General features: G+C 42.6%; 1 protein-coding gene across 24 annotated transcripts; it reads right to left on the bottom strand.

Moving 5' to 3' along the window:
* Window positions 1-36,584: 36,584 nt before the first annotated feature.
* On the bottom strand, window positions 36,585-138,269 carry LOC110500628 (nuclear factor 1 B-type). 24 transcript variants are annotated; one of them, XM_090214720.1, is made up of 12 exons: window positions 137,949-138,269; window positions 125,170-125,701; window positions 78,827-78,880; window positions 75,769-75,837; window positions 73,351-73,471; window positions 72,862-72,980; window positions 64,894-65,025; window positions 64,215-64,399; window positions 61,904-62,045; window positions 56,576-56,658; window positions 50,533-50,621; window positions 36,585-43,262 (listed from the first exon to the last, which is right to left on the bottom strand). In XM_090214720.1, the coding sequence occupies exons 1-12, from the start codon at window positions 138,045-138,047 to the stop codon at window positions 43,127-43,129; spliced, it is 1,761 nt and encodes a 586-aa protein (XP_090070846.1). In that variant the 5' UTR covers window positions 138,048-138,269; the 3' UTR covers window positions 36,585-43,126. The 24 variants fall into 24 exon arrangements, with proteins under 24 accessions (XP_090070846.1, XP_090070847.1, XP_036813983.1 ...); XM_090214721.1 differs by having other exon boundaries at window positions 61,916-62,045; XM_036958088.2 differs by lacking the exon at window positions 137,949-138,269 and adding an exon at window positions 131,658-133,382.
* Window positions 138,270-144,179: the final 5,910 nt, after the last annotated feature.

The following is a 144,179-nucleotide window of genomic DNA, read 5'->3' as shown; positions in this document are numbered from 1 at the left end:
GCCCGTCACCAAGTAACATCTCCAGAAAGCCGCGTCCCCCTGCCAGTCCTCCCACCCCAGAGTCAGAGGAAGATGAAAGGTACGGCCATGGGGAGACCGGTTGTGCCAAACAGCGCCAGATCTGATCTGATGAACAACTGTACAGGGAAGGAATCAAAGTGGCTGGAGGCGCTTGGTGTTTTAGTTGAACAGAAGCTGTTGGAAGATCGACTGCAGTAGGCTGTAAGAGGAGAGAGGCTGGGGAATTGCAGTGGATATTACTACTGTAGCTAAATAGACAAAAAATAAGAAGTTATCAATTCCATCACTATAGTGTGTTGATTAGCTGGGTCTTATATAGTCATATAATAGGTCATATACTGTATTTCATTCTTATTAATACTAGGCCTATTTTGTTAATCGTTTTTAATGACCTTTTGTTGAATGTATATCACTAATATGTACATAAAGTGTGTTCATGAACTATATACTGTGTGCATATATGTGCATTATACTGTATGTCTGTGAGTAAAGGTAAGATGGAGGCACTTAGGATATTGAGATCCACTTGTGTTAGAGGAACATGCCAGCTCCTTCTTACTTGGATTTTACATTTGGTACGACTTCCTCCTGGAGAAGCTGTGGGACTCTGATACTCTAATCGCAGCACGCCAGCGTTTGCTCAATGTCACCTACCAGTGAGCTGCAACCAGGCGCCCATTGCGCCCATCCGGCCGCTTGCACCACAACGGCACTCTGTGTGTTGGTTGGGGCCTGCCGTTGCTAGGCTACAGTCGGAGGAATCAAATTCAGGTGGCTTCCACAGCTGTGCTGTAACGTTGCGCACCACGGGCCATCTGTGGCCGTGCTCCCAGCATGCACCTGGACACGATAGGTCAGGAAGAGATGGCCCACCAAGCCAACGTTCCTTGTGGTATCGTCAGAGACAGTAACAATTACTTTAAAGCTACCATCTGGGATTTCTTTTTCAGCAAAATGCCCCCACCGATTGTTTTGTTATGCATCTGAGCTGAGGGATCTTTATATGTTTTATAAAATTGTTAAGTGTTGATATTTCAAGATTTGAACTCACAAGTTTTTTGTTGAAATTCAGCATTGAGTTGTAAAGAACAATATTTTTTAAATATATGAATTGCAATCATTTAAAACAAATTATCTATGAAATGGCTGTGCAGAAACATGTTCTGGGCGGTGGGAATTGAGATCTCTGAAGTGCTGCAATCTTAAAACACGTACACACACCCAAACACCCCTCTGTGTGAACGCTCATCTCAACGAGGAAATTATTGAGATAATTCTGACTGTTCCTTGAGATCGTGCCTAAAGGCACGTTAGCCCTCAATATGCAGGAGCGCTTCTCACAGTCATAAGTTTTCTCTCATTTGTTGTGAATAGATCAGCCACCAACAAAGGCATCGTTAGAAGGGGGTTAGGCCCCACTAGGCTTCTGCTAATTATGAATGGGGTCCCGGTAATAATTCAAGGGCCCTTGGTGCAGCTGGACGTGGAAGAGAAGCTCACAAATCCAGAGCTTCCATGCTCTGCCCATCTGCCTCGGTTTCCAACCACCTGCCTAACATTCTGACCCACGTTAACTACAAGGATGTAGCTCCGTTCTATGCAAGGAGAAAACATATTGTTAACATACTTAGTTTGGCAATGAACGATTCACAATAGTGGTCGAAAACATTTATAAATTACCTTGGCAAGCCATAGCTCATTTGAGTCATTCTGAGTCATTTGTAACTGAGTAACAATTGATATTTTGCATTTCACAAGCAAGGCAGAGGGAATCAGAAGCAGGTTGACATTTACTGTCATGAATCTTGCCCTGGAGGCAGAACTGAGCAATTTCCGCTAGATGGGCCAGCTGAAAAGTCCAAATTGGCTATGTCGTAAACATTTATGAAAACGTGTTTAAGGCTAGGCATAAGGTTAGAAGTGTGGTTAGGTTTAGGTTTAAATTCAAATGTTATGACTTTGCAGCTGTGCCAGCTAGTGACCACTGCAGTACTGCCTCCGGTATATGACAAGTCCTAATAATTGCCCATCTGCGAATCAGTTTGAGTAAGTGAATGAGTGATTTGATAATCCTGCCAGATTCATCTACCCTTGAAAATTGTCCCTATGTTGCATTGCCTGCATTTGGCTCTCTTGTTTTAATGAATAGTGTAGTATTTACACTAAGCAATTTAGTAAATGGACAATTTATTTGTAACTGGGTATTCAATTCAGACAATTTAATTGAAATTATATTTCAAGATGTCAGAAGTGCTATTTATTTGCCTGATTTTTTTAAAGGCTTGAATTTGAAATCCCTGCAATCGACCTCCATCCATGGAGATATTGCAATGTATCGTTGAGCTTTTCACCACGAGAGGGCAGTGCTCATCTCTAAATCGACACATATTTAGCCTGCCTCTGGCTAAAGAGGGAATTTAAAAGTAAACCAGTGTAGTCCAATGGGAAGATCAGTTTTATATCATAACACCTTTCCTCAGGGAACTGGTTCATAAATTCCCCAGAGGTTTCAGACCTTCCTAAGTTCTATGATGTATGTGGAGAGGATGTTACAGAGACATAACAGCACACAGATGAGACTTTTTTTGCAAAGCAGCGATAGGCTAAAGTAATCTTAACATCCAAGCAAAGTACTTGTGGGAGTCTTCCTTGGTACGAAACATCAGTAAGTTAAGTGAAATGGGCGAGTGGTCCAGGGCCTTCCCCATGCTAACCTTTCAATATATAGCTTCCCCTTAAAAGTGACAAAATGCTTGGAACATGGAAACATCGATTTTGACGTGGATACACTCCATCATTATATCATTGACTGTAATAGAAATCTGATCAGATACAAAAAGGTTGCCACATTTCCCCTTCATCATCTACTATCCTCCATCTCTCCCACCATTTTGAAGGAGAAGCTATAGGCACTTTTGGTGGTTTGGTGGATTGGCAGGTCAAGAGTTCCTTCCCTTGCATATCCGTTTATGAATCTCCCTGCTTGAGGTCATGTGGGTTGATTGGGATCTCCCATAACACACTAACCAATGATTACACCTTGAGGGGAGGAAGAAGGCTGGGCTGGGAGGAGAAAGGGGGTAGAGCGCCCCCAGATTGAAGGCAGGTGCCTCGGCAAATCAAGCCTCATTAGTTTCACCTTCTGCTACTGTGTAGGATTGATGGCAGATGGAGGCTCGCCCTCACATTACCTCACATCAGATGACTAGGGGATGGGGGGTGCTACTGTCACCCTCTGTCTGATGCACTATTCCTTGGTGTTCTGTTCTGTGGTAGGGGCATTGGTAGTGGTGGGGATGATAAGGGTGTTGGTGGTAGATGAAGTGTAGTGGTCTTGGTAGTGGTGATGGTGGGGGGGTAACAGTGGTAGTGATGAGGTGATGGTGAGGGTGGGGGGGTAACAGTGGTAGTGGTGGTGGTAGTGATGAAGGGATGGTTGTGATGGTAATGGTGGTGGTGGTAGTGATTGTGGTGGTAGTGATGGTAATGGTGGTGGTAGTGTTTGTAGTGGTGGTGGTAGTGATTGTGGTGGTGGTAATGGTGGGGGCGGTGGTAGTGATTGTGGTGGTGGTGATGATAATGATGGTGGTGTTGGTTGTAGAAGTGCAGGCCAGAGAAAGGAACCTGGGGGAGACTCTTGGCTCTGTGTGGTTAATCCAGGTAGGAATGTCTGTCTGCACAGTCTGGACTCTCAAGGGCAGGCTTTTCCAACTCTGTTCCTGGAGAGCTACCCTCCTGTAGGTTTTCAATCCTACCCCAGTTGTAACTAACCTGATTCAGTTTATCAACCAGCTAATTATTAGAATCCGCTGCGCTAGATTAGGGTTGAAGCGAAAACCTACAGGACAATAGCTCTCCAGAAACAACAGAATTGGAGAGCTCTCTTCTAGGGTCGACAGGTACAATATGAGCGACATAGTCTATAATGCCTTCTTATCCCCTTATCTTCTTATCTGGATCACAGACACTATGAGGTTTAGTGGAGAGGATCCAATTGGTTGAGGTTGGGCACACGGTCAACAACCCCTGCTGTGGCATTGGGTCACACCTGACATCCTGACCCACACTTGACATCCTGGTGTAAGCCACTATTCTACCTCTAATTTGGTGCCTAGTGAATTATGTATCCCACTGGGCACAGACCTCAATTCAACATCTATTCCACATTGGTTCAACGTAATTTAATTGAAATGACGTGGAAACAACTTTGATTCAACCAGTGTGTGCCCAGTGGGATTTGTTACAAAATAAAGTTATGGTAAACAATTAGGGGCTAAACCCCCTAATTTTGTTTTGTTGATGATCAAGATCATTTTAAAATCAATTCTAAATACCACAGGCTAATGTAAGGAGGCACATGTTGTTATTGTTTTGTTCATGAAATGGTGCAGAGGAACATTCAGTATCCTAATACAACATCTGCTGTTCTATCGCACGTTCAATGACATCTGAGGGAAATAAAACCTGTGTTTGTTGTTTGAAGTAACTTCTTTGTTGTTGTAATCAGAGGTTGCAGTTTCATGTTACTGATTCCAGCTTTAACTTGTGTGTGCTTCATATAGTTGTAATGTTCCATTAGATGAGGGCGAATGGTGAAATTCCACTAGGAGTGTTGGTGGTTGCTGTACGAATGAGGGCAGAGGGACAATGGGGACTTTGTCTAGACAGGCTAGTGGAGGGAGGGAGGATGAATGGTGGTGGGGTTGTGGTATGGTATCAATGGACTGAACTTTGCCTGTCGTAAGCCGAGAAGCACACAACATCCCCTGGTCTCTTTTCGTGTTGTTTACACCATAGAAACCACAAGCATGGAGGTGGAAACATCATTCTTTGGGGAGGCTTTTCTGTAAAGAGGACAGGACGACTGCACCGTATTGAGGAGAGGATGGATGGGGCCATGTATCGCGAGATCTTGGCCAACAACCTCCTTCCCTCAGTAAGAGCATTGAAGATGGGTCATGGCTGGGTCTTCCAGCATGACAATGACCCGAAACACACAGCCAGGGCAACTAAGGAGTGGCTCCGTAAGAAGCATCTCAAGGTCCTGGAGTGGCCTAGCCAGTCCCCAGACCTGAATCCAATAGAAAATCTTTGGAGGGAGCTGAAAGTCCGTATTGCCCAGCGACAGCCCCGAAACCTGAAGGATCTGGAGAAGGTCTGTATGGAGGAGTGGGCCAAAATCCCTGCTGCAATGTGTGCAAACCTGGTCAAGAACTACAGGAAACGTATGATCTCTGTAATTGCAAAGAAAGGTTTCTGTACCAAATATTAAGTTCTGCTTTTCTGATGTATCAAATACTTATGTCATGCAATAAAATGCAAATGAATTACTTAAAAATCATACAATGTGATTTTCTGGATTTTTGTTTTAGATTCCGTCTCTCGCAGTTGAAGTGTACCTATGATAAAAATTACAGACCTCTACATGCTTAGTAAGTAGGAAAACCTGCTAAATCGGCAGTGTATCAAATACTTGTTCTCCCCACTGTATATCCTACCAACAGGACATTAAAAACTGTAATATCTTATGTTTCACCAAGTCGTGGCTGAACGACGACATGAATAACATGCTGCTGGCGGATTATACACTGTATCAGCAGGATAGAACAGCAGCCTCTGGTTAGACAAGGGGTGGCATTCTATGTATATTTGTAAACAACTGCTCGTGCACGATATCTAAGGAAGTCTCTAGGTTTTGGTCGCCTGAGATACAGTAGAGTATTTCATGATAAGATGTAGACGACACTGTCTACCTAGAGAGTTTTCATCTTTACTCCACACACAGAGACGCATACAAAGCTCTCCCTCACCATTCATTTGGAAAAATCTGACCATAATTATATTCTCCTGATTCCTGCTTACAAATTAAAATGAAAGCAGGAAGCACCAGTGACGCGGTCAATAAAAAAGTGATCAGATGAAGCAGATGCTAAGCTATAGGACTGTTTTGCTAGCACAGACTGGAATATGTTCTGGGATTCTTCTGATGGCATTGGGGAGTATACCACATCAGTCACTGGCTTCATTAATAAGTGCATCGATGACGTCGTCTCCACAGTGACTGTACGTACATACCCCAACCAGAAGCCACGGATTCCAGGCAACATCCACACTGAGCTAAAGGGTAGACCTGCCGCATTCAAGGAGCGGCACTCTAACCCGGAAGCTTATAAGAAATCTCGCTATTCATTGACTACAGCTCAGCGTTCAACACCACAGTGCCCTCAAAGCTCATCACTAAGCTAAGGACCCTGGGACTAAACACCTCCCTCTGCAACTGGATCCTGGACTTCCTGACGGGCCGTCCCCCAGGTGGTAAGGGTAGGTAACAACACATCCGCCATGCTGATCCTCAACACTGGGGCCCCTCAGGGGTGCATACTCTGTCCCCTCCTGTACTCCCTGTTCACTCATGACTGCACTGCCAGGCACGACTCCAACACCATAATTAAGTTTGCCGATGACTCAACAGTGGTAGGTAGGGCTGATCACCGACAATGACGAGACAGCCTATAGGGAGGAGGTCAGAGACCTGGCCGTGTGGTGCCAAGACAACAACCTCTCCCTCAACGTGATCAAGACTAAGGATATGATTGTGGACTACAGGGAAAGGTAGACCGAGCACGCCCCCAATCTCATAGACGGGGCTGTAGTGGAGCAGGTTGGGAGCTTCAAGTTCCTTGGTGTCCACATCACCAACAAACTAACATGGTCCAAGCACACCAAGAAAGTCATGAAGAGGGCACAACAAAACCTATTCCCCCTCAGGAGACTGAAAAAGTTTGGTATGGGTCCTCAGATCCTCAAAAGGTTCTACATCTGCACCATCGAGAGCATCACTGCCTGGTATGGCAACTGCGCGGTCTCCGACCGCAAGGCACTACAGAGGGTAGTATGCACGGCCCAGTACATCACTGGGGCCAATTTTCCTGCCATCCAGGACCTTTATACCCGGCGGTGTCAGAGGAAGGCCCTAAAAATTGTCAAAGACTCCAGCCACCCCAGTCATAGACTGTTCTCTCTACTACCGCATGGCAAGCGGTAATCGGAGCACCAAGTCTATGTCCAAGAGGCTTCTAAACAGTTTCTTCCCCCAAGCCATAAGACTACTGAACATCTAATCAAATGGCTACCCAGACTATTTGCATTGACCCGTCCCCCTTCCCTATTTTACGCTTCTGTTACTCTGTTATTATCTATGCATAAGTCACTTTAATAACTCTACTTTCATGTATATATTACCTCAATTACTAACCTGTGCCCCCACACATTGACTCTGTACCGGTACCCGACTGTATATAGCCTCGCTATTGTAATTTTACTGCTGCTCTTTAATTATTTGTTACTTTTATTTCTTATTTTTCTTTAGGTATTTTTCTTAAAACGGCATTGTTGGTTAAGGGCTTGTAAGTAAGAATTTCACTATAAAGTCTACACCTGTGTTATTCGACAGATGTGACAAATAAAATTTGTTTTGAATTGATGTAAACATGAGTCCTCTATCTATCTCTATGGGGGGAACACAACTGTCTGGCCCACACAATTCCTCAATAGCAAATGGGAACTAGGAAGTGACTACCATTCTGGTGTATCTTTGGAGCTCCCAATAATCTGTCTGTCTGTCACCCACCGACAGTAGCAGGGGACAGTGATATGTTATAGAGTGGGTTATTAGATTGGGTATATTCTGTGATTGGGTATTGTCACGTCTGCTCCTGTTCCTCCCCTCCGGCATACAACGTCGCCAGAGTACTAACCACCGGTCCTGGGATTCATCATTACGCACACCTGGCATTCATTATTACGCGCACCTGTTAATCATTATGATTCACACCTGTACTCCATTACCTTCATCATTTCCTCCCCTTTATATGTCACTCTCGCATGTTCACTCACCAGTTGGTGTTGTTGTTGCGTATCGGCGGTCTGCTTTATGTTAGTGTCGCGGTCTTGGTTTTGTTTTATTAAAACGTTTCGCCTGCTTCTGACTCACCGCCCCATCATTACAGTTATAATGCTCTGCCACATTCTATAAGACAATAGTCTTAACCAAAAACACAATTTGAAGAGCTGTGGCTCTGCATCACCAGAGGGAATCTTCCACCATCTTGAGACTTAGAGGTCCGTGTATCCACAACTGACATCACTTCATACATCTGGACAGAGAACAATTCAAGAGCTTGGGATTATAAGGTTCTATCTGTACTTTTTGTCAAAGTTTAGACATAGCCTTGTTCTGTTAAATGTTCTCTACCTTTAATAGTACCCGAAATACCCCAATTCATGTTAAGTTCAAAAGAATATAAGATAAAAATCTCTGACACTATTCAAACCAATGGGGGTTCAGAACTTCAAAGCCAATTATCCCAAATCATATTTTTGCAAATACGTTTAGTTCCAAGCTCTTGAAATGACAGGACTACTCTAAGGAGCAAGAAGCACTTGCCTGCATGGATTACAGTTGGCTTAAACCTGAAGAAAAAGCAACCATGGCACACTTCAGAAATGAATCAGCGGTATATGGCTTGCTGGCGGTCCTGGGTATTGTAGGTCTGTCTGTACTACCTTGGTCTGCTGTAGAAAGTCTTCTCACAGGACTCATGTTTGGAACAGGCAGAGATTCATATGAAAGATAAGGAGTTCTATTCCGTCTATATTGATGAAGCGTTACAGATTGCGCAATAGAAATGTAAAGGTCATTTTTGATTGAGCTGACATACTGTATGCAGTGAATGCAGTCTTCGCTAATGTGGGAACATTATCTTTAAATTTAAATCACATCAATGCTGAACTTCTGCGATATGGATTGAATAGAGCCCAAACAAGAGAGAACAGCTAAAACGTATGTGTTTCAAGGTGCAAGAAGTGATCCAGAGACAATCTGACGTAACATAAAGATGAGATGGAACAAAAGGTGGTGATTTAGCTTTTTATCTGATAAACTCTTTAACTGAGTGGAGCAACAACAACTTCAACAATTAAATCATCCTGGTTAATCAAGATTTTCTGAAATTAAACAATATTTACACCTACCACATAGTACAGTATTTATACGCCTCTTGAGTCCCTACGGAGAATGATGCTGCAGATCTGTAGCATGTCCTGTAACCTAGAATGCATTGAACTACCATATTTAATGTGTATTTTCATTCTCTTTGTATTTTTTCTGTTGCTGTTTGTGTTTAAAGGTGAGTTTACAATGTTACAGATGTAGGATCTTAATTGCATCACCCAGGAAATGAAAAACATGTAGTGTATTTGAGGTTTAAAAAGGCTTCTGAAGTTTAATTTCCACTTTCCAATTTCAGACCTGATTTTCCCTTTAAAAAAATTGCCATTCATTATAATCCACATAATGAAAATACATATTTCTTGTTGCTGCATGATTATTTTCCTCCTGTAAGAAACTGACTAACTTTATATTTAGGCAATGATATTTTGTTATTTTACCATGTTATAATGTGCTGTATGAAAAGCCTGTATGCTAATATTCAAATTAAAATCAATTTAAACAAATTATATCTTAATATTATATTATTAAGGAAAAAGTCAAAAAATGGTATAGAATGGAATATAATAGAATATCTTTATTTTTTCCAGAGGGACCTTTCATTGTGCATTCAGAAAAATGTACCTACATTCAGATCTGAGGTAATTTCAGATAAAAAATCATGTATTCATGAACAGGCCCACTGTTTGCCCATGGAACACTATAGTCATTGGATGTCTGATATAACATGTATGTCCTGACATGGACACCGTACAGAGGTTCTCATTCAACCCAGAACTATTCCTGGCCAAAGACCTAACTTGACACTTGAGGAAGCCAAGGAGAATTCTAAACTGTGTAAAGGGCAACACAACACATTTGAAATGGGCAACTACACTCAGTGGCCAGTTTATACACCCATTTATTCATTCATTTAGTACCTAGTCAGACCCCCCTCCCCCCCCTTGTCTCTGGAACAGCCTGAATTCTTAGGGGCTTGAATTCTACAAGGTGTGTCATTCAAACGTTGCTCAATTAGTGTCAAGGGACCTAATGTGTGCCAGTAAAACATTCCCCATACCATTAAACCACTGCCACCTGTACTGTACTGTTGACACCAGGCAGGATGGGTCCATGGACTCATGCTGCTTACACCAATTCCTGACTCTGCCATCAGCATAACGCAACAGGAACCGGGATTCGTCGGTCCAGACAATGTTTTTCCACTCCTAAATTGTCCATTGTCCAGTGTTGTCTTGTTTTTAGCTGATAGGCATGAACCCGGTGTGGTCGTCAGCTTCAGTAGCCCATTCGTGACAATGACTGACGAGTTGTACGTTCCGAGGTGCCGTTCTGCACACCATGTTGTACTGTACTGCCTGTTTGTGGCCTGCCTGTTAGCTTGACAATTCTTGCCATTCTCCTTCGACCTCTCAACGAGCTGTTTTCACCCACAGGACTGCGGCTGACTGGATGTATTTTGTTTGTCGCACCATTCTTGGTAAACCCTAGACACTGTCTTGACGTGATTATCATTAACGTGATGACTGCTATTTATCGAATAATTGCCTACTACATTTAATTATTACTTGATTGAATTAATAATGTAACAATCAACTCATAAGGAATTTGGGGCACCACAGGAAAAGTTGTTTACCAAGTTACTATCCTCCGACTTAATCTTCTGAGTTTGTCTAAATAACAGTCAATTAATTATTATTTCCTCATATCAGTCTAATTCTGAACGTCGTTGACTTCGGAAATCTGCACAAACCCTAAAGTAAGTGATGAATCAGCGATACACAAATTGGCTTAACTTCTTTGGGACTTGGGGGCAGTATTGAGTAGCTTGGATAATAAGGTGCCCAGAGTAAACTGCCTGCTACTCAGGCCCAAATGCTAGAATATGCATATAATTAGTAGATTTGGATAGACAACACTCTGAAGTTTCTAAAACTGTTTGAATGATGTCTGTGAGTATAACATAACTCATATGGCAGGCCAAAACCTGAAAAATATTCCACCAGGAAGTGGGAAATCTGAGGTTTGTAGTTTTTCAAGTCATTGCCTATTGAATATACAGTATCCATGGGGTCATATTGCACTTCCTACGGCTTCCACTAAATGCCAACAGTCTTTAGAACCTTGTTTGAGGCTTCTACTCTGAAGGGGGAGAGAATGAGAGCTGTTTCAACCAGGTGTCTGGCAGAGTGCCATGAGCTCAGTCTCGCGCGTGCCCGTGAGAGTTAGCTGCGTTCCATTGCATTTCCATTGTCCGGTTGAAACATTATTGAAGATTTATGATAAAAACATCCTAAAGATTGATTCTATACATCGTTTGACATGTTTCTACGAACTGTAATATAACTTTTTGGACTTTTCGTCTGAACTTTCGCCTGGACTTGCCCGCGCCTCGTGAGTTTGGATTTGTGAACTAAACGAGCGGGAAAAAAGGAGGTATTTGGACATACATGATGGACTTTATCGAACAAAACAAAAATGTATTGTGGAACTGGGATTCCTGGGAGTGCATTCTGATGAAGATCATCAAAGGTACGTGAATATTTATAATGCTATTTCTGACTTTTGTGACACCTCTCCTTCTTTGGAAAAAAGCTGTATGTTTTTCTGTGGCTAGGTGCTGACCTAACATAATCGCAAGGTGTGCTTTCGCCGTAAAGACTTTTTGAAATCTGACACAGCGGTTGCATTAAGGAGAAGTTTATCTATATTTCCATGCATAACACTTTTATCAATGTTTATTATGAGAATTTCTGTAATTTGATGTGGCTCTCTGCACTTTCACTGGATGTTTGTTTGAGACAATGCATTTCTGACCATAACACACCAATTTCAAATGAGGTTTTTGGACATAAAGATTAACTTTATCGAACAAAACACACATTTATGGCATGAAGTCCTGTGAGTGCCATCTGATGAAGATCATCAAAGGTTAGTGATTAATTTAACCTTTTTGGGAAAGGGGGCAGCATTTTCACTTTTGGATGAATAACATGCCCAGACTGAACTGACTCCTACTCTGTCCCAGATGCTAATATATGCATATTATTATATATATTATATAATATATATATTATATATTATATATTATATTATATAGTATTGGATAGAAAACACTCTGAAGTTTCTAAAACTGTTTGAATGATGTCTGTGAGTATAACAGAACTCATATGGCAGGCAAAAACCTGAGAAAAATCCAACCAGGAATTGAGAAATCTGAGGTTTGTAGTTTTTCAAAGCTTGGGCTACCGAATACACAGTGTCTATGGAGTCAAGTTGCACTTCCTACGGCTTCCGCTAGATGTCAACCGTCTTTAGAAACGTGAATGAGGATTCCACTATAAAGGAGGGGCTCATGAGACCTGTTTGAGTCAGTGGTCTGGCAGAGTGTCTCAGACTCGTGACGCACGCTCCCGACAGAGTTAGCTCTTGTTCCAGTGCTTTTCTTCAGACATAGGAATTCTCCGGTTGGAACATTATTGATGTTTTATGTTAAAAACATCCTAAAGATTGATTCCATACATCATTTGACTTGTTTTTACGACCTGTAACGGAACCTTTCGAGTTTTTGTCTGGACGAAGTGCTCGCGCCTCATGAAGATGGATTACTGGGCTGAACACGCTAACAACAAGTGGCTATTTGGACATAAATGATGGACTTTATGGAACTTTATGGAACAAATCAGTCATTTATTGTCGAACTGGGATTCCTGGGAGTGCCTTCTGATGAAGATCATCAAAGGTAAGTGAATATTTATAGTGTTATTTCTAACTTCTGTTGACTCCAACATGGCGGGTATTTCTTTGGCTGGGTTAGGCTCTGAGCGCCGTTCTCAGATTATGTTTTTTCCGTAATTTTTTTAAAAATCTGACACAAGCGGTTGCATTAAGGAGAAGTCTATATTTTCTATCTGTGAATAACACTTGTATCTTTTATCAATGTTTATGAGTATTTCTGCAAAATCTCCGGATGTTTTGGAATCAAAACATTACTGCACGTAACGTGCCAATGTAAACTGAGATTTTTGGATATAAATATGCACATTATCGAACAAAACATACATGTATTGTGTAACATGATGTCCTATGAGTGTCATCTGATGAAGAGCATCAAAGGTTAGTGATTCATTTTATCTATATTTCTGCTTTTTGTGTATCCTTTCTTTGGCTGGAAAAATGGCTGTGTGTTTTTTTGACTTGGCGGTGATCTAATATATGTTGTGCTTTCGCTGTAAAGCATTTTTGAAATCGGACACCATGGGTAGGTTAACAAGAAGTTTATCTTTCATTTGCTGTATTGGACTTGTTAATGTGTGAAAGTTACATATTTCAAAAAAATATTTTTGAATTTCGCACGCTGCCTTTTCAGCAGAATGTTGTTTGAGGGGTTCCGCTAGCGGAACACCTGTGCTAGAAAGCTTAATCGCTATTTCTGACTTTTGTGAGGGCTCTCCTTGGCTGAAAAATGGCTTTATGGTTTTCTGTGACTAGGTGCTGACCTAACATAATTGTTTGGTGTACTTTCGCCGTGAAGCCTATTTGAAATCAGACACTGTGGCTGGATTTACAAGAGGTTTATCTTGAAAATTGTGTAAAATACTTGTATGTTTGAGGAATTTTCATTGTGGCATTTCTGTTGTTTTGAATTTGCGCCTTGCAATTTCACTGGCTAGCGTCCCACATATCCCAGAGAGGTTAATTATTTATTCACTAACTAAATAATCACAGAAATATATAACACACACACACACACACACACGGTATAGGTTATTGATTACTAACATAAGGCAATGAAAACAGTCCCTAGTGGACTAATAAAAACATGACCATTTGGTTACACAATGGAAAGGGGGTGGGGAAAGATAAAGACAGAGAGAGTCAACTTATCGTACATACATTTAGAAACTACGCTCACCATATCCAGAATATGTAGCACCCTAACAACCCCTCATTTGGATTAGAAATGCAACATATATTTACGCGTCGATGTCTTTCTCTGTCGTCTCTCTGTTGAAACCACTTGGTCCGTCTATGGGGAGTAGTTCGATGTAAGACTGGTTGTCTACCGGAGGTCACAATGTCCTTCTTAGTTGTAGGCTTCTTTGTCTTGGAGTGTTCTTAGAATGGATAGCTCCAAGTGTGAGAGGGATCTGTCCTTCCCTCCCGTCTTTGGTCAATTGTCCTAGACTACTTCACATACCCAGCTGTAGACTGTGAATGTTTGGTCTAGTCTTCACCTTCTTCACTCGTCGAGAGTTTCAGAGGGTCTTACCATTTTTTGGTCTTGTAGTTTAAACCATTTCAACGTGTGGACCACGTCCTCACGTTCTCTGGTCTGAATTTAAATTCTCTGCAAGTCCTTTTAAGCACTCTGGCCTTGGAGAACCGTCGGTCCTGTTGACACAATGTCTGTGCTCACATCACATGGTGTGATTACTGACTGGGCCCAGGTTTATATGAAAAGCCATTATCTCATTTAGAAGGCGAAACTCACATTTCTATCTTTTCAAAAGTATACTTTTACTTAATAATTTGTTTCATACAACATTTAGATGCAAACCTGATAACTAGGACGTCTACACTTTCAGAGTTACAGTTATCTTGTTATACAGTCTTTCTGATAATTTTAATGACATCACAAAATAGACATACATTTTCCATATTCCATCCCTCATCATCCCCAACGTTTTGGTGTTGAAATATATTGTCCCAGTGTCCGTTGTTTGATGTTGAAGTTTTGGCAAGAGTCTCTCTCTTCACACAGCACATTCCTTTGTTCAATACTGCAGGGCAAGAGAGAGAAAGTTTACGATCAGCGTTAAGGCATAAAACCGGCCCAACTCCCCCCTTCCTCTCTGGTGGGAGAGGGGGGGGGGGGGTTTGGCTAACTGTCATCCCTGTGCCGAGCTGATCTGGCGCCTTTGAGCCTCACCAAGGAGAGAGAGTCATGACAACACTGTCATGCGTGAAAAGGCCAGGAGGCTGTTTCTGAGATACTGGAACTGGACAATCATACCACGCTCAAAGCCGCTTAGGTCCCTCGTTTTGCCCATTCTAACATTCAATCGAACAGTATATGAAAGCCTCAATGCCTGTCTGCCTGCTTTATATAGCAAGCCACGGCCACTTGACTCGCTGTCTGTAGGAGCTAACCATTTTCATAAACCAGATGGCGTATCGAATACACTGGCCCCTGAGTGTATGTCGCAATAGTAAGAAAACACAGAAGGACAGTCATTTTATGTTTTTCATATCCCCTTAGCCTCCTTTGAGAAAACCCCTAGAGATCTTATCAGAGGATATTGTTGTGTACAACGTTCAAGGCCCATAAGCATTCACTTGAAAGTCCCTTTAATTAAAGCACATCCCTCGGTGTGAGAGTCTAACTTTTTCCTACGTTCTACAGCTTGTGATGTGAGCTTCTCATGCAAATGAGGGCTGCATTTCTGGACATCTAAAACCACATTGATTTAAATTGATCTGCTGGAGAGGGCCTCTGTTTGCTTTGGAACTAACGAAGTGAAAAAACACATATGGGACCTCTTTTATTTTCTCCCTCCGACCCTCTCTCCCTATGCGCAGATCCCCACGCCTGCCATATGGGAGTGGATGAGAGGAGGCAAAGGATGGAAGCAGCACCTACTGCACGTTCAGTCTCATTCCCAAACACAGCTGAAGGAATCAAAAGTCTCTCTCTTGTCTCTACTGTAGCTTGCTCTCTTGGGCTCGTGTAAGTGAAGGTCACCCTTAACGTCTGCTTGAAGAGTCTTGTTAGTCCATTTACTATATTTTGTCTTGACTGGACATGCCAAGGTACTGAAAGAGGGTGAGGGAATAAGTCTGGGAACATTGAATGTATCAGTTCAGTTTATGCAATTACACACGTTCACCATAAAATATACCTTTTTGTATGTGAACAGGTTATGCAGTCCTTGGCTGCACACACCCCAGTGGGCAAAATTTGGCATGGGACGTCATAATAATGTCATTTTCTGGTTGAAATCTGTTTTTTTGGGGTTGAAGAGATTCCAGTTTACAACCAAATATATATGCATTTTTCTCACCAATAAAACTGTAAGATTTAGACAGTATACAACCTGACCATGACTTCACAAAACAAGCTGATGTCTTTTCAACTAATTTTGCACACAACAAGGATGGCATTGTTCTTATTTTATACAGCCACTGTAACCTTCCCCTGAATCTAATTTCATAGAGATGGCTTGGAGATAAAGTTGGAAAGTGTCAAGTGGAGAATTCTGATGTCCTCCAGCCAGGCTGGAGCTCTGGAAGCCGTTAGAGCTAGGCCTAGTGGAGCTTTAGCAGAAGGGACAGTAAAAGTTAAACAGGTCAGGAACTCTAAAGCTGGAAGGCATGATGTGAGTTGTATAATATTGCTGAGTAGGATCTGAGGAGAAGATGTTTTTGCTCTTAGACCTTAATCGTTGTGGATAAGGATTATTTTCAAAGTTTAGGCTACATTCTTATCAAATCTGGAGACAGCAATAGAAAATGCACAGCAAAGATGTGGTCCTATGGCCACAGGGAAGTTCTGGCAAATGCCAGATGGGCTGGTCCATTTTTAGTCGGTCTAAGGGCTCCATTCAATCGTATCACGGAAGTTCAGCTTTACAGCGTGATTGAAATTTAAAGTTCCCGCTGTCATAACTCTCCTGTTACGATCTGAAGGTTCAGGTTACAGGGGGTCCACTCTACAGCGTGCTCTCTCTCATAGAGGGGGAGAGCGGGAAGTCGACTGTTTTATGGTCGGTCATAAAATACGCTGCCCCTGTGCGCTGTAGTGTTCGAGATTGGAATGTAAACTGTGGAACACCGAGAGACCCTTGGACATCAAGTGTTTTAAATAATTAAACAATGTTTCTATTTTTGAGAATGTGGGAATGGTCCGTGGACACTTAAAGGACAGCCATGTCGAGTGTGTTTCATTTGGTGATCTCATGAAGAACAGGAAACACACATAACTATATCTCTTAAAGTGTACATTTACCAGCTGTCAGGTTTACTTCTGAATGTTGTATTAGATGGATGAATAAGTATACAAATACTTTTGAAAAGATTACAATGTGATTTAGTCTTCTAAATGTGAATTGGTTGTTTTACGGTAACTTATGCACAGTCAGTAGCCACACCCAAGTGGGCACAAACATGATGAGATGGCCCTTTTCTACCCAAGTATAAGAGCCCCGTGACACAATTCACACCAGACCACGCAAACCATGGTGTAAGCTAAGGTTGCAAATGGTTGAATTTCTAAGAAGAAAACATGCCGGATAACTCTGGTGTGTAAAGTGGTTTAAACTGCAACTCTACCAAAGGACAAGACCAGAGAACGTGGAGATCAGTCCCATGTTGAAATGGCAAAGAAATCTACAAACTAAAGATCAGTTATGCAGACTGCAGCTGTTTAAATACTTTAGTCTGGTAACGCAGACGATTCTAAGAAGATTCCCGAATGGTACTCTGAAGTAACGATTATAACAACTAAGCCTGTCATATCCATTACGAACACAACCAGAGACTTTCTGTCGATTGACTCTCCAGCAGACGGACCGGCGACCCCAGAGAGAGACGGCAAGACATACACTCGTAAATATGTAAATTGCAATTTATTTTTCGAATGAGCGGTCGTTCATGTAAAATATTAACAATTTCTATGAATGTAGTTATGAGCTATGAGTTTCCTGCTGTTGAGCAGTCCACACCCCCTTTCCTTTGTCTATCAAGCCGTCATATCGGTTTTGTCCGCTAGGGACCTTTTCTTTGTATCATGTAGTAACCCAAATATCTACTGCTTGTTTGTTATGTAATTCTGTGTGATTATTTAGTTAGTTAGTAAATAAATAATTAAGCCAATTTGTATATCGCTGAGTCATGATTTAGGCTAGGGTTCGTGCAGATATACAAGGGTTTGCGACGTCCAGTAATGAGAACTGATGAGGTAATAATAATACATTAATGAGAATAATCGATAAGATATGAAAATATCTGAAGAGTTATATTTGGGAAATTGACACTCTATAAACAACATTTTTCCGTGGTGCCCCGACTTCCTAGTCAATTAAAGTTCACATGATTAGTTTAATCACTTAATAATAAATACACATAGAGAATTTATTTGGTAAAATAACAGTCTTCACATTTAATGATAGCCCAGACATGACACCACTGCATTCACAGTGAACGCTGCATGTGTTGGCTCACTCTATCACGCAATCTATGATGCCTAAGTGATACAGATTCAACGAGCCCTAAATTGGGGTTTTAATCCAGAATGATCATTATTTGACTAATAAAGGGGGGCCTCAAAGACAAAAAATGGGCCTATGTGTTAGAAATGCCAGATTCTGTGGTAGTACTTTTCTGTTTCATTCAGCTTCCAAACGCTTTCTCCCCACTGAACACAACCCAGGGGTAAAGCTCCACCACCTTAGGATGGGAAGTAAAATAAAGTACAAAGGAGCTGAACAGATGTGGGCAAAAACATCTTCCTTTCTAAACCTAAATAATGCATAGAATAAATCTAAATATTTTGAAAACAGACCCCACCCAGTTAAGCTGCTTGGTGTGCATTAGGCTACATTAACACAACAGCTCCTAACGTAATCAATAATGACACCCCACCAAGTGGCAAAGCAATATGATTGCGTCAGAAGCTATACATTGTTGCTGTTCATCACACAATTACATTTTGATTAAGTCAATTTCCTTCTCATCAACTGTCACTTTAACTCATGACTGTCCAGCAAGTAAAAGCATGGTTTGGACACCATTCCCCCTCTTTTAGTTATTTTCTCTCGCCCCATCGTTCCTTTGCATATCTGCCAATTCGCCAATAAATAAATTATGATAATTTCTGCTAATAACCAGAGACAGTGCCAGAGAAGGAAAGAAAACAACAGAATTTTCAGTGAAAAGTGTTTCTCCATAGAGCACTTTAAGCCCATTTCCTGTGACAGAATTAGGCCGTTTTTGTGTTGTGGGAAACTAAAACTATGGTGCGAAGTAGGTATAGAGTCTATTGCCAGCTCGCTTGCGCCAGCCAGAATGGCATCACGTAGCGGCTACTGCCGACGCCAACTAACAAACAGCAGGTGACCTCCCCCACTCTCCATTTGCCAAGCTTCACACCTGCTTATTAGCTAATCTTCTGTGTTTAATATAATGCAAGTGCCAGCTTGCCGCAGAACCAAACGCAGCACATACACATCTGTCTATAAACATACATGTAAAATGCACACATACTTACTGTATGTCTCAATGGAACAGTTCCACAGAAGTGCGAGTCCGATCCTTCAAACACAACAACATAATGGTTCCACTAGATTAAACACAAATCTCCTTTTTTGACCGAGTAAGGTTTATCAGCTCTTTTTTCATTTCCATTTCTGCTATGTATCAAACACTTCTCGTTCAATGTCAGGCACATGATGTAGACCTGACCTGTTTTTGAAACATGACTAAATAAAATGACTAATACAATTGCTTAGAGAAAGTAGTATTTTTTTTCACAAAGGGGTAGGGGTCAAAATTATTGACACTCCTGTTTTCAATACCTTTCAATACCTCACGTTGCGAGGATATTGTACACCATTCCTCCATACAGAATCCTTTCAGATCTTTGATATCCTTTGCCTGTGCTTATGGACTGCCCTCTTTAAGTCAATCTACAGTTTTTAATGGGTTTCAAGTCCGGAGACTGAGATGGCCATTACAAAATGCTGATTTTGTGGCCAATTAACAATTTATTTGTGGATTTTGTTGTGTGCTTGGAGTTACTGTCTTGCTTGAAGATCCACTAACGGCCAAGTTTCAGCCTCCTAGCAGAGGCAACCAGGTTTTGGGCTAAAATATCCTGTTCTTGGTATAGTTCATGATGCCGATAACCTTAAGAAAAGTGCCAGGACCAGTGGAATTAAAATAACCTGATACCATAAAAGATCCACCACCATATTGTGCAGTAGGTATGGGCTTTTTTTCTATGGAAGTCTATGCGTGACTTAATTCAATCTTAAATTGTAATAGGCAAATGATACATCAATATTATGTTTGATATTCCTAGTAGTATGAAGATAGGCTAAAACGAGGTTGGAGTAATAACATGTTCAACTACTAACATGTTATTACTCCAACCTCGTTTTAGCCTATCTTCATACTATACTGTTTTTTGAAATACTCTTAATTTATTAAACTAGTATTTCTGGATAAGAGAGGAATAGGCTAAGCTCTTTGTTATGCTGGCCAGGACTGACGGTGAGCATGGAGTGACACACGGAGACAGATCAGGCATGGTGCTTGTTGCAAGCTACTAGCAATATGATGGCTAGTATATGTAGCTAGCTAGGTTAGATATGTTAGCTAGCTAGCTGGCTATGGTGAAAGGCAAGTCAACATATTTTAAGAGATTAGTAGATGGACATAACCTACTAAAATCATTCTGGTCTAACAAATAAAATATATACAGTACCAGTCAAAAGTGTGGACACCTACTCATTCAAGGGTTTTTCTTTATTTTACCATTTTCAACATTGTAGTATAATAGAGAAGACATCAAAATGATGAAATAACACATATAGAATCAAAAAAGTGTTAAACAAATCTAAATATATTTTATATTTGAGATTCTTCAAAGTAGCCACCCTTTGCCTTGATGACAGCTTTGCACACTCTTGGCATTCTCTCAACCAGCTTCATGAGCTAGTCACCTGGAATGCATTTCAATTAACAGGTGTGCATTGTTAAAAGTTAATTTGTTACATTTCTATCCTACTTAATGTGCTTGAGCCAATCAGTTGTGTTGTGACAAGGTAGGGCTGGTATGCAGAAGATAGCCCTATTTGGTAAAATACTATGTCCAAATTATGGCAATAACTGCTCAAATAAGCAAAGAGAAACAACAGTCCATCATTACTTTAAGACATGAAGGTCAGTCAATCTAGAACATTTCAAGAACTTTGAAATTTTCTTCAAGTGCAGTTGCAAAAACCATAAAGCGCTATGTTGAAACTAGCTCTCATGAGGACCGCCACAGGAAAGGAAGACCCAGAGTTAGCTCTGCTGCAGAGGATAAGTTCATTTAACTTACCAGCCTCGGAAATCGGCAATTAACTGCACCTCAGATTGCAGCCCAAATAAATTCTTCACGGATTTCAAGTAACAGTAACACATCTCAACAACTGTTCAGAGGAGACTGTGTGAATCAGGCCTTCGTGGTTGAATTGCTGCAAAGAAACCACTACTAAAGGACACCAATAATAAGAAGAGACTCGCTTGGGCCAAGAAACATGAGCAGGGAACATTTGACCGGTGGAAATCTGTCCTTTGGTCCAACCGCTGTGTTTTTGTGAGGCACAGAGTAGGTGAATGGATGATCTCTGCAAGTATGGTTTCCACCGTGAAGCATGGAGGAGGAGGTGTGATGGTGTGAGGGTGTGCCTAGAAGGCCAGCATCCTGGAGTCGCCTCTTCACTGTTGACATTGAGACTGGTGTTTTGCTGGCTCGATCCTAGGCCCCACGCTCTTCTCAATTTACATCAACAACATATCTCAGGCAGTAGGAAGCTCTCTCATCCATTTAAACTCAGCAAAAAAGGACCCTGTCTTTCAAAGATAATTCGTAAAAATACAAGTAACTTCACAGATCTTCATTGTAAAGTGTTTAAAAACTGTTTCCCATGCTTCAATGTTCAATAACGCATAAACAATTAATGAACATGCACCTGTGGAACGGTCATTAAGACACTAACAGCTTACAGACGGTAGGCAATTAAGGTCACAGTTATGAAAACTTAGGACACTAAAGAGGCCTTTCTACTGACTCTGAAAAACACCAAAAGAAAGATGCCCAGGGTCACTGCTCATCTGCGTGAACGTGCCTTACGCATGCTGCAAGGAGGCATGAGGACTGCAAATGTGGCCAGGGCAATAAATTGCAATGTCCGTACTGTGAGACGCCTAAGACAGCGCTACAGGGAGACAGGATGGACAGCTGATCGTCCTCACAGTGGCAGACCACGTGTACCACCTGCACAGGATCGGTACATCCGAACATCACACCTGCGGGACATGTACAGGATGGCAACAACAACTGCCCGAGTTACACCAGGAATGAACAATCCCTCTATCAGTGCTCAGACTGTCTGCAAAAGTCTGAGAGAGGCTGGACTGATGGCTTGTAGGCCTGTTGTAAGGCAGGTCCTCACCAGACATCACCGGCAACAATGTTGACTTTGGGCACAAACCCACCATCGCTTGACCAGACAGGACTGGCAAAAAGTGCTCTTCACTGACGAGTCGCGGTTTTGTCTCACCAGGAGTGATGGTCGGATTTATCGTCAAAAGAATGAGCGTTACACCGAGGCCTTTACTCTGGAGCGGGATCGATTTGGAGGTGGAGGGTCGTTCATGGTCTGGGGCGGTGTGTCACAGCATCATCGGACTGAGATTGTTGTCATTGCAGGCAATCTCAACGCTGTGTGTTACAGGGAAGACATCCTCCTCCCTCATGTGGTACCCTTCCTGCAGGCTCATCCTGACATGACCCTACAGCATGACAATGCCACCAGCCATACTGCTCGTTCTGTGAATATCAGTGTTCTGCCATTGCCAGCGAAGAGCCCGGATCTCAATCCCATTGAGCATGTCTGGGACCTGTTGGATCGGAGGGTGAGGGCTAGTGCCAGTACCCCCAGAAATGTCCGGGAACTTGCAGGTGCCTTGGTGGAAGAGTGGGGTAACATCTCACAACAAGAACTGGCAAATCTGGTGCATTCCATGAGGAGGAGATGCACTGCAGTACTTAATGCAGCTGGAGGCCACATCAGATACGGACTGTTGCTTTTGATTTTGACCCCCCCCCCCCCGCCTTTTTTTCAGGGACACATTATTCCATTTCTGTTGGTCACATGTCTGTGGAACTTGTTCAGTTTATGTCTGTTGTTGAATCTTGTTATGTTCATACAAATATTTACACATGTTAAGTTTGCTGAAAATATATGCAGACAGTGAGAGGATGTTTCTTTTTTTTCTGAGTTTATATGCAAATGATACAGTCTTATACTCAGCTGGCCCCTCCCCGGATTTTGTGTTAAATACTCCACAACAAAGCTTTCTTAGTGTCCAACAAGCTTTCTCTACACTTAACCGTATTACTACCTCTGAGGGTTTAGAGCTTGAGGTAGTCATAAAAGTACTTGGGAGTATGGCTAGACGGTACACTGTCTATCTCTCAGAACATATCAAAGCTGCAGGCTAAAGTCAAATCTAGACTTGGTTTATTTTATGGTAATCACTCCTCTTTCACCCCAGCTGCCAAACTAACCCTGATTCAGATGACCACCCTACCCATGCTAGATTATGGAGACATAACTTATTGATCGGCAGGTAAGGGTGCTCTCGAGCGGCTAGATGTTCTTCACCATTCGGCCATCAGATTTGCCACCAATGCTGCTTATAGGACACATCACTGCACTCTATACTCCTCTGTAAACTGGTCATCTCTGTATACCCATCGCAAGACCCACTGGTTGATGCTTATTTATAAAACCCTCTTAGGCTTCACTCCCCCCTATCTGAGATATCTACTGCAGCCCTCATCCTCCACTTACAACACCCGTTCTGCCAGTCACATTCTGTTAACGGTCGCCAAAGCACACACAGCCCTGGGTCGCTGCTCTTTTCAGTTCGCTACAGCTAGCGACTGGAACGAGCTGCAACAAACACTCAAACTGGACAGTTTTATCTCAATCTCTTTAAAGACTCAATCATGGACACTCTTACTGACAGTTGTTACTGCTTTGTGTGATGTATTGTTGTCTCTATCTTCTTGCCCTTTGTGCTGTTGTCTGTGCCCAATAATGTTTGTACCATGTTTTGTGCTGCTACCATGTTGTGTTGTTACCATGTTGTTGTTATTTTGTGTTGCTACCATGCTGTGTTGCCGTATGTTGCTGTCTTCCTATGTTGTTGTCTTAGTTGTCTTTATGTAGTGTTGTGTTGTCGCTCCTGTTGTGACGTGTGCTTTGTCCTATATTTATATTGTGTTTATTTTTTATTTTTTAATCCCAGGCCCCCGTCCCAGCAGGAGGCCTTTTGCCTTAAGTTAGGCCGTCATTGTAAATACAATCTTGTTCTTAACTGACTTTCCTAGTTAAATAAACGTTAAATAAAAAATGAATAACTAAAAATGTCAAACAACAACATAACGATGTAGCACTCTGGTGCACTGCAAACCATGATCTATTCTGTGTCTTACACACTGTCAAATGTAATGGTGTGTGTTGATTGGTTGTTGTTCATACAAGGACATGTACATAGCTAGACATGACCGCATCAATGACCAGATAGCCATTGAGGTGAGACAGGTAGCCTCACCAACAGCAAACACACCTCCATAAACTTATTGTCTAAGAGGAAGTTGGTTTGATGATGATGATATAGTTTCCTCTGTACCAAATATTGTTATTGTGGGAGGAGGGGCTGCTCATTTCACTGTTAAATGGATCTGGCCTTTGTTGACAAGCATCTGAACTACCATAACCTCGTATCACGCTCAGACAGCCTTGGATGTACAGTGGGCCAAAAAAGTATTTAGTCAGCCACCAATTGTGCAAGTTCTCCCACTTAAACAGATGAGAGAGGCCTGTAATTTTCATCATAGGTACACTAGGTACTTATTTTCCACCATCATTTGCAAATGAATTCATAAAAAATCCTACAATGTGATTTTCTGGATTTTTTTTTCTCATTTTGTCTGTTATAGTCGAAGTGTGGGAGAACTTGCACAATTGGTGGCTGACTAAATACTTTTTTGCCCCACTGTAAGGGCAATTTGATGGCACTGATATTTTGCCGTCTCGGCCACGTACATAGGCTTACGGTATGTGGCCTTCAGATTGCAGGCCTGTCTAAGAGCAGAGCAACTAGTGAAGTATTGCTCTGTTACAACTGTTATGGGCAGCCTACAGTAGCTGTTTGGAGAAAGATGATTTTTGTATCCTTGTATCCTTTTAACCTTTTATCCAAGACCTTTGAAATGTTTTAATCATTGTTAATGTAATTCAATTTGTGGATTCAAATAAAGTACTGGTATTTAATGTAATCTTAAATAAAATGTTTGCATGCGTGTGTGGTTTAACCTCTTGAAAATAGGGGGCACTATTTTTATTTTTGGAAAAATAACGTTCCCAAAGTAAACCGCCTATTTCTCAGGACCAGATGCAAGAATATGCATATAATTGACAGCTTAGGATAGAAAACACTCTAACGTTTCCAGCGGCGCCCTTCGGTTCGGAGCTTCCAGCGGCGCCCTTCGGTCCGGAGGTTCCAGCGGCGCCCTCCTGTCCGGGGCCCGCTACGAGGGTCCCCAGTCCGGGGTCGGCGGTGAGGGTCCCCGCTCTAGAGGCGCCACCTAAGTGGGCCAAGCCTGACCGTAGAGAGCTTTATATGTCTCTATTTTGGTCTGGTCCGGGTGTGATTTGGGTGGGCATTCTATGTCCCTTTTTCTATGATTTGTATTTCTGTGTGTTTGGCCGGGTGTGGTTCTCAATCAGAGGCAGCTGTCTATCGTTGTCTCTGATTGAGAACCATACTTAGGTAGCCTTTTTCCCACCTGTTTTTGTGGGTAGTTGTCCATGTAAGCACTACGTTGGCGTCACGGTTTCAGTTTGATGTTTATTGTTTTGTTGGTGACATCTTGTAATAAAGAAGTATGTACGCTCACAACGCTGCTCTTTGGTCCGCTGTTTCCACCTTAGACGATCGTGACAATTGGGCTAACGATTATTGTTCCAATGTCCATTGGTCGTGTGAGTACCTATGCTGTGTTTTGGCTTTCGTGCCGCTTGTATTGCGCAGGTGATTATGGGGCTCATCCGGTGTGGTATCATTGTGTGTGTGTATGTTACGGGTCTCGCCTCTGTGTATTTATTCAAGGAACTTTTGTTTGGGTTTCAACCCTGTGTTTTGGAAATGTGTTTGTTTGGTCTTCGTCCCCGTGTCTCTACATGGCACGCTGTAATTTCGATGAAATAAAAACCCTGTTAAGCATTCCAGCGCCTGTCTCCCGATCATTCACACAAGGTGACAGAGTCACTTCAAACTGCCAACCAACCCATCTAATAAGCATTCACAACTGCAATCTACCCAAAATACTGACAATACTGGTGGTTCCAAACTTCTTCCATTTAAGAATGATGGAGGCCACTGTGTTCTTGGGGACCTTCAATGCTGCAGAAATGTTTTGTTATCCTTCCCCGGATCTGTGCCTCGGCACAGTCATGTATCCTTTGACCTCATGGCTTGGTTGTTGCTCTGACATGCACTGTCAACTGTGGGACCTTATATAGACAGATGTGTGCCTTTTCAAATCATATCCAATCAATTGAATTTACCACAGGTGGACTCAATTCAAATTGTAGAAAGATCTCAAGGATGATCAATGGAAAAAGGATGCACCTGAGCTCATTTTCGAGTCTCACAGCTTAGGGTCTGGATACTTTTTAAACATTTTATACAGTACCGGTCAAAGTTTGGACACCTACTCATTCATTGGTTCTACATTGTAGAATAATAGTGAAGACATCAAAACTATAAAATAACACAAATGGAATCATGTTGCAACCAAAAAAGTGTTAAACAAATCAAAATATATTTTAGATTTTAGATTCTTCAAAGTAGCCACCTCTCAACCAGCTTCATTCTCTCAACCAGCTTCATGAGGTAGTCACCTGGAATGCATTTCAATTAACAGGTTTGCCTTTATTTCCTCCTTAATAATGCGTTTGAGTCAATCGGTTGTGTTGTGACAAGGTAGGTTTGGTATACAGAAGATAGCCCTATTTGGTAAAAGACCAAGTCCATATTATGGCAAGAACAGCTCAAATAAATTAATCCATCATTACTTTAAGACATGCAGGTCAGTCAACGCGGAAAATGTCAAGAACTTTGAAAGTTTCTTCAATCGCCATGATGAAACTGGCTCAGAAGCAGTTTGGAACTCAGAAGTGAATTGAGCACTCAGCAGTCCCATTCTATGAGCTTGTGTGGCCTACCACTTCACGGCTGAGCCGTTGTTGCTCCTAGATGTTTTTATTTCACAATAACCGCACTTACAGTTGACTGGGGCAGCTCTAGCAGGGCCAAACTTTGACGAACTGACTTATTGGAAAGGTGGTATCCTATGACGGAAAGTCACTGAGCTCTTCAGTATGGGCCATTCTACTGCCAATGTTTGTCTATGGAGACTGCATGGCGGTGTGCTTGAGTTTATACAACTGTCAGCAACGGGTGGGGCTGAAATAGGCAAATACTTTTGGCAATGTAGTGTATTTTTCCCAGTCAGAGCTAGTTTTTTTTCCAGATTTCCCAGTTGTCTTGAATGCACCATCAGTTACGGCTTCACATATGACACCCATTGACCTTTCACAAACTATGGAGTGTTGTTGTTTGGGGCTAACGTTAGCTAAGTAGCTAGCATTTGGAACAATGTACACTGCTCAAAAAAATAAAGGGAACACTAAAATAACACATCCTAGATCTGAATGAATTAAATATTCTTATTAAATACTTTTTTCATTACATAGTTGAATGTGCTGACAATAAAATCAAACACAAATTATCAATGGAAATCAAATGTATCAACCCATGGAGATCTGGATATGGAGTCACACTCAAAATTAAAGTAGAAAACCACACTACAGGCTGATCCAACTTTGATGTAATGTCCTTAAAACAAGTCAAAATTAGGCTCAGTAGTGTGTGTGGCCTCCACGTGTCTGTATGACCTCCCTACAACGCCTGGGCATGCTCCTGATGAGGTGGCGGATGGTCTCCTGAGGGATCTCCTCCCAGATCTGGACTAAAGCATCCACCAACTCCTGGACAGTCTGTGGTGCAACATGGTGTTGGTGGATGGAGCGAGACATGATGTCCAAGATGTGCTCAATTGGATTCAGGTCTGGGGAATGGGCGGGCCAGTCCATAGCATCAATGCCTTCCTCTTGCAGGAACTGCTGACACACTCCAGCCACATGAGGTCTAGCATTGTCTTGCGTTAGGAGGAACCCAGGGCCAACCGCACCAGCATATGGTCTCACAAGGGGTCTGAGGATCTCATCTCGGTACCTAATGGCAGTCAGGCTACCTCTGGCGAGCACATGGAGGGCTGTGCGGCCCCCCAAAGAAATGCCACCCCATACCATGACTGACCCACCTCCAAATCGGTCATGCTGGAGGATGTTGCAGGCAGCAGAACGTTCTCCACGGCGTCTCCAGACTCTGTCACGTCTGTCACATGTGCTCGGTGCGAACCTGCTTTCATCTGTGAAGAGCACAGGGCGCCAGTGGCGAATTTGCCAATCTTGGTGTTCTCTGGCAAAAGCCAAACATCCTGCACGGTGTTGGGCTGTAAGCACAACCCCCACCTGTGGACGTCGGGCCCTCATACCACCCTCATGGAGTCTGTTTCTGACGGTTTGAGCAGACACATGCTCAGACACAGACACATGTGGCCTGCTGGAGGTCATTTTGCAGGGTTCTGGGAGTGCTCCTCCTGCTCCTCCTTGCACAGAGGCGGAGGTAGCGGTCCTGCTGCTGTGTTGTTGCCCTCCTACAGCCTCCTCCACGTCTCCCGATGTACTTGCAAGTCTCCTGGTAGCGCCTCCATGCTCTGGACATTACGCTGACAGACACAGCAAATCTTCTTGCCACAGCTCGCATTGATGTGCCATCCTGGATTAGCTGCACTACCTGAGCCACTTGTGTGGGTTGTAGAAAAAAAGTGACCAAAACATCAGCCAGGAAGCATAGGAACTGAGAAGTGGTCTGTGGTCACCACCTGCAGAACCACTCCTTTATTGGTGGTGTCTTGCTAATTGCCTATAATTTCCACCTGTTGTCTATTCCATTTGCACAACAGCATGTGAAATTGATTGTCAGTCAGTGTTGCTTCCTAAGTGGACAGTTTGATTTCACAGAAGTGTGATTGACTTGGAGTTACATTGTGTTGTTTAAGTGTTCCCTTTATTTTTTTGAGCAGTGTATTTGGAGTAAACTTGAGTGTACCGTACACATATTAGCCAAAGATGGTATAGTATTTAGTTTAGTAGAATAAAAAGCTCTGATAAAGGCCAAGAGGCTGACATGTAAGCTTCAAGTTCTCTAATTGTTACCAGGCACCTGCAACAAGGTAGCTCAGATGTGAGTGCCTTTTTGAATGTTGAAAGTAAAACATACCAACAGTAGATGTACCGGTATCAAATAAAAATATTTACTATAAAGAAGAAACACTTTTCAATGACTAAACAGAAATACACTTCAAGACCACCAAAAACAGTAGAAAGGGTATATAAATACAATACGCATAACTACTTCTTAATCATGGCCTCTAAAATGGCCATAAGGCATGCCTCCTTGGCAGTCACCTCCTTCTCCCACTTCTTTTTCACCGATGCAACTGCCCCGCCAACTCACACTCCTTCACATAGAAAAGACATAAGATGACATTAGCAAAGTAAAGTTGTGTGAACCTTCTTGTCTATTGCTGTACCACATACATTTAAATTGGACTGCCAAGGCGAAAACAGTAATGAGTGCCACACCATTACTTTCACCATAACAGGTTATGTGCAATGAAACTAGGCCCATTCGGGCTGTAACTGTTCAGGTAGAAACTAATATTGCATAACATGAACATTACAATCAGCTCAACACAAATAAACCAAAGTGACAAATCCGGAGAACTAGAAGGAAAGAGAAGGGTTAGGACCAGCAGCTCTGTGGAAATTAGGAATTTGGGCTACTGTGTTTTAGTCACAGAGTGCATCACCCAGTGCAGTGGCAAGATATACATTGCCACATGACTTACTCAAAACCTTTTGTTGTGGCATTTCTCCTGCCGGTGAACAGGTGTTATTCTCCACTGAATTAAATGCCTAGTATTGTCATCAGACCCTGAAACAGTTTGAACACAAGCCCTGGTATTTACAACAAGTAGCTAGCTAGCTAACTAGTTACCCTGTAGCTAATGTCACTGTTCAAACAGTCAGTAACTTCTAATCCTCCTATAGACAACTAAACTCAACTCCATGATTTACGATAGCGTGAATAGAGTCGGCGGACTGGAGCATCGACATCACAAAAAACACTGTTGTGTGTAATTGCGGGCTAATCTATGGGTCCTGAAATCAGTAGCTCCAGTCTGCGGACAGTAGACAGTAGCTCAATTCCATCGTAAATCGTGGAGTTGAATTTAATCGGCTAGTCAAATCTGTTTTCAAAGATGTACGATGAAATAGTCTAATCAAATATTTATTGCTCGCTTACATAGTTCAGCAGATGTTATAGCGGGTGTAGTGAAATGCTTATGTTTGTAGCAATGCAGTAAAATGTCAAACATGTACAGAAATAACGTTTACATATATATTTTTTTAAATCAACGAAGTCGAAACTAATCCAATCATCAACCCAAATAGCACTGTAACAGCAATCAAAATGCAATCTATAAGTAGTCAAGATAATTTTAATGAGAACAAAAAGGACTTACGTTTCAACACCACCGCAGACGCTTCGCTATTTGCCATCTTCCAAGTTGTTTTGTTGTTTATTTGAAGAGAACTATCAAAACTCACATCCCGCCTCTTCCAATGCATTGCGGCTGTGAAATTCCTGAAAATGTGACTGAGGTAAAGTTAGCTTTATATTAAAGATTTTCAACGGAATGTGCCAGGATGATAGAAATTACATTCTGAATCAGCTGATGATAGAGAACAAGTTACAACCTTTGTTTCTGCAATTCGGGGTCGTGTTTTCTTTTTGGAGGCGAAATGTAGCTAAAAAAGGTTGCTCTCCTCCGATCAAAGGGTTAATGAACGACTCCCCCTAAAAACGAAACAATCTTTGTGAAAACGGCCTGTGGAATCGATATGAGTCAGAAACATTTATTCTAGAGTCAAAATTGACCACAAAGTGTAAATAGGATAATTTTGGTCAGATATTCAGTCTCGTCTAAAAACTGATTTTGGACCCTGAGTGCAGCACAATGAGTAAATGAAGAATGGGGGTCTCCAACAGGTCAATCAAGAATTTCCACTGTAGAACAGGAATTACATTGAAGTAGGGACGGCATTGCCCTCTGGTGGGGGCCTTTAAATTAAAAAATAATTATTTAACAAGTATCTTGTTTAGAAGGCCAACATCACATTACATCTTCTCACAAATAGTTTCATATTTACTCATTCATTTTATCCAACATCTAGATGTAAACCTGACAGCTGGGAAATGTACACTTTCAGAGATATAGTTATGTGTGTTTCCTGTTCTTCATGAGATCACCAAATGAAACACACTCGACATGGCTGTCCTTTAAGTGTCCACGGACCATTCCCACATTCTCAAAAATATAAATATTGTTTAATTATTCAAACTTTTGATGTCCAATGGTCTCTCTGTGTTCCACAGTTTACATTCCAATCTTGAACTACAGAGCGTAGAGACAGTGTATTTTATGATAAAACGGCAGACTTCCCGCTCTCCCCCTCTATGAGAGAGCATGCTGTAGAGCGGACCCACAGTAACCTGATCCTTCAGATCGTCACAGGAGAGTTATGGCAAATAAGGACCCCTTATTCACATCCTCATTACATATAGTGCAACAAGAGCACTCATGGCCTGTAAAGTTCTCTACTTTTGATAGATTTTAACAAACAATATTGGAATCACCAAGGTCACGACCATAAACTGTCAACTTCATCTGTTTGTTACATTAAATTCGGTTTTAGAGTCATAAAGCAACTGAGGAAAAATACAATTGCTACTGCATTTACCACTTGAATGAATAAGCAAATTTCACAATTTTTAACCCTGTAAAACATAAACTCTGTCAGATTTTTGTCTAACATCAACTCAGTCAGTGCTGAAAGATCTGATAGAATAGTTATGTTTCTATTGGGAATTTTAAATGTAATAATTTTCCATATTTGACAAAAGTTTGTATTGAACTTTTATATGTCTGTTTTGAGTATCTGTTGTCAACTTCATCAGTGGTTTGTCAACTCTGTCACTGATGGAAGTCAATATGTTTTGGTCAATATTCTGAAACAATATTGGAATCACTGTTCTGCAACACACTACGCTTAAAAGATTGACGTTTTTGCTATGCAAGATGTTCGCTTGATAAATGTTGTCTTATGTTCTAAATCTAGAAAAACATGGCAAAATGCTAATGAAATTTGCCCTAGAGCATTATATAGTGCTATAAAGCAAAACAAAAACAAGTTTGGAGATTTGTTTTACATATTAAACAATCAAGGCCTTTAAACACTTGCAGGCCAGGCAGCAGACAGTTAGGCAGCCTGCTACCTTAGTGTAGTCTGCCACAAGCACAGTCAGTGTAGTCAGCTCAGCTATCCCCATTGAGAACGTGTCTGTGTTCGCTTTAGCAATCTAACTGGGATAAAGACCTCCTCCATTCCTCTAATTATTGAAAGAGATTGTGATATGTCACATCTCAAAATAGGGCTACTTAATGTTAGATCCCTCACTTCCAAGGCAGTCATAGTCAATGAACTGATCACTGATCATAATCCTGATATGATTGGCCTGACTGAAACATGGCTCAAGCCTGATTAATTTACTGTATTAGATGAGGCCTCTCCTCCTGGTTACACTAGTGACCATAAATTCTCGGACAACCCAAAGATTCCGAGATACCCTTCCAGACTCCCTCCACCTACCACAGGACGTAGGAGTACAAAAATCAGTTAACCACCTAACTGATGATCTAAATTTAACCTTGCGTATTACCCTAGATGCAGTTGCACCCCTAAAAACAAAAAACGTTTGTCACAAGAAATGTGTTACATGGTATACAGAAATGGCACTCTACCAAATGGGAAGTCTTCTGACCAGCTTGGAAAGACAGTACCATGCAATATCGAAGAGCCCTCACTGCTGCTCAATCACCCTATTTTTCCAACCTAACTGAGGAGAATAAGAACAATCCAAAATGTGTTTTTGATACTGTCGCAAAGCTAACTAAAAAGCAGCACTCCCCAAGAGAGGTTGGCTTTCACTTCAGCAGTGATTAATTCATGAACTTCTTCGATGAAAAGATCATGATCATTAGAAAGCAAATTACGGACTCCTCTTTGAATCTGCGTATTCCTCCCAAACTCCGCTGTCCTGAGTCTGCACAGAACTGCCAGGACCTAGGATCAATGGAAACACTCACATATTTTTATCCTGTATCTCTTGACACATTCATAGAAATAGTCATAGCCTCTAAACCTTCACACTACATACTGGACCCTATTTCAACTGAACCACTGAAAGAGCTACTTCCTGTGCTTGGCCCTCCGATGTTGAACATAATAAACTCACTAAAAGTGGCAGTAATAAAGCCTCTCTTGAAAAAGCCAAACCTTGACCCAGAAAACGTTTGGCCTATATCGAATCTCCCATTCCTCTCAAACATTTTTGAAAAAGCTGTTGCGCAGACACTCACTGCCTTCCTGAAGACAAATAATGTATACGAAACGCTTCAGTCTGGTTTTAGACCCCATCATAGCACTGAGGCTGCACTCATGAAGGTGGTAAATTACCTTTAATTGGTATCAGACCAAGGCTCTGCATCTGTCCTCGGGCTCCTAGACCTTATCGCTGCTTTTGACACCATCGATCACCACATTCTTTTAGAGAGATTGGAAATTATTTAACATTACCATTCAAATAGTACTATTTTAGGAATGAGTAATTGGTTACAAGTTGCTAGCTATCCAATAAAGCCATCACTGAAAACCACATATTTCCATCTTCTTCTGTGGTTTAGTAACTTCCTGTTCTTTGATGGAGTTTTGCCTGCCTCACTAACGACACCTTTTGCCTGTACTTTACCTTCTGTACTGTACCTTCTGCCTGTACTTTACCTTCTGCCTGTACTTTACCTTCTGTACTGTACCTTCTGCCTGTACTTTAGCCTATTGGATTTCCTGTTACCTACCTGTTGCCTAATCTCCCGGACTACGTTACTAGCCTTTTCCCTGCCTGTACTGTTGCCCTTTTGGACCCCCTGTGTATGACCCCCTGTGTACGCCCGCCCCTGGACCAAGCTACCTGCCTCCTCCTGTGGTCCTTTGCAATAAACACCTGCTGCGCCCTGCGCTTGAAACCAGCTCTCTGTCTCCCCTCGTGTTCATTACAGCTCTGTATTTTCTGCTGGCCAGCCCCAAAGCAGTATTAATGCCAAAATAACAAGCAAAACAAGCAAAACAGGCAAGCCCCCCCGCCAAAAAAAAATATATTTTTTGTACCTAAGTGTGGCTTTGCCCCACCTGCCCTGAATGACGAGTCGCCACTGCCCATATCTAATGATCAGCTGTTGTCAAACATGAGTCTGGAAAGACGATTCTCTTCCTCAAAAGTGTGCAGTGTATGCTACTAGATGAAAAGCCGAAGTGAGTATAACATCCTGGCATTTAAAGCATACTTGATTTTTTAAATTTCACATAATATAAAACATTATATTTTTGCAAACCTAAAATGCTTACTATCTAGAACGGAAATATGGATATTCAGACACGGCCAGTATCTTCTGTCATCTCCTGACTTGAAGCGCCCCCTGTTGTCTGAACGCAGCATGGTGTGACTCCGTGCGAGAGAGACTGGGTGTATGTGTGTTCAGGACGGTCCTGTAGAGAGGAGGGAGTTAATGAATAAGCCAGCCAGTGCTCTGTGCCAGGTTTGTTTGTCACATCTCCCTTGTCTGCGCCTTATGCAAATGGTGGTGGGGGGCTGCGCGAGAGGGTCCATGGGAAACTGGGGGAGCTAATCCACCATGTTGAACAGAGGAGGAGATGAGGACTTTTCAATTCAACCCCCATTAACACCCACACATGCACAGTTGAACACCTGTTTATTTTCCACACATCGATGTGTGTAAATCCCACGGTCTGAAGAACACCCAAACCTATATGTCCCATATTAATTGGCCTCAGTGTGTTGATTGTGGATGTCATCTTGCAAGAAAAAACATTTGATTAGGAAATGGAAGACAAATTGTATGGGAATTGGCAGTGCTGAGTATCCTTTCTTATCCCCCAAAAATAATAATTCAAATATGATTGCTTTATTGTTTTTAGAAAGTGTTTTACTTTTCTGTTTAGATATTGAAATATAATCTCTTGATATATAGCATCTCATTTTCAAGAAAGACAGAGGTTTGAATGGCAGGTCTCTCGATAAGAGAGATGGGACAGAATCCAAGGCTTTAGTTCCTATAGGCACTAACAGGTTTGTTTTAGAAAGCTGCCTGTTTCTGTCATGCTGAAGTAACTCCGTCTCCCCTTCCCTCCCTCTCTCTCTTTACCCTGCAGGAGGTTACTGAGGGAACTCGGGGAAGAGCTTTTTGTTTCACGAGCCTCCATAAGGTCCACCCTGGGAGGAAAAGTCAGAGAAAAAAGGCCAAAAACAAAGGCAATCACAAAAAAAACTTTGCTTGAGCACTGCAAAGCCTAATAGGAGCGAATCGCCATCTATTTAGCTTCAACAAATCACTGACAGCAGGCCTTGATAAAAAAATTATGGAAAATATGTAGGATATGAGAACCGCCAAAACACTAGACTGTAGCCCCGCTATTGAAGCCAGATGTTGAATTTAACTGGCCAATTTTGATAAATAGCATAATGATTACCATTAAACATCAGGGTAATTTTATATCAGTCCGGCACAATGTTGTTCTTCTTTTATAGACCAAATGAACTCAGCTCGGTGCCCAAGGCCAGGTGCTAGTTTCACCTTGATCAGAACCATGGCATGTGTGTCTCCACAGCATCCTGTCCCAGAATACATGCGACGGCAGCCATTTTTGTTTTTGAAGTGCCTTATCTCGTGGGCACAGCGGTGGGGGTTTTGGTGACGGCTAATATTGTGGACACAGTGATATGTGTTTTGGTAACAGCTAATAATGTGGGCACAGTGATGGGTGTTTTGATGGCAGCTGATCTTGTGGGACATAGCAATGGGGTTTCAGTGGCTTTCATTGGAGTTCATTGGAGTATTAGCCTGCTTTGTGCCTTACGCAATGTCCAAAATCCCAATATATCTGTGTGAAGGGCTTAGGAGTTCAATGTTTCATAGTCGTGACTTAGTGACCCACACTGGGATTTACCTCACTTGCTCCTCTGTCTCCAGTCAGCTCCCAACTCAACACATATCAGAATATACCAAGTTAAAGGCCCATGTGTAGACACCTACAAAGCTCACCAATTAGCTTGAAATATAACCCTATAATACAACATCCCCATATCCACCTTCCCCTTCACTTCCTCCCAACCTGTTTAATAAAAGAATCATGCCTACAACCACAGTTGATGCTCTAGGCATGTTATCCCATTAATTGGGATTAATGTCTCAACGACATAACAGTTATTACACTTTGAGCTTTAGTATTTATTGACTTAGACCAAAGTAACTATTTCAAAAGAAAATGGACAGTTGCCTAAGAATTTTAACAGACACAAAGAAGATGTAATACAACAGTCATTTTTGTAGCATAGCTCATTTTATTGTTTAAACAGTTTTGCATAGGAAATATATCCACGTCCAGTAATTGACTGCAGTAAAAACATCTGCTAGCAGTATAGGTTGGATATAACAGTAACAATCACCAAAAATGTTGAGCCTTATTTACACTGATTTTAATCTTGTGGCAATTTTAGCCCCTGCACCAAATGTAACCATCTCAAAGGCATTGCCTACTGCTTTAGTGTTCTACAATCAAAAAAGGAAACAAATAGAAGGGATATCAAGGCCTTCGCTATACAGTTCACGACGCATATCAACAAAAAGGTTTCAAAAGTCCTCTAAAACCTACATTCAATACATACGTAGACTTTTGCACACACCTGCTGTGTAACTACAAGTTACTACTGGAGACTGTTACGTATTGTTTCGTTGGTGGTGTTGTGGTAGTTGTGTTTTTAAATTCACCTTGAAGTGATTCGCCATAGTAATAATGTGTGTGCAGAGGGAGTAAAAGTGCCACAAGACCCAGAAGAAGTCAACCATTCTGAGACGTTGGCAAGCATTTTCAAATGTCATTAGTTAACATAATGTAGCAATTGACAATCCAAAGAAACACACTGTCCAAACGACGTGTACAACATAGCTTTTTCCCCTCAAAGAGCAAGCAGGAGATGGGCGTACCCAGCTGGCCTTCAAGTGAATGAAGCACAAAAAAACCCTCTTGCAAAGACACATCTCAAACCAAAAACAAAACAACAAACAAAACTAAAAATTCAAAAAGATTTGAGAGAACACGCCAAGGCGCTCCACACATATCACTTCGTTTTTAAGTTGTTTCACTTTTTTTTTGTTGTCATATCACATTTATTGACAATGGACACTCCACTGAGACGGTGAGCTTGAACAGGCACTGAATTATTCATATATTTACTTAAGTGATTAGTAATACAGAAAATGCTGGTTTTTATGTTTCCTGCTTACAACAACAACCTGATGTTAATAATCAATACATGGAACACATCTATTGCTCACGTAAAAACACACCTCCTGAAAACACTTTTGTCCATCCATCTGTCCTCTTAGACCCTAGAGCACTGAACATTAAGTAAGTAGAACTACACAGATATTGCATGATTGCCACTGGTCTTTCTTGCATAAGGTACTGATTGAACGGTTGACCATGGATAGCCTACAACGATCATTACTGAATATTGAATAGTACTCATCTCTGTCATGCCTTTCTCATCTGTGGGCCTACATGTCATTCTGTGAAAACGGTTTAACCCTTGTACATGATGTCCATAGATGATCAAATCAAATTAGCCCTTTGAAAATAAACATTATGCAATGTATGCAAAACAAAACCTGCCTATACCTGTCTACTTATTAAATATCTACCATGAGTGGGACACTGATATAAAAGGTGTTTTCATCCATATCGGGTGAACTGTTAAGAATTTACAGGACTTTTTGTACATAGTTAGGCGACCAAAAGTATTGGGACAAATTCACTTATGTGCATTAAAGTAGTACAAACTTAAGTATTTAGTCCCATATTCATGGTAAATAATGTATTGCGTAATTTTGTTGTCACTTTTATTGTAAATAATAATAGAATATGTCTCTAAACACTTTACAGCATCCTGAATGAGTTGTGAATCATGATGAGTGAGAAAGTTAGACGCACAAATATCATACCCCCCAAAAATGCTAACCTCCCCTGTTATTGTAATGGTGAGAGGTTAGCATTTCTTGGGGGTATGATATTTGTGCGTTTGTAACTTTCTCACTCATCATTATTCACGATTCATTCAGGATTATCGTAATCATGGTAGCATCCACATTAATGTAGTCTTTAGAAATATATTCTATTCTTATTTACAATAAAAGTGACACACTACATTATTTATCATTCATTTCAATTGGGCACAAAATAATCTGAAACACAAACAAAACAAACAGAAAATGAATCCAACAAGTTTGTAGAGTCACAAACTTGATTGCATGTTATGAACATGGAACCAAATACTTAACTCTTTACTACGCTAATACACATAAGTGAATTTCTCCCAATACTTTTGTTCCCCTAAAATTGGGGGACTATGTACAAAAAGTGGAGTAATTTCTAAACGGTTCACCCAATATGAATGAAAATACCCTCAAATTAAAGCTGGCAGTCTGTACTTAAACTTCATAGTCATTGTACCATTTCAAAGTCTTGGAGTACAGAGCCAAAAGAACAAAAATGTGTCACTGTCCTAATACTTTTGGAGCACACTGTAGATGAAATTATGAAAAGTGCAAAAATCTGTGATGCCTGGGGGCCACAAAGGACTTACTTCACCCAATCCTCACAGCGGAACTACTTGCTTGATGTTGCCTACACATGCCTGTTCCAAATCCAAACCCATAATGGACGCTTCAAAATTTTGTCAAATGCTAGGTGCCACATTTCTCGTGGATTGTTGCATCATCCTGTAATTATGATTTTTCTAAAGGAGGAATTTCGTGGGATCGACATAACACACTTGATATTGACACAGTAGAACAATCTATGATGACACTTCGAATGTTACCCTGGTATTTCACTGGTGGTGGGCTCAAACCAGGTGCCTTTATTGTGAACTGACATGGCTAGATCTCCCCTACGGTAGAAACCAATCAGAACCCCCCCCCCCCCCCCCCCCCTCTCTCTCTCTCTCTGACATGGATTCACAACCACATAATCACATCACACATTCTACTATGGCCACACTAACAAAAACAAGAATTTCAAATATTACTGAAGTGTTTCCAAAATGGAAAGTTTATTTTTATTTTATGGTTCTGTATAGGATACTTTACCTTAATACAGGAATATTAAAAAGTTATAAAATCCTTTAATTTTGGATTATTTGGGGAGAGCTGGAGAGTAAATCAAGCCCAGCCTTGCTTTTTTCCCCTCCTAAAATGGAATTGACTTATATAATACCCAAGATGTTTGAAAACAATCACAAACAAGGGTGTCAAAGAAAAAGTGTGAAAAAGATTACAGTGTACAAACTCCTGTCTATAAGGCAGGTATCTCTATAGAAAGACCGTCATCTTCGCTCGATGTGTCGTGTCACCCTCTCTATCCCTCGTGCATTCTCTCTTACAAGCATGCACACACACACACACGCGCACACATACTCATAAACACACATTACTCGCAAGCTGCCAAAAGCAGATTTTAACCCCAAAGAACTACTGCTATCGACGCCACCACGGCATTCACCTTTATATACACCCAATCTTCTACCCAAAATATCAACATCAAGTCTGACACGTTTCTATCACACGTGACTAAGGGAAAATGCCCTTCAGTGGGGTCTCCAATGGCCAGAGGCTGCAAAGCACTTGTGTTTTTTTTTCACACAAAAAAAAGCAGAACAGTGCACATAGAATGGGGTGGTTTTTGTTTAGTTTTTTTCATTCCCAAATTCAGAATAAGTTTCTTGGTGAAGGAGGAGAGAATAAGCTTGACTTGAGTTTAGGAGGTTTTATACACTTTCTGGCCTCTCAAAGAGTGTTGCGTATACAGTACAGTACCTTTCTTCGAATTAAGCAGGTAAGAATGTTCACAATTGCTGGGATAGAGTGCAACAGGTAACATCGTTGTGGATAGTGTTTATTTGAGTTATAAAAGTCGTTTTCTGTATTACAAAGTGGGAGAGTTGTGATTAGAATTTGTAATGCCCCGTAACGCCTGAGATGTTGTTTTTGTTCACATATGTAATATATTTTTTTGTTTGTTATAGATTTGACGTAACACACTTGGGGAAGACGATAACCTATGTGCTACTGTAGGCAAGTTCTCTATTGTTGTTCTTCTCCGGGCACTACACAGTACAATGAAAATAGCAGAGGTCCTTCCTCTGTAGTCCATAGCTTATTACATGATAAAATCAAGGCTCCCTATAGCGAGAACGGGTAGAGATATCCCCGGGGTGTATACAGATATAGTGCATATATGTTGATTAATACTTTCTTTAGACTGATTTGACCGGTTTCACATGGATTTGTCGGTGTGTTGATTGTACCACATGTGTAACAGGTCACTTTATATATACTGTATTTTTAAGGCATCTACTTGAGAATTGCATATAGTGACTGATAATAGAATGGCACCGTGTTATGTTTAAGGGTTAATGCTTCCTGCTATTATTTTTTTTCTTACAATAGCAGTATGATTTCAGTTTGCAATTGTGGGTCTGATTAAGGTTAGCGTGTTCCTCTCCTGAATTTTGACATTTTTTTGTGATGGTCCCACAAGTCAAGCCGTCTCTCCTGTGAAAATGAGCTTAGTCAATGTCACATGCTAGCACCCCAGGTGGGAAGTTGAATGCAAAGAGTCAAGTTTGTCACAGTAGACAGATCAGTGACTTCGCAGCCATACGAGACCAACGGGTGCATTCTTTACAGGCGAACAGTAAGCTTAGAAAAATGGCCCCCTCCCTCCCCCAAGAAATAAAAACAAATTGAAACATGTCTCTCCATCTGTCAATACACGACAATAAGACCTTGTCATTCACTGCATAGAAAGCAGTCCCTACTTTGGTCAATTAAAAAAGGAAAACAACAACAACGATATCAACAAAATAAATGCATTACAATATTGTCTACCTCCAAACTAGCCTCTAATAATTGGCGTATCTATAAGCACTACCTACATAGGCAAAACTTGGTATTGCATAATTTTCATACATCTGAATTCTTCTCTCCTCAATAGTAACTGGAAGATGGAAAAACGGAAAAACAAAACAATAAAACAAAAATGAAAGGTTATTCGAAAACCACCGAAAACACTGAAAAATAATGCTGGTGATTATAGACTTTAGAACAGCAACTATACTTGATATCCCAGATGCACCGTAACTGTGAGAGAAAGTAGTAAATCAAAGTCAAAAATCAACAATGTCACAATTTTCGTTCAGAGTACAAAAAAAAAGTATTATCATAAATTGTTTAGTTTCTTTTCTATAATGGTAATAAATGCCGCAAAAAAACAAGTGTAGTGATATCTTTATATTCAAAGGCAAGGCACGTAATGTGGACTATATGTCATCGTGCAAATGAAGAGTATTGGAGAGATTTGTCATATCTGGACTTGGAGAGAGGTCAAGTCAATAAACCTGCCTTGCACAATTCTAGATTTCAGGGAATGCCACCATTGTATCTGGGATTTTTAGTGTTCAAGTGGCAAAATGTGCAACCCACTGCAACTTTGCAGGTTCGAGGTTCGAGGTTGCACATAAAAGTGTAGATTTTGAGACGTACACATACATTTTTAGTGAATGACTTTAACAGCCTGCATTCGTTTTTTTTTTCCGTCAAGTCATATTGTAAACACAAGCTTCATAAGCTAATGGCCAAATGAATATGTTATTGATTTCGAATGGCATTTTATACACTATGTGTGTTTCATTTTTTTTAACTTGCTGTTTGTTATTTTTTCCACAATAAATAAAAAGCTCCCCATGAGACTGAGTAGGGCTCAATAGAAGTGCTGGCTTGTTCATATTCAGTTGTGCATAGGTAGCTTAATGCGCACCTTCAAACACATCTCTGCATTTCAGGCTTAGTATTTTTTTTCTTTCCATATCGAGACACAAAGAAATGCGACTGAAATCAACTCAAATGTTTTTTTAAACATTTCACGTTTACGTATTTAAACCAAAAAACCTACATTTATCCCCTTTCCTTTAGAGTCTTCGGGCTGACAGACTGATAGCTTCCCTTCAAAAATTCAATTGCACTTGCCTCTTTCGAGTTTTCAAGATTTTTTTTTTTTAAATCTTAAAAAAAAATACTTTTCCTAGAGGAGATACGAATTCTTTCAAAAAAGGGGTCAAATCTCTAACCTAAAAATAGTGTTAAGTCTTCTTCTTTTTTTTTTTACCATAGTAAGAGTTAGGAGTACTCTTAAGAGTATAACTAACTTTTAAGTAGATAGCAGTACAGAATCAACAGGATAATGAGTAAAAAAAAATATATATCACAGTAAACTGAAATCTAAGGGAAAAAACACTCTGAATTCACAATTTGTTCCTATGGTTACACAGTGAATAGTTTGATATAGAAGGGGTAAAGGTCAAAGTTGAATAACTTACAGTCGGGTACGTCTACTACCAGCCAGTCTTTGTGTGTTTCAGACCACCACTTCCCCTGTTCGTAACCAAGGTTAGAAACTCCCAACATCAAAATGAAGAAGAACACCACTATTAGACTAAGAGTTGTCATGCAAAACATTAAGGCATCTTAAGTTTTTTTGTACAGGATACATCACAGTATTTTGAATAGAAAGGCTCTTTTCACACAATGACTGACTGGCATGGCGAAGGGTTAGCTAGAGTGGACCGGATCAGTTTTGCTCCAAACCTACTCGAGTCTTCTTGGCCAATGTCCCGAAGGAGGAGGGGTTTGTGGGAGGGGGGAAGGGAGGGAGGGGGGAGGGAGAGAGGGGGTAAGCACCATTGTTTTAAGTGCTGCTTGCTGGTTAGTTCCCCCGTAGCCGACACTTCTTGCCCCTTGAGCGGTCTTCAGTTCTCTGCCTCTGTGTGGAGGAGGGGGGGTTCACCAATGATGTTTATGCTGTAGTTCTGGTGGACATTTGTCGGCAGAATCGGAGTCCCGTTCGTGACTTGGAATGGAACTAAGCTCGCCCAGGTACCAGGACTGTTTAAACACAACAGAGAGAGAAGGAGAGAACGGAAGAGGGTTTTGAGTCACCTGCATTGAGCAATGGAAGCGTTTGGACACTTTGGAAAGCAATCCTGAAATACTCTGCAGCATTACATTACACTGTAACACGACATCACTATAACATGAACAGTTAACACTTTAGAGGGATAGTCAGCTGAGAAAAATAGTCAACTGAGGACAAAATACAAAAGGATTTATTCATAATGTCAAATCTACAGTAAATTAACCAATTATTTTGTTAGGCAGAAAACACAATTCTGTGTATATAGCATGTATGTCTTGTTAGGATGTGTAATTATTATGCAGCGTCAATCAAATGTCTACGAATCCATCAATCAAATTCTATGGCAGTGTTTTTATGAACAATTGTTTTTTTAAACGGCACCCACAATAGTTTCATCCCTCTCATCCAATCATGTTGCTTTATCCAGGAAGAGTTTGATGTAAAGGTCTTATGTCTAGTCTAATCAGTCTGTGGCTCGAAGGGGGACACAGTCAAACAAAGCGCTTCCAGTGTATTCCGCCGATTCCCCTGAGGAGGATGTCAAGCGAGGATCACACCTAATCCCATATTGACAGACCCTCTCCATGTTGATCAATGGTGCTACGGAAGGGGGTCGGGGTCTTTACAAATCCTCCTCATCCCCATTCAACGCACGCTAATGCAACACAACACAGCGATTGTTCACCGGAGGCGCAAACCGAAAGTGCAGCCTGCTTGCGAAACACAAACAATGTGTTGTTGTTCTCAAGGGGCTCAATGATACGTACATGTCGAATAATGAATGAATTATCCCCCCCCCCCCCCCCCCCCCACACACACACACACATAGCTGCTACGTCTGAAATACCTGTCTTGTCTTGCACAATTGCTGCATTATAGGCCAACACTATAGACACGAAATAAAATCTTATTTTCCTGGGGGGTATGTTTGAAGGTTATGTAGGTTAACCAAGTCCCGCCACTGCCCCATGCAGGTGTAAGGCTTCCTCAATAAATATGGAGAAGAGAGTAGATTCCTGTTGTCAGTGGGATAGGAAGACTACCTAACGAGGGAAAAGGAGAGGAGTGGGAACCGGATATGGTGGAACACAGACTTCATTTTCCCTGAGGCTATCCCATCTGACAGGACTGGGTCTGTGTCCATGAATGGTGTCTAATGATCTGGTCTGCATTTTATACAAAACCCTGGGAAACCCTCAGCTAAAAACAATGGGAACCACATATTCATTAAGTTGCTAAGAGGATCATAGAAAATAAAACAAGAGAGAGAGAAAGGTAGAGGTAAAGAAATAACATTTGACAACTAAATTTGATAAAGAGGAAAACATTGGAATCTTGTACAGTCAGTTCCAGTCCTATAAAGGGTTAAAACTCCAGAGATGATCTACACAAACTATTTGGGCAGGGCTTTTCTCTCCTCCTCCATCCTCCTTTCTCCTTGACTCCACCTCCCTTCATCATTCTCGCTCCTCCTACCAGCCCCCTTACCCTCTCTCTCTCCCTCTCTTTTTTCTCCCTCCCTGTATTTGCCTAACTCTCTCTGTCTCCCTCTCTCGCAGGCATGCCAAAAATCATCTGACAGGAAATGAGAGATTACGTTTTTCCTACCTTGCTGAACAAAGAGAGCTCAGAGCAGGCTAGTTCCCTGCAGCATTCTGTCCTTCCCTCGTCTCTTTAATACACACACACACACACACACTCTCACATACACACACACACACACACACTCTCACACACACACACACACACACACACCCTCTCTCTCCCACTCTGTGTCCTACTCTAAAGGCCTTCTCAGGTGAGGACAGCATAGACACAGTAAAGGTAAACAGTGTTCACTATGCAGTCCATCACACTGTCAATCTCATATTACCACATATAGAATTTCACCAAATTATTCATTGTTTACAAAAAAAGATGATGTCTTTGCTTGAGTTAGGGATTTCATTCACTTAGACTTTACACTGAAGTGCAAGGCTGTATCTCAAATGGTACCGTATTCCCTATTTGTTTGACTACTTTGGACAAAGGCCTAAAGTGCACTATATATGGACGCAGCCCAAGTTCACTTCCCCTACACAGGCCTGCAGGTGGCTTCAGACGAGGGCACTCACTAACACTAATGAGAGAAACAACTTTCCTCATGGATTCCTGCTGCGTAATCTATCCCCATGGCCTCCTCTAGCCCCATATTCGAGTTCCACGAACCCAAATCACACTAATTCTCCTTCTCACAAGCGGAGCTCCAGCGTCCAGAGGGCATCTTTCAAGGATTAAGCCAACCAAATTAGATTATCTAATGGCATCTTAATGGATTGCTGACCCATTTCCTGCCGAATGGCAGTTTGAATGTTTGAATGTATTTATTTTTATTTTTTTACCCCCCTTTCTCCCCAATTTCGTGGTTTCCAATTTTTAGTAGTTACTATCTTGTCCCATCGCTACAACTCCCGTACGGGCTCGGGAGAGACGAAGGTCGAAAGCCATGCGTCCTCCGAAACACAACCCAACCAAGCCACACTGCTTCTTAACACAGCGCGCATCCAACCCGGAAGCCAGCCACACCAATGTGTCGGAGGAAACACCGTGCCCCTAGCGACCTTGTCAGCGTGCACTACGCCCGGCCCGCCACATGAGTCGCTAGTGCGCGATGAGACATGGATATCCCTACCGGCCAAACCCTCCCTAACCCGGATGACGCTAGGACAATTGTGCGTCGGTCGCCCCACGGACCTCCCGGGCGCGGCCGGCTGCGACAGAACCTGGGCGCGAACCCAGAGTCTCTGGTGGCACAGAACCCTGCGCCACCCGGGAGGCCCCGGAGTGTTTGAATTTATGGTCCTAGTGTCTAGTGGTTCATCAGACAAAGGATAATACAAACACACATCATCTTAATGAAATGTCATTTAAAAAGCGCATTCAACTTCTCAATCCTATGAACAAACCTTTGCTAGTGCAATTATGGAATGCTTAATGTATCTCTGAGATTCAGATTACTCAACATGTGCAGAGAAAGACAAGTGTAAGCAATCAACCAACACAATCTCAATACACAATGTCTCAGTACAGTCCATGAGCGATGCACCAGGTTATTCAGATTGTCAATACTTTGCTGATAAGAATACGGAATTCCTCACCTACCCCCGAGATTCAGATTACCAAGACATCACTCAGTCTGAGGAGTAAGCAATGTGTGGTTAGTTAGAAAGTTCAAATAAAAGGCAGATTACATGAAAGATGGCATCAACTATCATTTCAGGGTCAGGGACAATATAATGCCAAGGTTCCTACTATCAACTCAAGTGTTCTACAGTTGCAGTTAGCAATCTACACTGGCACTCTTCAGCAACGTTTGAATTCAGTTCCTATCGTACAGATACTCAAGCTCACCCAGCTAGTTATGGAAAATCTACAGAGGACCATAAACTTGTCTGAGCTGTCCTCTCTTGCAGTCTTTATCTTTCAAGAGGCAGCACTGATGATTTCATGAACTATCTTACTGAAAATATGGAAACCATCAAAAAACACACTTCAATTGCACCCAGAAACCCAGTTATAGGAGACTCATGAGTTTGGAATTCCATGACAGAAGACATTGATTTGAATACCTGCTTAACTTTGAGTTGTATTAAAAGTTTGAAAGACAAACAGTATACTGTAAGGAATCTGAATTGGGGTATCCTGATGTGCTCGTAAATCAATTAAGCAAGTCTGACTAGAAACAAGTTATTCTTTCACTGCACCTCTCATCGCTCCTAAAGGCTTGGACTGTACGATCAGGGAGGACCAGAAGTCGAGTGTCTGTCTAAGCAGAGAGAGAGAAAGCAGAGAGATAGAAAGAGATAGAGGGCAAAGAGAGAGAGAGAAGTGAGAGAGAAGAGAGAGAGAGAGAGAGAGAGAGAGAGAGGGCAAAGAGAGAGAAGTGAGAGAGAAGAGAGAGAGAGAAGTGAGAGAGAAGAGAGAGAGGGCAAAGAGAGAGAAGTGAGAGAGAAGAGAGAGAGAGAAGTGAGAGAGAAGAGAGAGAGGGCAAAGAGAGAGAGAGAGAGAGAGAGAGGGAGCGAGAGAGAGAGAGAGAGAGAGAGGGCAAAGGGAGAGAAGTGAGAGATAAGAGAGAGAGAGAAGTGAGAGAGAAGAGAGAGAGGGCAAAGAGAGAGAGAGAGAGAGAGAGAGAGGGAGCGAGAGAGAGAGAGAGAGAGAGAGGGCAAAGAGAGAGAAGTGAGAGATAAGAGAGAGAGAGAAGTGAGAGAGAAGAGAGAGAGAGGGAGTGAGAGAGAAGAGAGAGAGGGCAAAGAGAGAGAGAGAGAGAGAGAGAGAGAGAGAGAGAGAGAGAGAGAGAGAGAGAGAGCGAGAGAGAGGCCTCCTTGTAGCTCAGGCATATATTTCCTCTTACCTCCACTGGTCTATCAGGAGACATAGAGAAGGGGCTCTCAAGAAACCCTTTAACCTCAGAGAGGGCAGAGTAGGCCGGTGGAGGTTTGAAGAGAACAGCACATATACATGCACCCCATCTCTCCCTCTATCCTATTAGGTATACAGCTGTGTTCTACCATTTCATAACAAGGAGAAACAAGGAGAAACCCTTCAGGAAATGCTTCTACACCTGCATTGCTTGCTGTTCGGGGTTATAAGCTGGGTTTATGTTCAGCTGATGTAAGAATGGCTTTATAAATACAGTTGATTGATTGATTTATTGATTGATTCTCTGAAAGACAAGGCCCTGTTGAAATAGAAGTTAAAAATGTTTCCAAGCGAGGGAGACAGAAAGAGAGAGTGAGAAAGCGAGAGAACGAGAGAGAGCATTGACGTGTCTCTTTAAGTAGGCGGAGTGGGGATCAAGGACAAAGCCGGAGAAGGCAGAAATGTTCATATACCGTAGCTAAAACGTTGACCCTGTATTGACATGTCTATGCATTGGCATTGTTAAGTCTTTCCATAGAATGGTTTTACAGTATCTGCCACAATTACATCCAAGTGATGAAAGCAAAAAATATCCTTCTTCTGACTACGCTGCAGCAGTACAAAACATTATGAACACCTGCTCTTTCCATGACACAGACTGACCAGGTGAATCCAGGTGAAATCGATGATCCCTTATTGATGTCACCTGTTAAATCCACTTCCATCACTGTAGATGAAGGAGAGGAGACGGGTTAAAGAAGGATATTTAAGCCTTGAGACAAGTGAGACACGGAATGTGTATATGTGACATTCAGAGGGTAAGACATAATATTTATTTTCTTTGAACAGGGTATGGAAGTAGGAGCCAGGCGCACCAATTTGAGTGTCTCAAGACTCTGGGTATTTCACGCTCAACAGTTTCCTGTGTGTATCAACAATGGTCCACCACCCAAAGGACATCCAGCCAACTTGACACAACTGTGGGAAGCATTGGAGTCATCCCTGTGGAACGAACACTTTCGACACCTCGTAGAGTCCACGCCTTAACGAATTGAGGCTGTTCTGAGGGCAAGAGGGGGGTGCAACTCAATATTAGGAAGGTGTTCCTAATGTTTTGTACACTCAGGGTATATAAATAAAATGACCGTAATGTACTGGCACCTCAGAACACCCATACAAAGGGCTTTCTGTCTCCTCCACGCAGTTTGAGACTCAACTCAAACAGAAGAAAAGCAAAGAACAGTCAGAGAGTAAAAGAAACGGCTTGTAACGGAGCTAGCCTGTGTCCCAGATGGCACCCTATTCCCTATATAGTTCACTACATAGGAAATAGGGCGCCATGTGGGACACATATATACTATTTGTGTGAGCTGTCACACTGCCGAGGCCTCCAACAGATGTTTTATGTGTGTTTTACTTTCCCTAACACAAATCCAATCCAAGGCCTTCCTAAGGCTCAACAGAAATGAAAGATAAATATGTGTTACACTGGGAAAGGAGAGAGAGAGAGAGAGAGAGAAAGAGAGAGAGAGAGGGGGGGGGGAAGAGGGGGGGCTGGAGAGAGAGAGAGAGAGACTGGGCTGGAGAAAGAGAGAGAGAAAGCGGGCTGGAGGGAGAGAGAGAGAGAGGGGGCTGGAGAGAGAGAGAGAGGGGGCTGGAGAGAGAGGGGGGCTGGAGAGGGATGGGGCTGGAGAGAGAGAGGGCTGGAGAGAGAGAGAGAGAGAGAAAGAGGGCTAGAGAGAGAGAGAAAGAGGGCTGGAGAGAGAGAGAGAGAGAGAGAGAGAAAGAGGGCTAGAGAAAGAGAGAGAAAGAGGGCTGGAGAGAGAGAGAGAAAGAGGGCTGGAGAGAGAGGGACGGAGAGGGAAAAAAAGAGAGCAAGAAAGAGAGAGAGGCTGTGAAAATGTGGTGTTTGTTAACGATGCTATGCTTCTCTATAGCGGGGAGGACTCTTTTGGGCAATGTGTGAGAGCGTGAGCTAGAGAGAGAGAGAGAGAAAGACATAGTTTCCCCTAAATCTTTTTGTTTCTTAGGAACTGCCATGGCCCCATTCCAAAGAGCCAATCAGCCGATTAAGTCTGCAGCATCCTGTCACACAGTGCAGTACTAGACGATAGCAGAGTGTCCCTTGATTAGGTCCAGTAACACAGTTAACCAGTAACGTTAATCCTCCTGTGTCTATGACCTAACACACTTTTCCAAATGTATTTATTTTTTCTAAAAAGTGAAATACATTAATAGAAAAAGATGGTGCTTACCTAAAATGTCAAATTAAGCAAAAAAAAATGTAGGTAATTATATGTAATTAATATATATATATTATAAAGCATAACTCACATACATTCCCAGGAACAACAGCTAAAGGTGGAGGTATGTAAAACTTTATGAAAAGCACTCTTTGATGTCACACACATCTTATTATGACACCTTGAATATCTGATTTGGCACTGTTATTGCTTGGTTGACATCCACTCTGGCAGTCTATGGATGATTATAATGACTAGTTATACAGTACAAATGCCCTCAGGGTTAGAACTTACTGGAATAGTGAGCAACGTTCAACAGATTGTTCACATTCTTTATGGGTATTCCAGATTCCCATTGTGGTGGTAGAAATGGAAGGGTAACTGAGGTAATGAATGCAGAGAGATGAGGGGTGAACTTTGTATGTTTATCACTTCAGGGTCAATAAAATCTCAATCTGTAGACTCTATTGAAAGTATGAATATATTGTATGTGTGTCTAAGTGTGTGTGTGTGTGTGTGTGTGCGAAAGTGTGTGTGTTTCATCAGATAGTTTGTAGACAAGTGACAGAGAGAATGTTTGAAATAATGGAAACGTTACCTTTGCCAAGCAATCCCCAAAGTATCCTCAGTGCCACTGGGGCCATAATGCCTGCCGTTTTGATTCATGGTCCAGTCACATATCCTCAGCTGTCAATTAAAACCTAGCAGTCAGACACGGAGCCAACAGCACAACTCACAGCTCACGTTGATATCACCACACACAGTTACTATACAAGGTCACTACAAAACAAAATCATGCATGCAAGAAAATCCTAAAGCAGAGAGCCTGGAACAAACCAAAAAATAGGCCAAACTACTATCCTACAGCTGTTTTTATCTAAACATAAAGAAATACGACACGTCTGTCATTATTAGTGATATTAGATCCTTCTACAGTTTAAAATCTAGGGAAAGCAGATGAAATTAAAGAACAGTAAGCATGCCATCACACTTAATACTAGGTTTCTAATCTGACCTGGAAGCAGAGAAGAGGTTAGTTTACACATTGTGAGTCATGTCAATGGCAGTCGTTCAGCTACTGTATAGGGGAGTAGTTTGATATGATTAGCCTGTGGGGCCAGGCGTTCCACAGGTTACATACATACATGTTGTTAGATAATATGTAGTGTTCATTCTTATTCTGCATGCAGGCTCGTTGAGGCATTTCTGTATTTTATAGCAGTCCAACTCAGGTCCAAGTATCCCCATATGGACGTGGTAGTTTTAGTGTAGCTAGATGAGATTGTGGCAGGGTTGCTAAACAAGGGCTGCTGTCTTGTCTCTAACGTCTTACAACAATGACACACACACACACACAACACCCCTGAAAGACACACACACATTAACTCAAAACCAACACACACTCTCGCCCAGGCATTATACACACACACGTCCACAGTCCAGAAGAGGCATCTCAGCCAATACCCAGCTAAACTTGCACCTTTAGTCGACACATCCATTTGGTAGTGCATCTTGAAAAAGTGCCTCGTGAGCAATCCTCCCACCGCTGTGGCAGACTGAAGAGCTCTTACGAGGGTTTAATCATATATACGCACCACACTGAATATTCAAAACCCACTTAGGATGATCGATAACATTAGCCTTCTCTCTGAGAGCACCTGTACACAAAGCCACACAGTGGTTTTTCACAGTACATCTTGAGGTGAATGACTGATTTCCTCTAGTTGTTCTGTGTATCTTGTGTGTATCGAAAATGTGAAGGTGTCTGCCGAATTACCTAACCAACGATAAAGACAATATTTTCCTAAATCAAATAGAAACTAAAAAAACATACGCACTTGTGCGCACACACACACACACACACACACACACACACACACACGCTAGTCTATAAAGGAGGATATAAACAGAGGCCACCACTCCATTTTTCTAAATCATATTAATTTGTTCTCCCAACACCAAGCCTATACTCTAAGCAGACTGCATGGTTAAGTCTCTACCTTACTCTTCTACTAACATCAGAGACTCGGGTGCTGCATCCTCCCCAGCACACCAAAACCCTACACTGCCTTTCCATCATCCAGCCCAGCCTGTTGCTCTGCTTTGACAAAGCTTCGAGCAGAGAGAACGTTCTGGCTGTGCCAGACGCTCTCCTACCACCAACAACACCACCCTCACCCCCCTCCCCACGCTCTGTGCCAGGCCTGCCAGCACTCCTCTAGGGGGGCTCGCCATCTGTCTCCCGGCACTGCCAAATCACAGTGGCAAGGGTAGGAGGGACGGGAAGCCGTCGCCGGGGAACATTAGCGAAACAGATGCAGGCAGAATGGGGATTAGCAGGCTTCCTTAGATAATATCAAATGACATCTGATCACTGAACGTTCCCACAGGAATGCATAGCGGAGGAACGGTCCCTCGAGGGGTTAACCAAGGAGAAGACATGAATGGGAGTTATTTTTTTCTTCACAGATTTTTTGCATAGGAATTGTTTGGAAGGGGGAGGGGTGCTGGCAGGTGGGTGTTTTGGGGGTTGGTGGGGTTGTGTGTAGAGTGCACACTGGGGACGTTGGGCGGCTGACAACACTTGGATCTCTTCAGCTGCATCTTGAAATATAACCAGTGACGGCATCTCTACAGCTACATACTGAAATATCACCATTGACTGCATCTTTACAGCTACATACTGAAATATAACCAGTGACTGCATCTTTACAGCTACATACTGAAATATAACCAGTGACTGCATCTCTACAGCTACATACTGAAATATCACCATTGACTGCATCTTTACAGCTACATACTGAAATATAACCAGTGACTGCATCTTTACAGCTACATACTGAAATATAACCAGTGACGGCATCTCTACAGCTACATACTGAAATATCACCATTGACTGCATCTTTACAGCTACATACTGAAATATAACCAGTGACTGCATCTCTACAGCTTCATACTGAAATATAACCAGTGACTGCATCTTTACAGCTACATACTGAAATATAACCAGTGACGGCATCTCTACAGCTACATACTGAAATATAACCAGTGACTGCATCTTTACAGCTACATACTGAAATATAACCAGTGACTGCATCTCTACAGCTACATACTGAAATATCACCAGTGACGGCATCTCTACAGCTACATACTGAAATATAACCCGGTGACTGCATCTCTACAGCTGCATCCTGAAATATAACCCGGTGACTGCATCTCTATAGCTACATACTGAAATATCACCAGTGACTGCATCTCTACAGCTACATACTGAAATATCACCAGTGACTGCATCTCTACAGCTACATACTGAAATATCACCGGTGACTGCATCTCTACAGCTACATACTGAAATATCACCGGTGACTGCATCTCTACAGCTTCATACTGAAATTACACCAGTGACTGCATGTCTACAGCTACATACTGAAATATCACCAGTGACTGCATCTGAAAGATGACACCCCAAGTCGGTGAAACTCCTCCACCTTGTGTGTCTGGTCTCTCCACCCAACCCGCCTCAGAACAACAGTCTCAAACACACAGGAGAAATGTCAATACATCTCATAACTCTACCTAATAAATATCCAGAGCCGGGGTGAGATGGCAAAAACAACAAAGGGAGTATACCTATGACATTGTTTACTCCACAGTGTATAAGTGGCCTAGTGCCAGTAACCACAGGATGAAAGAGCCAGCTTCTTACGTTTAAATCATCCTGAACCACAAACAACACAGACAAAGCCTGACTAATAAAATATAAGCATGATGAATGGCTATTGTATTTCCTTCAAGTCTTTTCTATTAATTTAGTATTCAGCTCACAGTGTTAGTTTAATTTAATTCAATATAATATAAATTGATATTTTACACTATCGGCCAGTGAGACAACATTGAGTACAGCTGTTTAGTGACTTATCTGAGAGAAGTAGCAGGGCAATGAAAAATTGCATATTAACTCTACACACACACACACACACACACACACACACACTGCCCAAAATAGTCTACCCTGCTATAGAGAATCATAGCATCATTAACAAACAGCACATTTTCTGCCTGCTGTACCTTTGCCAACCTTCAGAAAAATACAGGCCAGGCTTTGTCATTACGTTCGACAGGAACGGTAGAGAAGAGAAACCACTGATTACTATGTAGCCGCGTGCAGATGCATTCAATTAAGCGTGGTTGGAAAGCCTTGGCTTCGGACCAGCGTGTTAGTGTGTGCTTCATGAGGAGGGGCTGGCGCTCCAAGCCTCCTTTTCAACCCTCGCTGACCACAATGATCCTAACCTCACACACACTTCAGGCACCACGTGGTCACATGTGCCCAGGCGTCGGGACAACCGCTCGACGCCAACAACACCAAACAGTCTGGCTCTGGTCTGTATCATACACTGTCTGTCTGAATATTCTGACGTACAGAATAGTATGGGAAGACAAGAAACCCACCCACTGTCTAATGAATACTGAACCACAACAGAGTCATTGAAATGTGTATTTTTGTGCCCTTTCTCCCTTCTGTACTATTGAGGATACAGCATACATTGGCAAGAAAACGTATGTGAACCCTTTGAAATTACCTCGATTTCTGCATAAATTGGTCATAAAATTTGATCACAACAATAGACAAACAGTCTGCTTAAACTAATAACACAAACAATTACACATTTTCATGTCTTTATTGAACACACCGTGTAAACATTCATAGCGCAGGGTGAAAAAAGTGTGTGAAGCCTTGGATTTAATAACTGGTTGACCCTCCTTTGGCAGCAATAACCTCAACCAAACGTTTTCTGTCGTTGAGGATCAGACCTGCACAACGGTCAGGAGGAATTTTATAAAACTGCTTCAGTTCAGCAATATTCTTGGGATGTCTGGTGTGAACCTCTCTCTTGAGGTCATGCCACAGCATTTCAATCGGGTTGAGGTCAGGACTGATTGGGCCACTCCAGAAGGCATATTTTCTTCTGTTGAAGACATTCTGTTGTTGATTTACTTCTGTGTTTTGGGTCTTTGTGCTGTTACATCACCCAACTTATTTTGAGCTTCAAGTGGCGGACAGATCGCCTTATATTCTCCTGCAAAATGTCTTGATAAACTTTGGAATTCATTTTTCCGTCAATGATAGCAAGCTGTCCATGCCCTGAGGCAGCAAAGCAGCCCCAAACCATGATGCTCCCTCCACCACACTTTACAGTTGGGATGAGGTTTTGATGTTGGTGTGCTGTGCCTTTTTTTCTCCACACATAGTGCTATGTGTTCCTCCCAAACAACTCAACTTTAGTTTAATCTGTCCACACAATATTTTACCAGTAGCGCTGTGGAACAACAAGGTGCTCTTTTGCGAACTTCAGACATGCAGCAATGTTTTTTTTGGACAGCAGTGGCTTCTTCTGTGGTGTCCTCCCATGAACACCATTATTGTTCAGTGTTTTATGTATCGTAGACTCGTCAACAGAGATGTTAGCATGTTCCAGAGATGTTTGTAAGTCTTTAGCTGACACTCTAGGATTCTTCTTAACCTCATTAAGCATTCTGAGCTGTGCCCTTGCAGTCATCTTGGCAGGATGGCCACTCCTAGGGAGAGTAGCAACAGTGCTGAACTTTCTCCATTTATAGACAATTTGTCTTACCGTGGACTGATGAACATCATGGCTTTTAGAGATACTTTTGTAACACTTTCCAGCTTTATGCAAGTCATCAATTCTTAATCTTAGGTCTTCTGAGATCTCTTTTGTTTGAGGCATGGTTCACATCAGGCAATCCTTTTTTGTGAATAGCAAACTCAAATTTTGTGAATGTTTATTATAGGGCAGGGCAGCTCTAACCAACATCTCCAATCTCATCTCATTGATTGAACTCCAGGTTAGCTGACTACTGCCTCCAATTAGCTTTTGGAGAATTCATTAGCCCAGGGGTTCACATACTTTTTCCAACCTACACTGTGAATGTTTATAATATGTATCCAATATAGAGAAAAATACAATAATTTATGTGTTATTAGTTTAAGCACACTGTGTTTGTCTATTGTTGTAACTTAGATGAAGCTCAGATCACATTTTATGACCAATTTATGCAGAAATCCAGGCAATTCCAAAGGGTTCACATACTTTTTCTTGCCACTGTATACATGATATTCCTCTGTGGACTGCCTTACAAAATGTGAATCAAAGCTAGACAACTGTATCACGGGAGTGATGGTCTGTTTATATGTCTGTGATGGCTGACTGACATATATAGTAGCTACATTTTAGACACTATTTGAAGTAAACAGGACCTTACACCCTCATCTATTATGCTACATCTAATGACTTTCTGCCCCATAGCGGAAATAATTAGGTAAAAGCTATTCCACAATATTACCTACATACAGTATATGGAATGGTACAAAAGGTACCCATATATCTCCCATGAGTCCCCACTAGACTATATTATGCAAGAGTCACAGGAGCGAGCACTGTCAGGAAAAGTTGATGTCGGTGATAGTTTTATTTCTCAGACTCCCCCTGAGCCAGAACATATGACACAATGTGGTTTAACTCCCAGACACAGAATGTAATATCTCCATGGACTCAGACCCCTTTTGAAGGGAGGTGGAGAGGGAGGAAGGAAAGAAAGGTAGTTGTACTGTGTCTCACCTGTTGTTGGTGAAGGAAGGCTGGATCTCTAGAGCTCAGTCCTACAAAACGATTGGCTGTGGGGGTGCCCGGGGCTGAGTAGCCTGGAAGAACACACACACGGACAGATATTACATATTATTTATCTGTATAGAAAATGTAAAGTGGTACAGTAGTGGTATAGTAGTAGAGTAATGGTGGACAGTAGTGGTGGAACAGAGTGGTATAGTAGTAGTGGTGGACAGAAGTGGTGGTACAGTAGTGGTATAGTAGTAGTGGTACAGTAATGGTGGACAGTAGAAGTGGTACAGTAATGGTATAGTAGTAGTGGTGGACAGAAGTGGTGGTACAGTAATGATATAGTAGTAGTGGTACAGTAATGGTATAGTAGTAGTGATACTGTAATGGTATAGTAGTAGTGGTACAGTAATGGTATAGTAGTAGTGGTACTGTAATGGTATAGTAGAAGTGGTACAGTAATGGTATAGTAGTAGTGGTACTGTAATGGTATAGTAGAAGTGGTACAGTAATGGTATAGTAGTAGTGGTACTGTATTGGTATAGTAGAAGTGGTACAGTAATGGTATAGTAGTAGTGGTACTGTAATGGTATAGTAGAAGTGGTACAGTAATGGTATAGAAGTAGTGGTACAGTATAGGTGGACAGTAGAAGTGGTACAGTAATGGTATAGTAGTAGTGGTACAGTAATGGTATAGTAGTAGTGTTACTGTAATGGTATAGTAGAAGTGGTACAGTAATGTTATAGAAGTAGTGCTACAGTAATGTTGGACAGTAGTAGTGGTACAGTAGTAGTGGTATAGTAGTAGTGGAACAGTAATGGTGGACAGTAGAAGTGATACAGTAATGGTATAGTAGTAGTGGTACAGTAATGGTATAGTAGAAGTGGTACAGTAATGGTATAGAAGTAGTGGTACAGTAATGGTATAGTAGTAGTGGAACAGTAATGGTATAGTAGAAGTGGTACAGTAATGGTATAGAAGTAGTGGTACAGTAATGTTGGACAGTAGTAGTGGTACAGTAATGGTATAGTAGTAGTGTTACTGTAATGGTATAGTAGAAGTGGTACAGTAATGTTATAGAAGTAGTGCTACAGTAATGTTGGACAGTAGTAGTGGTACAGTAGTAGTGGTATAGTAGTAGTGGAACAGTAATGGTGGACAGTAGAAGTGATACAGTAATGGTATAGTAGTAGTGGTACAGTAATGGTATAGTAGAAGTGGTACAGTAATGGTATAGAAGTAGTGGTACAGTAATGTTATAGAAGTAGTGCTACAGTAATGTTGGACAGTAGTAGTGGTACAGTAGTAGTGGTATAGTAGTAGTGGAACAGTAATGGTGGACAGTAGAAGTGATACAGTAATGGTATAGTAGTAGTGGTACAGTAATGGTATAGTAGAAGTGGTACAGTAATGGTATAGAAGTAGTGGTACAGTAATGGTATAGTAGTAGTGGAACAGTAATGGTGGACAGTAGTAGTGGTATAGTAGTAGTAGTACATTAATGGTGGTCAGTAGTAATGGTACAGTAGTAGTGGTAAAGTACTAGTGGTACAGTAGTAGTGGTACAGTAGTAGTGGTAAAGTACTAGTGGTATAGTAGTAGTGGTACAGTAATGGTGAACAGTAGTAGTGGTACAGTAGTAGTGGTAAAGTACTAGTGGTATAGTATTAGTGGTACAGTAATGGTGAACAGTAGTAGTGGTACAGTAGTAGTGGTAAAGTACTAGTGGTATAGTAGTACTGGTACAGTAATGGTGGACAGTAGTAGTGGTACAGTAGTAGTGGTACAGTAATGGTGAACAGTAGTAGTATTACAGTAGTAGTGGTACAGTAGTAGTGGTAAAGTAGTAGTGGTATAGTAGCAGTGGTACAGTAATGGTGGACAGTAGTAGTGGTACAGTAGTAGTGGTAAAGTACTAGTGGTATAGAAGTAGTGGTACAGTAGTGGTACAGTAATGGTGGACAGTAGTAGTGGTACAGTAGTAGTGGTACAGTAGTAGTGATACAGTAATGGTGAACAGTAGTAGTGGTACAGTAGTAGTGGTACAGTATTAGTGGTACAGTAATGGTGGACAGAAGTAGTGGTACAGTAGTGGTATAGTAGTAGTGGAACAGTAATGGTATAGTAGTAATGGTACAGTAGTGGTATAGTAGCAATGGTACAGTAATGGTGGACAGTAGTAGTGGTACAGTAGTAGTGATGTAGTAATGGTACAGTAGTAATGGTACAGTAGTGGTATAGTAGTAGTGGTACAGTAATGGTGGACAGTAGTAGTGGTACAGTAGTAGTGGTATAGTAGTAATGGTACAGTAGTGGTATAGTAGCAATGGTACAGTAGCGGTACAGTAGTAGTGGTACAGTAGCAGTGGTACAGTAGTAGTGGTACAATAGTAGTGGTACAGTAGTAGTGGTACGGTTGTAGTGATGTAGTAGTGGTACAGTAGTGGTATAGTAGTAATGGTAAAGAGTAGCAATGGTACAGTAGTGGTATAGTAGCAATGGTACAGTAGCGGTACAGTAGTGGTATAGTAGCAATGGTACAGTAGCGGTACAGTAGTAGTGGTACAGTAGCAATGGTACAGTAGTAGTGGTATAGTAGCAGTGGTACAGTAGTAGTGATACAATAGTAGTGGTACAGTAGTGGTACAGTAGTGGTGGTACAGTAGTGGTGGACAGTAGTGGTACAGTAGTAGTGGACAGTACTAGTGGTACAGTAGTAATGGTACAGGAGTAGTGGTACAGCAATGGTGGACAGTAGTAGTGGTACAGTAATGGTATAGTAGTAGTGGTACAGTAATGGTGGACAGTAGTAGTGGTACAGTAGTAGTGGTAAAGAAGTGGTATAGTAGTAGTGGGACAGTAGTGGTACAGTAGTAGTGGTACAGTAGCAACGGTACAGTAGTAGTGGTGCAGTAGTAGTGGTACAGTAGTGGTATAGTAGTAGTGGTACAGTATTAGTGGTACAGTAGCAATGGTACAGTAGTAGTGGTGCAGTAGCAATGGTACAGTAGTAGTGGTGCAGTAGTAGTGGTACAGTAGTGGTATAGTAGCAATGGTACAGTAGTAGTGGTACAATAGCAGTGGTACAGTAGTAGTGGTACGGTAGTAGTGGTACAGTAGAGGTATAGTAGTAGAGGTATAGTAGTAGTGGTACAGTAGTGGTATAGTAGTAGTGGTATAGTTTTGGTGGTACAGTAGAGGTATAGTAGTAGTGGTATAGTCGTAGTGGTACAGTAGTAGTGGTACGGTAGTAGTGGTACAGTAGTGGTATAGTAGTAGAGGTATAGTAGTTGTGGTACAGTAGTAGTGGTACGGGTGTAGTGGTACAGTAGTAGTGGTACAGTAGTGGTATAGTAGTAGAGGTATAGTAGCAGTGGTACAGTAGTGGTATAGTAGTAGTGGTATAGTATTGGTGGTACAGTAGAGGTATAGTAGTAGTGGTATAGTAGTAGTGGTACAGTAGTAGTGGTATAGTAGAGGTATAGTAGTAGTGGTAAAGTAATAGTATGGTAGTAGTGGTACAGTAGTAGTGATACAGTAGTAGTGGTACAGTAGGAGTGGTCCAGTGGTAGTGGTATAGTAGTAGTGGTATTGTAGTAATGGTACAGTAGTGGTATAACAGTAGTGGTACAGTAGTGGTATAACAGTAGTGGTACAATAGTGGTATAACAGTAGTGGTATAGTAGTAGTGGTACAGTAGAGGTGGTACAGTAGTAGTGATACAGCAGTAGTGGTATAGTAGTAGTGGTACAGTTGTGGTATAGTCGTAGTGGTACAGTAGAGATGGTACAGTAGTAGTGGTACAGTAGTGGTGGTACAGTAGAGGTGGTACAGTAGTGGTGGTACAGTAGAGGTGGTACAGTAGTGGTGGTACAGTAGTAGTTGTACAGCAGTAGTGGTATAACAGTAGTGGTATAGTAGTAGTGGTACAGTAGAGGTGGTACAGTAGTAGTGATACAGCAGTAGTGGTATAACAGTAGTGGTATAGTAGTAGTGGTACAGTAGAGGTGGTACAGTAGTAGTGATACAGCAGTAGTGGTATAGTAGTAGTGGTACAGTTGTGGTATAGTAGTAGTGGTATAGTATAGGTGGTACAGTATTAGTGGTATAGTAGTAGTGTTACAGTAGTGGTATAGTAGTAGTGGTACAGTCATAGTGGTACAGTAGTGGTATAGTAGTAGTGGTATAGTAGTAGTGGTATAGTAGTAGTGGTATAGTAGTAGTGGTATAGTAGTAGTGGTATAGTAGTAGTGGTACAGTTGTGGTATAGTAGTAGTGGTATAGTATAGGTGGTACAGTATTAGTGGTATAGTAGTAGTGGTACAGTAGTGGTATAGTAGTAGTGGTACAGTCATAGTGGTACAGTAGTGGTATAGTAGTAGTGGTACAGTATTAGTTGTATAGTAGTAGTGGTACAGTTGTGGTATAGTAGTTGTGGTATAGTAGTAGTGGTATAGTAGTAGTGGTACAGTATTAGTGGTATAGTAGTAGAGGTACAGTATTAGTGGTATAGTAGTAGTGGTACAGTTGTGGTATAATAGTAGTGGTATAGTAGTAGTGGTATAGTAGTTGTGGTACAGTAGTAGTGGTACAGTAGTGGTATAGTAGTACAGTAGTGGTATAGTAGTAGTGGTATAGTAGTAGTGGTACAGTAGTGGTATAGTAGTAGTGGTATAGTAGTAGTGGTACAGTAGTAGTGGTACAGTAGTAGTGGTACAGTAGTGGTATAGTAGTAGTGGTACAGTAGTAGTGGTACAGTAGTGGTATAGTAGTAGTGGTATAGTAGTAGTGGTACAGTTGTAGTGGTACAGTAGTAGTGGTACAGTAGTGGTATAGTAGTAGTGGTATAGTAGTAGTGGTATAGTAGTAGTGGTACAGTAGTAGTGGTACAGTAGTAGTGGTACAGTAGTGGTATATTAGTAGTATAGTAGTAGTGGTATAGTAGTAGTGGTACAGTAGTGGTATAGTAGTAGTGGTACAGTAGTAGTGGTACAGTAGTGGTATAGTAGTAGTGGTATAGTAGTAGTGGTACAGTAGTGGTATAGTAGTAGTGGTACAGTAGTGGTATAGTAGTAGTGGTATAGTAGTAGTGGTACAGTAGTGGTATAGTAGTAGTGGTATAGTAGTAGTGGTACAGTAGTGGTATAGTAGTAGTGGTACAGTAGTGGTATAGTAATGGTATAGTAGTAGTGGTACAGTAGTGGTATAGTAGTAGTGGTACAGTAGTAGTATAGTAGTACAGTTGCAGTGGTATAGTAGTACAGTAGTGGTATAGTAGTGATGGACAGAGGGATTTTGCAGTGCCAGAGAGAGAAGGAAAGGAAGCTCACCATTGTACTCACCTTCTGATGTGATGGGCTTGGTGTCGGGCATGGAGAGGGAGACAGGTCGCACTGTGCCGTGGTGTGGAGAGGGGGCAAGGACCGGGGTGAAGTGGCCCTGAACCTTCCCCACCTGGCTACTGCTGTTCGGCTGTGTGAGGGGGGGGGGGGGGGGGGGTACAATTTAATTTAACTAGGCAAGTCAGTTAAGAACAAATTCTTATTTACAATGACGGCCTAGGAACAGTGGGCAGAACAACAGAGTTTTACCTTGTCAGTTCTGGGATTCGATCTAGCAACCTTTCGGTTACTGGCCCAATGCTCTAACCACTAGGCTACCTGCGGTCACTTGACAAATGTTTTTCAACATTACAATATCCAAGGTGAGTTTTGAATACTACAACGCATTTTTACGCTGTTTACTTCAGTAAATAATTGCCTCCTCAAAGACATCGTTAAAGAAAAGTTACCAAATAAAGTGTGTTTTATGGTATTGTTTGCACAGTTCTGTAGTGTGAGGAAAATGTTGCCCTCACTTGAAAGAGAGAGGAAGAGACAGAGAGAAAGCTCGCACTCGCGTGCGCGCGAGAGTGAGAGAGAGAGGGAGAGAGAGAGAGGAGATTCTCTTTCAGACTGCAGGAGACGGTTTGTGGTGTACTGGGCACTGTGGCGCCCCAAGTTCAAACCTCAAATAGGCCTTTATGAAAAAGACTTGTGTCCACAGGCTTCCTTAAACATATGAATAGAATGCTTAATTAGAGTGTATTATAATCTGCATTACAGCATAAAAACATTCTGGCTGCCGTCCATGGGATTATAAACGCTGTGTTGTTTGCCGAGACCCCCTCCTCGGCAAACACACACTCCTTCCAGCACCATGGCGGAGAGGGGCCAGTAATTCCGCCAAAAGAGAGCCGAGGCCCCGGCAACGGCAAATATTTACGACCTTATATATTCCCTGTGGTTTTGTCTGGGGTCACAACAGTATCTCACGGCTCTCTCATCACTTTCTGCCTCGGTCACTCTCTCTCTGCATAGTGACACAAGGGTTAAGTGTGTACCCAATGTATAAAGTATTCTGACCGGTTTAACAGACGTTTCTGATACATACTGTGTTATGACTGTGTTATGAGCCTCTGGAATCATATTCGTTTGAATAAAAAAGGCCCAATTTTCTTTGGAATATTGAGTTGGTGATTTTTACGGTGTACATTTCACATTTGGGTTGTTCTCATTTATCAAGAAGCTCTTATCCATAGATATTTATAAAATAGACTTATTTCAGAGTTCGGTCTGGATTCAGTCATTGCAGGAAGGGATTTTTTTTTTATTCCAGAAAGGTGCTTTAGATTTGAACCGCAGCATATTTTGAATGGAGGGAGTTGGAACTTGACACTTGATTAAGAACCTGGCTAAGGAGTCACCCAGTGCATCTTACATCCTGTGTCAACTCCTTCCATCCAATTCTGTGCAAATCAAATGCACCACAGGAAGAGTGGTGCAGTGAAGCCACCATGATTGAGCTAGTCTGATTATGATTATAAAGAATAGTGAATTGAAGGCTAACTGACAAAAAATGTATTAAGGACTTTAAAGTTCATTCTGCACTTGCCACAAAATTCTATATTTGCCACAACCATTCATTTCAACCTACTTGAAATGCTGGGGGGAAACGAGGAGCTTTATGTTGACCCTTCCAGATGGATGTTCATAACAGCTTTACAGTTCCCTATCAATCTACACCGACATTGTCCAGACGTTCTCAAGTGACAAATGTTATACAGCACCAAATGAATTATTTATTTTTCTCAAGGTGAAGGACAAATATTACAATTGCCACAAAATTGGAATGAGTGAAAATATTTAAGGATCAACATTTGATTGTTGTAAAAATGTCAAGGGCACACATTGTTGTTGGGGCAGGTATTATTTTGGGCATACACAGGGACCTTTAGAAATCACTTTTTCAATTTGTCAGTGGGTTTTTCAGAGGAAATTGAACACTAAATTGATTATGAAATAAACATTTAAAAAAAATTGGTACTTGATTCAATCGTCACGTTGAAAAGCGTTCTACTGCAGAGCCAAGGTTGTCCTTCCAGTAGTTAACAAATTGTTTTTCGTAAAAAGTTTGCCATAAATACTCAACTCTAAACTCCCGAACTTCACATTCAATAATTTCACTGTTCACAAACACTGTCAGAGAATTAGGCCTATTGTGGAGAGAGAGATTGTGTACAGTCAAATCCTCTGGTAAATAGAAGAAGTGAAACAGGAACTGAGCCCAACCCTCCTCCTCTCCGGGGTACCACACACTCACCTGGCTGGTCTGTGGGCTGGACGGGTCGTAGCTGGACACGTAGCTCTTCAGGGAGTCAGGGGGGTTGAGATGGGGTGGGTAGCGGATGGTGGGGTGGGAGAAGTAGGGTGACGGGGCGGGGGGGAGGATGGCAGAGGCAGAGAACTGCAGGGGGGAATGGGGGGGAGGGCTCCTCGTTGATATAACTAAGGAGAAAAGGAGAGAGGGAGAAAACAGAAAGAGGGAAACAGAGAGAGAGAGAAACAGAGAAACAGAGAGAGGGAGAAACAGAGAGAGAGAGAAACAGAGAAACAGAGAGAGAGAAACAGAGAAACAGAGAGAGGGAGAAACAGAGAGAGAGAGAAACAGATAAACAGAGAGAGAGAGAAACAGAGAGAGAGAGAAACAGAGAAACAGAGAGAGGGAGAAACAGAGAGAGAGAGAGAGAGAGACAGAGACACATAGACAGAGACACATTCAGAGAGGGAGAGAGAGAGAGAAACACACTATTAAACAATACACTCATGGAAAACCAAAACTTTACACATTACAATCCCAACTAATTCAAATGAGTTTTGGGGGCAGGGTGAGGGGGATGCATCACAAAAAATATATTCAGTTCAATCACTTTCTTGTAGAGGTCACTGTAGGTCACTGAGTGAGCATGTCTAGACTTAGTACAGGTCCTTAGCCTACTCACCACTGTGTCCGATGCCTGTGAGTCCGGGGTGGTGGTGCTGGGGGAAAGTGCTCAGTCTGGGTGAGGAATCCTGTGGGGAGGTGGGGCTGAAGAGAGGCTTCTCGGGCTTCTTCATGGTGGGAGATGACAGGTCTGAAGGAGAAGACACATGCACATCTGGTCAGGGGGGTTACCTCCTGTGACGTCTTTCAAACATACTCTGATTTTGTGCATATGATGGCAGCGACTGTATATGATGGCAGCGACTGTATATGATGGCAGCGACTGCATATGATGGCAGCGACTGTATATGATGGCAGCGACTGTATATGATGGCAGCGACTGTATATGATGGCAGCGACTGTATATGATGGCAGCGACTGTATATGATGGCAGCGACTGTATATGATGGCAGCGACTGCATATGATGGCAGCGACTGTATATGATGGCAGCGACTGTATATGATGGCAGCGACTGTATATGATGGCAGCGACTGTATATGATGGCAGCGACTGTATATGATGGCAGCGACTGTATATGATGGCAGCGACTGTATATGATGGCAGCGACTGTATATGATGGCAGCGACTGCATATGATGGCAGCGACTGTATATGATGGCAGCGACTGTATATGATGGCAGCGACTGTATATGATGGCAGCGACTGTATATGATGGCAGCGACTGTATATGATGGCAGCGACTGTATATGATGGCAGCGACTGCATATGATGGCAGCGACTGTATATGATGGCAGCGACTGTATATGATGGCAGCGACTGTATATGATGGCAGCGACTGTATATGATGGCAGCGACTGTATATGATGGCAGCGACTGTATATGATGGCAGCGACTGTATATGATGGCAGCGACTGTATATGATGGCAGCGACTGTATATGATGGCAGCGACTGTATATGATGGCAGCGACTGTATATGATGGCAGCGACTGTATATGATGGCAGCGACTATAATTCTACTCTTTTGACATGTTTCCCAATGTCCTTATGCAAGGTATGACAACAGAACTGAACATTGAACAGAGTGGACTCTAAGACCTAATGTTCTGTGACAGTAGCGGTTCTCCCAGCAGGGCTTATTGTCCCTCCCAGGGCCTGTCACAAGACCTTTATATTCCCACGTCTCAGACCTCAGACCATGTGTCTCCTACTCTCTAATTACCTGCATAGATTCTCTCTCCCTCCCTCCCTCCCTCCCTCCCTCCCTCCCTCCCTCCCTCCCTCCCTCCCTCCCTCCCTCCCTCCCTCCCTCCCTCCCTCCCTCCCTCCCTCCCTCCCTCCCTCCCTCCCTCCTTCCCTCCCTCCCTCCCTCCCTCCCCACATGGGCTCTAGTCCCTCTCTGTTCCCACAATAGGGATGAATCCACCTGAGGAGGGGAAGGTGACTCATCCCAAACCAGGAGAGGGACAAAGGCCTCAGAAATCCAGGGAATTTCCCCACTCTGAAATGTGTAAAGGAAGCAGCTTAAGTCCTTATAGCTTGTTTTTAATCAACATGAGCTATACCTCAGACAAGATGGATGCTTTTGTCTTTTTTTCTTTTCTTTAACAAGTCAAAATCATTTTAGGCTATTGTACTATGGTTTTGACTTGTTTTTATGTAGTGTAACATTCTCAAAAATATATTCTTGACCTTTCCTAAATTGACATAATTACACGATGGACATTTATGGAGAAAGTCCTATGATTCAGAACAACATCAACAGAATTGTGTGTAGTAAACAGTTACTGTGTTGCAACTACTCAAAATGAGCAAGAGAGGAAAAAAAATCCCTCTGGTCTGGGAACTGACCAATATAAAATCATAGAATCCACCTAGAACAACACATTTTTACATGTCAAAATGATTTCAATCTGTTAGTGTTATCTCGTGTTCCACTCCTACAAATTAGAGAGGGCGTGCTCATGCCAGGGTGTCCCAGACCGACAAAAGGGCTATGAATCTATGTGTATCTAGCTGTTAAATACACCACCGGGTTAGTGTGAGGAGACAGAATTAACTAAAGACTGCAGATTTCGTCAGAGCATTTGATATGAAGAACTGATATCTACTTCAGTGCTAACAGCTGTTTGTCATCAAAATGTAAGGGGAACGGCTAGGCGTACATAATTCCACAACTGTACAGTAAAAGCCATTTCAGAGAGTTTACTTTAGAGGACAAAAAGCATGACAGAATTACACCTATTCCTTGCAGTGTAAAAGTGTTTCGCCGGGCTAGCCACGGAAAAGAAATGACCAATTGGCACTTTGGACGGCCTCATATGGGTTTAATATCAATCCACTTCTTTTTTGATTCCCTCTTTACAGAGTAATCGTTCTCTCGTGAATTTTCTGCCCTCTCCTCTTCTCCCTAGCCGTAACATATCAGCATGCGTTAACCCGATACTGTAAGGTATAAACAAAAACCAGCTAGCACATTTGGTTTCTTGGAAATTGCGAGAACGTACATTTTTGGATTCCCATTGGTTCTGGGAACAAAGCCATATATTTTCTGACCGCTAAAACTGAAACGTAGCCTGTTCTGGGAATGTACATTTTTAGGTTGCAGGGAGGTTCTGAGAACGTTTTACTATGGTTCCCTAAAGTTTTCCTAGGAGATTTTACTAATGTTCTGAGAACGGAAGTTATAGGTTATTAACTATTATTATTATAAATTATTAAATAATGTCCTGAGAACATGTTTCAATAAGACTTTTAATAACACTGCTGGCTTAGTTTAGGTTAACTGTTTTGAACTCCAAGCGCAGATAGGACACTTGGAAATGAATTTGCTTAGGCATGAATCATGATTCGAACCTATGATCTTCTGTACTCTATCAATGGAATTAGTCCACTGCACCACCAGGATGGAGGCCGCATGCCATGTTTTATTAACTCATACAAAGTTGCTAATTTTAGTCTATTCAAACAAGCACTCACTAAGATCTGGTGTGGCCAATTAGTGGGGGTGGCCAACACACCCGAACACACTTAACAAGCTAGAGGATAGAGAGAGTTTTGTCTACGCTGAGAACAGAATGTGTATGTTTTTAAATAACATTCTTCGAACGTTCTTTGAAAATTACTAATGTTTTCTTGTGTTTTTTATGGAAATGTTATACTGAAGTACTGAAATTCCCATCAGAGATACATACAGTATGTGTACAAAACATTAGGAACACCAGCTCTTTCCATGACATACAGTAGATTGATTAAGGGATTCCAGAAAGCTATAATCCCTTATTGATTTCACCTGTTAAATCCACCAACAGTGTAGATAAAGGGGATGAGACGGGTTAACTCTTTTGGGATCGGGGGCAGCATTTTCACTTTTGGATGAATAGTGTGCCCAGAGTGAACTGCCTCCTACTCTGTCCCAGATGGTAATATATGCATATTATTATTAGTATTGAAAACACTCTGAAGTTTCTAAAACTGTTTGAATGATGTCTGTGAGTATAACAGAACTCATATGGCAGGCGAAAACCTGAGAAAAATCCAACCAGGAAGTGGGACATCTGAGGTTTGTAGTTTTTCAAAGCTTGGCCTACCGAATACACAGTGGGACATGAATAAAGTTGCACTTCCTACGGCTTCCACAAGACGTCAACCGTCTTTAGAAACTTGAATGAGGATTCTACTATAAAGGAGGGGCTCATGAGATCTGTTTGAGTCAGTGGTCTGACAGAGTGTCTCAGGCTCGTGACGCGCTCCCGACAGAGTTACCTCTCGTTCCAGTGCTTTTCTTCAGACATAGGAATTCTCCGGTTGGAACATTATTGATGTTTTCTGCAACCTCTTGGTGTTAGGGGGCAGTATTTTCATTTTTGGAGAAAAAAAAAACGTTCCCGTTTTAAACAGGATATATTGTCAGGAAAAGATGCTAGAATTTTTGTCTGTGAGTATAACAGAACTGATGTGGCAGGCGAAAGCCTGAGAAAAATCCAATCCGGAAGTGCCCCAGGTTTTGAAAGCGCTGCGTTCCAATGACTCCCTATTCAGCTGTGAATGTACCATCAACGAGCTTACGCTTTCTACATATTCCCCAAGGTGTTTACAGCATTGTGACGTAGTTTTACGCATTTCTGTTGAAGAATAGCCGTAGGCGGCCACATTGCGTAAGTGGTCACATGGTGGCTCCGAGAGAGATTCTCGTGTAAAATACAGAGGTAGCCATTACTCCAATCGGTCCTAGTGAAAAACGAATTGTCCCGACGGATATATTATCGAATGGATATTAGAAAAACACCTTGAGGATGGATTCTAAACAACGTTTGGCATGTTTCTGTCAATATTATGGAGCAAATTTGGAATATTTTTCGCCGTTGTGGCGATTTCTCAGCCAAACGTGAAGAACAAACGGAGCTATTTCGCCTACAAAAATAATATTTTGGGAAAAAATTAACTTTGGCTGTCTACCTGGGAGTCTCGTGAGTGAAAACATCCGAAGTTCATCAAAGGTAAACAATTTCATTTGATTGCTTTTCTGATTTCCGTGACAAGGTTGCCTGCTGCTAGCAAGGCATAATGCTATGCTAGGCTATGATAAACTTACACAAATGCTTGTCTAGCGTTGGCTGTAAAGCATATTTTGAAAATCTGAGATGACAGGGTGATTAACAAAAGGCTAAGCTGTGTTCCAATATATTTCACTTGTGATTTTCATGAATAGGAATATTTTCTAGGAAGATTCCGTTGCATTATGCTAATTAGTGTCAGATGATGACAACGGTCCCGTTCACGGGATGGGGTGTCACTACAGGTTAAAAACAGCCTAAAGATTGATTCCATACATCGTTTGACATGTTTCTAAAGGGCTGTAACTGAACTTTTTGAGTTTTTGTCTGGACGAAGTGCCTGCGCCTCATGAAGATGGATTACTGGGCTGAACACGCTAACAACAAGTGGCTATTTGGACATAAATGATAGACTTTATGGAACTTTATGGAACAAATCAGTCATTTATTGTCAAACTGGGATTCCTGGGAGTGCCTTCTGATGAAGATCATCAAAGGTAAGTGAATATTTATGGTGTTATTTCTAACTTCTGTTGACTCCAAAATGGCAGTAATTTCTCTGGCTGGATTGGGCTCTGAGCGCCGTTCTCAGATTATACTTTTTACGTAATTTTTTTTTGAAATCTGACACAGCGGTTGCATTAAATAAGGATTTTTAAGCCTTGAGACAATTGAGACATGGATTGTATATGTATGTCATACAGAGGATGCAAGACAAAATATTTAAGTGCCTTTGAACGGGGTATGGTAGTAGGTGCCAGGCACACTAGTTTGGACTAGAACGGTCCACCACCCAAAGGACATCCAGCCAACTTGACACAACTGTGGGAAGCCCTGGGCCAGCATCCCTGTGAAATGTATGGTTCTCAGAACATTATGTGCTAGCTGGGTATCCTGCACTGTTCCCAGAAAGTTGTGGGAAGGTTGTATGCAAAATAACCATAGGACAACCACGCTCTCACCAAGATCTAAGAAACATATGTTTCTCAGAACGTTATGTGTTAGCTGGGAAAACAGCATGAGAAGGAAGGGAAAGAACTAGATCAAATCCCAAAGAAAGATTGTTTAAAGAAGCGAGGGGGGAAAAAACAACTCCGTTGGATGTTGGAACCTTCTGTACTCGTTTATCTGTCGTAGTGTAGTGAGACGAGAGGCATCCCTCTCCCTTCCAACCCTAGGGCTTAAGGGTAGTGTGTCTGTGTGTGTGTTGGGGGAGAACAATCCGGAAATACAGGACAGTGAGGGCTTAATTAAAAACGCTATGGGCTCTGCCCTGCACCACGAGACCAGGTAATGAGACATACTGTACACCCCTCCCTCCCTGGAGGATCACACACACACCTTTTCTCTCTCTCTCTCTCTCTCTCTCTCTCGCTCTCTCTCTCTCTCTTTCTCCCTCCCTCTCTCTCCTGCTTGCTGCCTGTCACTATAGTGGCGTTATCAGGGCTAGGCGTGGGACGGCCCGCCAACTGGGCTTGCCACCTGTTGAGTCAGACAGCTCCTCTGAGACCTAGCTTCTTATCCGAGTCGGTTTCAAACGGGAGACCGCCGCACCTGCCCGCCCACCGTTCTCTCTCTCTCTCTCTCTCTCTCTCTCTCTCTCTCTCTTTCTCCCTCTGACACACAAACATGTTCCTGGATATGCACACACACACCTGTTCACCCTAGCGTCACCCCTTCACTCTCGCAGCCTAACAACACAACAAGTTTATAAATAACGTCTGCTCACAGCCACAATTGCTACAACTCCCATTAGCATTTTCTCATTCTCACTTAAAAAAAAAAATCTTGAGCTTCCGGCACCTGATATTCCCAGGCGGGCTCCCATCCCAGTACTAACCAGGCCAAACCCTGAACAGGTGTGTTCAGGGTAGTCTGGCCACAAGCATATTTTTTAAATCCCATTTTCTCCCTGAATTAGGTCCCTTGGCTCATCTCTGCAACTCCTCAATGGACTCGGGAGAGGGGATCGAACCTCAAGCTGTAGTGGCGCCTCAGCGCTGCGGTGTAATGCTTTTGACCGCTGCGCCATCCAGGACTATAATGCTCACTTTCATTGGTGCAACAACTGCATTCCACAATAGAAACGCTACCACACCAAAAAATCCCACTCATTTCGCTTCATCACTGCAACTCTTAGTGAGAAAACAGGAAGCAATAAGGAAGCGACCAAACTATCAGAGAACTCAACAACCCTCCAAACCAGTTTACAGTATCAACAGGGGGGTGTTCTTATGAGTTCACTCATTATATAGAGCTTGATTTCCTGTCAAGGATACCATTACTCACAAGCATGTTTTTTCAAAGCATTCGGAAAAGAACTACACTGCCAAAATATAAACGCAACATGGAAAGTGTTGGTCCCATGTTTCATGAGCTGAAATAAAAGGACCCATAAATGTTCCATTGAACAAATAGCTTATTTCTCTCAAATTTTCTGCCCAAATTTGTTTACATCCCTGTTAGTGAGCATTTCTCCTTTGCCAAGATAATCCATCCACCTGCAGGTTTGGTATATCAAGAAGCTGATTAAACAGAATAATCATTACAGAGATGCACCTTGTGCTGGGGACAATAATACGCCAATCTAAAATGTGCCGTTAAAATGAGTAAAACAAGTTTATATTTTGGGTTCTGAAGGGGTACGACAGTTGAATTAAGCTAAGGAGGTACCTACTGTATAAGTTATATCCTTTGAGAATGAATGGGTATATATCATGAATTTAAACATAAAAATGGATGCAGCAACTGATGATTGCCCCTTTAAGCTTAGCTCATTGAATGTTTTACTGTAAATCACAGCGGGGGAAAAAACAATCCATCCCTATTTATCTTGGTTTATGACAGAGTATTTGCATATATTTAGCATGTAGCCTTTTATGACAATGTAATCATAAGGTTTGGTGTTTACGGTCTGACCTGAGGCTAGCATGTTATCACGTGTCATTACATCAACAGCCAAGTTGAATGGGCTCACATCGAGGGAACAAGGTGCCATATCATTTTATCCACATACTGTAACCGCTCGCTGTGGAGTCGAGGGGCAATGATAACATTGGGAACATCTTGACAGTCGAAGAGTGACACTGAGACTGTGTTGTGTGTAGCCTACATGACCCACCACAGATTATGGTGGGGCTGCTTCTGCTCCACAAAGAGTCAGGACAGATATTGAATAATGTGTCATCTGTATTGAATTGTATTGTATTTAATTGTATTGTATTTCTGAGGGAATGATATTTGCTTAGCTGCAGTAATAATCTCTGATTATTAATTCCTACAATGCAGAAGTTTTGGTAGATTAGGGATTATGTTCCCCCAACCTAGATTAGACAATTATCTTGAAGTGTTCTGTTTTGAGAACATTCTGTTTTTCCGATTTAGGAGAACCTTGCTATTGAAAACATTCCCAGTGCAGCTTCTGTAAACCTCCTACAGTGTCACACACACATACACACACCTCCCCTCTCACCTTCTCTCTCGTGCCAGGTCCTGCTGCCACTAGCTGGGGAGCTAGGTGAGGAATAGAAGTCAGGGCCAGTGGGACTGGTCTCCATACTCTCCTCTATGTTGAGGGTCTTGGGCCGTTTACTGAAGGAGGAGGCGAAACTATGAGTCACAACATATGTATATTTTCTTTGATCCATTATCACAGCCAGTGATGTTGTAAAACAAAAGTACCTGTATCGTATGTTGACTGATGATGTATTATCCAGATGCGTGAGTGTAAACAGAATTGAACTCGAACAAACAGCCAAATATGGACGCAACGCTATAATATAAATGACAGAGTAAGACTATACATTTATCCCCCGAGGCACTAAACTGAAATCCGTTTTACATTCCCCCCATTCCCCCCTGCATCTCGTTCAAAGTTCAGCGGTCAATGTGTGACAAGAGGTTCCCATGTGATGCATGAGAAAGAGAGAGGGGGCAGGGTAGAGTCCTGCAGTAGACTGACCTGCCAGGCGGGGAGGAGAGGGAGCGATGGAGGCCCACACTGGAGTTCAGGTCATGGTAGTACGGCTGACTAGGCATGTCGGCCATGGAGAAGTTCACCCCTGCCCCCTGGGTGATGGGCGCTAGAGAGGAAGGAGAGGAACAGAGAGGTACAGGTTGGACACTTCCTGGTCACTAGCATGCTGATTGGTTGGCTGCTGAAGCTGTACATGATCCCCACTCACATGTTAAATAAAGGTTAAATATATATATTTTTTAAATAGAATGATTGAACATCATTTAACTTTTGCATTCCACCAGCACACTGCAAACTCGTGAACTTAGCCACACCCACCAGGCATCTGATTAGTTCCTACGTATTGTAATTGGTCGAGCACATATCAATAAGTGCACTAAAGTTCACTTTCATGGTGGTTGTATGTGTGATATGCTTTGAGTACCACAGCCCACCATCACTGTGTGAAATTAGACTTTTTTTTCTCCCTGTGGTTGATGGCCGTGGGGGAGGGATATTGTTTCTGGGAGGACAGCTGATTGTTTACCAGGGCACTCTGTAAACACTCCTTCCTCTCTTGAAACTGACACTTGCGAAGGGAGCCCTGTGAGTGCGGTGGGTGGGTGTGTGGGTTGCTAGGATGGTCTGGACTCGACGGGAGTCTGGAGTGTGTGGTGGCCTCTGTTGTGGTCTGAGGTTCACCACAGCCTCAGAACTGGCAATCCCAGCACTGCAGCCTCAGAACTGGCAACCCCAGCACTGCAGCCTCAGAACTGGCAACCCCAGCACTGCAGCCTCAGAACTGGCAACCCCAACATTGCAGCCTCAGAACTGGCAACCACAGCATTGCAGCCTCAGAACTGGCAACGCCAGCACTGCAGCCTCAGAACTGACAACCCCAGCACTGCAGCCTCAGAACTGGCAACCCCAACATTGCAGCCTCAGAACTGGCAACCCCAGCATTGCAGCCTCAGAACTGGCAACCCCAGCATTGCAGCCTCAGAACTGGCAACCCCAGCATTGCAGCCTCAGAACTGGTAACCTCAGCATTGCAGTCTTGGAACTGGCAACCCCAGCATTGCAGCCTCAGAACTGGCAACCCCAGCATTGCAGTCTTGGAACTGGCAACCTGCAGCAGCCCTGGCATTGACTACCCCTAACCAAGCTGTGGCGCGTTCCTCTCTCCCATGGGCATTTGTGTTTTAATTCCCTACCAACGAGACTCTCTCTCTCTCTCTTCTCTCTCTCTCAACGTACTGTGTCATGCCACTCACTCTGACATCAAGCAAATATGACCCCTGACTTCTGAATCTTAACAATGCCCAGCACAAAATAACAATGACGCTAGAACACCTGTTACTGTTTTTTTCTTTCATTCATTTGAATTTGCATTGAAGAACTGCAGAACCGCAGCACTCACTGAGTTTGAATTGGTTTAAAGGCCTGCACCGTAATCCGAAAAACAACAGATCAAATATGTTCGAATACAGGACACAACATCCGTATGTTGTAGGACCAGTGGTGTAAAGTACTTAAATAAAAATATTTTAAAGTACTACTTGAGTAGTTTTTGGGGGTATCTACTGTACACTTTACTTGACTATTTATATTTTTGACTACTTTTACTTTTTCTTCACTACATTCCTTAAGAAAATATTGTACTTAGTACTCCATACATTTTCCTTGACACCGAAAAGTACTCATTACTTGCTTAGCAGGACAGGAAAATGCTCCAATTCAGGCACTTATCAAGAGAACATCTCTGGTCATCCCTACTGCCTCTGATCTGGCGGACTCACTAAACACACATGCTTCATTTGCAAATTATGTCTGAATATTGGAGTGTGCCCCTGGTTATCCATACATTTTCAAAACAAGAAAATCTTGTTTGCTTAATATAAGGAATTTGAAATGATTTATACATGTACTTTTACTTTTGAAACTTAAGTATAATGTAGTAATTACATTTACTTTTGATACTTAAGTATATTTTCAACCAAATACTTTTTTACTTTTACTCCAGTAGAATTTTACTGGGTGACTTTTACTTTTACTTACTACTCATTTTCTATTAAGGCATCTTTGATTTTACTCAAGTATGACTAATTGGCTACTTTTTCCACCACTGTGTAGGACACAACAGCACTTGAGCAGTACGGGTAAATCCTGCCTGAGGGAACCATTGTCCTCAGCTAACTGTGGAGAGAGATATCTGAAAGAACATCTGTCATCATCTTTGAGAAGGGCAGTCTATACAAACACACACTCCCGCGCACACACACACACACTCACAACTGTCTACTGTAGACACACACATACTGTGTTCTAATGCTTGCTCGACTGTTTTTCCCGCATTTGTACCGTAAAGATCACTCTTTTTTAATCGACAATGAGTAAAATGATATATGAATGTACTGTACTTACTTCTGGACACCCGCACCAGCTCCGAAACACTGAAGACTCCTGATTTGATGAAGCTGTCTTCCAAGTAAACTGCAGAAACAAAAACAAAGATAGACAATATATCAATACAATATATCAATCAAAACATTAAACCATATATGCTTTGTGTTCTAGGAACTTACAGCAAGTTATATTCATAAGGATTTAAGCTGGTGATAAAGTAATAAATCATTACTTGATTCCCTGCTTACTGCACACAGGGACGAGAAAACAATTCTCGACCCAAATATCTCTGTAATAAAACAGAGCCTCCTTCATCGACCCACCACCTGGTGGTTCTCTGTAGCTCAGTTGGTAGAGCATGGCGTTTGCATCACCAGGATTGTAGGTTTGATTCCCAGGGTCCACCCATACGTAAAATGTACGCACAGATAAAAAGCTAAATGCCGTATATGATATTTATTATATTAACACAGCTCCAGACTGAATAATGTCAATACTGAAAATACTGAAACATGGAGGCTTTGAAGTGCAATATGTATGGGGGCCAGAATGTAAGAAAAAAATCCCAGAACCAATCGGTCAAGCCTGGTCCCAGATCAGTTTGTGCTGTTTATATACAGTTGAAGTTAACATACACTTAAGTTGGAGTCATTAAAACTCATTTTTCATCCACTCCACAAATTTCTTGTTAACAAACTATAGTTTTGGCAAGTCGGTTAGGACATCAACTTTGTGCATGACACAAGTCATTTTTCCAACAATTGTTTGCAGACAGATTATTTAACTTATTATTCACTGTGTCAAAAGTTTACACACACTAAGTTGACTGTGCCTTTAAACAGCTTGGACAATTCCAGAAAATGATGTCATGGCTTTAGAAGATTCTGATAGGCTAATTGACATAATTTGAGTCAATTGGAGGTGTACCTGTGGATGTATTTCAAAGCCTACCATCAAACTCAGTGCCTCTTTGCTTGACATCATGGGAAAAAAGAAAAAAAAATGGTAGTCCTCCACAAGTCTGGTTCACCCTTGGGAGCAATTTCCAAATGACTGAAGGTACCATGTTCATCTGTACAAACAATGGTACGCAAGTATATACAACTTGGGATCACGCAGCAGTCATACCGCTCAGGAAGGAGATGCGTTCTGTCTTAAAATACTTTGGTGCGAAAAGTGCCAATCAATCCCAGAACAACCTTGTGAAGATCTGGAGGAAACAGGTACAAAAGTATCTATATCCACAGTAAAACAAGTCCTATATCGACATAACCTGAAAGGCCGCTCAGCATGGAAGAAACCACTGCTCTAAAACCGCCATAAAAAAGCCAGACTACAGTTTGCAATAGCACATGGGGACAAAGATCGTACTTTTTGGAGAAATGTCCTCTGGTCTGATGAAACAAAAATAGAACTGTTTGGCCATAATGACCATCCCAACCGTGAGGCACAGGGGTGGCAGCATCATGTTGTGGGGGTGCTTTGCTGCAGGAGGAGCTGATGCACTTCACAAAATAGAGGGCATCATGAGGATGGAAAATGATGTGGATATATTGAAGCAACACCTCAAGACATCAGTCAGGAAGTTAAAGCTTAGTTGCAAATGGGTCTTCCAAATGGACAATGACCCCAAGCATACTTCCAAAGTTGTGGCAAAATGGCTGGAGTGGCCATCACAAAGCCCTGACCTCAATCCTATAGAACATTTGTGGGCAGAACTGAAAAAACGTGTGCGAGCAAGGAGGCCTACAAACCTGACTCAGTTACACCAGCTCTGTCAGGAGGAATGGGCCAAGCTTGTGGAAGGCTACCTGAAACGTTTGACCCAAATTAAACTATTTAAAGGCAATACTACCAAATTCTAATTGAGTGTATGTAAACGTCTGACCCACTGGGAATGTGAAGAAAGAAATAAAAGCTGAATTAAATCATTCTCTCTACTATTATTCTGACATTTCACAATCTTAAAATAAAGTGGTGATCCTAACTGACCTAAGACAGGGAATTTTTACTAGGATTAAATGTCAGGAATTGTGAAACTGAGTTTAAATGTATTTGGCTAAGGTGTATGTAAACTTCCGACTTCAACTGCATTTGTCACGCCAATGACCATAGTGAGTCGGCACTACAGCACAAAGTAGATCTGGGACCAGGCTATCCAGACAGACATGTCACTGACTCCCAGAATTACTTTGACATTTCATCCTTTGATGTTCTGAGGAGGTCCATTGGGTGTGCCAACTACAAAGGGGGAAGGCGTGAGTCTAGATTACGATTGGCAGCTACATGCACTTTCTTCCTCCTAATGTCTCAAAACAAGCCAGCGGGCGTCCCAGAGAAGGGAAGGGAACTGTGCCACTGTAGAGGAAGCATCTAGGGAGGCCCTCCCAGGGTCTGAGTCATTGGCTCAACGTTTGCTCAACGTTGTTTGACTTGGCAGCGAAACGCACACCCAGGGCAGGCAAAACCTGCTCTTTAGGAATGGACCTAATTACGTTCTCTCTCTATTTTCATTCCTGGCCCGTGATGACATAGTCCAGGTCAGTCCAGGAGAGCAGCAACAGGCTGCCGGAGATTATTTGGAGCGGCAGCCATTTTGTTTGGCTAGCTAGCAGACTGGCTAGCCAATTTAGCTCAGCTATCCAACCCTTCTTGGCAAGGAAGACAACTATGGCCTCAGACTTCCATTAGTGTACTACAGAGGAGCACATAAAGGGGTCTAGCCTCCATGTTTCACAATCTTTTCTTGTCTCTTAGATGCAATTAGTATTGTAAGTAGCTGACAGCACCATCATTATGAGATACCATACGTACATTCAGATGGGTGTAATCTGCATATCTGCCAAACTATCTTACCACGAAATGTTCCAGGTGAGAGCATAGACTATATACAAAGATACATATTTCTGCTATGGACCTTACATAAAAAGAGCACTGCTATAAACAGATACCACAGTAATCATTCTACCAGGTGAGGATATACTATATACAGTACAGAGAGGGGACTGGGAACTATAGAGCTATGATTGACAGCACAGAGGTTGGAGAACAGTGACAGTCAATTTCAGGTACATACCTGGAGGGTTGTTGCCTGGCTCATTGTTACTGGGACTTCCTGACTGCTGTGCGTCTGTAACACAGATATAAAACCATACTTCAATTGCGAACCTCAGATCATGAAATACCAGAAAAGGTCATTAAAGTTCAGCACTCTTCTATCAATTGAAGTAATTCAAATGAGCTTGATGGGAATTAATGTAAACCACCCAGTGTTGCCAAAGCAATACGAGGACATGTCCAAAGTACCCTGAATGTCACAGGTGGCCAAAAACAAACAAGCAAGGTGCTGTTAAAGATCTGATTTCATCTCAAACTAGACACAATATCAACTGGAGTCTACACAGAGTATGGTGATTATATAACGAATATTCTGCAGCTTCCTTAGTTTGTGTCTGAGATTTTTATTTTCATATTTCTGCGGACGTGTCAGTCCTGGCAGACCAAGCCAGATGTGCGCTGATGTACAGTACCAGTCAAAAGTTTGGACACCTACTCATTCAAGGGTTTTTGATAGTCCCACTAAGAGCAAACCAGATGGCATGGCGTGTCGCTGCAGACATGCTGGATAAGTGTGCCTTGAATTCTAAATAAATCACAGACAGTGTCACAAGCAAAGCACCCCCACACCATCACACCTCCTCCTCCATGCTTCACGGTGGGAACAACACATGCGGAGATCATCCGTTCACCTAATCTGCGTCTCACAAAGACACAGCGGTTGGAACCAGAAATCTAAAATTTGGACTCATTAGAACAGAGGACAGATTTCCACCGGTCTAATGTCCATTGCTCGTGTTTCTTTGCCCAAGCAAATCTCTTCTTATTATTGGTGTCCTTTAGTAGTGGTTTCTTTGCAGCAATTCGACCATGAAGGCCTGATTCACGCAGCCTCCTCTGAACAGTTGATGTTGAGATGTGTCTGTTACTTGAATTCTGTGAAGCATTTATTTGGGCTGCAATTTCTGAGGCAGGTAACTCTAATGAACTTATCCTCTGCTGCAGAAGTAACTCTGGGTCTTCCATTCCTGTGACGGTCCTCATGAGAGCCAGTTTCATCATAGTGCTTGATGGTTTTGCGACTGCACTTGAAGAAACTTTCAAAGTTCTTGAAATGTTCCTCATTGACTGACCTTCATGTCTTAAAGTAATGATGGACTGTCATTTCTCTTTGCTTATTTGAGCTGTTCTTGCCATAATATGGACTTGGTCTTTTACCAAATAGGGCTATCTTCTGTATACCACCCTACCTTGTCACAACACAACTGATTGACTCAAACGTATTAAGGAAATAAATTCCACAAATTAACTTTTAACAAGGCATACCTGTTATTTGAAATGCATTCCAGGTGACTACCTCATGAAGTTGGTTGAGAGAATGCCAAGAGTGTGCAAATCTGTCATCAAGGCAAAGGGTGACTACTTGGAAGAATCTAAAATCTTAAATATATTTTGGTTACTACATGATTCCATATGTGTTATTTCATAGTTTTGATGTCTTCATTAATATTCTACAACGTATAAAATAGTAAAAATAAAGAAAAACCCTTGAGTGAGTAGGTGTGTTTAAACTTTTGACTGGTATTATATATAATAGCGTAAAAAGCCTTCAGCTGGGGTGGAAAGAGGCAATAAGACAAGGTTAAAAATATGAGGTAAAGTGTTATCCTGACCTGCACACAAAGACTGGTTGATTCTGGCTGGCTTTTTACAGGGCTTGGGTTAGGGAGAACATGGTGTGTCTCTGCCTCGTCCTGCCCTGCCTGGCCCTGGGAGAAGCATGCACATAGCACATGCAACGGGTGGGGGATAAGCTCTGAAACATGTCAGGAATTCTCCCCATAAGGTAGCGCCTACCCTAGCCTAACCACGTGGTTCCTCTGATTGATGTTGTTACCTTACAGCACCTTTGGGAGGAGGATAAGCTGGCGTTCCTCAGCCGTTGCCGCGCTCGTTAGTCACCGCCAACCACCAGAGGCCATTTGAGTATCGTCTCCCAACCGTCACGCAACACTAACAGATATTCAAACAATGCTCACAAGCACCTGGCTTTTAACATAAACACGAGTCCAGAGGTACTCGAGTACTATTTGAGAAGGTCCGGTAACTCAAATTTCATAGGTGGCAAAGGTCCGGATGGATATTGTCATTTATTGGTGCCGTAACAAACCTCCACCTCGCAACCCATGGGACCCCAAACTGTTCACACCCCTCTTGTTGGTAGAGAGAAAATGTTGCAGTTTTAAAGCTAATTTCTGGTAATTCTACACACTGAGCATGGGGCACAGATTTTTGTTGTTATTGCCATTTTAAAGCTAATTTCCTACTATTCTACACATTTTTCCATGTCTTATGTGTTTATAGGATACCAGGATCGCAGTCAGGCCAAGTGTTTTTTCTTGGGGGGGGGGGGGGCGCAGTCCATATTGACCCCGTTCTGGGTCCGGATCCAGACCGCGGGCCTCCAGTTGAGTATGGAAGCACTACACCATATCATATACAATAAACAGGTCCACAAATAGGTCCACAGATGAAAAGTAGCTCCAAAGAGGTTACTTAAATTTCCCCAAAACAGCAGTACCTCTCCACACTACACACCACTATTCCCTATAAAACCTACTGTAGCATCGGCCTATCAGAGTCGAGCAATATCAGCGTCACTGACACCCAAAGAACATATGGGAGAGAAGGAGAGGAGGACCCCCCCTTCCTTCCTTCCCTCCCTCTACCAACCCCCACTTCAACCAACCATACAGGGAAACAAAACAAATCAAATAAAATGTTATTGGTCGCCTACACTTATTTAGCAGATGTTAGTCCGGGTGTAGCGAAATACTTGTGTTCCTAGCTCCTACAGTGCAGTAAACAGTACAACATTGAATGGCTGGGCTGTGTTTGACTTGAGTTCCATAAGGTTTTACTGTACCACAGCCACCCCCACGTGTTCCTCCTGTGCTTGATGTATGAGCTATGCACAATGAGAACCACAGGGTTGTGATATGATCTACGCCTTAAATGCGGAGTGAGGAACAGAGGCGGGAGACGGCTGAACTCAGATAGCCTCGCCTTGCAACAACACTCCTTTTCCTGCTGCTGAGACTTCCCTCTCTCATAAGCTCCATTTCAGAGGTTAAAAAAAAGGAGAGAGAGAGATAGAGAGAGAAAGAGGAATAGAGAGAGAGAAGAAAAATTAGAAGAAAAAACGTTGAGAGATTTATTCGCTCCCCACCCCCTCTAAATTTGACCATTAAACAGCACTGCAAAAACGGAATGTTCTTGGCCACGGCTCAACAATGACAAAGTAGGGCGGGAACAACACCACCATACGTTAAGTGAAAAAATCCACCCTTATGTTTAACCGTGAATAGTCACAACTTTGAGCTCTCTTTACAGGATACAGAGGACACAAGGGAAGTCTGTTGTTGATAGCTTGCTCTCTTTTCGATGCCTAAGTTGGCTACTTTGTTAGCGTGTCGTGTCTGGTTTGTTGGCTTGTAAGACACAATTTTTCGGGAAAATAAATTAGTCTCTGGTTTGTAATTCACATGATTTTAGTAAAAACCGTATGGTGCTATTGACTTCACAGGCACATCACGTGGGCACATTTGTCATTTAAAATATTTTCTAATGAGATACAATTATATTTCTATACTGAACAAAAATATATACGCAACATTATAAAGTGTTGTTTAGATGTTTCGTGAGCTGAAAGAAAATCTCCCAGAAACGATCCATTCGCAAAAAAAGATTGTCTCTCAGATTTGGTGCACAAATTTGTTTACATCCCTGTTAGTGAGCATTTGCCAAGCTAACCCATCCACCTGACAGGTGCGGCCTATCAAGGAGCTGATTAAACAGCATGGTCATTACACAGGTGCACCTTGTGCTGGGGACAATAAAAGGCGACTCTAAAATGTGCAGTTTTGTCACACAACACAATGCCACAGATGTTTGGAGGGAGCACGCAATTGGCACGCTGACTGCAGGAACGTCCACCAGAGCTTTTGCCAGAGAATTGAATGTTCATTTCTCAACCATAAGTCACCTCCAATGTTGTTTTAGAGAATTTGGCAATACGTCCAACCGGCCTCACAACCACAGACCGTGTTACCACGCCAGCTCAGGACCTCCAGCTCAGGACCTCCTTCTTTACCTGCAGGATCGTCTGAAGGGGGAAGGGGTGCTAAGGAGTATTTCTGTATTTAATAAAGCCCTTTTGTGGGGAAAAACGTATTTTGATTGGCTGGGCCCTGGCTCCGCAATAGGTGGACCTGGCTCCCAAGTGGGTAGGCTTATGCCCTCCCAGGCCAACCCATGGCAGCACCCCTGACCAGTTATGTGAAATCCATAGATTAGGACTTAATTAATGTATTTCTAGTGACTGATTTCCATATATGAACTGTAACTCAGTGAAAGCTTTGAAATTGTTGCATGTTGAGTTTATATTTTTGTTCAGTGTATGTTACATGCCACAGTCAAGGGCTTTTGTGCCAATGGTTTGTGTGGAACAACGTCCCTACAGTAATGTGATGGCAAGTGGATCCTCCCACTTTCTTCCTCCCTGCCACCCTGGCACTTCCCACCCTCATGCCACTTTCAGACCCATCCATCAGTCTAGTTACAAATGCCAACTATTACCCTCTCCCAGGAGAGAGAGAAAGAGAGAGACAGGCGAGGAGGGAGACAGATAGATGAGAGAAAGAGGGAGGGTGAGAAAGAGTTGAAGATTGAGAGAGGGAGGGGGGGGGAAGAGAGAGAGAGAGAGAACACAATTAGACCCAACCAAATCATGTGAAAACAAAAAGATAATTACTTGACACATTGGGAAGAATTAACAAAAAACAGAGCAAACTAGAATGCTATTTGGCCCGAAACAGAGAGTACACAGTGACAGAATACCTGACCACTGGTCAGGAAAGCTTTGACTATGCACAGATTCAGTGATCATAGCCCTGCTATTGAGAAAAGTCGCCGTAGGCAGACCTGGCTCTCAAGAGAAGACTCCACACTGCCCACAAAATGGCCACAAAATGAGGTGGAAACTGAGCTGCACTTCCTATCCTCCTGCCAAATGTATGACCATATTAGAGACACATATTTCTCGCAGATTACACAGACCTTTGTGAGAGAGAGAAGGTGGGAAGCTGGTTTGTCTAACCTGGAACAGACCATTGTGAGAGAACAGGCAAAAGACCAGATGGTCGTGGTAATTAAAGAAGCCAGCCAGCTGAAGTAGAAGCAGCATCTTCTCTCTGCTTCCCTACAGTCCAACTGGAGCCACCTGGAAGAGTTGAGAGGGAATCCAGGCATATGGCATCTTCTGTCTGTCAACCCCTCTCAGAGGCATGAGGGAGCCCTATAATCTGAGAGCTGGAAAACCCCTGGCATCGCATACATCACAAGAACCCAGTTATTCTTGCGTGTGTGCCTGTGTTGTACAATTGTATGCTGTGTAAATGTAAGTCTGCATGCAAGAAATAAACTATCTGAGACAGAAATGAGAAGAGGGGTGAAGACTTCCCGTCACAGAAAACACCTCCTATCGGCATCCAAAGGTGCATCAAACCTTCCAAATGGAGACCAATCCAAGACCAATCCATTCGTCTTAAAATAAACTTCAGTAACCCGTGAATAAACAGTGTGGTCTCGGTCTGTGAGGTAGGTCTCTGGCTCTGACTCTGCCCTGAGAGTTTGGCAAGGCCCTGATCACAACACAACATACCAGGGACACACAGCCTCGCTCCAAAAACAACATTTCTTGGCACCTCTCCGTCCCTGTCACTTGTTTAAACAAACAAACAAACTGGGCCCTCGAAGGAGGAGAAAGGAAAGCTAAACATAGGTTTTTAGGATCTTGGCTGTGACTTGACTAGGATCTTTAGGATCTTGGCTGTGACAGAGGAGTGACAGGTTGGGATTGTTGGCTATTGACATGTACTGACTTTGTTTCATACCTTCCGTTTTGACACAACAATGATCATAACACTTATTTCATATTTTGAATGCTTCTTTTACTTTCTTTCTTTCTTTCTCTCTCTCGCTCTCTTTCTCTCTCTCTCTCTCTCTCTCACTCTCTCTCTCTCTCTCTCTCTCTCTCTCACTCACTCACTCACTCACTCACTCACTCACTCACTCACTCACTCACTCACTCACTCACTCACTCACTCACTCACTCACTCACTCACTCACTCACTCACTCTCTCAGCCCTAATGCGTCACCTGCCTGGATATTATAAACACTCAATCTTTTGCACCCACCTTCTTCTAGTTTGGCATGATACCCTAAAACCTAAGTCCAGCCCCTACCCTCACCCCCTTTAACCACACGGTGCATATTAAACCAGTCACATACTTTTACAAACTTTCTTTCTCTCTCGCTGCGGTGCATCCATTTGATCCCACAAACACGCACACTCTCACACACACACACTCTCACATACACACACATCCCACAGCACACACACACTCTCACATACACACACATGCCACAGCACACACACTCTCACATACACACACATCCCACAGCACACGCACACTCTCACATACACACACATCCCACAGCCCACACACACACTCTCACATACACACACATCCCACATACCAAGCACACTCTTACATACACACACATCCCACAGCACACACACATCCCTGAGCACACACACACTTTTACATACACACATGCTCGCTGCAGATGAATACCACCGTCGACATTTCAGAGGGAAGAGAGAAGCCGTCTGGCAGCCATTTTAGAGTGGTGCAGCTGGGGTCTGTGCACATGTAAAGCTGTGGCTGCCAGAGGCATGGGTCCCGAGCCAAGATGCATCTCTGCGGCTGAGGGAGAGAGGGCGGGAGAAGAGAGGGGAGAGAAAGGCGTAGAAATATATCCTAATTACAGCACCGCTCAGGCCGTAATGTTTCAACAATACAGCTGTGTGCAGTGTAAATATTTAACATGGCCACACTTTCCATCCCTGTTCTGCATTACTTTGGCTGAGGAGCAAGCCGTTAGGGGGGTAGGCAAACTGTCAATCTGCCTGTCTATCTGTATGTCTATCTGTCTGTCCTGGTGTACATAGCCGTAGTGTCTGTGTATATATGTGTGTGTGTGTGTGTGTGTGTGTGTGTGTGTGTGTGTGTGTGTGTGTGTGTGTGTGTGTGTGTGTGTGTGTGTGTGTGTGTGGTGGGGGGGGGGGTGTTGTTAACAGGCTTTTTCCCGTGTCTTCCTCTGCTCCTGGTTTCTATCATTCACGGCTTAGCCATGATGACCTCATCATTGTGGGCCCGGTTCCAACACCGGTAGATCCTAGTTCTCTCTCAAATGTTGCTCTACCACTGCATTTATCTCTGTCTCTGGGTCTGTAAGAGTATCTCTTATCTTTTGTCTCTTCTCTTGTCTGCCTACATGTATCTCTCTCTCTGTATCGCGATCTGTATCAATTCTTATCTAGACAGTATTGTATTGAATAGTATACATTTTCCTTTCCACTTCTAAATATTTGTCTACATCTAACCTGGTATCTTTCAATCCTCCACTCTTTTCCTGTCACTTTTTCTCTCATCTTAGTGGCCCCCTCTCTCTCAATCTCTCTGTCACTCCCACTCCCTTTCTTTCTCACCCCTCTCTCTCGCCCCTTCTCTCTCTCCCTCTCCTTCTCTTTCTCGCCCCTTCTCTCTCTCCCTCTCCCTCTCTTTCCCGCCCATTCTCTCCCTCTCCCTGTCTCATTTTGTTGACTAAACAAATTTACCTTTATCGGAGACAGCCGCAACCCAAACATGCCAAACAAAAGATAGGGCAAGGAAATCTGCCCAGAAAAGTAATAGCAGTTGGCAGTATTAATGGTATTATAAGCAATTGAAATTACTTTACAATGCATATTGTTTACAATAATAATAATAATAGGCCTTTAATTTGTGACATTCACTGCTAAAATTGACTAAATTTGACCGCCAAGATATTTTATGTTAAAAATGCGAATGGTGGTCCTCATGAGCTTTTGACTCCGGAACGGAAAATGTTGGGAACCGCTGACCTAGACAGCATGGGTGATGAAACAAGCCCACACAAACAAAACTACATTTTCTTTATATCGACTGCAGACATGGTACAAAAAAAATCCTGTCTAGGAACACATTTTAGGGTTGTGGGACAACAAGGGTAAAGTTGAAAAGACTGAAGGAACAATGACATTTAGCCTTTTTTATTCCATTGAGAGACACCACAGACTTGTTTAATTGGATAAGAGTGGCACACACACACACACACGCGCACGCATGCACGCACACACACAAACACACACACACACACACGCACAGTGAGACAGTGAGACAGTGGGACTGTCATGTTTTGAGACATAGGAATCAAGTGTCAGACAGACAGGGTCAGACCAGAACAATCAGTAGAGGAGGAGGAGGAGGGGGTGAGGAGGAGGAGGGGGAGATGGAGGGGGGGGGGTCCATACAACTTTCAGCCTGTAACACAGAACGAACGCATTCATAGATAGCTATGGTCTGTGTGTGTGTGTGTGTGTGTGTGTGTGTGTGTGTGTGTGTGCGCGCCCTCTGGGGAAGAAGAGACATGCATGCTAATGACACTGGAGAGCAGGTCTCCTTTCTCTTTCACTTTTTTCGGGACTCAATGCTGTCTGGTCCCCGAACTCTCACGGGGGTGAAAAGAGGAGCGCTTTTACAGCGTCCGAGAAAACAGACTTCTCATTCAGGTCAACAAACAGTGTGGCATCGCCCACATTAATTCCAGAAAGGTACGGGAAGAATGGCTGAATCGACTGACACATCATTAGTGAGGATAGGCTAGGCCAGGGGAAAAAGAGAGCGAGAAACAGAGGGAGAGACAGAGGGAGAGAGAGAGAGAGAGAGAGAGAGAGGGACTTGGGAATAAAAAGAGATGAGAGATAGAGAGGAGAGACAGGGTACAGAGAGTAGAGACAGGGTACAGAGAGGAGAGACAGGGTACAGAGAGGAGAGACAGGTTACAGAGAGGAGAGACCGGGTACAGAGAGGAGAGACAGGGTACAGAGAGGAGAGACAGGGTACAGAGAGGAGAGACAGGGTACAAGAAGAGAGACAGGGTACAAGAAGAGAGACAGGGTACAGAGAGGAGAGACAGGGTACAGAGAGGAGAGACAGGGTACAAGAAGAGAGACAGGGTACAAGAAGAGAGACAGGGTACAAGAAGAGAGACAGGGTACAGAGAGGAGAGACAGGGTACAGAGAGGAGAGACAGGGTACAGAGAGGAGAGACAGGGTACAGAGAGGAGAGACAGGGTATAGAGAGGAGAGACAGAGTACAGAGAGGAGAGACAGGGTACAGAGAGGAGAGACAGGGTACAGAGAGGAGAGACAGGGTACAAGAAGAGAGACAGGGTACAGAGAGGAGAGACAGGGTACAGAGAGGAGTGACAGGGTACAGAGAGAAGAGACAGGGTACAGAGAGGAGAGACAGGGTACAGAGAGGAGAGACAGGGTACAGAGAGGAGAGTGTGGGCATATACATGTATGTGCGTGCATGCCCACATGTACTCATTCACGTATGCACATACACATGCATGTGGACTGCTGACATATGCACGAATACATACATGCATACACACACAAACACTATGAAATTACATACAGATAAACACACTACAAACTTACAATAAACACAGAAAGCCTGTCAAGTGATAGACATGCGCACGTACATAGACAAACACACACACACACACACACAAAAACAAACACACACACATGCATACACACGTTGTGCCCTGTTCCATGGCAACGCCTCCAGCCATGCAAGACATAACCTGACAATGACATGGCTACAGTAACATGACTTCACGTCCCAATCCTACTACTAAGGTTCTGTCATAGACATTCTACAACTAGATCAGCCATTCACTTACACTGGTACTTTTTATATAGACATTCTACAACTAGATCAGCCATTTCACTTACACTGGTACTTTTTATATAGACATTCTACAACTAGATCAGCCATTAACTTACACTGGTACTTTTTATATAGACATTCTACAACTAGATCAGGCATTCACTTAGACTAGTACTTTTCTATATAGATATTCTACAACTAGATCAGTCATTCACTTACACTAATACTTTTCTATATAGACATTCTACAACTAGATCAGGCCTCCACTTACACTAGTACTTTTCTATATAGATATTCTACAACTAGATCAGGCATTCACTTACAACTTACATAAGGGAGCTTAAAATTCTAATGATTAACAGAACATTTACCACCTTGACTTAGTGTAAAGCCAGCATAAAGGCAGCCTAACCTTAACCTCTCTCTCAAACAAAACTGCACTGAAGAGCACAAACACATATCACAATATGTTGGTTCTAGGCTGTTCGTAAAAACAAACGGAAACCTATGATGTCCCAACAATGTACCCATCAGCACGAGCGTTAAAACAACAGATCGATTTTGGTATGCATCGGACACACAATTTGCTCTGTTGTCACTTCATTTATGTCTGAGGTGGCATTTGCATTTGCCCGCTGCCCATGCTGCCTGTCCTGGAGTGGAATAATGGGTTGAGTGGTGAGGAGGTTGATGTCACTTCCTACAAAACCAGGAGGAGCCATCTTTGGCTGGTCCAAGGGTCCACTTTTATACGTGGCGGAGGGAGGGAAGGGTGAGACTATAGTTTAATTATGCATGCGTGTTTTTCATTCATGGTGGTGGTGGGAGAGGGGTTTTGTGGGCGAGGACCAATGACATTCCACCGTAGCCCCCTCTCCTCATTCTACCTCTCTCTGTCTCGTTCTCTCACCAGTCCCGGGACTGCGTGGGCTAATGAGGTGACACTCACCGTCTGGAGGCTAGCCAAAACAGTCCATTAACTCCTAACAAATAGTGAAGAGGATGATGAAGTAAGGGGGGTAGAAGTGAAACGGGAGGAAGAGGAGGAATGAGGAGGGAGAGACAGAGAGAAAGACAGACAGACAGACAGACAGATGGAGAGAGAGAAAAAGACAGACAGACAGACAGACAGACAGAGACAGACAGACAGACAGACAGAGAGGAAGAGAAGCTGAAGTCTGCTACTGGGGTGGTGTTTTGTAGTTGTGAATGAAGCCGCGGGGGGTTGGGGTGTGTGTGCGTGTGTGCAGGATGGTGGTGGTGCGTGGTAATGCGTGGCGGGATTGGTTCAATAGAGGCGGCGTTCCAGTGTTGAACTGCATGGGCCAGGGGGGTTGGGGTTTTTGGAAAGGGGCTGCTGCTAGCACAACGCCACGGCAAAGAAAACCCACCCAGACAAACAGAACGTTGACAGAGTGGCTGTGTGATTCTGCTCTTTCATCCTTTCATCCCCCATCCATTCAACACCCCCCCACACCCCCTGTCTGATAATTATGAGACAAATGCACAGGTCCCCTGCTGATGAGTGGAATGGGAGCCCCACAGTGGAGGGTTCAAACCTGCTGCATGTTGTCTGGACTGGGAAAAGGAGAGAGGGAGAAAGAGAGAGAGAGAGCGAGAGAGAGAGAGACAGAGAGAGAGAGAGAGAGAGAGAGAGAGTGGGTGTAAAGTGATTTCTAGGGAAATCCCCCACTCTCCCAGGAAAATGACGGGTGGTAGTCGGGTAGATCTTCAGCTTTGACACACTAGACGGCAAAAAAGTTTTTGTTCCACAATGTATCTGGTTGGTTAGACGGCTAATTTTCTCTAACCTCTCTTTCGTAACAGTATTATGTGAACATTCCTTCTAACAACATTCCAGGAAATCTATGTTTTAGGAAAACTCCAGGGGGATTGTTCAATCATGTTATCTCATCATAACCAAATGAGTACCAGACCAATTTTGTTTTTAAACGTAAGTTGTGAGAACTGCAGTCAATTTAGTATTAATACCCACAAAACACCAGTCTCAACGTCAACAGTGAAGAGCCGACTCCGGGATGCTGGCTTTCTAGAGTTCCTCTGTCCAGTGTCTGTGTTCTTTTGCCCATCTTAATCTTTTATTTTTATTGGCCAGTCTGAGAGATGGATTTTTCTTTGCAACTCTGCCTAGAAGGCCAGCATCCCAGAGTCGCCTCTTCACTGTTAACTTTGAGACTGGTGTTTTGAGGGTACTATCTAATGAAGCTGCCAGTTGAGGACGTGTGAGGCGTCTGTTTCTCAAACTAGACACTCTAATGTACTTGTCCTCTTGCTCAGTTGTGCATCGGGCCTCCCACTCCTCTTTCTATTCTGGATAGAGACAGTTTGCGCTGTTCTGTGAAGGGAGTAGTACACAGCGTTTAATGAGATCTTCAAAATATATTTGTCACATGCGCCGAATTCAACAAGTGAAATGCTTACTTACAAGCCCTTAACCAACAATGCAGTTCAAGAAAGAGTTAGGGGTAAAGTGACTATGCATAGATGATAAACAGCGAGAAGCAGCAGTGTAAAAACAAATGGGGGACGGGGGCCGTACCACTGTTGTGTCGTCAGCAAACTTAATGATGGTGTTTGGCCACGCAGTCGTAGGTGAACAGGGCGTACAGGAGGGGACTAAGCACACACTCCTGAGGGGCCCCAGTGTTGAGTATCAGCGTGGCAGATGTATTGTTGGCTACCCTTACCACCTGAGGGCGACCCGTCAGGAAGACCAGGATCCAGTTGCAGAGGGAGGTGTTTAGTCCCACGGTCCTTAGCTTAGTGATGATCTTTGTGGGCACTATGGTGTTGAACGCTGAGCTGTAGTCAATGAACAGCATTCTCACATAGGTGTTCCTTTAGTTCAGGTGGGAAAGAGCAGTGTGGAGTGCGATTGAGATAGCATCATCTGTGGACCTGTTGGGGCGGTATGCGAATTGGAGTAGGTCTAGGGTATCCATGATGATGCTGTTGATGTGAGCCATGACCAGCCTTTCAAAGCACTTCATGGCTACCGAGTTCTAGAAGTTTTGGCAAATTTATTGAAATTCAAATACATAAATATCTAATTTACATAAGTATTCCCACCCCTTAGTCAATACTTTGTAGAAGCATCTTTGGCAGCGATTACAGCTGTGAGTCTTTCTGGGTAAGTCTCTAAAAGCATTCCACACCTGAATTGTGAAACATTTGCCCATTATTCTTTAAAAATACTTCAAGTGCTGTCAAATTGGTTGTTGATCATTGCTAGACAACCATTTTCAGGTCTTGCCATATATTTTCAAGTAGATTTAAGTCAAAACTGTAACTTGGCCACTCAGGAACATTCACTGTCTTCTTGGTAAGCAACTCCAGTGTAGATTTGTCCCTTTTTAGGTTATTGTCCTGCTGAAAGGTGAATTCATGTATAGTCGACCAATGTATGGTCGAAAGCACACTGAACCAGGCTTTCCTTTGTGCTTAGCTCAACTCTGTTACTTTTTTATCCTGAAAAACTCCCCAGTCCTTAACGAAACAAAGAATACCCATAACATGATGCAGTCACCCCTATGCTTGAAAATATGAAGAGTAGTACTCAGTAATGTTGTATTGGATATGCCTCAAACATAACACTTTTTATTTAGAACAAAAAGTGAATTGCTTTTCCACATTTGTTGCAGTAGTGCTTTAGTGCCTTGTTGCAAACAGGATGCATGTTTTAGAATGTTTTTATTCTGTAGAGGCTTCCCTATTTTCACTCTGTCAATTAGGTTATTATTGTGGAGTAATTACAATGTTGTTGATCCATCCTCAGTTTTCTCTTATCACAGCCAATGGCCTCATGGTGAAATCCCTGAGCTGTTTCCTTCCTCTACGGCAACTGAGTTAGGAGAACACCTGTATCTTTGTAGTGACTGGCTTTATTGATACACCATCCAAAGTGTAATAAATAACATTTTAAAAAGAAAATACACATCTACCAATAGGTGCCCTTCTTTGCGAGGCATTAGAACATCTTCCTGGACTTGGTGGTTGAATCTGTGTTTGAAATTCTCTGCTCGACTCTGGGACCTTATTATTGCGCACAGAGTGAGTCCATGCAACATATTATGTGATGTGTTAAGCACATTTTTACACCTGAATTTATTTAGGCTTGCCAAAACAGAGGAGTTGAATACCCAAATGACTCTTCAGATTAAAATGTTAAAATAATGCGGAAACATTTTTGAAAAACAGAATTCCACTTTGATATTCAAATCAAATCAAACATTATTTGTCACATGCGCCGAATACAACAAGTGTAGACCTTACCGTGAAATGCTTACTTACAAGCCCTTAACCAACAGTGCAGTTCAAGAAGAGTTATTATTGGGTAGTGTGTTTAGGCCAGTGACAAAAAAATCTAAATTGAATCCATTTGAAATTCCAGCCGTAACACAACATTTTGGGGGAAGAGTCAAAGTGTCTGAATACTTTCTGAAGGCACTGTGTTAGAGTTGATTTATTGGCATAATGTTGGAGCATAGTTAACTACTGTAAATGAAAGTTAGCTACTGTAAATGAAAGTTAACTACTGTAAATTAATGTGAGCTACTGTAAATGTTCCTCTCGGATGAAAATATAACCAACACAATTCAGATCTCAGACACTTGGCCTGCGAATGGCTACCAACAGTACAGTGTCAAAAAATACTTGCAGACTTAATTTTGAATGGAGGATTCCATATCTTTATAACTCTGAACTCCAGCCAGCGACGAATGCCTGTGACTCCCACTAGCCAATCTTACTACCGCGAGCCTTTGGCTGATGACTTGGAGAACGGAATCCCCACTTGCAGGAGAGGTGGGCAGTGATAGTGGGAAGTGCCAGGGCAAGAGGGTGCCTCTCAGAGGGCAAGCATGGCCTCTCTCCAGCTGGGCGAGAGGCCACGAAGGAACTCTGCCCTCTGCCACCCTCACCCTGTGCCAATGACACAGATGTAAACACATATCCATACACACAACGCCAACGACCTCACACACCTTAATTACGACGTTGGATGAATTATTGGCTCATATAATTCCACATCTAAGGCAAGGCGGAGTGGCCTTGGTCCAAGACAGACAATGGAACAAAGCTGTGCACTCATTCAGACAGCTTTGCTGGCAGTGGTAACCATGTTTGGAACGAAGTGGTGTTTAATGTGTCATTACAAACATAAAAACAGACTACCAGCACTGCCAACAGATGTCGGCAAGGCAATTCTTTACTGCCATGACAAAACTTCAATACGGGGAAAATGCCAGCAGGTGCAAATGAAGACTGAATGTTCCCTTATTCATGTTTTTCTTCACACAACTGTGCTTCAGTGTTCCATCTTCAGTGTTCCATCTTCAGTGATCCATCTTCAGTGTTCCATCTTCAGTGATCCATCTTCAGTGATCCATCTTCAGTGTTCCATCTTCAGTGAACCATCTTCAGTGTTCCATCTTCAGTGTTCCATCTTCAGTGATCCATCTTCAGTGATCCATCTTCAGTGTTCCATCTTCAGTGTTCCCAGCATGTGATTGAGATATGGATAAGTATTGTATTGGCTGAAAGCTAACAGGACATTTTGACGACGGCACATTACCTCAGAGATGGGCATCCCATGGAGATGGATCAACTAAATGCAGTGCTGTGGTGCTGGAACATCACAAATGTAAACGGTCCAGAGCTGTGTCTTGTGGTATACCATACTACCACCAAATGTCAACAGAGGGCTGGAGTCTGGTTTCCAATGTTTCCACCCCCTACCCAAACCATACGCCCAGTAATGTCCTCAGGTAAAGACTGTTAAAACCGCTCAACGATCCTAGTACCCTGCTCGGATATAAGAGGACGACAGGCTGTGGAGTAGGTGTCATAAAAACGTCTGCATGCCGCATGGCCAGTAAAACCCTTCCTTTCCTGCTAATGAGCCCAAACATCGGAGCTAGCAAGACGTTGTTATGAACCCCATGCCAGGGCCGGGTTAAACCAATGCCAGCCACGATGATATAGGGAGAGGGGCTGTAAGGGAGGGGGGTTGGGTGGTTCCCAAGTAACGGTAACACACCTGGAAAAAGGTTTTAGCAGGGGGTTAGGGCTGGGGGGAACTTGTGTTGCAACACATAAACACGTGTTGGTCAGAGGTGTTCAGCGCCATTTCTGAGTAACAGAAACAAGCTGCAGTCCTGATACTGCAGGACTTTGAGATGGGCTCATTCGTTTTCGCTGTAGGGTCATGCGGACTCGGAGCAGTCTGTCTTAGCAGACCAGAGCGGAGTGGTTGGAACAGTACACACCCTCACATATCTCAGGAGGAGCAACGAATGGTGTTGCCCACCACAAGGTCAGAGTGATCTGGCAGGGTTCCAGAAGCAGCATAAAACCCCTCCTCCACACCTCCTGGAGCTATCGCCTTGGGGAGCTCCCAAATGCACCGACAATCAATAATCAAACACACACACACACCACCAAACAACTTGAAGATATGAGTAACGGTGCCCCACCTCCATCCTTAGAAAAATGCACGCACGCGCATGCACACACACACATGCACTCGCACACACACATGCACTCGCACACACACACACACACACACACACACACACACACACACACACACACACACACACACACACACACACACACACACACACACACACACACACACACACACACACACACACACACACACACTCCTCCAACCCACAAGTTCCTCCTCACAAAGGAGTGTAAGGAGTGTGTGTGAAGAGTTTGTATGAAGATTCCTGGCTACAACTAAAGGAAGCAAATCGTCCCAGTGCTCCCGAGGTCTCCTGGGGCAGCTTACATGGGCAACCGTTTGGGAGAAGGGAACCAACCGCTAAATTTATTCTGCATGTATGAAAAGCTGTAAACAATGGTATTTAAGAATTGGGGTTGCATGAATGCTACAGGGATATGGCTGTGTTGCCATTGTAAATGATGTACTGTATCTATAGGAACATAATATAAGGATATACATGTTAGACCTAACCCAGGGTAGGCATCATCACAGCCTGGCTGCACATCTTCTGGTGGACAAAATACAGGGAAGATACCTAAAACAAAGATACCTGTCATGTGACCTAATTTGCCAGCGCCTTGAAAGGTGTTCATTATTAAGATTATATAGTGGTGCCTTGAGAGGTGTTCATTATTAAGATTATATAGTGGTGCCTTGAGAGGTGTTCATTATTAAGATTGTATAGTGGTGCCTTGAGAGGTGTTCATTATTAAGATTGTATAGTGGTGCCTTGAGAGGTGTTCATTATTAAGATTGTATAGTGGTGCCTTGAGAGGTGTTCATTATTAAGATTATATAGTGGTGCCTTGAGAGGTGTTCATTATTAAGATTATATAGTGGTGCCTTGAGAGGTGTTCATTATTAAGATTATATAGTGGTGCCTTGAGAGGTGTTCATTATTAAGATTGTATAGTGGTGCCTTGAGAGGTGTTCATTATTAAGATTGTATAGTGGTGCCTTGAGAGGTCAACTGTTTGGGTTGGATGTGTCCTCATAATGCTGTTTCACTCTTTCCCACGAAGCTCCCAATTTTGTAGTCTCTCAAAAATGTTCACACGGATGACAGCAAAAGCAGGCCGCCATTTTACAGTAACATGAAACGGTAGAACTTGGCCTAAATATCTATTTTACAGTAACATGGAACTGCAGAACTGAGCCTAAATATCACACTAATTTTTTCCATCATTTGAAAAATCTGGAATTTCCCTCTTTCGCCACTTCCCCCCTTTCCTCTACCTTTCCCTCCCCTCCTTCCCCGGTGCTCTTTCCTCCACTTCCTCCAGTTTGCTAGGATAGTCCACCCAGCCTGATGATGGGGGTCTTTACACCCAGCTGTGTATGCATGTGCGTTTGTGTGTAAGGGGGGGGGGGGTTGTGTGTGTATGTGTATGTGTATGTATGTGTGTATGCGTGGTGTTTGTGTGTGTGTGTACATATTAGTGTGTGCTTGGTGTTTGTGGGGGGGGGGGGGGTTTGTGTGTGTATATGTGTGCGCGTGGGGGAGAGGAGGGGTTGTGTGTGTGTATGTGTGTGTGTGGGGGGGGGGGGGGTTGTGTGTGTGTGTATGTGTGTGGGGGGGTTGTGTGTGTGTATGTGTGTGTGTGGAGGGGGTTGTGTGTGTGGGGGGAGGTTGTGTGTGTGTGTGTGTGTGTGTGTGTGTGTGTGTGTGTGTGTGTGTGTGTGTGTGTACATTGTTAGACATGACCACCTTGTTGACCTGATGGCTAGCGAGGTCAGACAAGTGGTCTCACAAACAGCACACATTATTGTGTAAGGTGAGGCTGGTTTGATGTTGATGATTATGTGTTTTCCGGCCAAATACAACAGATATTGTTGTTTTTGGGGGAGGCCATGGGGAGGTGTTCATTTTGGGCTGCTCATTGGACGGCTACATGGATTAGGTGAAGGTACTAGCTGGTGGCTCTGATATTTGGCAGTCTCGGCCATTCACACAGGCTTGCAGTGCGTGGCCTCCAGATTTCGGACCTGATAAAAACTAGCAATTGGCTAAGTACTGCTCTGTTTCAGTTGTCGTGGGCAGCCAGGCTGTTTGGAGATGGAGGTGCTTTCTGTACCCTTGAGTGCCATGCAGACAGGGACCTGAGCAACCGGGCCGAGAGGGGCAAGACAGGGGAAAGTTGCCCTGGGTGTCACTGTTTGAGTAGATCTGTGCTCTCCTGGGTCTGATTCCCTCATCACCCCTCCCCGTCGCAATCTAGCGAGCCCCTCAGAAGACAAATATTGTTCCCATTGTAGTTTTTTTGTGCTCTGTAGTGTACTCAGAACACCTTGTCTCCTCACCCTAACAACATTGCAAAGGGCGAGAGCCATCAAATCCTTATTTCAACCTCGGGCAATTTTCCATCGTCTGGGGTAATCCCCCCCACTCTGTCACAACCAGACGTCTAGCAAGCACGACCGTTTAACCACAGTGTCCTCATGTTGTTCTATCAACAGACCAGATACTGTAGGCTCTCTCGTATCGAGGTCTTTTTCTGCTACGGTAGTTCCTTTCTTTCTTTTATTTAGAGTTCTAATGATGTCCTCTGTCCCACCTGCTACATCTGCACTGTATTAAAGTAACTGGAGTGACAATTATCAAATGGAGTGACAATTATCAAATGGAGTGACAATTATCAAATGAATAATGAAAAGGAGTCAAATACTTCACAATGTTTTTGCACAAAAACATCTCTACAGATGGGAGAAGTGGTGGTCACATAACTCAATTTGTTCCGCAAGAGATTGTAAATAATTCACCATGACAACTAAACAATCAAGCTATTGTATGTAGGAAAATACTGTACGCTGATAAGCTCATTACATTCAGTTGGAATGAAATATGCAGGCTATGCATTGAATGTACTTTTCAATTAAGATTGCTTCCGCAAGTATGTACAATGTTAACACGGACCAAATGAATGGGGTTCTCCCACCATAAATCTATTGAGCTTAAAACATGTTAAGACCAAGGGGGCAAAGGGATCTTCCTTTCGGAGGGAGTTTGGAGAGGCTTCGTTCCAGGTGGCTGTAAAACGTTATCTACACTTTAGTAGAGCTGGATAGCCCATTGCATTGCATCACGGGAACTGGGAAGAAAATCAAATAGCTACCATTGGCTCATCAGATGCTGTAATCCCGTTCTTGGCAATAGCTCATCTACTGTAGTGTACAACTACCCCCTCCCCCACCACACACACAAAAATGACCGCCCCTTGGAAAGTAGTGAGGACGTTTTTTTTCTGAGAGAAAGTCAAGTGAAAACACTATCTTTCTTCTGACAGCAAGCATGCACAGTAGTCCTAGTCCCCACCCTGGCTGGTTGGCAGCCCTGCCGAAACACTTCCCATTTGCAGTGCAGTGCTGGGGCCGGATCCAAGCCACTTGAGCTTTGGCATGGCTCACCTGGAACACCCCAGGACTCCTGCAAACACACGCCAGCAACGGGCCAATCCACTCCGGGCGGCCATACTGTAACAGCAAACACAGTAAGCAACGCCGAGTAGAAAGGACAGTGTTAAGACAAAAATGGTTATGTAAAAAGGTTATGTAAGCTACTATATACGGGAGTGGTACCTTATATGCAAAGAACAGAACCGTTATCAGAATTATACAGATCGTATGTCACCATATGGAATTCTTTTAACACATAATGTATTTCCTGTCTACTGGGAGCCCTCTTTAGGAGGAGGGGAAACAAAGTATGTATGGAAGGAGGGGGCGGGGGGGGGGGGGGGGGGGGGGGGGGGGCTTGGAGGGGGGCGGCCCAGGCACGCTCAGTGAAAATATGCCTCATGCACTCGTTGAACTTGGGGCCTTCGCAGGCTTCTCTCCTCTCAAGGTTACAGGAGGAGGGCCTGTTGTGCGGGGAAGAAGCAGTATGAAGAGGAGTCGAGCGATTAGGGCCTGGCGATTCGACACAAAGAAACAGTTCAAATTGAAACTAACTTCATTTTCTAAGTCTTACCGAGATGTAAACATTAAGATTTAAAAAGTATAAACTTTTCAACTTAAATTAGTCTCGTCTTCAACCATGCAAAGGGAAGCCCTAGTGTTGTTGGACTATGGAGGAACGAGTGTCTCTGGCCCAGATAATAGAGGGTAGCGACCGCTGAGTGCCTTTGACATCGAGCTTCCTTCCCCTCCTCAGAGCCCGGGATCCGGGCCATGTATCCTCTAGCCGCACCCCTGGGCTTCGTCCACACAAAGGTAGGAAGCTGGCCCCCAGAGCAGCACCACCACACTGCATTGTGATGCGGCCACTAAATCACGTCTTGTTTCATCCACGATGCTCTTTATGCACGTTTTCAACAGGGGAAACCATAAACACAACAACTGCCAGTAAATGCCACTGTCTGGAGAGAAGAGAAAAGATGACAGGGATATTAGCTAATTGAAGTCGATATGGTTCGTGGTGACGTTTGAACTTCACCTCTCGATACTTAAACAAGAAAACCTGTGTGTCCACGAAGGAAGAGGCAACAGATCCTAACAGAGATAGTATATGAAGGCCAGAGATCTGGAAAGCTTTTCAGGAAGAGGCAACAGATCCTAACAGAGATAGCATATGAAGGCCAGAGATCTGGAAAGCTTTTCAGGAAGAGGCAACAAATCCTAACAGAGATAGTATATGGAGGCCAGAGCCTCTGGAAAGCTTTTCAGGAAGAGGCAACAAATCCTAACAGAGATAGTATATGAAGGCCAGAGCCTCTGGAAAGCTTTTCAGGAAGAGGCAACAGATTCTAACAGAGATAGTATATGAAGGCCAGAGATCTGGAAAGCTTTTCAGGAAGAGGCAACAGATCCTAACAGAGATAGCATATGAAGGCCAGAGATCTGGAAAGCTTTTCAGGAAGAGGCAACAAATCCTAACAGAGATAGTATATGAAAGCCAGAGCCTCTGGAAAGCTTTTCAGGAAGAGGCAACAGATTCTAACAGAGATAGTATATGAAGGCCAGAGCCTCTGGAAAGCTTTTCAGGAAGAGGCAACAAATCCTAACAGAGATAGTATATGAAAGCCAGAGCCTCTGGAAAGCTTTTCAGGAAGAGGCAACAGATTCTAACAGAGATAGTATATAGAGGCCAGAGCCTCTGGAAAGATTTTCAGGATAAGGGAGTGTCAACAAAGCCAAAGGCCCACCAATTTATAATGTTTTGCTCCTAAATGGTACATTGGTTTTGAACATATCAACAATTCATAATTGTATTATCACAGATTATATAAAACACAGGGAAAACTGAATTGTAACTGCACTGGGCCTTTAAAAGGAGCTCTTTTCGTGGACTTCAAAACATCAGACAAGTCAAAGCCGCCGTTTGGCCCACCATAGTGCCCACCGCCTATCTCAATCGCACTGCCTTTTCCCACCTGGACAAAAGGAGCACCTATGTTCATTGACTACAGCTCAGCGTTCAACACCATAGTGCCCACAAAGCTCATCAAGCTAAGGATAAGGACCCTGGGACTAAACACAACTGGATCCTGGACTTCCTGACGGGCCTCCCCCAGGTGGTAGGCAACAACACATCTGCCACACTGATCCTCCACACTGGGGCCCCTCAGGGGTGGGTGCTTAGTCCCCTCCTGTACTCTCTGTGCACCCACGACTGCGTGGCCAAACACCACTCAAAACTGTCGTCATTTATAGGCAGTACATCATTTGAGTGTTGAAAAAACAAATGAACATTCTGTATAAAGAAGTGGGTCACTCATAATGAAAGTTGGGCTCAGCTTTGCCCATGTGGCTAAATAAATAGTCAATTAAACCCGAGTCAGACAGCTAATGTTGCTGCACACTTAAAATGGCCGCCATATCTGGAGTCTTTGGACGATATAAGAAAATATAGCCCATCAAACACAAAGAAAGGCTATAGAGAGAATCATCAAGAGGTCGGTTGGGAATCTGACAGAGTATTAGACAGTCAGTTTGGGGTTGTTGACGCCATGGTTTAGAGCGTCACTTGAGGATCTCTTCGTTTGTGGAGGAAGCAGCAAACAAATTAAGAGGCATGAGCTCACAGACTTAGTCGATTAGAATGTTATTTATTAGGCTAACTCGTCGCTGGTGTGGGGAGAGATGGTAAACAAGTTTGTTTCTTATATCATCAAGATGTCTTATGCTATTGGGAAGGTATAAGATGAGAGCTGAGGCAAGAAAACTACATTTCAATAACAAACCAAAAATGTGTCCATTTGAGATAATGCCTACTAATAAAGCACTGATGGAATACCGATTTAGCACACATAGTTCAATTAGGTTTGTTATATTACAAACCTACGCAGTTTGCTGGGAAATGTTGAAGCGATAAACAATGTTGCCTAATTTACCTGATTTGACCTTGTCAGCTGCAGCATAATCTGGTTGACTTTTATGGGGTTGTACAGCCACACAGTTTACCCTTATTCTCATCTGCACTTCATTAAAACAGGGGAGTGTTGGTGTGCTGCGCAAGATTTGTGGGGAATTAAAACTGCCTTAGCTATAGACCGTAGGCCTATGTAAGGGAATGTATTGCATAGCCTTGGAAAAGTTGAAAACATTCAGCAATTAAAAATTAAAAATAACACAGGCCAAAAAAACATTTGATACCGCGTCCAAAACAGTGGGTTTTCCTGGGGGATGATGTTTCCCGACCAGAAAATGTTTTTGACATTTGATGTCTTGATGGTTTTAGCAGTCGAATCTCATCCACAGCTGTGCAGAACTGGTCTGGAGTGGCCTAAGAAGAAACTATGTGATCTAAACGGGGGGCTATGAGAATGAGAAATGCACGTGTGAGAGGTGTATTTTTAGGACCGGCGGGTGATATTTCCCCATGACACATTGACTGCTAAGGGCCTGCAGAGTGACAACATGCACAAACCCCAACGCCGCTATGGAAACTAACAACTTGACTGTAGGAGCAACCCTAGTAAAGAAATACCTCCCTTTAAGTAGGCCTCGGGTTATTCCCAGCACACACTGAATGAGGGACCTTCTTTATATTTACAATGTGTGTGAATCATGAATCAACTTTCCTATCAAAACCTCTGCACTGTCGCATATGTTCCCCCCGAAACACCGACCATGTCTAAGTTACAGTATATCTATATATATCTTTCAAGCAGTTCTACCAAGGAGACAACCCTTCTATTTACAATCAAAAGCGCTCGCTCCCTGACAGGTCGTCATTGAAAATAAGAATTTGTTCTTAATTGACTTACCTGTATAAATAAAGGTGAAATAAAACAGGGGAAAAACTGTATTGTCCACCCGGGCACCCCTTTTCTGCTAAAAGCAACCTGTTCTTAACAAGGTTAGCCTACATATACGGACGGGCAACTCCAGTCCTTGGGGGCCTGATTGGTGCTATACTTTTACCCCAGCCCCAGCTAAGACACATGACTCAAATAATCATGATCTTCAGTTTAGAATGCAATTTGTTTAATCAACTGTGTTTGCTAGGGATGGGGGAAAGGTGTGACACCACTCCGGCCTCCGAGGACTGGAGTTGCCCATCCCTAGCACTACAATATCAAACCATGCCAAGCCACCATGCCAAGCCACCATGCCAAGCCACCCCATCCATAAGCCTGTCTATCAAGGTACCAGCCAAACACAAACCACGGGCACTTCAGACATAAAAGGACTGCTGCAACACTTGGTTTATGTTTTATCTGGGGTTTCCACATTGTGGCTGGGGGATAAGCATCAGAAGTGGTTTATCTCCTCTCTCAGTGCTCTATGGAATATGTAAACACATGTCATCAGTGCTTGATGGAGGGAGAGGTTGTGTGGGAAGGAAGGAAAGTGGTGGGGGAAAGACTCTGTCAAAGCCCTGGCTCGTGGGAAAGGACAAGAGTTTTCGGACAGAAATGCAAGACTTTTCTCTCACTAATAAACCATGAATATCAAGAATATGCAGTGAAATATTCTACAGTAGATAGATCCACCAAAGCCAATGGGCAAAAAAAGTACTTCAGAAAGCTTTCCCTTAAACACTATTTAATTTTGAGTGGAGCCCATGAACTCTGTACCAGAAGCCTTTGCAGTTCATCTGTAGTTGTTATCCAAGCCTGCACAAAGCCTGTGGGAGCAGGAGGCACATGTAACCGTTTCCCTCTTGAGTCTACCGTAAGCTGCGTTATACTCCCTCACACCACAACCAAACTACACTCCTTCTGTGTGTGCGTGCATGTGCATTTGCGTGTGTGAGCATGCATACACGCCTTCGGTCTCTAGTCACTAAGTCCTCCCTGCCGGGGCCAGTTTTAATATGGTGTCCAGTCAAAACTGATTAAGCATCATGCTGCCCTTAAACCCCCCCCCCCCCCCCTCCTCTCTCTCTCTCTCTGAGCTCTCTCTCTCTCTCTGAGCACTCAAGGTAGCGAATGAAGAGCACTCAGTCTGTAGACAGGAGCTGGAGAAATAAGTCTTACGGCCGTGCTTTCCCCTCTGACAGAGTTATGTCTGTACAGGATCTCTAGCTGGCTTTGGCGGGTGTGTGATTTACTAAGACATCGACGAGGAAGTTAACCGAATATGTTGTAGGGGACAATGTCCCTTCAAAGTAGAACACCAGGCAGACATAGATGAGGAAGTTAACCGAATATGTTGTAGGGGACAATGTCCCTTCAAAGTAGAACACCAGGCAGACATAGATGAGGAAGCAGCAAGCTACCTGGATGGATTCAATGGAAAAGGAATTAGCAAAGAATACAGAGACAAACACACTCTAAGACAAAGACGCAAGTGCACACACACACACACACACACACACACACACACAGAATGCATCCCCTCCTGCCACGGATAGTATGACATGCAAACAATTTCTAGAACAACTTCTTCAAGAGCAAAATGTCCAGGAGTTTGGAGAGCAACTGAATGGTATATTTTTGGGTGTTATATCAAGTCATCGGAGCGCTTCATGAAAACGGTCAACAATGCGTGAAGTGTGCTGTATGTAGCACAATACCCTGAACTTGTACAATCGATGTAGCAGGGTTCTCCCCTGGTTATAACCTAGGAAGGCTTTGAGGGAAAGTTGAACGAGGGAGTCAAGAAGAGCTAACATGGCTAATGTAAGATAGTGTACAGTGTATACCTTCTGCCTCTCTCTTCAACAAACTCAAAGGACAACAAGAGAACTGCTGCTGTAACCATGCCATCAAAATGATTGACAGAATACGGCCATTTTGTTTTTCCCGTCAGTGTTTACAGGCTACATTGTGTTTTCCACTGAGCGAACTGCACTAAAGATGATCATGGTATTGATCAAATGTGATCTTGCTCTCGAACACACAGAGTTTGAGGACTGGAAGAAAACAGGAAGTAGTGGCAGAGCTTGATACTACACGTATGTACAGTGTACAGTGAGAGAAGAGGGGAAGCTAAACTAACAGAAGGTGACTTTCAGCCTGGTATGCTGGCTCATTTCCTGGTTACGTGTACATGCAAGTCAAATGTTGTCTGGAAAAAGACGAGGCTGAACTGGTAAAATATGACCTATTACAAGGAAGTATTGAAGTATACATTGTTTGGGAGTATAGACAACTATGGCAATTGGCAACTAACCTACAGGATAAAGTCCAAGTCACAGTAACTGCATCCAGAACTCCATCCAATTGAAAGTATTTATTCCCACGATATGTATGTGTTACTTTGTGTGTACCTGAAACAACAACCTCCCTTAACACAAACAAGAGCTGTAAACAAGAACGCAAACAAGAACTGATGCTGTCAGTACCTCGCAGATCTGAAACACACACACACACACACACACACTAAAAACAGAGCAGCAGACAAGAGTCGCATGCACCCTGCTGAGAGAGAGAGAGGTCAAAGGGAGGAGCCGATCAATGACAAGCTGCTGACATCATCCCCTACCATTCTGACTTAACAGTACCATCTGAATGGGTTTCCTCAGTCCACACACACACACACACACACACACACACACACATAAACAAACACACACACAGCCCAAACAGCTACCACCACCACCGCTACTTCTGCTTTCAATTTCACCACCGTGGCCTTGGTTAATGGCTTCAGCGTTTTGCGGTCTGCCAACACATATGGTCTGTGTAGTCATAGTGTCCCCATCCATCCAGTGAGGGGAGCACGGGGGACACAGACAGCCTCCAGCCGGCAGGCCTCCACAATAGTGGCACAGTAACATGGATGGGGGTATGGCTTTCATTATAGACCCCGTGAGAAATGGATCCCCCAGCCAGGACCAGGCCCATTGCCACCGCAGAGTGTGGAACAAGTACACAGTGACCACATTGACTGGGTTTAAAAAGACACAAATGCTTTGTTTTATTTCACTTTTACTACCGTTCCTACTTAAGATCGAACTTCTTAGTGAAACATTCATAAATACAAACACTAATGCTCATTGAATCATTTTGAGTATGCTAATTTAATACTAGCTCCTTGCTGTCCCCAGTCCACCTGGCCGTGCTGCTGCTCCAGTTTCAACTGTTCTGCCTGCGGCTATGGAATCCTGACCTGTTCACGTGATACCTGTCCCAGACCTATTATATGACCATGCTAGTCATTTATGAACATTTGAACATCTTGGCCATGTTCTGTTATAATCTCCACCCAGCACAGCCAGAAGAGGACTGGCCACCCCTCATAGCCTGGTTCCTCTCTAGGTTTCTTCCTAGGTTTTGGCCTTTCTAGGGAGTTTTTCCTAGCCACTGTGCTTCTACACCTGCATGCTTGCTGTTTGGGGTTTTAGGCTGGGTTTCTGTACAGCACTTTGAGATATCAGCTGATGTACGAAGGGCTATATAAATACATTTGATTTGATTTTGATTTGATTCACAGTATTAGTATCCTCTTCAACTGAGTATAAGTATCTTCATTTAATACTAGCTTCTTCAACTGAGTATAAGTACAGTACAGTTCGTGGTTACATAGGAAATCCAACAAGGACGAGCCTATCAGGCTTTGTCTGGACACACATCTCGGGACACAAAGTGGCCATTTTGTGCCTCCTCTCTGGAGATGGTGTTAAAGAGTTCCAGACACGACCCAGGCAACAGTGCCTCTGGGAGAGAGAGTGGAGCTGCGGAGCGCGGCTGCCACAGCGCGACGACTTAGCCGCTTCCTCGACATCCACCATACGAGACGTGCACTCTCCTTACTTCTCTGAGCACGCTTTGTGCCTGGGCCAGGGTAAAACGATTGGCGAGGGCAGATGATGTCATGACAGGAGAATTCAGATATATCAAGGCCGATGGTGTAGAACGCGGTGTGAGGCAGGCCAGTCAGCAGGTTGAACAGTTCCCTACAAACCACGTGTGAACTATACAGCACAAATACTGAGGTATATTCTGTCCTTTTACTAGACAGGTAAATAAATGAAAGAGTGACTTTCTTGTACAGTTAGAGACTTGGATGGTACTGTACTATTTGGTACTTTAAAAGCTGCATTTGATTCGCTGTTGTCCAGCGGCTCCACCTCAAACTCTGAGAGGCCGAGGGGCAGAGGACTTGTTCAATACACCATTGGACCCCATCCGTACCAGAAAAACATTTCACACTCTGACAGTCAAGGAAACCACCCCTCCCAACGTGCACAGTATACACACTACAGTCGTACACTCCAACTACAGAGAAGGTTCAGGCAACTAACTACTGACCTTGGTCTACTACCTCCTATAGGGGGCTATCACTTCATCAAGTGGTCACATTGTTCTACTCTGGAAGGAGAAAAAATGAGGGAGAGAGAAAGAGAGAGAGAGAGAGCCAGAGAGAGAAAGTGAGACATTTACTGATCGCATAATGACAACAGGCCCGGGAAGGGAAGAATCTTTCCCTGGAACTGTTGGTTTCGCAATACCACCCATGTTTACACAGGTGGTTAATGAGCGGAGCGCAGGAGATAGAGTCCACATTAGGCAACACCTCATTATGAATACTAAACCAAAGGGACATACACACAAACACACGCCAACACACGCCTGCCCTAGTTGTTACAGATGCAGACTGTATTTGTCGTGAATGTTTCTGGGAATGTATTCTGAATCCTGGAACCTGTGTGTGTGTGTGTGTGTGTGTGTGTGTGTGTGTGTGTGTGTGTGTGTGTGTGTGTGTGTGTGTGTGTGTGTGTGTGTGTGTGTGTGTGTGTGTGTACGTGTGTGCATGCATAAATATATTTTTGGAGTTCCCTTATACGGTACAAAATAGCATTCAAAAAGTACTCTCCTCCAATGAGTGTTCTCCTCCCGATGCCGAAGTCACTGATTGGTCCCTATGTTTGGCTCCGGGGCCAGTTCCAACAACATCTGCTTGGCGCAGGTTCAAACCCACGGACAGCTCTGCTAGCCCAAAGGTGGCTATGCGCAGACCATTGTTTATGCAATAGCACACCGCTGGCGGTGCATTATACACGGTTAGGCTACAACCAAGCCAGCAACTTTGAAATGTGTGCTAAAGAGAAGATCTCTAGTGGTGAGAAGTGTTTCCATTTCATTTTTATATAGCCTATACTCCTTTGAAAACTGGTTCAAACTGGTTGAAAGGGACATGAGAAATACTATCACTACAAGAGGTCATCCTGACGTGTTATCTAAAGGAAAGTGAACAGTTTTGGGGTTTCCATAAAGCTTTAGTTCATTTTCACTCACCTAGAGAAGCCAACCCTTAAAGGACAAGTGTTCTTTATTTTGGGTACTTGTTAAGAAAACACAGAACAGCTGTTGGTAAACCCACATGAGGTAATTGTTCCAAATGCCTCGTTTTAACACAGATTAAACTCAATTAAAGAACTGTTTATCTAGCCACAACAAGTCGTCCTGCCTAAGGCATAAAAAAAGACCTCTGTCATTGTTTGTGCAACTAGCTCTGTTGGAGGGGGTGGGGGGTTAACATGGTTTCCTTATGTACAGGAAGGAACTTTTACACACAAACAAACCATACATTAGCTCCAAGCCAAACTCACATAGGAAGAGGGGAAAAAAGTGTGGGTGGTTGCTGAGGCAGGGGTCTTCTGAGGTGAATACGAAGGAATTTAGGTCACTTCAGCAGGGAGACGTTTTAACCAGCTCAAGCCATCGCTCAGTGGAAATAGCGAGAGAGGCCCAGAAAAGGGGAGCGGGGAAGCGAGGGGAACGAGTATGTCAAGGGTGGCTAGGCTTGATTCTGCTTCTTGCCCAGACGCAAACAGAGAGACATAACTTCCCATAATGTTACCAGTTAACATACTGTAAGTTCCTATCTGACTTTTGACATTCAAATAGACATGTATGTTTTATAACAAACATTAAATCCCAGTAAGATTATAATTTATTTAATTTATTGACTATTAAAACACAATCTACCTGCATTACATTACAATCAGTCATCTAGCAGACTCCATCCAGAGCGACCAACAGGAGCAACCAGGGTCAAGCTCCCCGCCCAAGGGAACGTTGACAGATCTCCCACCAAGTCAAATCAGGGACCCGAACCAGCGACCTATCGGCCACCGGCCCAAGCTCCTAACCGCCAGGCCACTGACCCTCCAAGACCCCCCCCCCCCCTCCCCTACAGTTCCCCGAAAGCTGCCCCTCAACCATCTGAGACCCCCCACCTCTCCCTCCATTCCCCACCCCCAAACTCCCCCACCAAGCCAAGTCTCCCAGCGCACCAACAACCAACAGAGCAACAGAAAACAACAATGCAAAAACAAAAGACGTCAAGGACTACATCAATCATAACAGCAAGGGCAACTGGGTAAGTTTCAGTGCGTGTGTGGCACTATTTACATGTGTGTATGCGTGTGCACATGTGTGCGTTTGAATGCGAGCGTGTGTGTATGCATGTGTACACGCACCTGCGTGGCATCAGCCTCAGGCAAACAGGCATTAGATGTAACAGCGCTGCCTCTCAGTGTCATTCAAACATACTTAAAAAAAAAAAAAAAAGTTTAAACTTTCACTTTTATCTTTGACGTCATTCTATCCCCCGTCCAGCAACTCCACTCCCACTTGTCTCCAGTTCCACATCCCAACCCTCAGCCCATCCCACCTATCTCTGCTGGCCACCCTCTCCGGATTTCTACACGCCATATATCTTTCAACTATGCTGTGATGTTTAACGTACAATTTTAATCTGTCTAATCAAATAGAATCCACAGATTGCCAGTTGAAAATATATACTTTTACTAAGAGCATTAGTATATGAGTAATTGACTGACCAGAAACTGTTTCTTTACAGAAACATATTCTGACAAAGTTTTCAAAGTGTTGAGTATAAATGATAGATCACCCAAATGACTAATTCACTGTATCTTTCTGGATACCTAGACAGTTGTCTTTGGGCTACCAGGGTCAGCTAATCACAATTGAAATGTATTTTAAGTGCTTAGCATAATTAAGTGGTGTAGGACTTCTTACATGTCCAAGGAATATGACACACCTACATACAAAGTAACCTTTCTCTCTCTCTCTCTCTCTCTCTCTCTCTCTCGTTGTAAACAGTCTTTATTAAGACGTGAGTGGTTGTATAAACACAGACAAGTCTTCTATTGAGGGGTCCCAGCCTTCTATTGAGGGGTCCCAGTCTGGGGTGGGGAACAATAAGAGGGAGAGATCCTGATCGCCTCCTCACAGAAGGTGTGCACTAAATCCCATTACCATTACCAGGGCCCTGGCATTAACATTCCCCTAGTCTGGCAGGTGATGGCTTCCTCTTTTCAGCCCCGCGCAGGCCGCGACGACTGCCTGAGAGCATGGGACAGAGACACCCCCACTGCACACCGACCATACACATACACACCCGGAGACACACACTGTCACACCCCAACAATACACACACCCAGAAACACACACACTGTCACACCCCAACAATAGACACGCCCAGAGACACACACACCGTCGCACCCCTACAATACACACACACCCGCCACACCAATCCACACACACATACACCCCCCCCTCCCCCCCACCCCACCCCCCTCCGGTAGGGGCCACACTAAGTATTTTCTTAAAGGTCAACGCAGCCACAACAAGACTGAGATCTCCCCATATAGACGGTAGGAGGAGCGAGGAGCGAGGAGGAGGAGGAGGAGGAAGAGAGGTGGTGGGGGGGTATCTCAGTCTTTTCTTAAAGGTCAGCGCAGCCAAATGGGGTCTTTCTTCTCTTTCACGTCTCAGGGGTGATCTATATATGACTATCTTTAAATGGGGCCAGCATTGTTTCCCAGGTATTATCCCCTGGTATAAATCCTGGCCGTTCTGACACTGAAAGGAAGATGAGACGAACTGCTTTTTCGATTGAGAATAAATAAATTCACCACAACAAATACGTTTAACGAGTTCCCCACACGACTAGTAAAGCAGATACAACTAGTATGTCAACTTGTTTCACGTTCCATGGACATTTACAACAGCTTTCAAGCCCACATAGCGCAGGATTGTTCAGCGCAGTAGGTCTACATGTCATGTTTCTCTTCAGACCGTTCACCCTATCTCTATAACAAGGTGACATGGGCGTATGTGACAGGCCGCATGTGATATGGAACTGTCCTGCTCTGAACTCTCCCCCCAGCTAACTCGAAGCTCTCTTATGATACTCAATCACATACACATACGGTACATTCTCCTGGAAAACGGTTCCTCTAGCTACCTCTTTCCCTGCCCCCCCCCCCTCATCATTTATTAAATCAAACCGGCAGACAATCTTACATTGCCTGACATATTAGTCTTACTCAGCACACATAATATTTCAACTTCAACATGGTCTTGAGGACACGAATTTGAATGAACGTGCTTACAGTCAAATACTGCTCAGTCCCCCGCCCCGTACATCCTTCATAAAGTAGCGAGCTGAAACTGCCTTGTAACCACCCCTCCCTCTCCTTCTCTGTCTCCACGGGCTAAGTGCCACGGCCAGAAGAGCTGCATGGACGAGGTTGATTATTCTTGGAGTGAAAAAAGTCTAAAACTATAATTTTTTCTCTTTAGTGGTTTCCCCCATTCATAGTAGTTGGCACTGGCCTTTAAGCCCTCTGCCCCTGCCTGTCCTCACACCCCAAACTCCTTTTCATTTCTTCTTTATCCAGCTCTCTCCATTTCGTTCCCCTAACATTCCACTAGTTACTCTGTGTCGTTTGGAAGGGCGGAGAGCGATGTCTGCACTTGCCCAGGCCCTCACACGGTGCCAAGTTGTGAAAGCTTCTGCTTGTTGGCTTTCTCTTCGAATGACTACTAAGAGATCACAAACTTGGACAACGCTGTCGTGCGTAACTGTGTATAATAAAATCTGTTTTTCCGTATTTCTATGGTATGATGACTAAGAAGAAATAAGAAGAGTGAAGTGATGTGTAATCGTAGATGGACGACGAGGTGCAGCTGGAGTTGAGTTGGGAAAGGACCTGTTGCAATGGTATGCCTAGTAACAAGGACTGATCAACACCAATGCAGGGCCAAGGCTTCTCATGTCAGTAGCCATTACTGAAAGTTAACAGTAGATCCAACGGTTCCCATTCAAACGAGATATTTCCCCATAACAGTGCCCCCAGTAGCCTGGAGCAAACATAACGTTTGTAAACATTCAGTGGTGTCGAGGGACATTCTGCCGGGGTAATAGTTTCAGAAGTAGGGGATGGAGGTTGGATATTTTACACAAAAAGTATTCAACTGTCTGAAGCCTGGAGAAAGCTGCAGTTTATCATTGTAGAACTACTGGAAATGTAGCCCTGACAGGAAACTTGTATCACCCCGCCCCCTAACTGCCCTCCCACTCTGCCGCCAAAGATCAGTTTGTCACATCTATCAACTGCAGCTGTGTGTGTGATTTCATGCTTTCACATGTACCTACACTTCCATGTGTCTGTGTAGAGCACGACTGAGAGCAAAGCTTAGAACACCTAAAAACGTTTTTTTTTTTTTTTAAGTCACAAGAACAAAAAAAAAACACTTAAAGAACATAGAGTACACATTAACATTCCCATCCACAAGAAACACAACACAGTCAACTTGTGTTAGCTTCCTGTGTTAATGACTAGGATTAAACTCAGCGGGCTAAAGTCCCCCAACTCTGCAGCCAGAGGTGGCGTCTACATCATCCAGTCCATGGTACTCAGCAGGCTGAGCATGGAGGCTCCCGGGCCAGGGGGTGGCTGCAGACTGCATTGTGGATTGGCTGCAGCGCAGAGTGGCTGCAGCGTGGATTAGGGCCCGACTGTGGACCATTGTTAATTGGGCGCCATATGTGAACGCTACAGAGAGATTAGTTCGTACAGCTGCTGCCATTTGTCATAACTGCCCTTAACAAGATACACATGGCAGGCCTAAGGTTTGAACCAGGGACAGAGCTATGAGAAAAAAAGACTGGAGGACTACTAGTTTAAGAAATAGACTTCGGGAATAAGCAGATAAAGATCTGGTTAAAAAATGTAGGGCTGGTTCGACGGGAATGGTGATTTTGCTTCCTTCCTTGTTCGTGGTTTATCAACGTTGTTCTATCATAACATCGAGGTGGATGAGTAACTGAATACCTGTGTTAGCTCCCTCAGTTGATGCTTAGGCTTTAGCTCAGAGGGCTATATCACATGTATAGTCTCTGGGAGAAATGGCGGGGAATTGCCACGACTAACTCTCCTCTCCTGTGATTCTGAGGCGCACCGTGGTCATCAACACAAACCATGCAAAACCATTTCATTTCATGCCGTCGTAAAATGAATTCTCTCTACTCTGACCGGTTGAGATATTGATAGATCAACTTGGACATCAGACTGGGCAAAATCCACTTGAATGGAGCTCAATGTTTCTTCTCCATCCTGGTTAGCTCAGGCTGTTACTGTAGCATTTGCCAGCCATTGAAGGGTTAATGAATGCCATTGGACTAGCCAAGTGGGCACCTTGAGTTAGCCTGCTGTTAAGAACCAGTTTGACCTCCATCAGTGTTTCCAACCAGCATCTCCTTCAACTGAAGCTGAGTGTATTAACGTGCACCAGCACTTAAAGCGCACATTAAAGCTATTCTTGGGGACATTCATGTCTGATTCAACCTAGAGGAATGGCTTCTCCTACTGGACAGGACGACGCAAAAAAAAAAAAAAAGATGGCAGACTTTGACAAAAACACTCGATTGGTTAAATAGACTCCTTCAAACACACACAAGTGCGTGCATGCATGATGCATACACGTGGATGTCCATGTGTGTGGTTAAAGGTATTCTCGAGATCAGCACAGTCTTCATCCAAAAAAACAGCTGGAGTTCCATGCCAGGGGAAAAGACAAGGCAGGGAAGAGGGAAGCCAATTTGAGAAGAATTCCAGTTATCCAGTGCCAGGGCGTATAGCCTTTCAGACAGAATCTGAGCAGCCTATCGTAACGAGGCCTCATTCCTCCTCATAAAATCACAGCTTTCATAAGAGAACTCTGTTAGCACAGCGACGGCTGCTTTATTCACCTCGCTCTGACGCCATTCCACTTGGCTTGTCAAAACACAGAGAGCGGTGGAACCGCGTTTCATCACCTCTCAGTGACCTATCAGGACCTATCAGTGCTGATAATGGGGCTTTGTTAGGGTCTATTAAATATTTATCATATATATATATATACACAATCACTCATGTTGTGGAGGAGGCAAAAGTGGATGTTTGGACTGAACTTAGATCTGATGATGATTTTTCTTGTGTTTATTTGACTAATCATGTATAGCATGCCTGACCTCAGGTATCTATTCTTGGTTTGGTATTCTTCTTTGCACTTGAAAGAGTCGTTTTCATCAAATAAACCATTGGAACACTTGGTCAAATGTTATCTTTCTGACTTTCTGAATTTCCCCCTCCTCTGCTCCGATCTCTCTCTTCCTGTAGGCTTAACTACCAACTGGAAAATCCCTCTCTCTGTGTGTGTGTGTGTGTCTCGCTGTGTGAAAACAGGATATGATTATCACAGGGGGAAAGTAGCTGTCCAGACATACTCTGACACCTGTCGTTAGACTGATTGATTCTCTCCTTGTTCCACCACACAGGATGTCCCCATGCCGCTAGAACACGACAACTTTCATGGAAATCTGCAGCCCAATCATAAATTATCTGATATCTTCCCAATATATTAATCGTTTCAATCGTGTAGAACAGATTTGTTGAATATCATGAAAATTTGAGTCTTTTTGATGAATTTACATTGTTATGAAAAATCTTGTCTCAGAAAATAACAAGTGGATATATACGTTATGGTTGCGTTTTACACATGACAAGATTTGTTACAGTTTATATCTCTTCCTACTGCTTTGGATTAGGCTTCTAATGGCATCAATGTCGATGGGATGTTGGATAATCACACACCGGTCAAAATACACAGCTACACCTGTCTGCTGAGTTTGTTCTTAAATCTTAATGTCAGGAAAGTGGTTTTAGTTCAATCTGAATGTCAGGAAGGTGGTTTTAGTTCAATCTTAATGTCAGGAAGGTTGTTTTAGTTCAATCTTAATGTCAAGAGAGTGGTTTTAGTTCAATCATAATGTCAGGATAGTGGTTTTAGTTCAATCTTAATGTCAGGAGAGTGGTTTTAGTTCAATCATAATGTCAGGAAGGTTGTTTTAGTTCAATCCTAATGTCAGGAAGGTTGTTTTAGTTCAATCTTAATGTCAGGAGAGTGGTTTTAGTTCAATCTTAATGTCAGGAGAGTGGTTTTAGTTCAATCTTAATGTCAGGAAGGTAGTTTTAGTTCAATCTTAATTTCAGGAGAGTGGTTTTAGTTCAATCTTAATGTCAGGAGAGTGGTTTTAGTTCAATCTTAATGTCAGGAGAATGGTTTTAGTTCAATCTTAATGTCAGGAAGGTTGTTTTAGTTCAATCATAATGTCAGGATAGTGGTTTTAGTTCAATCATAATGTCAGGATAGTGGTTTTAGTTCAATCATAATGTCAGGATAGTGGTTTTAGTTCAATCTTAATGTCAGGAGAATGGTTTTAGTTCAATCTTAATGTCAGGAAGGTTGTTTTAGTTCAATCTTAATTTCAGGAGAGTGGTTTTAGTTCAATCATAATGTCAGGAAGGTAGTTTTAGTTCAATCTTAATTTCAGGAGAGTGGTTTTAGTTCAATCTTAATGTCAGGAGAATGGTTTTAGTTCAATCTTAATGTCAGGAAAGTGGTTTTAGTTCAATCTTAATGTCAGGAGAGTGGTTTTAGTTCAATCTTAATGTCAAAAGAGGGGTTTTAGTTCAATCTTAATTTCAGGAGAGTGGTTTTAGTTCAATCCTAATGTCAGGAGAGTGGTTTTAGTTCAAACTTAATTTCAGGAGAGTGGTTTTAGTTCAATCTTAATTTCAGGAGAGTGGTTTTAGTTCAATCCTAATGTCAGGAGAGTGGTTTTAGTTCAATCCTAATGTCAGGAGAGTGGTTTTAGTTCAATCTTAATTTCAGGAGAGTGGTTTTAGTTCAATCCTAATGTCAGGAGAGTGGTTTTAGTTCAATCCTAATGTCAGGAGAGTGGTTTTAGTTCAAACTTAATTTCAGGAGAGTGGTTTTAGTTCAATCTTAATTTCAGGAGAGTGGTTTTAGTTCAATCCTAATGTCAGGAGAGTGGTTTTAGTTCAATCTTAATTTCAGGAGAGTGGTTTTAGTTCAATCCTAATGTCAGGAGAGTGGTTTTAGTTCAATCCTAATGTCAGGAGAGTGGTTTTAGTTCAATCTTAATGTCAGGAGAGTGGTTTTAGTTCAATCTTAATGTCAAGAGAGTGGTTTTAGTTTCATCTTAATTTCAGGAGAGTGGTTTTAGTTCAATCTTAATTTCAGGAGAGTGGTTTTAGTTCAATCTTAATTTCAGGAGAGTGGTTTTAGTTCAATCTTAATGTCAGGAGAGTGGTTTAGTTCAATCTTAATGTCAAGAGAGTGGTTTTAGTTTCATCTTAATTTCAGGAGAGTGGTTTTAGTTTAATCTTAATTTCAGGAGAGTGGTTTTAGTTCAATCTTAATTTCAGGAGAGTGGTTTTAGTTCAATCTTAATGTCAGGAGAGTGGTTTAGTTCAATCTTAATGTCAAGAGAGTGGTTTTAGTTTCATCTTAATTTCAGGAGAGTGGTTTTAGTTTCATCTTAATTTCAGGAGAGTGGTTTTAGTTTAATCTTAATTTCAGGAGAGTGGTTTTAGTTTAATCTTAATTTCAGGAGAGTGGTTTTAGTTCAATCTTAATTTCAGGAGAGTGGTTTTAGTTCAATCTTAATTTCAGGAGAGTGGTTTTAGTTCAATCTTAATGTCAGGAGAGTGGTTTAGTTCAATCTTAATGTCAAGAGAGTGGTTTTAGTTTCATCTTAATTTCAGGAGAGTGGTTTTAGTTTAATCTTAATTTCAGGAGAGTGGTTTTAGTTCAATCTTAATTTCAGGAGAGTGGTTTTAGTTTAATCTTAATTTCAGGAGAGTGGTTTTAGTTTCATCTTAATTTCAGGAGAGTGGTTTTAGTTCAATCTTAATTTCAGGAGAGTGGTTTTAGTTCAATCCTAATGTCAGGAGAGTGGTTTTAGTTTCATCTTAATGTCAGGAGAGTGGTTTTAGTTTAATCTTAATTTCAGGAGAGTGGTTTTAGTTTCATCTTAATTTCAGGAGAGTGGTTTTAGTTTCATCTTAATTTCAGGAGAGTGGTTTTAGTTTCATCTTAATTTCAGGAGAGTGGTTTTAGTTCAATCCTAATGTCAGGAGAGTGGTTTTAGTTTCATCTTAATTTCAGGAGAGTGGTTTTAGTTCAATCCTAATGTCAGGAGAGTGGTTTTAGTTTCATCTTAATTTCAGGAGAGTGGTTTTAGTTCAATCCTAATGTCAGGAGAGTGGTTTTAGTTTCATCTTAATGTCAGGAGAGTGGTTTTAGTTCAATCCTAATGTCAGGAGAGTGGTTTTAGTTTCATCTTAATGTCAGGAGAGTGGTTTTAGTTCAATCTTAATTTCAGGAGAGTGGTTTTAGTTCAATCTTAATTTCAGGAGAGTGGTTTTAGTTCCATCCTAATGTCAGGAGAGTGGTTTTAGTTTCATCTTAATGTCAGGAGAGTGGTTTTAGTTCAATCTTAATTTCAGGAGAGTGGTTTTAGTTCAATCTTAATTTCAGGAGAGTGGTTTTAGTTTCATCTTAATTTCAGGAGAGTGGTTTTAGTTTCATCTTAATTTCAGGAGAGTGGTTTTAGTTCAATCCTAATGTCAGGAGAGTGGTTTTAGTTTCATCTTAATGTCAGGAGAGTGGTTTTAGTTCAATCTTAATTTCAGGAGAGTGGTTTTAGTTCAATCCTAATGTCAGGAGAGTGGTTTTAGTGCCACAGACATATGTGAGGAATGAAAAGTGGGCCTCTACAGGCTTTGACAACTCAATGGGGCACTAACTCATACCAAACACCCATTCCCAAGCCCCAGCCGCCTCTTTAACCCACAGGATGACATTATCCAGTGTTCCACCGGGGATTCATCCTGCAAACAACATGCAGTAAACACGCCTACTCCAACACACACACATGTGCAAACACGCGTGTAGGCGCACACAGGCATGCACAAGCACGCACGCACAATCATGCACAAACGCATACACACGCCCACACACACACGCGCGCACTCACACAAACATTGTAATGGGTTGCCTTTTCTTTATCTGTCTCAAACCTGGCAACTCATTATAGAATGACAGGGAGTACTGTACTTGCAGACAAAAGAAGAGACTACCATCACTCTAGACCTCTGATCGGGCTTGTCCCAAATGAAAAGAGTCTAATGGTGAGCGCAGGAGGGGGTACAGAGAAGTTACCATCTCCCTGGCAACCTCCCCCGATTGTCTGGCCCTCACTCCCTGCCCCCCTCCCCCACCTCCACCCCTTTCTTATTTTTCCTTGGCGGTCATTCATGTGCTTTAGCTTGATGAAGGATGCACATTGGTTTTGCACTCTCTGGATCTGAAAGACACAGATGACATTAAAGGAATGCTTCTTCCATGCTTCTATTGTCCTCTGTATGTGAATCAATGTCTTATCTGGCCAGTATTCAATGATGTACAGTTCTTCATCTTGCCGCTTCTCAATGTTCGTCTACATATCTCCTTCTCTCTTTCCATCTTCCTCTGTCTTTCCCTCCTGATCTTTTGCAATCCCTGCTGTCAGATAGGGCCTGGCAGGCAGACTGGCTGGTTGAAGAGAGGAGGAAAGAGGAGAGCACAGAAGAGATGAGAGGAGCAGAGTAGAGTAGAACAGAGTAGAGTAGAACAGAAGTAGAGTAGAGTAGAATAGAGTAGAACAGAGGCGAGTAGATCAGAGTAGTACAAAGTAGAACAGAGTAGAGTATCACAGAGTAAATTAGAGTAGAGCAGAGCAGAGTATAGCAGAACCGAGTGGAGCAGAGTAGAGTCTATCAGAACAGAGTGGAGCAGAGAAGAGCAGAACAGAGTAGAATATAACAGAGCAGAGCAGAGTAGCACTGAGGAGATCAGAGCAGAACTGAGTAGATCAGAGCAGAATAGAGTAGAATAGAACAGAGTAGAGCAGAGCAGAGCAGAAGTGAGTAGATCAGAGCAGAGCAGTGTAGAGTAGAGCTGAGTAGAGCGGAGCAGATTAAAGAAGAGTAGAGCAGATTAGAACAGAGTAGAGTAGAATAAAACAGAGTAGAGTAGAGCAGAGCAGTGTAGAGCAGAGTAGAACAGAGCAGAGTAGAACAGAGTAGAGTAGAGCAGTGTAGAGCAGAGTAGAACAGAGTAGAGTAGAGCAGAGCAGTGTAGAGCAGAGTAGAACAGAGCAGAGTAGAACAGAGTAAAGTAGAGTAGAGCAGAGTAGAACAGAGCAGAGTAGAACAGAGCAGAGTAGAACAGAGTAAAGTAGAGTAGAGTAGAGCAGAGTAGAGTAGACAGCAGTTTGTTGGATGGTAGTAGTGGAGGCTGCAGCAGGGTCTTTGTAAGCCAGGACAGTAAGGTAGTGTACAGTGTGTGGTTTGGGACAGGGGGTGAATGTACCCATTTGTCTACATTTAGAAGGGCTGGCGGACAGGACGGGACTAGCTGGGAGGAGGGGGCGACACCAGCACTCCTGTCAAGTGGTCTCAGGGGGGTTGAAATGTATTAGGCTATTCTCACAAAGCCTGGGAAAGTCTGATGGCGCTGAAACATAAGGATACTGTAAAATAAATATATATATATATATATATATATATATAAATATATAGATATAAATATATAATCATGTTCTAATTCTATTTCTATGAGCTGAACCCACGGAAAAATGGATCTGTAGCCTACAAAACTGTGGAAACTTCTATAAAAATATCTGAACTCCTTTCTCAAAAAGACAAAAGGCCTAAAGAGGCACTAAAGGAGTTACAGACCAAATGTGTTTTTAAAATGAAAAGAAGTGATAACGTTGGCTGAGAAGCAGGCATCCACATAGGGCTGTGACCTCTACACAGAGTAGTCTAGTCTAGTTTCCATGGAGATGTATGTACACAGTGCACACAAAAGAGGGCTAAGGAGGTAACATGGGCTGTTTAAGCCTTGAGGAGGGCTAAGGAGGTAACATGGGCTGTTTAAGCCTGGAGGTATTTGCCGGAGCAAAACCCTTCTACTAATGACATGCGGCTCATACTGAGTTGTAGAAGCCTTGTTTCAGAGCACCGGGGTTAGCATCGGAGAGAGAGCTGGAGGGAAGAAATGATTGTAGGAGAAAGCAAAGGAAGAGCAGGAAAAGATCCTAAACATGGGAGAAAGGAATGAGGGTCGGCAGGTAGCCTAGCAGTTAATTAATAAATAAAATAATGAAATAAATAATGAAATCAATCAAGAAAGAAAGAAATCAAAGAGAGAGCTTTACCCGAATAGCCTAGAGTAACACCACATCATTTACACAGCAACAGGGTAGAAGAGAAGATTAGCAGAGGGAAGAGATATGGGGGAGGGACATTTAGCAGGAAGAGCAAATCAATAAAGTGGGCAGCAGAGCTGGGAGGGACTTGTTCTAAGTGGATTAGATGTAATGTGATCGATAGGTTATGGCTCCGAGTGAGGTATTCACTGCAGGCCCAACAACATGCTACTGAGCAGCACAGGGTTGTGGTTCACAATGAACAAAGCCTTCGCAGAATTCCTTGGCTAAATTCAGAACGAAGTTCCCTCTGTTACATTGGAACTACGAATAATTGTATTGTTGTTTATTAAAAAATAAATGTGAACCAACCATCTCTCTTTTGCGTTGAACATCGTGATACTGCACATAAAAACACGCTTCATCCAAAGGACAACCATTCTTATATTGACTCCACCGACGGAGACTACTGGAATAAGCAGACTACTGGACTGCACTAACAAAATAGCTCTTTGTCATCCTAACCACAACAAAAGACATGGAAAGGTGGTGTCCTTAACACTGTGGGTCTGCAACGATTTAGTTTCCCGCTACTGGCATCCTCCCAGCCATCCTTTTCTGGCTATGAGCCCTGGGCCTGAAGCAGCTGTCACAGGAGTCTGGGGGTGACTTGACGGAGAGTCAGAGAGGGGTGGGCAGTGTGCCAACCCACAGGGGCAACTCCTGGCAGAGGAGAAGAAAGAATGGAGGGAGGAGGAGTAGAAGAGGGAGGAGAGGAAGGAGGGAGAAAAAGAGGAAAAGGGAGAAGGTGGAAGGAAAATAGGGAGGGAGGGAGGTCCTGAGGTCAAACTGTGACACAGAGGTCCTGAGGTCAAACTGTGACATGGAGGTCCTGAGGTCAAACTGTGACACGGAGGTCCTGAGGTCAAACTGTGACCCGGAGGTCCTGAGATCAAACTCACTGCCCTTGACCATGCCTCAAATGCAGCCAGCTGGAAACCCAGAGGCACACAGCTCCAACCGCTACCCCACACAGTGCAGCGTGACCAGCCGGCCAATGACCAGAGAAGACAACCGACCAACATTGACACCACGCCAACCTGGGAGAGAACACCTGTCTTTTGTTGACTCTCCCACTAACTGAGTCAAAATCTGACAGACGGACGGGAGGACGAGCGCAGACTGAGAAATGGTGGTCAGGGGACCACTGGTGGTCTGCGAAGCACGACAGCTGACCCCAATTATCGGGGTCAAAGAGCAGAGGGCCTTACAGGTAGTCCCCCGCCACCCCCTTAGGCCAAAAGCCCCCCCAGTCCACCCACACGCTTTGGGGCCAAACGTGTATTTTCACAGATCTTTTTTGCTCAATTAAACTTCAGAGGACAGCCCGCCACATCTCTTAGCCGAGGTCAAGACACCAGGTCTATAAGCGATGTCTGGCTCTCGTAAAACAGAGCCGTCGTTTTAACATGGCAGACTGTATTAGATTCAGCACCTATCAAGATTGTAAAAAAAATTTGAAGGAATAAATGGGGGAAGATTTAGAGAAAGAAAACATAATGTTTTTACGGCCGCGTTAACTTTCAGCACCAGGATAACAGGGAAGGGAATTGAACCTTGGATCAACCAAGCCTGTTATTTTACTGGCTATGAGTTAAACTGTTTTTATCTTCAACATGGACTCGCAAATCATGGATTTTCTTTAAAGTTAAAAAAAAAAGTATATTGTGGGAAGATTTTGAACAAGAAAAATAATTACTGTTGAAAGGATCTACATCCAAAGCTAAAAGAGACAAGTTTGGGACACCAGTTCCACAGACGTCAGTACTCATTAGTAGGTAAAAACGTTGGAAGGACCTCAGCCAGTTATCTAAAAGAGAAGCACTCAGACAGCCCCTTCAATCATATTAAATAACTGGTCTTTTGAGACTCTGAGTATATTTCATCAATAATGTTCCTCCGAGTCTAGAGCAGAACTAAACACAGAGTAGAAAAGGGTATTCCAGGCCGGATAAGAGATAAATACTACATAAATCATGCAGAATCTACTGAATCCTCTTACAAATCTGGCATTTTTTAGAAACGTTCCATTAGTCATCCCAATCACTGTTTAGCTGCTAAAGGGACCCAGAGATTTATAAGAAATCTCTTGGAAATCACGAGCTTTGGGTTGAATAAATGAAATGCTCTCTTATTCTGAATATTTGAAGAAGTAAGTCTACAGTTTATCTGCGACAGTTCATATATGGTAAGCAAAATGTTTGCGTGTGAAACAGTGATGACAAGTGAAATGAAACTGAGTGAACAGAGGCCCTATCTCCAAACATGTCCTGACAAATCAGACTGGTTATTATCCAAAATATTCTCTCTAGCCATGGAACTTGATATGCAGAATATGATACCAAAAATCTTTGAAATTACAATACGAAACAGAAATGTCTGATGAACACAAGGTGGTTACCAGCAGCAGCGCATGGCGAAGGGTATTATGCCCATGCCAGTGAGTTTCCATTGAGAAAGACTGGCAGGTTGGCACAATGGCTTGCCCACTCCCTGCCCCCAACCCCCTCCCGCTGGCATTCATCTGGGCATGCACACGGGTGCTGCTAGGGCAGATTTTGCCCAGCTAAGCGCGTCTATGCACGACAACAACGGGTTGAGAAGCCTCTCTAGATTCACCCAACTCACTGAGCCAGCGACCTTTCTTTGGGCACTAGCCCGCAATGTTCATTATAGCACCAACTCATGTTTTTATACACAAAGTAGCATTTCATTTACATTATATAAGAAGCCATTAAGAAGCAGCTGGCACCACAACATTTCAGAGGGTTGCTGTTTAAACCGATTTGAATGCAGATACATATTCAAGAATATGGAATTGTATAATTCACCTAGGAGAACACTAAAGTCTGAATGGCATACAATCTAAATCAAATAAACCATGGAGCATATGACATCATTTTTTCCTAACGACTAACGGAAACGGCATATTCTGTTGAAGTGGGGCAGCAGTTTGTTACTTTTTTTCTTTGTGTTTTGTTTGTTTGTTTGTTGCAGAAGAACAAAAGCATGGCGGTCCACATTCTGCCACTGTCAGAAACTTTCCAGCGTGCCCACTGCATTGCGGAGGCCAACCAACGAATCAAAGGCACGCTGGAGCAGACAAAGAGGGTTTGATGCCAACCTCGGAAACTCTAACAACCCTTACTGGCGTTTTCCCTGCCTGCCTGGCAGAGCGCAAACAAAATGGCACCCGCCTTGCACGCTACCACAATGTGGCGAGATTGTCTAGAAAGCTGGGCACTGGTATGCCAAAGACCGCCCTTACGCTGTACTCGAAAATGTGTCCTACTTTTCTGGGCTATTAAAAAAACTGTTGGAAAATCTTTGAAAGTCTTGTTCAAATGAAACGGCTAACAAAATGTCCGTCCTTTTGCAAATGAATATTCGATATGTGGTATCTAAGCTACTCAGAAAATGAATATGGTAAGCTGCCGATACAGGAAAAGCTATTAATAACGGAAAAACATATTTTCAAATATTAGGATTCCCCAACTTGGCAACCATATGTATACACATCGCAAGTGGCAAATGCAACATTCAGACTTTAAGAAAATATATATAAACCATTCAATTAAATGACCACAACCTGTGGTGTGCAGTATGCTTTGTAAATTATTATTCTTTGCATATCAGCGGACCACATTTGAGACATTTTGAGGTGTGCTCTCTGATACTATTCAACTGTGGCAGATGCAAACTAGACATGAGAATCAGCAGCGCCCCACAAAAGACACAAAAGAGGGTCTGATGCCAACCATGGTGCCAGTGGCAACCATTATTGTCTCTCTGCTGAGCCTTCTGCTTCCCCTGGTACTTATCAAACACAAAATGGAGGCTCTGCCTTTCATGACAATGAGCTAGCTAAACTGTCTGCGTTTCTTCTCCAACAGTATTATGGTGGGTATCTTTCTGTATGTGTTGGCGTAATCGTTAGAGGATTTATTGTGGCCCAAGGTTGGACAGGGAGTTTTAAATAACTTTAAATGCACACTTGTAATAAAAAAATCTAACAAAAGGTTAAGGAAATAGTTGTTAATGTAGCACAGAAAAGTTACAAGTGGCAAATACCTAAGAAAATGAATGACAAAACAACCAGAATTTGCCAGAATATATATATAGCAACGTCTTGTAAAATTATATATATTTGGTCTGAGAAAATGACTGTTCTTGCTAGTTTCACCTTCTTAGAACTATATAAAGATCACTCTCTAGCATAACATCAAGAAATACTATGACAACGTTTGAGTTTATAGGCATTAAGTTAATTTCTGGAATAGTTTTCATTCTATTTTAAAAATCCAATACATTTACATTTTCTTATCCAACAAATCATGTAATGTATATTTTGCCAATGTATATACTGTATTTATGCACTATTTGTGAAATTATGTCAATTTGATTAATTGACTATATGCCGAGATTGAAGTAACACATTTGTTAATTTTACATTTGTCTCCAAACCACATTTTTCAGTAAAAATCTAATGTAGGAACTCCTTGTTACAAAAACTAGATTAAATATCCAATCAAAAAATCAAAACTGATATCAACATTTGTCAGGAAAAAATAAATACTGTACATCCATTAAAAAAAAAACGTACATTTCTCTCTTTCCCTAAATCCCCTTTTTAAAACCATAAAGTCTCATCCGTCACATCAAATGATGTTCTAATTTCTATTATGTTCAATCATCCAAAAGTGTACAATACATTTTGTGAACACATAAGTTGTTGGCACTTTAATGTAGTAAGTCTTTGTAAAGAGATCTTGTGTGTGCCTAAAAAACACAGCATTCACAACTGCACTGGTATCAAACCAATCAGAAGAGAAAAGCAACGCAACACACACTATCTTGTCTTCTATCGTCTGTGTGCGCAAATTATGTGTGAATGTTATATTATGGTTTTTATACTGGTTATATTGTTTTGTATAAAAAAATGAAAAGCCTGATTGCACATTTGGCCTTTTTTTTCTTTCACGAAAGGCCAGCCACCTTCTGAAGCCACCATAGCTGAAAGACTCCAACCACCCTCCAATGAGGCGGCCAAGATGGCAGCAGATATGACCCATGACCTTGGCCAACCCCTAACTCCACCCACCCAACCAGTGATTCACACAGTAATTCAACCTACCTTGGTCCTGGACATAGTATGCTAGAAACAAGTCGAGCTCCTTGACCGACACTGTAATGTGATGCGGCTGGACGCAAAGTGCTGGGTTGGTGCAATGCGGCGACTTGACGAGGCGTTCTCCGTCCGTACTTTCCAACGGGATGCCTTTGAACAGGATGACCATGACCAGGTCTAGGCGCCACACCTTGTCGGCCTGCCGCAAACAGTCGATCCGGCGGATCTTGCCCTTCTGGTCGGGGTTGGAGAGGACGCAGCACGGGTGCTTCTTGCCCGTCACGCTGAGCACAAAGTCCTCACGGTACTCCTGGCGGATGTCCTTGCGGAGCTTGGCGAGGAGCCTGGAGGCCCACTTCTGCTTGATCTCGGGCTTCTCGCTGAGCAGTTCGTCCTTGACCGCACGCTCCTCGTCCTTGGACATCCGCTTCTCATGCTTCTTGAAATACTTGCGTTTCCTCGCCTGGAGGTTGAACCACGTGTAGGCGATGGCACGGACATGAGGGAGAAGTGCCTCGATGAAGGGATGAAATTCATCCTGAAAGGCAGGGGGGAAGGGAAGACAGAGGAAAAGAAACAGAGAAGTCATGTCAAGTGGCTTTTTCCCCAAAACGTTCCCATTCGATAAGCCAGAAGTCACCCTGAACAAAAAATAAATAGACAATACACACATCCACCTTGTTACAGAATACCTTATATACAAAAGTTGACATTAGGCATTTTGTGGTTAAAATAGAGTAAAATTATAACAACTAAATTAAAACAATTCTGTACTGGAGACAAACCACAATGTCATGACTGTCACATATTGACTCCTATAAGACAATCAAGTCTATCTGGTCTGAGAGTTTACAGCACAAATCTGTTCAGAAAAAAAAAAGAAACACCATCATTAACACCCGTTTTACCATCTTAAATACGGCTGGGGTTACATCTGAGAAATAACAATCTAGGTTGCTGAAGACATGAGGATGCCACAGTGTTTATTACAACGCCAACACCACAATAGAGCAAAGCCAACATTAGAATGTAGTCTGGTGCTGTTCGCATTTCCCTTGCTACATGCTCTGACTAAGACTTCTGGGAAGCCCACATTAGAATGTAGTCTGGTGCTGTTCCCGTTTCCCCCGCACATGCTCTAAGACTGCTGGAAAGCCCAGTTAGAATGTAGTCTGGTGCTGTTCCCGTTTCCCCCACACATGCTCTGACCAAGACTGCTGGGAAGCCCACATTAGAATGTAGTCTGGTGCTGTTCCCGTCTCCCCCAAACAAGCTCTGACCAAGACTGCTGGGAAGCCCACATTAGAATGTAGTCTGGTGCTGTTTCCGTCTGCCCCAAACAAGCTCCTATTAAGACTGCTGGGAAGCCCACATTAGAATGTAGTCTGGTGCTGTTTCCGTCTCCCCCAAACAAGCTCTGACTAAGACTTCTGGAAAGCCCACATTAGAATGTAGTCTGGTGCTGTTCCCGTCTCCCCCAAACAAGCTCTGACTAAGACTTCTGGAAAGCCCACATTAGAATGTAGTCTGGTGCTGTTCCCGTTTCCCCCTCACATGCTCTGACTAAGACTGCTGGGAAGCCCAGATTAGAATGTAGTCTGGTGCTGTTCCTGTTTCCCCCGAACATGCTCTGACTAACACTGCTGGGAAGCCCAGATTAGAATGTAGTCTGGTGCTGTTCCTGTTTCCCCCGAACATGCTCTGACTAACACTACTGGGAAGCCCAGATTAGAATGTAGTCTGGTGCTGTTCCTGTTTCCCCCGAACATGCTCTGACTAAGACTGCTGGGTAGTTGGCACGAGGATCATGCCCCCTCACACTTGCATTTCTCTTATCAAACCGTCCACATTCCAACATGTATTTGCCCTTCGCTGGAAGTGGAGAAACGATAGTCTAGAAGGGGGGACTGGAGTGTAGTCAAAAATGCTCATAGCCGTTATGAACGTTGGTTTGGGACTAGGTTTGCAGTCCCGCGCCATGTCCCTTAATGTGCTTTCATAGATGCATGGCACTTACTCCGAGTCATTCCTAAATCTAACCAAAGTTGACAATGAAAATGGCATCTTGGCACAACCTGCACATTCTTTCTAGTTCCTCTGCTCCTTTAATAAGGGGGGGATTGAAATGCCTTGTGCTAAGCAGAAATTAAATCCTTTCTAAATCCACTTTAGGTGGGTAGGTTAGATTTGTTTTTCCTCACAAACGTAGGCCTGTCTACAGGTAGCTTGTTTGACTGCAAAGTGCAATGCCAAGGAGCTTGTAATTTTGAATAAGACAAATTATTCTGAAAAGAATTAGGTGTTAATAATTCAAAGGAACTTGTTTTTTACTATTTATAAAACCAACTTTATTGCAAATACTTTTAAGTTGAGACAAATCTATGGGCAGCCTAAAGTGTTTTAATACACTTTTAACATAAACAATAAATAACAAAGCAATCTCATAGTATACCTGTTTGGACTTAGTAAACAGCAAAAACTTAAACATCAGAATGTTTAAGTCATTAACATTTCAAACTCAAAAATTGTGAGACGGCTCTTTTGAAAAAGGCTTTGGAGGAGTTAAACCACATATTGTTCTTTGTGTAGGCAGGCAGACTCGCTCTGGGAAAACCACAGAGATCCACTCCCTCCTGTATCTATGCTCTCATGCTACCCGCATGGTGTTGCTCAGAGGAAGCCACATCGTTGATCTGCACTGTCATGTGCCAATAAAACGTGACTTTGGGCGCTGAACTAAAACACTGAAGCAAAATCGATCATTAATAACAACTCATGACATTTTTATCAAAGTATGAACTGATGTTGTTATAGCCCTTTTGCTTTAGAAGGTGAGTTTCTGAAAGATAAAAAGCAACGTTTTTTGAGTATGTAGAAAGAAAATTGTAATATAGTCAATATTGCTGTGAAGTGATAGTACATTTTAAGCAAGACATTAGTTGTTATAAAAGTAACGTTAGTTTTTAATAATATTGCCAATAATTGTTGATACAGTAACAGTAAGATTATATATATATATATATATATATATATATATATATATATATATATATATATATATATATATATATATATATATATATACATACATATATATAGTATTTATATATAGTATTTACACAGCAACCAATTAAAAGTCAGAAACGTTTCCCCTTCATATAAGAAAGTAAGCCTAGTTTGCACTAGAATTAAGGTTTAGCTATGCAACATTACTAAGGTAAGCCTAGGAATTGCATGTGATGCTGTGTAAGACAAATGAGTTGGCAGGGGCCTTGTGCAGTGAACTTCAGTTGAGGCCATAAAAGCCCAATCCTCTTAAGCACAAACTAAACCACATCTCAGTCAATCACTTACTTATGCCAAGTAAAATATAAACAGTCAAACTGAGTCAGCCAAAAGCCATGCTACTCTGTCTAACCACTGAATCAACCATTATCATTGTTTTCATCTTCATTCACTGCAAGTGGCTCCCATGCAGCTCAACTGAGTGAAACGCTCTCCTGAAACGCACTATGATTATTTTAATTTTATAATATTACCAGGCCATAACCAAATTGTGGTAATCTAAATATGAATAATAACAATATAATTTGGTTAAAGGGTAATCTGTTGATTTGTTTCAGTTTACACATGAGACACGGGACAAAGGAATGTAGTTTTACATAATTTAATCTGATAGCATGATTATGATCACGGCATTTTGGAAGATGACTTTTACTGTAGTTTATGTCGAATACACATGGTGGTACTATACATACTCTTTTTTTTGGGGGGGGGGGGGGCTCTCTCACTGGTAACACACATGTTCTTTCTAGCTCAAAATTAACTTGTCATCCTATAATACAACCTATTTCGTGCACTTTTAATCAACACACGTAAGGCCAGGTGAAAACCATTTCCATACCAAAAGGTACATAAAACCAATGGCAGCTACAAAATATAAGCAGTATATGAACTATAGTTTTATACAAAACACGACCATTTTCAAAGCATTGTTTTGTCGATAGTCGCCTGGTAGTGCAAGTGACTATCATATAACTAAAATAGGCCGACTCAATAAATTGCGCGGCACTTGCGTATATAATAAAGACACATAATCGATAATAAGAAATCAAAACTTAAAATCATTCCATATACCTGAGTAAGACAAATCGGAGAGTACATCATGAGCCAGCAGTGTACCCCAAAATAGGTACTTCGATTGATTCTTCTGAATGCCAGGTATAGGCTACCACTTTATCGCGCCATTCCTCCTTGCCCGTAAAGCACCATGCAAGATTGTGGAGAAGTTATCCGCGCAAAGGTGTTATACAATAACATCAGTTAGATTGTGGAGGTCCAAACAATCCTCTGTTCTCCGTTTAAATGGAGACGATAATGGAGACGATATGGCAGACAGGCTATTATTTTCCAAAGCAGCACATTGAATCCCTATATGGTTATCTCAATCCGAGCCGGTGAATGAAGTTAAAAAGAAAACCCGCTTTTCTGGAACAGTGCGCTTTATAATGTGAGAAGTTAATTCATGAAAGTATTGTGAAAAGTATAGAAAGCGCTGAATTTCAGATTCCACACTCTTCTTGTTCAAACTTGATTGCCTATAATATCGACCTGTACACCCTCAGTCTGCACGATACTAACAAATCCGTCCCCAATATGTTTTCTCTCACTTAATTACACAGTCATAGTCTATACTCCTCCTCCTCCAACAAACGCATTCCATTTCCACTAGCCCACCTTTTCGTCTCCCTCAGAAAACACAGCATAAAACGACACCCCCCACCCTCTCTCTCTCTTGCTGTATGAGTTATGATTTTATGAGCGGAAGACTTTGGACCAGCGCCCCGTTCAAAAAGAATCGCAATGGAAAATTCCCCTCACAAATACAGTAAGGACTCGAGACATTATTCGAACTCTTGTTTTACATGCAGCTTTAACCGGTCGATCATTTTCCTTTACAGTATACAGGCATATGTAACAGAAAATCCAATAGAAATGCCCAATATAGTGTATAATAAACTTCTAAAATGCATTTCTCACTCAATCCACAGTATATACAATGGCCCCCTCTACTTACAATACATGTTGAAATTACAACAAAAGTAACTTGATTTGCCTTGATGGCACACCTTTAATAAAACTGAAAACAGTTTAGAATTTCAAGTAACCTAATTCTTATTGCCTGATACCTCTGGCTCCCCACCCGTTTCTACAAAAAGCTCAGTGAAAGACCTGAAGAAATGTAACCACTCTCAAATTCCTAGACTGAGCTATGGATACAAGGACTGGCCATCCATGATATCAACATGATAGTTTTAACCATGTTTTGAGGTTATATAATGCTTGTTTACATGGACATTATTTACAAACATTGGAGTAAAAACATCTTTAGGGTTCTGGGTTCTGATGAGGCACGACAGTTGAACTGAGCTCGTGAGGCATTTATAAAGTATATTCTTCAAGAAACAATGGGTACATATCATTAATGTATACGTCCAAAAAAATGGATGTAGCAACTGTATATTGCCACTTTAAATGTGGGCAAATTTATAGCATATGGCCTTTCTAAACTATGCCAGTTACAGGAAACTGTTCAAACCGTGGTATGTCACGGTGGCGCATGGTTCTGATGTAATTTGGATAAACAGTGGAGTGGTTCCAAAACTCTGACACACCTGAGGTCATTACAATTTCCGCATGACCGACCACATAAACGAGACAACAACATTTTCCAACATCACAACAACATTTTCCAACACCACAACTCATAGCTACGACCTATGAGGTCCGGACAGATCCACCATTTAGGAACTACTGGAAGAGCGCAGAGGACAGGAGCAGCCTGTCAACGACTCTTCGCTTCAACTCACTCCACAGTAATATACATGTACTGGCCTAAACTACAATTTGGTGTCAAACAAATAGTAAATAATGTTTCATTTTTAATCCTGTGAGAGTAAAATGCGATTTTGTGTAAAAGTATTCTCGACTACTTCGCCAATGGCCCGGCCCGTAACCTGTTTTTCATTGCACGCGGAGGAACATCGTGTTGTTAACCTTTTCCTTTTCACGGAAGTTACGGCTCATTATTGGACTATATAGCAATGACATAAATATGGTGTAAATTAGAACAATTATCCCTACAAATGTGCACTTTTTCGTTCGCAGAAAACCAGACATTGTTGTTAACGCCTTGCCTCTGTAATCTCCTATAGAATTGCTCCATACATTACGAATGAAGTTCATTGCCAACAAAGGGGGCAGGGGAGGTTAACGCAGTATGTGTGCCAATACATTTTCTTTGGGCGCTCCTCCGACCAATGAAAAGCATTTGCATATCTGTTAACGGGTCTTGTCCAGTTGTCATTGACATAATTCTATTCCTGCTCAACCAGACCGGGTTGCAGTGAAGAGCAAGTCAACAGTAGGAAAAGGCGATGTTGTAACAGTTGTAAAATTACACGTTATTGCAATAATAATCTACGTTCACGTACCATTGCACTGTATTGCATGGATTTAAAGGGGGATCCTGGAACCTGGGTGAAACACAAGCCGGTGCCTTCACATTTCTCACGTTCAACTTTGTGCTTTTCAGGCTTTTTTTCTTGATAATGCTTGCAACAAAAAAAACGTAAGAGAATTATTGGCAGAAATGCGCGTAAAATCAAGTCGCCCCCCAAAAAAATCTTCCTTCCTCTTCACGTCTTACTTTTGGATAGCTTTTGGGTTGTTCAGTTGTTGTTGAATGCGATCCAGAAGAGGCTGAGTTTTCGGAACTGGGCAGGTCTACGCCTCACTTTCCCCTATCTGACTGCCTTCTCTGTACCGCTCTGCGCAGCCAAAGAGAGCTCCGCACTAGAACTTGGATTCTCGCCTCTCATTGGTCAGTGCCGCGGCGGCCTCACGACTCCGCTTGTAGACCCCTCACTTCCGCTCGCTACTCAGTGTTTGTGGCAATACATCACAGGCTGCAAACTGCTAGACTGGCAGAAGTTGTGGTTATTCAGTGGTTATAGATGTGAGTTCATTTATGTTATCTGTGGTTACAAGGAAACCAAATATATATTTTTAGTTATTATGTCAATTAGACATATAATCATAACACAATGTTATTATATTATAGGCTATAGCCTACTGGTCACGAATAATAATACTCTTTATGAAATTGATTTTAATAGGCGTACTATTATTAGCATATTACCATGATTATTATACCAGGTACTTTTTTTGTTTTTACAGCCCATCATTTATAATAGTTTTCAAATTGTACTAAAGGCTACCAACAGTGTGGCTACTGTCCTTAATTGATTTGAACTAGGCTTACAGAACTACTCTTGGTGAAGTATTTCCTTAATATGCAAATCCTTCATATTCTATATGAGGCAATTGCATCAATTCTCTGGACCAACACAGTAGGGAAGGTCAGGCTTGGGTGAATCCAAATGATAATGGATAATGGACTGTGACAGGATTTATACAGTCCACAGACTCTGCATTTTGTTTTATACATTGCCATTGTAGTTCAATATTTTATAATTAAAAATGCTTAATGAATGATAGGCTAAGTGAATATAGCCCCAGAGGACGCGACATAAATACAAATGCCCAACAGAACGTGGATATGGTCTAGAGGTCACTGAATATAATCGTCTAATATAATAAAGCTGATTAGAAAGTTATTTATTTGTTCTATATAACTTGTATATCTCCGAAATGAAAATAAATATGTATATGCTATATAACTTAAGTGTTTTGCACAGACCTTCAATCAATGCAACAATATTCAATTTTCCAATTAACATTGATTGTTCAGAAATTCCGTTATAAGAGCAAATTAGGCTGCTTTATTCAATTACTTCCTGATATTGTCCTTGATATAGTCCCTGACATGCATGCAGGGGAAGAATGCACTCTGCAAAAACTCAGAGGCAAATTAACTAAACTAGCGCTATATGTTATAACATGTGCTCCCAAAATGTATGCCTATCTGTCAAACACATGTTTTACGAAAAATAGGTTATCGGTAATTAAGAACTTTTACCATTATCCTCATCTGATTTCAACGCCTAAGCTTCTTTTTTTAAAGCAGTCCTTCCCTTCTTACGAAGAGGGAACTGGTGTATAAATCGACACCAAGCACGGAGAGAGGTTGGAAAAGTTGGTCAACCGAAACGTCGAAGACTGCATGATCCCTTTGGTGCACTGAGTCCGCTGAGAGTGAACTTGAGAACATAGGTTATTTCATGAGAGAAAATGTGAGTTTTCATACGGCCTCTTCCACAGTAGGCTCCTCTATTAGAAATGCTGTGTGTTTTGACACTCTCTAGATAACTTTTGATTTGGAGTATTTTTGGCACGCAATTATTTCTCGAGAAATGCATGAATAAGGTGCGACAAAATCGTAAGACGTTGCCGAAATAACATTTTCAGAACTTCACATTGTTTTGTTTTTTTTACCCATTTTACGCACGCATTACGCACAACGTGCCCTACATGTATTTTTTTTGCATTAAATGCGTTGTATATGGTCTTCTTTGCTATAGCTTACTGAATAAATCGTTTTCAATTATAATATACATTGTGCTTAGGTCGACCCATATGTATTTGGTCACGCCTTACAAAACGCTCACGTGGACGGCGAGAAGAAGATATCAGTGCGCTCAAAGTCACTGAACCTTGTTCTATTGGCCGTTGGACATATGTTGGCAATATGGATGTGATTAATATGTTGCCTTTTGATCAAAGTGCATGCTGAGTCTAACCAGGTAATGTCATTGCATCATATTTTGATAAGGATTATTCACTAAGATTTCATAAAATTATCATAAATTCGAATGTCCATTGTTCATTTGAAACCATGAACTCCAAGTCGCATTCAACAGCTATTATCAGGGCCTTTGTATTGTACATTTTCTGCAAATTATATTGTTTTCAAACACTGTACACTCACTGTACTCTAACAACACTCATACTTAATGTGGCACTCATTTGCCAGTACAAAACAAGATAAAGGTCCACGCAAAAAGACAAGACTTCACAAAGTGTTATTTTTGCCGAACATGTTGCTTGTAATTCTCCCGTGTTATATTTTGCGCCGTCAATGTTACAATAGATACATCTACGCATTGGTGTCCATCTTTAGACCTTTCCTCTGTGTGTGTGTGTGTGCGCGTGCGTGCGTGTGTGAATTTGAATGCATGAAAGACAGAGGAAAAAGGTCCCGTTCCCTTAAAGTTACCAGAAGGACTGGTGTATATTGATATAATGATAAAAAGAGAGGTGGAGTAATATTGATAAATACATTGATGAATCAACAGACGTGTATAGCAAGTAGGCCTAGCACAGAGATAGAAACCATGTAAATGAGGTCATCAGTTGCAGTTGCTGGGGAGATTTGGACCAGATTCATTGATTGGAGGAGAGAAAGGAGAGGGGAAAGAGAGCCCTGCTGATGTCAAACTTGGCCTGTAGACTATACAAGGAGCCAAATAGTGGGCCAGACAACAACATTGACTTGGAGAACAGACAGGGAAGATTGCGAAAGAGTCACAAGTGTATCAGACAAGATTATTAATAATGTTACCCCTGTTTTTTATAGTTATGTGAAAATTAAATTCATAATTAAATTGATTAATTGACCACCATTTTCAGCAGAGATTTTTCTGATCATTGACTGACGATGGTTAAAAGCTATAGACTGTAAACTCTCCTCTCAGACTCACATTAAGCATCTCCAGTCCAAAATTAAATCTAGAATCGGCTTCCTATATGGCAACAAAGCATCCTTCACGCCAAACATACCCTCGTAAAACTGACCATCCTACCGATCCTCGACTTCGGTGATGTCATCTATAAAATAGCCTCCAACACTCTACTCAACAAACTGGATGCAGTCTATCACAGTGCCATCCGTTTTGTCACCAAAGCCCCATACACTACCCACCATTGCGACCTGCACGCTCTTGTTGGTTGGCCCTCGCTTCATATTCGTCGCCAAATCCACTGGCTACAGGTTCTACTGTACTAGTCTCTGCTAGGTAAAGCCCCGCCTTATCTCAGCTCACTGGTCACCATAGCAGCACCCACTCGTAGCACGCGCTCCTGCAGATATATCTCACTGGTCACCCCCAAAGCCAATTCCTCCTTTGGTCGTCTTTCCTTCCAGTTCTCTGCTGCCCATGACTGGAACGAATTGCAAAAATCTCTGAAGCTGGAGACTCATATCTCCCTCACTAGCTTTAAGCACCAGCTGTCAGAGCAGCTTACAGATCACTGCACCTGTACACAGCCCATCTATCTACCTACCTCATCCCCATACTGGTATTTATTTATTTTCCTCCTTTGCACCCCAGTATCTCTACCTGCACATTCATCTTCTGCCGGTCTACCATTCCAGTGTTTAATTGCAATATTGTAATCACTTCGCCACCATGGCCTATTTATTTCCTTAACTTACATCATTGGCACTCACTGTATATAGACTTTTTGTTTTCTTTTGTTGTACTGTATTATTGTATTGACTGTATGTTTTGTTTATTCCATGTGTAACTCTGTGTTGTTGTATGTGTCAAATTGCTACGCTTTATCTTGGCCAGGTCGCAGTTGCAAATGAGAACTTGTTCTCAACTAGCCTACCTGGTTAAATAAAGGTGAAAAAACAAACAACAACAAAAAACACTATTGACAGCAACCCTATCCGATTTTAAATCTGTCTTACCTTTGTGACTATCGCCCCCCAGTGGTGTTTTGTGGGATTACATCGCACATACTTTCTGAAATAGTCTATTGCAGTGGCAAAGAAAAATGTAAGAAAAGGTCTCTCTCATAGTTTCTCATTTTATCTTTATATTGATGTGGATATTACATCAACAAAAGTCTTCCCTAACCCTAGCAAGACATTACTAAACTGACAACAAAAAAACATGTATTATTGGTATATGGATAAGTTCTCACTTTTACAATACATAAACTTTATACAATAGTAATAACATGCTACTGCCTATGTAAGTACTGTGTAATGACAGTGGATGTACATGCATTGTAGAGTGAGGGGGGTTCATAGAATTGAGATTGTATTTCATTTTCTATTCCAGTAGGAGGCACCAGTGTTCTTGATTGTGATAACTATACCGTGAGTTTGGCACAACAGTGGCTTGTGAGGACAAATCCTAATTCAAGTGTCAACATCAAACAGACATGAAAGCACAGTGCAGAAACCCACTATGTGCAATGACACAATTCAGGCTAAAGCAGGCTATGTTCTGTATCCCATTGTGAGGTTTGACACTGTTAGGAATAGATTTCTAAATAAATTGGACCTCAGAATTGATCCCCTATTGTCCTAGACCAAGACACAAAACAAGCTGGACAAATGAGCTTTAGTTGAATAAAAGTTTGTCAAACCACAGATGTAAATTCCTTTGCTCTGGAGAGAAGTTTCTCCTAGATATAGATCTAGGGTCAGCTTCCCCTCCCCATGAGCGGGGGAAATGCAAAACTGACCTAAGATCAATGTCTAGGGGTAACTTCCCCCTACACGACTTCCTTCACCCTGGGAAATGCACGGGTACAACTGCCTTTTGTCTCAGATCGCTAAATGAACATAGTAGAGGTGAACTGGAGGAAAGCTCTCATGGCAGAAACACAAACTCCTCGGTATCTCATCATAGCCATAGAAAATTGTAAAAAAAAAATGTATCTCATCCAACGTCTCCTAATTTATCTACACTGTCAATTCTTTCCACCCCTTCTTCAGGTAGGAAGAAAACCTTTCATTCATTTGGTATATTACATCCAGCACACTGATCAATTCCATTAATAATATCCATCTGGAGAAACACATGAATAGGAAAACAAAGCTAGCCTGCGGATGTACAGTATCATAAATAGGGTTGACACCAAATCAGACGGGAATAAACAGAAAATCTGGAATCCTCCCACCAGGATCTCTAGGAAACCGTAAACATGACATAAAAAGGATAACAATGAAAACCTGAGCAGTTGCTAAGCAAAGTTTAGGAGGAGCGATAGGACTTGGGACAGGGAGGTAGTGGTATTCTGTAGCCAACCCAGGGGTGCTCACTAGAAGACATTAAAGTGCTAGAGAGGGCTGTTTCACACTTACACAAAGACCGCCACCGTTGAGGACACCATGTTCTCATTATAGCAGCCACTCGGCATGTCAAGTTCCAGTAAGCTCATCAGTGATTGCTTGACTTAGTCATCCAAACAAGTACAGCGTTTGGAGAAGTGTGATCGCTGGGTGGTCAACAAGCTGATTACGAAGCACAGTAGCTGTAACCTTTCTGTTACAGTAAAGAACCATTGCCAAAACCGTTTCAAACGTAGCCCTTCTAAAAGCTGCTCAGGCTTGACCTGTAGACACAGTGTCACAGCTCAAAAGAGAATGAAAGAGAATGAGGTCTAACATATTGACAGGTATTGTAGCACAGTGTAATACAGCAGCGGAGCCAGTGGTCAGACATACTTCAAAATGTATTGCCTCTCAAAAAAAGCAATTTGGGCAACTTGGGCCAACGAATATCAATTTGGGCTAACTAATACCTGACATAAATGCCCTTTAAATTCGATCATACTTGCAGCTGAAAAGAACAACTCACAGCAACGTTTAGCCTGGTCAAAACAGGATGTAAAAGAGAGGGAGTAACTGTAAGTTGCTAACCGCAGGTCGCTCTGGATAAGAGCGTCGGCTAAATAACAAAAATGTAAAGGTAGAACGACAGCAACATACAGAGACAGTGAGAGAGAAAGAAACCAGAACTTACCATCCACCAAGTTCTGGCTGACATATCGTAACATAGCTGCCATTTGATGGCACTGTCTGAAGCTTTCTGTCCAGCCATTGTTGTGTTAGCTACCTTCATCGGACGCAGCTCAGTGGAGGATGAGACACCTCATCAAGGAGAGATCAGTCACAAGTGGCATGCTGTGCTACATGTAAGCCAATCCTACCTGACAGACTGCATTATGGGAAGGAGGCTACAACACGACCACTGACTGTGTCCAGACTCCCTCATATACCCAACCAGCTTTCTCTCAGTCTGTGTGTGTGCGTGTGTGTATGTCTGTCTATTTCTCTTTCTCACACATGCAACACAAACACACACACACCCACACACCCCTTCAGCCTGGATTAATCTTGAGAACAGGACCATCATTCTTTTGTAACGTCTCAGAGTCAGCCAGTGGTTGTTAAGCTGCTTTGTTGTGACGCAGTGCTGGCTGAAGTTTACTTGTATATTCTTGACTATTTCAACTTGTCTTACCTAAGTTCCATATAAACATTTTAGAAAACAACAAAAGTCATATGGTCGACTTCTGCAGATTCATGTTACATACTATACATCCCCAAACAACCAAGAGAATACCTGCTTTGTTACTTGGTTAGGCCACACAAGAAAACAAGTGATTTTTCTTCTGAGAAACAAGTACCAACATATTATTTAAAAGGGCAGTAGAAAAGACCTTCTCTCCTGCCACATTCCAAGCCACCAACTGGTCACATTGTCCTCTTCCAGGCAGCTGGGTTACCCCACGTGAACCGTGGGTGGACTGAGCAGTAAAACATGAATGGCAGTGGTTCTGAACTGTTGGCATTCAGAGTCCATGGCATTTAGACAGAAGGCCATTGGAAATAATACCTTGAGTGTTGTGCAAATAACCTCTTGCATGCATTTGCCCCCATGCTCGTAGAAGGGGATTGTGAGATCTGAACTCTTCTTTTTGTGAAGCACTTACTGCATGCTGCTAAAGTTAGCTACCTGATTAGTTAATACCAACACAATAAGTGCCTGTTTCCTGGATACAGATTAAGCTTAGTGCTAGATAAAAAGCGATTTCAACTGAGATTCTCCATTCACCGTGCTTTTTAGTCTAACACTAGGCTAAATCCGTGTCCGGGAAATTTAGACACCAGCCAACAAATGGCATAATTTTATTACTGTTATTGTTCTAAATAGTACTGCAACATCGAATTATCAAAGGTTCTATGCCCATTTATACTTACTTGAAGATCATTTACTTTAAGATAATATACTTACTTTAAGGGTCTGATTCACTATACTGCTTGGACCCCGAAAGCCTTTCAAAACACATGGAATAATCTGCAACGAACTGAAAACAAAATACATTATTGCCTTGGCATAACTTATATAATACAATTTTGAATATTGTCAAGGATAAACAAACAAACACTGATAACCAAAGTCAACATGCACCTTCCAAGAAAAATCTAATCAAAGTTGATTGGTTGCGTATACAGATTTGCAGGTGTTATAGCAGGTGCAGCGAAATACCAACAGGGCAGTAGAATGTCTTATGTTACCAGCTCCAACAGGGCAGTAGAATGTCTTATGTTACCAGCTCCAACAGGGCAGTAGAATGTCTTATGTTACCAGCTCCAACAGGGAAGTAGAATGTCTTCTGTTACCAGCTCCAACAGGACAGTAGAATGCCTTATGTTACCAGCTCCAACAGGGCAGTAGAATGTCTTATGTTACCAGCTCCAACAGGGCAGTAGAATGTCTTATGTTATCAGCTCCAACAGGGCAGTAGAATGTCTTATGTTATCAGATCCAACAGGGCAGTAGAATGTCTTATGTTATCAGCTCCAACAGGGCAGTAGAATGTCTTATGTTACCAGCTCCAACAGGGCAGTAGAATGTCTTGTGTTACCAGCTCCAACAGGGCAGTAGAATGTCTTATGTTACCAGCTCCAACAGGGCAGTAGAATGTCTTATGTTATCAGCTCCAACAGGGCAGTAGAATGTCTTATGTTATCAGCTCCAACAGGGCAGTAGAATGTCTTATGTTACCAGCTCCAACAGGGCAGTAGAATGTCTTATGTTATCAGCTCCAACAGGGCAGTAGAATGTCTTGTGTTACCAGCTCCAACAGGGCAGTAGAATGTCTTATGTTACCAGCTCCAACAGGGCAGTAGAATGTTTTATGTTACCAGCTCCAACAGGGCAGTAGAATGTCTTATGTTATCAGCTCCAACAGGGCAGTAGAATGTCTTGTGTTACTAGATCCAACAGGGCAGTAGAATGTCTTGTGTTACCAGCTCCAACAGGGCAGTAGAATTTCTTATGTTATCAGCTCCAACAGGGCAGTAGAATGTCTTGTGTTACCAGCTCCAACAGGGCAGTAGAATGTCTTATGTTATCAGCTCCAACAGGGCAGTATAATGTCTTGTGTTACCAGCTCCAACAGGGCAGTAGAATGTCTTGTGTTACCAGCTCCAACAGGGCAGTAGAATGTCTGATGTTATCAGCTCCAACAGGGCAGTAGAATGTCTTATGTTATCAGCTCCAACAGGGCAGTAAAATGTCTTATGTTATCAGCTCCAACAGGGCAGTAGAATGTCTTGTGTTACCAGCTCTAACAGGGCAGTCGAATGTCTTATGTTACTAGATCCAACAGGGCAGTAGAATGTCTTATGTTACCAGCTCCAACAGGGCAGTAGAATGTCTTGTGTTACTAGATCCAACAGGGCAGTAGAATGTCTTATGTTACCAGCTCCAACAGGGCAGTAGAATGTCTTGTGTTACCAGCTCCAACAGGGCAGTAGAATGTCTTGTGTTACCAGCTCCAACAGTACAGTAGAATGTCTTATGTTATCAGCTCCAACAGGGCAGTAGAATGTCTTGTGTTACCAGCTCCAACAGGGCAGTAGAATGTATTATGTTATCAGCTCCAACAGGGCAGTAGAATGTCTTGTGTTACCAGCTCCAACAGGGCAGTAGAATGTCTTATGTTACCAGCTCCAACAGGGCAGTAGAATGTCTTATGTTATCAGGTCCAACAGTGCAGTAGAATGTCTTGTGTTACCAGCTCCAACAGGGCAGTAGAATGTCTTATGTTACCAGCTCCAACAGGGCAGTAGAATGTCTTGTGTTACCAGCTCCAACAGGGCAGTAGAATGTCTTATGTTATCAGCTCCAACAGGGCAGTATAATGTCTTGTGTTACCAGCTCCAACAGGGCAGTAGAATGTCTTGTGTTACCAGCTCCAACAGGGCAGTAGAATGTCTTATGTTATCAGCTCCAACAGGGCAGTAGAATGTCTTATGTTATCAGCTCCAACAGGGCAGTAAAATGTCTTATGTTATCAGCTCCAACAGGGCAGTAGAATGTCTTGTGTTACCAGCTCTAACAGGGCAGTAGAATGTCTTGTGTTACCAGCTCCAACAGGGCAGTAGAATGTCTTATGTTATCAGCTCCAACAGGGCAGTAGAATGTCTTATGTTATCAGCTCCAACAGGGCAGTAGAATGTCTTATGTTATCAGCTTCAACAGGGCAGTAGAATGTCTTATGTTATCAGCTTCAACAGGGCAGTAGAATGTCTTGTGTTACCAGCTCCAACAGGGCAGTAGAATGTCTTATGTTATCAGCTTCAACAGGGCAGTAGAATGTCTTATGTTATCAGCTTCAACAGGGCAGTAGAATGTCTTGTGTTACCAGCTCCAACAGGGCAGTAGAATGTCTTATGTTATTAGCTCCAACAGGGCAGTAGAATGTCTTATGTTACCAGCTCCAACAGGGCAGTAGAATGTTTTATGTTACCAGCTCCAACAGGGCAGTAGAATGTCTTATGTTATCAGCTCCAACAGGGCAGTAGAATGTCTTGTGTTACCAGCTCCAACAGGGCAGTAGAATGTCTTATGTTACCAGCTCCAACAGGGCAGTAGAATGTCTTATGTTATCAGCTCCAACAGGGCAGTAGAATGTCTTGTGTTACCAGCTCCAACAGGGCAGTAGAATGTCTTATGTTATCAGCTCCAACAGGGCAGTATAATGTCTTGTGTTACCAGCTCCAACAGGGCAGTAGAATGTCTTGTGTTACCAGCTCCAACAGGGCAGTAGAATGTCTGATGTTATCAGCTCCAACAGGGCAGTAGAATGTCTTATGTTATCAGCTCCAACAGGGCAGTAAAATGTCTTATGTTATCAGCTCCAACAGGGCAGTAGAATGTCTTGTGTTACCAGCTCTAACAGGGCAGTCGAATGTCTTATGTTACTAGATCCAACAGGGCAGTAGAATGTCTTATGTTACCAGCTCCAACAGGGCAGTAGAATGTCTTGTGTTACTAGATCCAACAGGGCAGTAGAATGTCTTATGTTACCAGCTCCAACAGGGCAGTAGAATGTCTTGTATTATCAGCTCCAACAGGGCAGTAGAATGTCTTGTGTTACCAGCTCCAACAGGGCAGTAGAATGTCTTATGTTACCAGCTCCAACAGGGCAGTAGAATGTCTTGTGTTACCAGCTCCAACAGTACAGTAGAATGTCTTATGTTATCAGCTCCAACAGGGCAGTAAAATGTCTTATGTTATCAGCTCCAACAGGGCAGTAGAATGTCTTGTGTTACCAGCTCTAACAGGGCAGTCGAATGTCTTATGTTACTAGATCCAACAGGGCAGTAGAATGTCTTATGTTACCAGCTCCAACAGGGCAGTAGAATGTCTTGTGTTACTAGATCCAACAGGGCAGTAGAATGTCTTATGTTACCAGCTCCAACAGGGCAGTAGAATGTCTTGTGTTACCAGCTCCAACAGGGCAGTAGAATGTCTTGTGTTACCAGCTCCAACAGGGCAGTAGAATGTATTATGTTATCAGCTCCAACAGGGCAGTAGAATGTCTTGTGTTACCAGCTCCAACAGGGCAGTAGAATGTCTTATGTTACCAGCTCCAACAGGGCAGTAGAATGTCTTATGTTATCAGGTCCAACAGTGCAGTAGAATGTCTTGTGTTACCAGCTCCAACAGGGCAGTAGAATGTCTTATGTTACCAGCTCCAACAGGGCAGTAGAATGTCTTGTGTTACCAGCTCCAACAGGGCAGTAGAATGTCTTATGTTATCAGCTCCAACAGGGCAGTATAATGTCTTGTGTTACCAGCTCCAACAGGGCAGTAGAATGTCTTGTGTTACCAGCTCCAACAGGGCAGTAGAATGTCTTATGTTATCAGCTCCAACAGGGCAGTAGAATGTCTTATGTTATCAGCTCCAACAGGGCAGTAAAATGTCTTATGTTATCAGCTCCAACAGGGCAGTAGAATGTCTTGTGTTACCAGCTCTAACAGGGCAGTAGAATGTCTTGTGTTACCAGCTCCAACAGGGCAGTAGAATGTCTTATGTTATCAGCTCCAACAGGGCAGTAGAATGTCTTATGTTATCAGCTCCAACAGGGCAGTAGAATGTCTTATGTTATCAGCTTCAACAGGGCAGTTGAATGTCTTATGTTATCAGCTTCAACAGGGCAGTAGAATGTCTTGTGTTACCAGCTCCAACAGGGCAGTAGAATGTCTTGTGTTACCAGCTCCAACAGGGCAGTAGAATGTCTTATGTTATCAGCTCCAACAGGGCAGTAGAATGTCTTATGTTATCAGATCCAACAGGGCAGTAGAATGTCTTGTGTTATCAGCTTCAACAGGGCAGTAGAATGTCTTGTGTTACTAGATTCAACAGGTCAGTAGAATGTCTTGTGTTACTAGATCCAACAGGGCAGTAGAATGTCTTGTGTTACTAGATTCAACAGGTCAGTAGAATGTCTTGTGTTACTAGATCCAACAGGGCAGTAGAATGTCTTGTGTTACCAGCTCCAACAGGGCAGTAGAATGTCTTATGTTACCAGCTCCAACAGGGCAGTAGAATGTCTTATGTTATCAGGTCCAACAGTGCAGTAGAATGTCTTATGTTACCAGCTCCAACAGGGCAGTAGAATGTCTTGTGTTACCAGCTCCAACAGGGCAGTAGAATGTCTTGTGTTACCAGCTCCAACAGTACAGTAGAATGTCTTATGTTATCAGCTCCAACAGGGCAGTAGAATGTCTTGTGTTACCAGCTCCAACAGGGCAGTAGAATGTATTATGTTATCAGCTCCAACAGGGCAGTAGAATGTCTTGTGTTACCAGCTCCAACAGGGCAGTAGAATGTCTTATGTTACCAGCTCCAACAGGGCAGTAGAATGTCTTATGTTATCAGGTCCAACAGTGCAG

Source organism: Oncorhynchus mykiss, chromosome 21, assembly GCF_057628025.1.
Source record: "Oncorhynchus mykiss isolate SJ-2025 chromosome 21, ASM5762802v1, whole genome shotgun sequence".
NCBI classification, from domain to species: Eukaryota; Metazoa; Chordata; class Actinopteri; order Salmoniformes; family Salmonidae; genus Oncorhynchus; species Oncorhynchus mykiss.
The sequence above is the reverse complement of the archived record's forward strand: the minus strand, read 5'-3'. Positions and strand labels throughout refer to the sequence as shown.

What these genes read in the sequence shown, in the direction of transcription:
- LOC110500628 (XM_090214720.1), bottom strand. Translation starts at nt 138,047, where the DNA reads ATGAAGGTAGCTAACACAACAATGGCTGGACAGAAAGCTTCAGACAGT. An exon ending in GCTGGTGCGGGTGTCCAGAA is followed by an intron (nt 73,472 to 75,768) that starts GTAAGTACAGTA and finishes CTTCCTCTCTAG; the next exon opens with CGCCCATCACCCAGGGGGCA. An exon ending in CCTTCCTTCACCAACAACAG is followed by an intron (nt 50,622 to 56,575) that starts GTGAGACACAGT and finishes TTTAATTGACAG; the next exon opens with CTGAGGATATGTGACTGGAC.